Below are 105922 nucleotides of genomic sequence, written 5' to 3' on the forward strand. Positions count from 1 at the left end.
GGAGAAGTACAGATCAGGGTTGGGTTTTAAAATAATATCCAAAACATTGAACATCCCACGGAGCACCATTAAATCCATTATTAAAATAATTTGAAAGAATATGGCACCACAACAAACCTGCCAAGAGAGGGCCGCCCACCAAAACTCACGGACCAGGCAAGGAGGGCATTAATCAGAGAGGCAACAATGAGACCAAATATAACCCTGAAGGAGCTGCAAAGCTCCATATCTTCAAAGTGGTAGGCATGTTGTGTAAATCAAATGATACAAAAAATCCATTTTAATTCCAGGTTGTAAGGCAACAAAATAGGAAAAATGCCAAGGGGGGTGACTACTTTCGCAAGCCACTGTATGTTCGCACACATTATTCATATTTAACACATTTGTTTTAGGGTTGTCACGATACCAGTATCGCAATACTACGATACCTGATTTTCCATGGCAAAAAGGAAAACACGAAGCAGACCAAATTCTTTGGTCCTTTAAAAAACTTACTGTATGTAAAATATAGTGTGCTATAGCTTGGAAAATAAACATGATTCTGGGGGACAACATAAGGCTGCTTGTTTCCAACATTTTCCTCAGGAAATCTAGTCCTCTTAATGTTTTGTTTCCTTGCCACGATATTGCGATTATGGTATCGTGACAACCCTAATTTGTTTATCTGTACATTTTTCATGGCAAGCTTGAAAAGCTTTAGCCCATATTCCATGGCTAGAGAAGAGTGGCAGGTAGATGCTTCGAGTGCAGTTTTCAGAATAAGTTTAAAGGTAGACTCCATGACATAATCATACACAGTGGGGCAACTTCCTGCTTACAGACCTCAACAACAACATAATATTTCAAGAAGAGTGCCACAATTTGCACCCTGCCTTGAGGGCACGCCCCCACACTAAACAGGAAGCTATGTGCCCCGCTGTGTACGATGATGTCAGAATGCAGAGTCTAGCTTTAAATGAAGTGTAAAATATTTTACAACTAAAGAGATATGAGGAAGAAAAGAGGTTAAGATACAAAGATAATCTATTGTGTAGTTATCTTGAACAAACACATGCACGCGCGGACATACACACACATACCGGCCATTACTGTAGACAGATGGGCGGACTGACAGAGAGACACATTTACACACTCTTATCCACTGTTCAACCGGGATGTGGTAGAGCCAGATCATATACAGTGCATTCGGAAAGTATTCAGACCCCTTGACTTTTTCCACATTTTGTGATGTTACAGCCTTATTCTAAAAATGATTAAATAGTTTTCTTCCCTCATCAATCTACACACAATACCCCATAATGACAAAGCGAAAACAGGTTTATAGAAATGTTAGCAAATTTATAAAAAATAAAAAACGTAAATATCACATTTCTTCAGACCCTTTATGGAGTACTTTGTTGCAGCACCTTTGGCAGCGATTACAGCCTCGAGCCTTCTTGGGTATGACGCTACAAGCTTGGCACACCTGTATTTGGGGAGTTCCTCCCATTCTTCTTTGCAGATCCTCTCAAGCTCTGTCAGGTTGGATGGGAAGCGTCGCTGCACAGCTATTTTCAGGTCTCTCCAGAGATGTTAGATCGGGTTCAAGTCCGGACTCTGGCTGGGCCACTCAAGGACATTCAGAGACTTGTCCCGAAGCCACTCCTGCGTAGTCTTGGCTGTGTGCTTAGGGTCGTCGTCCTGTTGGAAGGTGAACCTTCGCCCCAGTCTGAGGTCCTGAGTGCTCTGGAGCAGGTTTTCATCAAGGATCTCTCTGTACTTTGCTCCATTCATCTTTCCCTCAATCCTGACTAGTCTCCCAGTCCCTGCCGCTGAAAAACATCCCCACAGAATGATGCTGCCACCACCATGCCTCACCGTAACGATGGTGCCAGGTTTCCTCCAAACCTGATGCTTGGCATTCAGGCCAAAGAGTTCAATCTTGGTTTCATCAGACCAGAGAATCTTGTTTCTCATGGTCTGAGAGTCCTTTAGGTGCCTTTTGGCAAACTCCAAGCGGGCTGTCGTGCCTTTTACTGAGGAGTGGCTTCTGTCTGGCCGCTCTACCATAAAGGCCTGATTGGTGGAGTACTGCAGAGATGGTTGTCCTTCTGGAAGGTTCTCCCATCTCCACAGAGGAACGCTGTAGCTCTGTCAGAGTGACCATTGGGTTCTTGGTCACCTCCCTGACCAAGGCCCTTCTCCCCCGATTGCTCAGTTTGGCCGGGCGGCCAGCTCTAGGAAGAGTCTTGGTGGTTCCAAACTTCTTCCATTTAAGAATGATGGAGGCCACTGTGTTCTTGGGGATCTTCAATGCTGCAGAAATGTTGTGGTACCCTTCCCCAGATCTGTGCTTCGACAGAATCCTGTCTCGGAGCTCTACGGACAATTCCTTCAACCTCATGGCTTGGTTTTTGCTCTGACATGCACTGTCAACTGTGGGACCTTATATAGACAGGTGTGTGCCTTTCCAAATCATGTCCAATCAATTGAATTTACCACAGGTGGACTCCAATCAAGTTGTAGAAACATCTCACGGATGATCAATGGAAACAGGATGCACCTGAGCTCAATTTGGAGTCTCATAGCAAAGGGTCTGAATACTTATGTAAATAAGGTATTTATGTTTTATATTTTTAATACATTTGCAAAAAATTCTAAAAACCTTTTTTAGCTTTGTCATTATGGGGTATTGTGTGTAGATTGTTGAGGCATAAAAAAAAAAAAAGGCTCTGACGTAACAAAATGTGGAAAAAGTCAATGGGTCTGAATACTTTCCGAATGCACTGTATATGCATTTAAATATATGGCTCGGGATAGAGCAGACTTTGCCCTAATCCATGCCACATTGTAGCAAAACAGGTGAATTAAACAGGTGGGTGTGCTTACATTAGATCTCTTGAGCAGTTACACCTTCTGATAGAAAGGCATAGCCTACAGAAGGACAGAGATCATCAGGCTATGAATGTGGATATGGATGTGTGTAGAATTCTCTCCCTCTTCCTCTCTCTCTTTCAATCTCTCTCTCTCTTTCTTTCTCAACTCTCCCACTCTTTGCCCCATCGCACCACTGCACAGAGAGATAAAGAAGGCAAGACAGCCCTGCAGGCCTCTCCAAATCCTCTTCCAACGGGAGAGGCGGCCAGGGAGGGCCATCCATGCCAGAAGATGTCAGAAGCGATATGAACCGTGGAGAGGATAACAGAGTGTGCCTAATTACACAGGGGTTCTGCATGGCACAACAAGCTGTATTTTACAAAGGCTCCTGTCACACACCATACAATGACTTTCAGCTTGGCTCTCGGCATATAGGATGGCCAAATAGCACAGTATTTCAGGGTTTGCCGATGTGGAAAGTCTGAGAGAGAGAGAGAGAGAGAGAGAGAGAGAGAGAGAGAGAGAGAGAGAGAGAGAGAGAGAGAGAGAGAGAGAGAGAGAGAGAGAGAGAGAGAGAGAGAGAGAGAGAGAGAGAGAGAGAGAGAGAGAGAGAGAGAGAGAGAGAGAGAGAGAGAGAGAGAGAGAGAGAGAGAGAGAGAGAGAGAGAGAGAGAGAGATTTTGAGTGAAACCCAGTCATGGGCTTGGTGGAGTGGATCTGAGTGCCCGAGACATTAACAGTAGTTAGCTGGACCATTTTTAGACTATAAGGATTGCCAGGAATAGTTCACACCAAGTCGGGAAATGTTTGTTGTTGAGGATGTTGTTTCTGCATCAAAAATGCCTCTGTACAGACAGCCCGTCGCATGCACACACACACACACGCACGCACACACACACACAAACCTTGCCTATGAATAACGATGAGTGATTAATATGACAGACGAGGGCAAAATCATTTCCTGGGAGATAAACACACAGACACCTCACAATACCCAGGCAGGGAGCCTTGAGATCAGAGTCAGCTATGTGTGTCAGCCTGAATGTGGGAAGCACATGCACAGCAGATAGGCGCTTCGTCTGCCAATGCGTGGGCAGGAAGGAAGGACTCTGCAAGTTCCAAAGAAGTGGGACACGCGAGCTGGTGATACCCACTGAGGCTGAGTAAGAGCAAGCATCTCCCAGCAGAGAGAGGGCAGAACAGTGTTCTTCAATCTTGATGCTGGAGACCCACAGGACGTGCAAGCTTTTGTTTTAGCCCAGTATTAACACACCTGACTCTTATAATCAACGGCTTGATGATTAGTCGATTAGATGAGTGGGGTGTTTTAATCCTGGGCTGGAATAAATGACTGCACACCCTGTGGGTTCCCAGGACCAGGTTTGAATAACACTGGTGTAGAAGTATACAAAGGCTTTTGACCACTGTAAGTATTTGGTTCTTCTAGTGGAGGGCACTTTATTACTTATTTAATACTTATGTATTACTTATTATTAGAACATTTGTGGATGATGTATGCTCCTCACGGAGCTAAAGGGTTTGAGTCAAGTCACTGTATTACTATTGGTGTTGTAATCTTTATAAATGGTGTAAGAGTAACATTAATGTTAACATCGGGGTACAAGGCAGCTGTTCTGTTTGTTATGAAGCCCGCGTACTAAGCTTGACTTCCATTTTGTCGTTGCTCAAAGTCAAGCTTTAAAAGGACAAATAACAAATGTCTTGTAAATTCTGGAGGTACTACGGATCATATCAGACAGGCAGAACACATTGCCTCAGGACGGTGGATTGTAGGTCAGAGAGAGAGAAAAAAGAAAACATAGCACGGTTTGGCTGTATATGCTGGCAGTATACATGGTCAGAATGTTGAGCAACACAAAGCATACATCCCTAATGGCACCCTATTCCCTGTATAGTGCACTACTTTTGACTAGAGAATAGGTGCCATTTTGGATGCACACAAACTGTCAGACTAAATACTGGTTGTTTTTAAAGGCATGCCACATCGATTACTACCTCAGTGGGTTGGTGCCAGTGGTGTTTCATATTTGAAGTCATTTTTATATAGCAATGCATTCGGGCAGATTTTTTTTTTTTTGCATTTTGGATGATGAATTCAACGCTGTTTATTGAACTAATATTGAATTAACTTCCTTGGATAGAGAACAAATCTGTGATGTGCTGAGGTAATGGAACACTGCTCTTTCTCTCTTTCTCATTTCTTTCCATTCTACGCAGAGGCAATGAACAGTGATTCTGGACCTCTTACTTTGACTGCTTCATTGATCCATGACATTGAAATCAATATAAATACAATACTCAACTCAATGTCTTTAATTAAGACAGAGCATTGAATAGATGACAATCTCTCATACGATAACAAGATCAGCTTATCCTCTTGCCCAGTATTGACCCCAAACACACCGTCACTCAAAATACTGGTTGGAAATAGGGACTTCCACTTAATCAATAATAGTATCATGGAGACTGGTCTTAGGGTGATGTCAATTGTCTTTCCTTGATTTCTCTCTCCTCGCCTCCTTCTCAAAATGCATTGGAGGAGAAGATCTGAGGTTCCTCCCCTCTGACGTTCTTCTCCAATGCGCTTTGAGACGGAAGCAAGGAGAGAGGAGGCGAGGAATCAAGGAAATACAATTGGGATTCATTCACATTTGGAGACTTTGAATCAGAAGCATTAGCAGAAACAGAGAATATCACTCAAGCATGGAACGTAGAATTTTCCACAACAACAATTCACCCCTCCTTTACCCGGAATGTCTTATTGGCCCAGAGGATAGCCAGAAGCATGCCAGCTGTCTAGAGGCAACAGAACAAACCATCTGGATCAGCAGAGGGGGGTTGATGCACGACTGGCCTGGGCATTCATCTGAGATGATTCCCAAGGTCTAAGTTACTGTCAGCTTCAGTCTCTCTAGTCCAGGGGCCTCCAACCCTGTTCCTGGAGAGCTACCCTCCTGTAAGTTTTTGCTCCAACCCCAGTTGTAACTAACCTGATTAAGTTTATCAACCAGCTAATTATTAGATTCAGGTGTGCTAGATTAGGGTTGGAGTGAAAACCTACAGGATGGTAGCTCTCCGGGAACAGGGTTGGAGAACCCTGCTATAGTCTCACATTGCCAATCACAAGGCTGTGTTTACACAGCAGGCTTAAACAAGTACATCAAGCCTGCAAGGCTTTAACCAAATTTGACATCTTAATTTTTAGATACTTAATGACATTCAGTCTTTACTCTTTACTTTGCAGAGCCATGTTCAGTTCAGTTGTTGCATGTGGGGGTTTCTGACTGCAGTCTCCTCTTCAGCAAGTCAAATGCATGCTTGACTGGACTAACTTTACACTTTTTTGTCCTATAAACTAATTGGTTGGATTGACAAAAAACACAAGTTAGTCCAGTTAGTCCAGTCAAATATGCATTTAACTTTGAGTGATGTTTTGCTAAATGGTGAAGCACCAATGAATGAATGTTCTAAGTGAGCAGGATTAAGGGCACAATTCTGAGTATGTTTTTCTGCCTAAAACCAGCCCACCACTTGGCTTAATAAAGCTGAGGGATGGGGCTGGAGAAATATAACAACTTTTAAATTCAGATGGAGCTATGGCTGCACAGACTGACAGTCCATGAGCTTAGAGGTGGCGCTCCTCGTGGCCGGTGATTTTAATGCAGGACAATTGAAATAATTTCTACCAGCATGTCATGTGTCCAACTAGAGGCAAAAAAACTCTAGATCACCTTTTCTCCAAACACAGAAACATACAAAGCTCTCCCTCGCCCTCCATTTGGCAAATCTGACCATAACTCTATCCTCCTGATTCCTGCTTACAAGCAAAAACACAAACAGGATGCACCAGTGACACGCTCAATACGGAAGTGGTCCAATGAAGCAGATGCTAAGCTACAGGACTGTTTTGCTAGCGCAGACTGGAATATGTTCCAGGATTCATCTGATGGCATTGAGGAGTTTACCACATCCGTCACTGGCTTCATTAATAAGTGCATCGACGACGTCATCCATACAGTGACCGTACGTACATATCCATCCCAACCAGAAGCCATGGATTACAGGCAACATCCGAACTGAACTAAAGGCTTGAGCTGCCGCTTTCAAGGAGCAGGACACTAATCCGGAAGTTTATAAGAAATCCTGCTATGCCCTCCGACGAACCATCAAACAGGCAAAGCCTCAATACAGGACTAAGATCATATCCCACTACACCAGTGGATGTGGCAGGGCTTGCAAACTATCACAGATTACAAAGGGAAACCCAGCCGCGAGCTGCCCAGTGATGCGAGCCTACCAGAAGAGCTGGCTTAGAGGCAAGCAACACTGAACCATGCATGAGAGCACCAGCTGTTCTAGACGACTGTGTGACTACACTCTCCGTAGCCGATGTGAGTAAGACCTTTAAACAGGTTAACATTCACAAGGCCGCAGGGCCAGACAGATTACCAGGACGCATACTTAGAGTATGCGCTGACCAGCTGCCAAGCGTCTTCACTGACATTTTCAACCTGTCCCTGACCGTCTGTAATACCTACATGTTTCAAGGAGACCACCATAGTCCCTGTGCCCAAGAACGCCAAGGTAACCTGTCTAAATGACTATCGCCCCGTAGCACTCACATCTGTAGCCATGAAATGCTTTGAACGGCTGGTCATGGCTCACATCAACACCATCATCCCAGACACCAATTGGCATACCACCCCAACAGATCCACAGATGACGCAATCTCTATTGCACTCTACACTGCCCTTTCCCACCTGGACATAAGTAACACCTATGTGAGAATGCTGTTCATTGACTACAGCTCAGCGTTCAACACCATAGGGCCCTCCAAGCTCATCACTAAGCTAAGGACCCTGGGAATGGACACCTCCCTCTGCAACTGGATCCTGGACTTCCTGACGGGCCGACCCCAAAAGGGTTCCAAATTGGTTCTTCGGCTGTCCCCATTGATAACCATTTTTGATTCTAGGTACAACCCTTTTTGGTTCCATGTAGAGCCCTCTGTGGAAAGGGTTCTACATGGAACCGAAAATGGTTCTTCAAAGGGTTCTCCTATGAGGATAGCCGAAGAATCCTTTTCAGTTCTAGATAGCACCTTTATTTTTTTTTGCTAAATAATTAGTTAAATAGGTAACCAAATAGCTACCCGGACTATCTGCATTGACCCTTTTTGCACTAACTTTTTTGTCTCATATAATACACTGCTGCTACTGTTTATTATCTGTCACTTTATTCCTAGTTATATGTACATATTTACCTCAATTACCTCGTACCCCTGCACATCGACTCGGTACTGGTACCCCATGTATATAGCCGTTATCGTTACTCATTATGTATTTATTATTTACTTCTCTATTAATTCTCTATTTTCTTTCTCTCTGCATTGTTGGGAAGGGTCCATAAGTAAGCATTTCACTGTAATAGTCTACACCTGTTGTTTACGAAACATGTTGACGAATACATTTGATTTGATTTGAAATTATACTTTATTATTTTGAAACTGTCGTTTTTTTTACAAAGACATTGTTAATTTTTTTTACAAACAATGGAGTAAAACCATCTTTAATTTATATCAATATTCTGGGTTATGATGGGGGTAAGACAGTTGTAAACATTATGAAGCATTAACTTATATTCTTGAAGACTAAAATGCCATTGAACAGCAGTAAATAGTGCAGATTGTACCTTTAAAGCGAAAAGCAATTGATAAGCATGTGTGCAGGTATTATCGCTCAACCTACACACTACAGCCTCTAGAATATAGTCAATTTACTATCAGACATCTAAACAGAGCAGGGAGACCAAAAAGATAATAAAACAAAGAGCACATAGCCTACCTCTTGAACATAGATGTAGATGTGTAGCCTAATTCTTCTCGGGATGGGCGTCTGAATTCATTCTCAAAGCAAAGCAGATGAAATGCCAACTGTTCTTAACACAGGGACTGTCTGGCTCTAGTCTGCGCAGTGAAATGCTTGTAACCTACTCTGTCGCATGGTTTGTCACCTGTTATGCCAGAACATTTATCGGAATCTCTGGATTCCTTTTCAAAATAAAAGCTCCTCTTCAAAATAAAAGCGTTCTTGTAAAACATATAAAAATGTTTTACAAAAACATTTAGTTCAAATATACACCCATCTAGAACCGGGTTGGACCCCCTTTGCCTCCAGAACAACCTTACCTCCAGAACAACCTGAATTATTTGGGGCATGGAAACGTTGCTCAATTGTCTATGTATGTTCTTGTTTGTTGTCAGAAAGAAAAATGGGAGAAAAAGTTAAATTAAATATTCAAAAAAAGGAAACGTTGCTCAATTGGTATCAAGGGACCTAATGTGTCCCAGGAAAACATCCCCCACACCATTACACCACCGCCACCAGCCTGTACCGTTGACACCAGGCAGGATGGGGCCATGGACTGTCTCTGCCATCAGCATGACGCAACAGGAACCGGGATTTGTCAGACCAGGAAATGTTCTTCCACTCCTCAGTTGATCGCATGCCCACTGGAGCCACTTCTTCTGGTTTTTAGCTGTTAGTAGTGGAACCCGGTGTGGTCGTCTGCTGCAATAGCCAATCCGTGACAAAGACCGAGAGGGCCTCACAAATAAGGCTCTCTCACTTCATATTTGCTGTTGTTTCTTAGTCTACTTCACTTGTTACCCCTCTCTCTTCAACTCACACATTACAAACCATACAAAATGTCTACTTGTTTTGGACCCAAGTGAAAAGGAATTGGATTTCATTATGACAGACACAGGTGTGTGGTGTCAGATGTGTAGCTGCAATCTCAACTTAACATAGCCCCAGAGACTGAGCCCATGAAAAGAAGCATGCAATGTCCTTTAATTACATTTTCCCTTTCAAATGGGGATATGTGGCATTTGGCTCCAAGATACTCTACAAGGCAGTTTCTGAGGAAAATATTGTATACATTTGAATATGCATGCTCTGGTATCACCCCATTTCCATGATATAATATAATATCTCAATAGAGATCTGATGAGAGTATCTCTGTGATTTACATCAGTGCATACAGCTCGTCTAATCAGCTCATCTGTCTCATCTGGCATCAGTCATGGCAAAATGTGTAGAATTCCTGGAAATGTGTTTTAAAACAGCAAACATTTCTCTCCACCCCATGGCAAAATGTGTAGAACTGCAGAAATTAGTAGAAAATGTTTGCCTGCGAAGTGGGGGGGGCCCAAAAGGCTAAGACTGGCCCTGGGTAGCACAACACAGCTTTGTTTGAAATTCAACCACACATCATTTTCAGCAGATAGAGGAGGAGTTATTGTTTTTAATAATTATTTCAGGTGGCTCAAAGATCGTTCCACGAATAGAGTGCCTTTTATGTCCTTCAGACATTATGTGTGTATATTTTGATAAAACAGTCAATTTAACAGTTGGATCACATACAGTACCAGTCAAAAGTTTGGACACACCTACTCATTCAAAGGTTTTTCTTAATTTTTTACAATTTTCTACATAGTAGAATAATAGTGAAGACATAAAAACTACGAAATAACACATATGTAATAATGTAGTACCAAAAAAGTGTTAAACAAATCAAAATATATTTTATATTTGAGATTCTTCAAATAGCCACCCTTTGCCTTGACGACAGCGTTGCACACTCTTGGCATTCTCTCAACCAGCTTCACCTGGAATGCTTTTCCAACACTCTTGAAGGAGTTCCCACATATGCTGAGCACTTGTTGGCTGGTTTTCCTTCACTCTGCCGTCCGACTCATCCCAAACCATCTCAGTTGGGTTGAGGTCGGGGGATTGTGGAGGCCAGGTCATCTGATGCAGCACTCCATCACTCTCCTTCTTGGTCAAATAGCCCTTACACAGCCTAGAGGTGTGTTATGTCATTGTCCTGTTGAAAAACAAATGATAGTCCCACTAAGCCCGAACCAGATGGGATGGCGTATTGCTGCAGAATGTTGTGGTAGCCATGCTGGTTAAGTGTGCCTTGAATTCTAAAAAAAATCACAGACAGTGTCACCAGCAAAGCCCCACCACACCATAACACCTCCTCCTCCATGCTTTACGGTGGGAAATACACATGCGGAGATCATCCATTCACCCACACCGCGTCTCACAAAGCCACTGCGGTTGGAACCAAAAATCTCCAATTTGGACTCCAGACCAAAGGACAAATTTCCACCTGTCTAATGTCCATTGCTCGTGTTTCTTGGCCCAAGCAGGTCTCTTCTTCTTATTGGTGTCCTTTAGTAGTGGTTTCTTTGCAGAAATTCGACCATGAAGGCCTGATTCACACAGTCTCCTCTGAACAGTTGATGTTGAGATGTATCTGTGACTTGAACTCTGTGAAGCATTTATTTGGGCTGCAATTTCTGAGGCTGGTAACTCTAATGAACTTATCCTCTGCAGCAGAGGTAACTCTGGGTCTTCCATTCGTGTCGCGGTCCTCATGAGAGCCAGTTTCATCATAGCGCTTGATGATTTTTGCGACTGCACTTGAAATGTTCCATATTGACTGACTTTCATGTCTTAAAGTAATGATGGACTGTCGTTTCTCTTTGCTTATTTGAGCTGTCTTGCCATAATATGGACTTGGTATTTTACCAAATAGGGCTATCTTCTGTATACCTTGTCACAACACAACTGATTGGCTGAAACGCATTAAGAAGGAAAGAAATTCCACAAATTAACTTTTAAGAAGGCACACCTGTTAATTGAAATGCATTCCAGGTGACTACCTCATGAAGCTGGTTGAGAGAATGCCAAGAGTGCGCAAAGCTGTCATCAAGGCAAAGGGTGGCTATTTGTTTAACACTTTTTTGGTTACTACATGATTCCATATGTGTTATTTCATAGTTTTGATGTCTTCACTATTATTCTACAATGTAAAAAATAGTAAAAATAAAGACTGGTACTGTACATCTATGCTCTAACTAAACTAAACCATGTTAAAAATTATTTCACAAGGGGAGTTATGGCTGATGTAGGATGAAATCGTCAACCCTGTTATGTCAACATTTATAGTCATTTTTCTCTTAATTTAACATCTTGAGATCGGAAAACATGTTTGTTTTGAAGTTGAACATGTGCTCTTTATGACAGAACGTTAAAATTAGGTGACATAAATAGGTGACAAAATGACACTACCCAAAAGGCACTGTATTTGTGGAATGACACGCATATGCTTGAATTGTGGCATAATGCTGTGAGAGGAGGACTGTGCATCACTAGTAGTCCATGACCTTCATAAAACAAATGTCAACCCTGACACAAAAGTGGTGGAAGTGTGAAACCATTCGAAAATAGGCCTATTTGGGAGTTAATTGATGCCACGAGGAAATGATGTTCATATGAAGAAATTATGTTTACACACAACGTCTGGCATGATGAGGAGGAAATCTGAATCTGAAATTTCTGTAATTTAATGAAACCTCAAATGGTTTGTACGGTGTTCATTCACTAGTGTCTGAGGCCCCCTACTGGTCAAGACTATATCTCTATGTTGGGCCCTAATCTTCAAGATAGAACAAGGAATATAATAATAAATAATAATATGCCATTTAGCAGACGCTTTTATCCAAAGCGACTTACAGTCATGCGTGCATACATTTTTGTGTATGGGTGGTCCCGGGGATCGAACCCACTACCCTGGCATTACAAGCGCCGTGCTCTACCAGCTGAGCTACAGAGGACCACCAATATGCCCTGTTCTCTACTTTGTATGAAATAACGATCACATATTTTGACATTTTAAGCTGACTTTAATCAAAAGGACAATATTTCAATAAAATAATATATTTTCTCATGTATTCACAGGTCTTTATTAGAAGAGCACACAGACACGTCTTAGTTGTCCATCATGGTCTGAAAGAAACACAACATACAGGCTCAGATGAGTTTCACAAGCCAAACAAAACACATTTGAAACACAACTGAAGAAGAACACCAATAAACTCAAACAGTGAAAGGGTTGGGGTCAAGTCCATTTCGACAATTCAGGAAGTAAATTAAAATTCCAGTTCCAATTTTCTTCAATTATTTTCTATGCGGAAAATGTAGACATGGAATTTGGATTTCAGTTTAGCTCCTAAATTGACTGAATTGCAATGGAATTGACCTCAACCCTGTGTGGTGATGTATAGCGATGTGTTTAGTGATCTGGTCATCAGCAACTCTGGTTACCTCATCAATCCACTCATTGTAGTCGGAGACGCGGGTGAAGACGGTGGGCTTCTTGATGTAGTTGCAGCCCTGGCCGGAGACGAAGCTAGCAATGCCATGCACCTCCCATACTCCCGCAGAGTTCTTACAGTTCAGTGGGCCACCAGAGTCTCCCTGGAACAGGACATGTCACTTAGAGAACATAAAACACTTCATATCTTTGAAATGTTTACCACATAGGTTGATGACAATATAATGCTCATCACCTTTGCTTGAATCTCTTGTATCTTTATTTTTTAGCTTGTATCTCTTGTATTTTTGACTCCTTTATAAATTGAAAGCTGTCGTCCATATCTTTTTAAATGCATACCTGGGCGTTGAGACATCAGCCCAACTATAGGCAACTATGGACAATGTCTGCTCCAAAATGGCCCCCTATGCCCTTTATATTGCACTACTTTTGACCAGAGCCCTATGGGTGTATGTGTCTGACTCACGTTGCAGCCTCCCACCACTCCGTCCCCTCCGGCACAGACCATGGACCTGCGAATGGACACGCCCCACCAGTCGCTCTGGGTGCACGTCTTGTGGTCCACCACGGGCATCAGGGCCTGTTGCAGGGTGTCAGGGGTGGGGCCTCCGGCTGGAACACACACAGCAGGGGGATAATGAGCATGAATGTAATGGAAGAGAACAGACATACAGTAAGCTGTCTTGGCATTACACACAGGCAAAGTCACAGACACAGATGCATGCACGGACACGCACACACACCACTCATCACTCACTGGTGAGTCTTCCCCAGCCGGTGATGTAGCAGGGGTAATTATTGGACAAGATGGTTCCGGGGGCGGGGACACAAGCCAGCTGGACCTGGTCACTCAGAGTCACATGCTCTGCCAGCTTGATCATGGCGATGTCATTGCTGGTCGTTAGGGAAATGAGAGTATGAATGGATCAGAATAGATCAGAAACTGTTACTGATTACTAGTTTACTGTTATTATGGCCATTGAAACCATATATAAGTTCAGTATTTGGAAGCCAGCTAAATGACAAGCACACAATTTTCCACCAACATGTATAAACTATTTATGAAGTAATACTTAAAAGGTTATAAACTCCTTATTCCTTATAAATCTGAATATACTGTATTAATAGTGTAAATGTAAAGTTTTACCTGTGTTTTTACAAGCCATTTTACAAGCCATTTTACAAGCCATTGCCCAACTTACCCCACTGACAGGAGGACAGGGTTATAGTGTTTGTGCACGATGATTCCTTTCTTAGCTGGGAAGTAGGCCTGAGCACTGGGCTCAGCCTCTGCCAGGTTGTGTTTGCCCACAACCACACGATAATTCAGGTTCAGACTGTATGGAGGAATAGGGAAAAAACTGGCCCATGAAGCATCATTTTGCAGAGCTTTAAGCCTACCCCTCTTCACATTGGTCAAAGACAATTGCTTCTTTTTTTACTGTTTTGTGCTGGTCAACATCTTTAAAATTACCAGCAGTGTGTCTGTGTGTGTGCTGGCTTACTCAATGCAGTGGGCAGCAGTCATAACCCAGTTGGTAGCGATGAGGGATCCACCACAGGTGTGTCTGTACTCACCATTCCTCTCATACTGCAGAGAGATCTACAGAGACAGATGATGATCAGTAGACTCTAACAGCACTTAGCAATTAGCCTAAACTTAACATTTTAGAGTCCGCTCCATCAACACTTCACAGTCAATACCATAAACACTTTCCTTTTACTCAAAACTATCAATGATTTACAGTCGATACAATGAACACTATAGTTTATTCCATCTAAACATTCCTGTAAGGTCCATTACCATTAAAAGTTTCAGTCAGTCAGCACCTCCATTACTTTACCTATTTAAAGTTACATTCAGCACTGTTTACATTTTGAAACATTTAGTTAACATTTGAAGCATCTTGAACGAAACCCATGTCTCGACATCCTCACCTGCCAAGGCCAGCTGTTGGGGCGGGCATCCACGCCATTGACCACGCGGGTTGTATCAGGCTTAATGGCTGGGGTTCCACAGCCATATGCTGCAGACGAGGAAGAGGGACATCCAGGACTTATTATATGGAGGGTTGCAGATAGATCTATGTACTGTATTTACAAGTTAGGTTTGGGGTCATTCCAATTCAATTGCAGTCAATTCAGAAAGTGAACCAAATTCCAATTCCAAATGTTCCTCATTGAAAAGCATTGAAGATAATTGGAATTTCAGTGTACTTCCTGAATATAGGCTATGTATAGGGCTGTCAAGATGTCCTATTCTAGGCCAGTGTTTCTCAGTGGTGTGTTACTGGCAAGTCCCTGAGATGCATAGACGCAGGAAGTAGGGGTACTGACAGTGCTGCAGCACCCCCTGAAAAATCAAAAGTAGTGCACTGGGCCTTTTATTAGTTATTAACAAAAGTAGTAGTTATTATTTTTATTAGTATTAGCGGACCGATATAGGGCGGGCAAAAAACTAATTCACCATCTCTGCTTTGGCAAAAAAGGTAGTTGTATAATTAAGAACAGGATCTAGCAGGATTGAATTGTTGTAATTGTAAGAGTTGTTGCCCTGTCCCTTTCTCTGCAATTGTCATTCTAACGGAATCCTGAAAGAACAAAACCCTTTCCTCAAACATTTACATCAAAAGGTGCAAAGTTATGGGCAAAGACACAAAACATCCACATCAAATTCAATATTTTTCTTGATCAAATAATATCATCCTTACAAACCACTTAATGTAATTGTACATTACTGTATTGGACATAAGCTGGTCATCTAGGTTTACACCTGAATACTTTCCATCACCATGAAGAAAGAAAAACAAAGCACAATACAGTAATTGAGTACATTTAGACAAGTGGTTTGTGATGATGTGGCTCAGTTGGTAGAGCATGGCCCTTGCAATGCTAGGGTTGTGAGTTCGATTCCCACGAGGAAAAAGTATGAAAATGTATGCACTCACTACTGTAAGTTGCTCTGGATAAGAGCGTCTACTAAAATGGAAAAGGAATGAATAGACCATTTCAGTTTTCACATAGAAATAAGTTGCATTTGCAAAGTATTTCAAGAAACTGGAAAACATACACTACTGTTCAAATGTTTGGGGCACTAAGAAATGTACTTGTTTTCGAAATGAAATCATTTTATTGGTCCATTAAAATAACATCAAATTGATCAGAAATACAGTGTAGACATTGTTAATGTTGTAAATGGCTATTGTAGCTGGAAATGGCTGATTTTTAATGGAATATCTACATAAGCGTACAGAGGCCCATTATCAGCAACCATCAGTCCTGTGTTCCAATGGCACGTTGTGTTTGCTAATCCAAGTTTATTATTTTAAAAGGCTAATTGATAATTAGAAAACCCTTTTGCAGTTATGTTAGCACATCTGAAAACTGTTGTGCTGATTAAAGAAGCAATAAAACTGGCCTTCTTGCGACTAGTTGAGTATCTGGAGCATTAGCAATTGTGGGTTCGATTACAGGCTCAAAATGGCCAGAAACTTGTCAGTCTATTCTTGTTCTGAGAAATGAAGGCTATTCCATGCGAGAAATTGACAAGAAACTGAAGATCTCGTACAACGCTGTGTACTTTCAGAAGAAAGTTATTTGTTTCTGGCCATTTTGAGCCTGTAATCGAACCCACAATTGCTTATGCTCCAGATACTCAACTAGTCTCAAGAAGGCCAGTTTTATTGCTTCTTTACATCAGCACAACAGTTTTCAGCTGCGCTAACATAATTGCAAAAGGGTTTTCTAATGATCAATTAGCCTTTTAAAATGCTAAACTTGGATTAGCAAACACAACGTGCCATTGGAACACAGGACTGATGGTTGCTGATAATGGGCCTCTGTACGCCTATGTACATATTCCATTAAAAATCAGCCGTTTCCAGCTACAATAGCCATTTACAACATTAACAATGTCTATACTGTATTTCTGATCAATTTGATGTTATTTTAATAGACAAAATACAAAAACAAAAACAAGGACATTTCAAAGTAACCCCAAACCATTGAACGGTAGTGTTTATCAAGCAAGTATTTGTATATTCTACAAGTATTATCAGATTAACTGTTTTGTACAGATAATTATCAGACTCAAGTTACAAATGCTGGTAAACACTCAAATACATTTAGTTTAAATTTTTTCACATAAGTAGTACACTGGGCCTTTACTAGTCCTGTATTAGCGGACCAATATAGATGTCATCAGCACAGGCAACAACAACAAAAATCTGCATCGTTGACAGAAATATTTGCAGCACCCCCACCTCCAAAATACTTCACGCGGCTATGCTGAGATGGTTAGCTAGCTGGAGGAAAAACCATAGCTTGTCGGTCAATATAAAACGTTTGAAAACACTGTTCCTTGAGACATAATGATAATTTAAACACACTGATCTACTTGCCATGTCTGGTAAAAATGCAAAAAGGTCTTACCGCTGGCAACGAGGGCCAAGACCAAAATGATAGAAGTCATGTTGCTGCTGTCATGAGTGCTGGTGGAACTCCTTTATACTGCTTTTTGTTTCTTATCCGTGACTGATAAGTGAGCTTCATCCAACTGGTTTAGTTAGAAAAAACTGGCCATTCTGTCCGACTGATAGAGCCAAAAAGTGCAGAAGGTGTGAGAAATGTTTGTCTGTCATTACTGCTCTTGGGCAAGTGATAATGGTCCTGGCCTTCTTCCAACTGTCTGGCTTAGATGGTCATGTAGGCCTACTCTGAACTGCTACCCGGTCAGGCCGAGGACGACCCAAATCCAAATGTGCATTCTTGCAGCCTTAGAATAATCATGTTCTTGACTTGGAAACTTGGTATACGGATTGAATAGGATTTGATTGTATTCAGTAAATATGTAAAAGAGGTGCAGCAGCAAAGGTTTATTTGTCCAAACAATTATTTTAATTATCAATTTTTTGCTAAACATAAAACTACTGGTAATGTATGTCCTTACGTGTAATGTGGAACATGACATCCAGACAGCACTACTCTATCTAAAACCATCATACAGTAGCCTTCATTTTGAAGGGTCAGCAACACCTGTTTACTTCCCAGAGTCTTCGTATCCATACTGCAAATGTTTAACCACAAGAGCACAACCAATGACACGCAATTCAATCTTTCTTTTTAACATGAATATGAGAAACTACTGATTACTGAAATGTCATGTATGAGGAACAAGTCATAGTGATAGGAAGAGAAATTGGCGTGCTCAGCTCAAATATTAAAACAAATGTGGGTGCTAGGGTCAAAAGGCATATACTGGAAGAAAGGAAAACTTTTAATGGCTTATTCTTTTAGCAACAGAGGTCAAAACAAAGACACGTTTCACCGGCAGCCTTCGTCACATTTCTGAGCAATGAAGTAGTAATGGTGGTTCAGACCAAATGAAGACAACACAGCTCCCTGTCAGTCTATGTTGCCTCTGGCACAGGAAGCATGTATGTGTATGGAGCAGCAGCAGATCCCATGTCTCAGGTTTCTTTGTTTATTGCCAGTTCCACATCACAAACACAGGAGTTCCAAAGAAACATCAATCACACCGACTTGTCTAAAAACTGTTTTCGTTTGGAGTGTCTGAGGTGTGTCTATTTGTGATGTGGTGTTTGCAGAAGGAAGTTATTTAAAGTTCCTTTCAAGCGCTGAGCTCATGGATATAGTTTCTCTATCCTGAGGGTTTAGACGGTGGACGACACTCGGATGTGGGGTGGGAACTGTTTACCAGTGTGGTATAATTTTTACCAGTCATTTCTCCCTTCCTATGTACAGATGTCATATCTTAATTTGCACAGCAGGAAATGCAAACTTGCAGTGTATTCAAGTTTTTAAAAGGCTTCTAAAGTTCATAATTGCCCTAACGAAAAATGTATCAACCCCTACAAAATTGTCCATGAATTACAATCCACATAATTCCCTGTTGCTGCAGGATTATTTTCCTCCTGTAAGAAACTGGTCAAATTAAGACAGTACATGTCACAGTTTAGTGTGAACCCCTTTACTCCACCCAACACAGGATGTAATGTTCTCCAGCACATAACCCCAACACAGAAGACCAGAACAGGTAAGTACACTCTGGTGCTGCACACAATATGGGACCCACCCTTGGCCCTGCTCTACTCTGCCAACCCCTCTAACAGACTCTTTACTGCTATGGGACAAAATAAGGAGGGGGAAAGACAGACAACATACAGAAAGGGTGGGGATAGATTCTCGACTTCTAGGGCCCGACGAGAACCATATCTCCACAAAATAAAATAAACGTCTCTGAATGGCGATATCCAGATCCACACAGCTACCTGTCCTGGAATGCGCCTGGTCTGAGACTCTGCTTGCTGACGTCACCGATGGACCCGCCTCCAGTGCTAAACGAGAGGAAGACAGACGGCAATAGACCTGCCGACAATAGTGGGTTTCAGTGGCGTGGCAAAACGGCCCAGAGAGAGCAAGAGTAGTGTAAGGAGAAAACAGGAAGAATCACTGCTCTTGGATCACCACTCAGCTCCACAGCCCCAGTTCATCATCAGCGCAGCCTCCCATGAGTTGCATCTGGGAGCGGTTTGAAGGTCGGTAGGGGAAAGGCTGCACATGGTTCCGATGAATTGTCCGTATTCGTCCCCCTCCCTCTGGTTGGATATGAAGGACTGGCAGTCCAGGCCGAAGGTGTCCTAGAATGACAAAAGGCTGCGGTTGCCATCGGGGGGCTAGTTTACCCTGATCATGTCATCCGAAGTTCCGCAGGAGCACCCTTTCCCCAGCCATCAATGGAAGGTCCTTTCCCCGCTTGTCGTACCGCTGTTTGTCTCGCTCCTGCTGATGTCGGGTCCTTGCCATGACCTAACTGTAGACCCATTGTAGCTGGTCATGATGGTGCCTCACCCATCCATCTAGGTCCATCCACAGCGTGGGGGCCTCCACACCTGAAATCACATCAACAGGAAGACTGGCATGCCTGCCACTCATTACAAAGAATGGGGTAAGCCTGGTGCTGTTATGTTCAGTGTTGTTGTATGCCTGGCGAAGCACGGGCAACTGCTCTGGCCAACGCATCTGCTCATCTTGCCCCAGGGACCCAAGGAGAGATAACACTGTTTGATTAAACAGCTCACAGGCCCGTTGTCCTGACGGCGGTAGGGAGTGGTTCGGATCTTGGCACACCCATCCAGCTGGCAGAACTGGGCTACAAGTGCGGATTCAAAAGCTACCCCCTGATCGGACCAAATCCACTCAGGACAACCCCAGTGTTGCACTACAGCTGACCAGAGGGCTTTTACAGTGGTCTCTGCAGTCTGGTCTTTTGTGGGGACAGCACACCCTTGTCTGGAAAACAGATCTGCCATGACGGGCAGGTAAGGGTAAGTATCACTAGGCCAACCCTTTTCATCACTAGGCCAACACTTTTAAACTCGGACAAAACAGAGATGCTAGTTCTAGGTCCAAAGAAACAAAGAGATCTGCTGTTGGATCTGACAATTAATCTTGATGGTTGTACAGTCGTCTCAAATAAAACTGTGAAGGACCTCTGTGTTACTCTGGACCCTGATCTCTCTTTTGACAAACATATTAATAATATTTAAAGGACTGCTTTTTTCCATCTTCGTAACTTTGCAAAAATCTTAAACTTTTTGTCCAAAAGTGATGCAGAAAAGCTAATCCATGCTTTTGTCACTTCTAGATTAGACTACTGCAATGCTCTACTATCCATCTACCCAGATAAAGCACTAAATAAACTTCAGTTAGTGCTAAACACAGCTGCTAGAATCTTGACTAGAACCAAAAAATGTGATCATATTACTCCAGTGCTGGCTTCCTGTTAAGGCTAGGCCTGATTTCAAGGTTTTACTGCTAACCTACAAAGCATTACATGGGCTTGCTCCTACCTATCCCTACGATATGGTCCTGCCGTACATACCTACATGTACGCCACGGTCACAAGACGCAGGCCTCCTTATTGTCCCTAGAATTTCTAAGCAAACAGCTGGAGGCTTTCTCCGAAAGAGCTTCATTTTTATGGAATGGTTTGCCTATCCATGTGAGAGACGCAGACTCTGTCTCGAACTTTAAGTCTCTACTGAAGACTAATCTCTTCAGTAGGTCCTATGATTGAGTGTAGTCTGGCCCGGGGGTGCGAAGGTGAACGGCAAGTCACTGGAGTGACGAACCGCCCTTGCAGTCTCTGCCTGGCCGACTCCCCTCTCTCCACTGTAATTCTCTGCCTCTGACCCTATTACGGGGGCTGAGTCACTGGCTTACTAGTGCTCTTCCCTGCCTAGGAGGGGTACGTCACTTGAGTGGGTTGAGTCAGACGTGATCTTCCTGTCTGGTTTTGCGTCCCCTTGGGTGCATGTGGTGGAGGAGACCTTCATGGGCTATATGCAGCCTTGTCTCAGGGTAGTAAGTTGGTGGCCTGTTGATATCCCTCTAGTGGTGTGGGGGCTGTGCTTTCGCAAAGTGGGTGGGGTTATATCCTGCCTGGTTGGCCCTGTCCGGGGGTATCATCGGATGGGGCCACAGTGTCCCCCGACCCCCCGTCAGTACCTGTGGGAATGTGATGTAGGACAGCATCAGACTTACCAAAATCCTCATGGGCAGAGAACACACTTGACCAATGGGCTAGGAGTGCATGGAGCTTTTGTTGCTGTGTTGGCTCCAGTCTCTCTACCGGTTGAATATTTACAGGGGGTTGGCCATCAGGCTGTAGCTGAACTGTCTGCACAGCCACCTCAACTTCACCTGGTGTTTGGGTGTGTAGCACCAGGTCTGGCTCCCCACAGATCTGAGAAGGCTCCAAGAGGGTTACAAGGGGGTAAGGGTTTAAGTTCAGCAGTCACAAGTGTAGCCTTCCTCCTTGCATTCTCACCACTGGGTGAGCAACTTGCCACTCAACTCCATCACCAGGATCCTCCACCAGGGCATAATAGTCTTTGGACGAGCTCCCTCCAACAACTCCGGCCCACAGCAACTTCTCACTGCTAGCTGGGATCCCATCGGGGTCCCTCTTGGACAGGCGTGCAGTACCTGGTCCCCCCTCAGGCTCATTGGTCTGCATGACTCAACTGCAGACAGCGAAAGCATTCTGCCACTCCTTCCTGGCAGCTACCCTTAAAGTGGCGTTGAACCCAGTGACACCCTGTGAGACTCCTTGGAACAGCACCTTCCAGCATTAGGCCATAACGGTCATCCCAAGGATGTCTTGGTCAGTCATCCTTGACAATCACAACCCCCTTAGCTGGAACTTGCACTCCTCCAACTACAAAATCCACAACCGCATAGCCAACAAAGGGGATATGTAGGCCATTGTCTGCCTTCAACGTGAGCCAGCGGAGGTCTGAAGAATCCTGCATGGGGAGACAGCCAAACCACTTCTGAAAAAAACTGACTGAACACCGTTACTTGGGACCCCGTATCCAACATACAAGGTCTTTTTTTATTTTGCTTACCTCCACTTCTACAAGAGGGCAGTTTCCCACAACAGCTGACTTTTCAGGGCTTTCCTCCTGCCTGGTGCCTGCAGCCCCGACCGCTCGCCCTACAGTGGCTGGGGGATTCCTGTTTAAAAGGGCCTGTTCATCTCTCTGGGTGGAGCAGAAGCATTTGTGGCCAGGCTGTCCACACCCCAAACAGATGGCTCTGCCCTACCGGTCCCACTGGAATGTCCTTTCCCTCCATTTCTCTGGCCAGCGACTCAGCCTTCTGACTAATGTCGTAGTAAATATTAAAATGTTATAGCTTGGTCTGACTAAAATCTTGTGCATGACCCATTTTAATGTTAGGAGCTTGTTTTCAATCAATGCTGTTCCTATGCAAGAACAATGGACAGAGCCAATATCTTCTCAAGGACAACTCCCACGCCACAGGCCACAATCTGGTTGCTCCCCACGAGACTTTCCTTTGAGAACATACACACATTCACACACACATCTCCATGCATACGCACACTCATCCTCATGCCTCACGAGTTACGCACACACACACACTGCACTTCCTTCTACTGGTCAAAATGGGGCTTCTACTCTGGACAGAGCAGACCCGCCTCCTACGCCTCGGGAACCAATCAAGGGACTAGAAGAAGGACCCCTTCCTTTGTGTTGCATTGTATAAAGTAATGCTGAAAACTCTGTTTTTGATCCCTTTCAACTGTCTCGATAAGAGGCAACTGAATGGGTCCATGCATGTAGCTTGAGCAGTACCAGCTATCTCTGTTGTTTAATAAACTGCCTTTTGCTTAAACATATTCCTCTCCGTCTAGCGTCGTTGGTTCTGTACTTCCTCTCCTGTATGGTTTCACCAACAAAAATGGTAGCAGAGGATGGTTTTTAATTCGATCTAAAAGTTGGTGCGAGAGGAAAAGGCAAATCATCGATCTAAAAACAGACGGAAGAGTGACCTGAAAATCCTGGAGAAATCAACTATTCGTCTTGGCTCAGGAAACCTGATCAGAGCGCGCTCTTCTAAAAAGGTATGCAGAGCCTGTTAAAACGAAATCTTGCATATTGTATTATAGACCAATACCAAATTATGATCAGTAGTACTGAGCGTGAGTATGAATACTTGGTAAATAATTTCCATCCTAAATGAATTAAGGCATAAATGAGATATCTGGTACTGTGAACACTGAGAACTGTGAATATTATGAGAGTCTTACCAGTGACTGAATACTGATGGTTGTATATTATGAGAGTCTTACCAGTGGCTGAATACTGATGGTTGTATATTATGAGAGTCTTACCAGTGGCTGAATACTGATGGTTGTATATTATGAGAGTCTTACCAGTGGCTGAATACTGATGGTTGTATATTATGAGAGTCTTACCAGTGACTGAATACTGATGGTTGTATATTATGAGAGTCTTACCAGTGACTGAATACTGATGGTTGTATATTATGAGAGTCTTACCAGTGGCTGAATACTGATGGTTGTATATTATGAGAGTCTTACCAGTGGCTGAATACTGATGGTTGTATATTATGAGAGTCTTACCAGTGACTGAATACTGATGGTTGTATATTATGAGAGTCTTACCAGTGGCTGAATACTGATGGTTGTATATTATGAGAGTCTTACCAGTGACTGAATACTGATGGTTGTATCATGTATTATAACGTGTAATTTTTGGCTGTGTGTTTTGATGTATTATAACGTGTAATGAATGATGGGAAGTTATAGTGAGACTTATGAGACCGAACACCAATCTGTGGAATTGAGTGAATTTGACCTAGGGTTTCAGGAACCGGGGACTGGGGAGACTGATATTGAAGTTGTGCATGATTCTAGAACAAGCGTGAGATAACTAAAGCGTGGTGTGTGCTGTGTGTAGAGATTACTGCATTGGTATATGTGACTGGAATTCTGATTCTTATGATAATAATTGCATTACAAATTATATAAATTAGCCTCTTTATATGCGAGGGTGTCATACATGAGATAAGTCTGTATTTGATACCGATAATACATCCAAGATAGAGAAAGCAAGATGGCAGGACCAAACATAACCATACCCAAATTCAATGAATACATAGAACAATGAATGACAGGGAGAGTAATGCCAGGTCCACCAAGGGAGGGAGGTCATATGCCCGCCCTTGATGTACAACAGATAGAAATGACTGATTATGTGAAGAAATTGACGGAATTTTCTGCAGCACTCTCTTCTCAGGCGCAGAAGGCCCAAGAGGGGGAGCTGTCGGGAAGTACGCTGACACTGAAGGTAAACGTGGGAGGCTGGGTGAGGGTTAAAGTCCACAAGAGAAAGTGGCTGGAACCCAGGTGGACTGGACCGTACGAAGTGAAGGGGGTTACTTCACACTCAGTCCAGGTCAGAGGTAAATTAGGCGCACACTGACACCATCTAACTCATTGCACACCAGCCCCCACTCCTTCTAGATCACTGACAGAAGTCAGAGCTGATTTGAGCAGCGAGAACCAATCCTGACAACACAATGAAGAAACCCTTATGGGAACAACAATCTCACTCAGGGAGAAGGATAACTTTTTCCCCCTGGGAGAGATTGGGAGTGTCTGAATGTTTGTATGTATGTTTTCTGATAGGAATTGGACTCCTGCTGGGCACTCCTTATGAGGTGTTGTACTTTTACATTACATTTGAGTCATTTAGCAGACGCTCTTATCCAGAGTGACTTACAGGAACAATTGGGGTTAGGTGCCTTGCTCAAGGGCACATCGGCAGATTTTTCACCTAATCAGCTCGGGGATTAGAACCAGCGACCTTTCGGTTACTGGCACAATGCTCTTAACCACTAAGCTACCTGCCGCCCCGTGTTGTGTGAAGCTATTTAGAATTACTTGTTAAATTGACTTATAATATAGAAGAGGTGGCTAAGGGATTTTTAACAGTACCAACCATGGGGGGGGGGGGGCAAATCCTCACAAGAGGTCCCAGAATTTACTGGGGACGAGAAATGCTTGATGTAATTAAAATGGAATCCAGGGATAGAAGAAATCTCCATTATATAACCAGGTGGAGGGAGAGGTATGGTTTTGAGGGACGTCTGGACGGAGATAAACTCGAATCCATGCTTAAACAGATACATAAGGTGTGTAAAGGAGAAATGAGCAGTGAGAGAGAAAGAGAGAGTTGCGAGGGGAGGGGCTGGAGAGAGCGAAAGTGTGGCTTTTGGAGCGAGGAAAGACTGGAGTTGGCTGGGAACACCACGGGGTGATTATTTGAGAGGTGCCTGTGGGTTTCTGACGAGGGATGAGATGGGTGAGAAAGTAGAGAATATTTACATTTGCATTTTTGGTGATTTGGCAGACGCTCTTGTCCAGAGCGACTTGCAGGAGCGATTGGGGTTGAGTGCCTTGCTCGAGGGCACATCGGCAGATTTTTCGCCTGGTCGGCTCGGGGATTGGAACCGGCGACCTCTCGGTTCTTGGCGCGGCGCTACTGATCACTAAGCTGCCTGCCGCCCCATATGAGTTTAAGGTTGTGGCGTTGTTTGATCATGTGATAAGGTTTAATTTGTAATCGGACCATAACTAAAGTGGTTGTAGAAGTAATGTATAGGTAGGGGAGAGCCAATAGGGGGCTCCATTGAACTATTATGGTTTATTTGGCATTTCAATGGCATAAGGTGAAATCTGTATGCATGAGGGGAATTCGATTATGTATTATTATAGTATTATGGACACTCCGTAATAAATAAACTGAACCAAACAAGACGTTACTACAGCAATAGAGAATAGTTAATGTTGTTACGTTAGTTCTTAAACCCGATGATAGAGGAAAATGCAGAACGCTGTTAGAGTGTGTTTTATTTAGGCTACTAGGGTGTTTGAGACGGAAGGGCTGGCTAGATGGGGGTGATGACGTGGCTGGATGTGCGACGTGAAAGTATTTACTTTGAGAGAATCGTAGATGGTGTGGAGTGACTGGCGATGTCCCTGGTTCGAACACAGGTAGGGACAGTAGACAAAGCTTTCGCAGTGGGGCTATATACCTAGATTACTATGTGGATGTGAAAGGTTGAATTAGATAGCTTAAATAGAAGTATTCTAGAAAAGTCTATGAAAATATGTTATAAGGTTACCATGCGCTCTCCCCGAAGGAGCAAGGGGAGGGTGAGAGACAGTACAGTTCAGATGGTATGAACATTATTAAATGTATGCTAATCAACGATAGCAAGTATTTGTTTTATTAATTAGGGCATAATCAGAGAGAACAGTTAAATAAATTGAATAGCGAACTGAAATGGTTTAGCGGGAAAATATAAATGTTTGGTACATGTAGCAGAGTTAGGGTAATCAATTAAATAATAATTGTATACTCGAGGAATTTTTAGTGGTTTTATAGATTAGTTATGAGGAATTAGATTGATACAAACAATTATTGATGGGTTAAGACTGGGGATAACCAGGAGAAAGAGATTAGCTCATCTCGTTGGAATGTTGCCAAGGGCTAGGGGAGCAGTAGTGAAGTTAGGCCGTATTTAGGTCATAAAAGTGAGCTACCAAATTAAGGCCTGGCTATTTGTGGTTGTTTTTCAAATTGGGTTTTCAAATAAAAAACAACACACCTAGTATGATGTTTATAAAGCCTTGTTTCAATTTTGGGGGTTTCCAGCAGGTCAAGGGTTATAGGTCTTAAAGGTGCACACAGTGAATTTTATGGATTTTTTAGGTTTTGGCTGAGTTTGGGGTATATATGATTTCTTATGAGAATGAATGTCATGAGGACTTAATGAACACTTGGGATAACTAACATTTATGAAATATTTAGAATAATGGTAATTGTTTAGTATACTATGGGATTAAACAGTTCGTTAAATGATTTCAATGGCCTCTGAACTCTGTTTTAACATTCTGGTGTTAATTAATCACCCACACTAGTACATTCTAAAGGCATGAGAGGAAGACTTTAAGATAGTTTATTTTACTAAGTTGAGGGTAATTTATAGTACTGTGAAAATTGTGAAGAAGATTATAATTTGGTAATAATATATTTGATTTGAACCATAAATAACAGAAGAGAGAGTGGAGGAATGGCAATTGGATAATGAAATACCAATATTAACTAAAGTGATTGTTTAGGTAGGTGGTAATATTGACACATGGCCAAATCATGTGTCAAAGAGGGGGATGGTTGGATTAAATATTAAATATATACGAAGGAGAGGACAAAATACTTTTAAAAAAAACATGTATGATAGTTTATTAACCACACCTGTATGTCAGAGGTTTTGTGCCCCACAGGTGAACTAAAGGAGAAGGTGACCCACTCTATCTAACCAGGAGACTGAATCAGGCCTGGCGGGAAGGGCCCTACCAAGTACTGCCTTTGCCAGCAGAATAGCTGAGAGATCCATCTGGGTGCATGTCACACACTGTACAAAACCAGCTACACCTGACGAACAAACACAGAGTTAGGAGAAAGATCCGATCACCACTATGGTCCGGGGGTTGCCTCATTACGAAGATTCCCTTACCCTGTCTGATCATCCCTGTGTGAGTTCGATAGAAGGTAAAGCAATGGGTTGGCCTCTGGCATCTGACATGTTCTCAGGGCAAGGGTGGGGATTCACAGGTCTCCCGACGGTAGGTAGCTGTCTGATTGTGGGGGCCATATTCCTAACACACACGGACCCTCCTGTTTCAGCCAGAAGTGGTAGTTAACCTAACACAAGTTGAAAAGGCATAGGAGACAGCTAGACGTAGGGAAAGGGGAAATTCTAGAGTAAACCTCTCTGAGGGAGGTAGTGAGACCGGGGCTGTGGTAAAGATAGTGCAAAACTATAGACCTGGAGGAAGTAGTACAGGTGGAAACGGGGTATAGAAATCTTAACCTGTGGTTGGAATGGATTCAGTATATGGAAAAAAACTATGTCTAAAGAGGACTGTTTTGCCTGTGGGACAGCCAAACCAGGGTTAACAACTACTCCGTTCCCCTTGACAGGCTTTAACTCTCTGTCAGGTTTGTCCTCCATGCAAGCCCGATAACAAAGTCATCCCGACCTGGGTTGCCTCAATTTGAAGTCACGGGATTCTAAATTGTTTTTCTAGTCTAATCTCTCTTCTTTGTTGCAGCCAGAGGATTTTAGGAGCCAAAAAACCAGACCCGTGCTGACATCTGATGGATGTGTGGTGATAACTGATTGTGAACTCACCTACATACGCAAACAATCAAACGTGTCAGAGACTGGTGAGTTGTCACATAGAAAGTAGGACCTCCTCCCGGGATCCTTTGATGAAAGGATATACAGGTAAAAGTCAGTAAATTAGAATATGTTGAAAAACTTGATTTATTTCAGTAATTGCATTCAAAAGGTGTAACTTGTACATTATATTTATTCATTGCACACAGACTGATGCATTCAAATGTTTATTTCATTTAATTTTGATGATTTGAAGTGGCAACAAATGAAAATCCAAAATTCCGTGTGTCACAAAATTAGAATATTACTTAAGGCTAATACAAAAAAGGGATTTTTTAGAAATGTTGGCCAACTGAAAAGTATGAAAATGAAAAATATGAGCATGTACAATACTCAATACTTGGTTGGAGCTCCTTTTGCCTCAATTACTGCATTAATGCGGCGTGGCATGGAGTCGATGAGTTTCTGGCACTGCTCAGGTGTTATGAGAGCCCAGGTTGCTCTGATAGTGGCCTTCAACTCTTCTGCGTTGTTGGGTCTGGCATTCTGCATCTTCCTTTTCACAATACCCCACAGATTTTCTATGGGGCTAAGGTCAGGGGAGTTGGCTGGCCAATTTAGAACAGAAATACCATGGTCCGTAAACCAGGCACGGGTAGATTTTGCGCTGTGTGCAGGCGCCAAGTCCTGTTGGAACCTGAAATCTCCATCTCCATAGAGCAGGTCAGCAGCAGGAAGCATGAAGTGCTCTAAAACTTGCTGGTAGACGGCTGCGTTGACCCTGGATCTCAGGAAACAGAGTGGACCGACACCAGCAGATGACATGGCACCCCAAACCATCACTGATGGTGGAAACTTTACACTAGACTTCAGGCAACGTGGATCCTGTGCCTCTCCTGTCTTCCTCCAGACTCTGGGACCTCGATTTCCAAAGGAAATGCAAAATTTGCTTTCGTCAGAAAACATGACTTTAGACCACTCAGCAGCAGTCCAGCTCTTTTTTCCTTAGCCCAGGTGAGACGCTTTTCGCGCTGTTTCTTGGTCAACAGTGGCTTGACACGAGGTATGCGGCAGTTGAAACCCATGTCTTTCAAGCGTCTCTTGGTGGTGGATCTTGAAGCCCTGACTCCAGCAGCTGTCCACTCCTTGTGAATCTCCCCCACATTTTTGAATGGGTTTTTTTCACAATCTTGACTAGGGCGCGGTGATCCCTATCGCTTGTACACTTTTTCTGACCACAGTTTTTCCTTCCCTTTGCCTCTCTATTAATGTGTTTGGACACAGAGCTCTGAGAACAGCCAGCCTCTTCTGCAATAACCTTTTGTGTCTTTCCCTCCTTGTGCAATGTGTCGATGGTCGCCTTTTGGACAGCTGTCAAATCTGAAGTCTTCCCCATGTTTGTGTAGGCTTCAGAACTGGACTGAGAGACCATTTAAAGCCCTTTGCAGGTGTTTTGAGTTAATCAGCTGATTAGTTTGTGGCACCAGGTGTCTTCAAAATGTAACCCTTACACAATATTCTAATTTTGTGACACACGGAATTTTGGATTTTCATTTGTTGCCACTTCAAATCATCAAAATTAAATGAAATAAACATTTGAATGCATCAGTCTGTGTGCAATGAATAAATATAATGTACAAGTTACACCTTTTGAATGCAATTACTGAAATAAATCAAGTTTTTCAAAATATTCTAATTTACTGACTTTTACCTGTATATTGATGGGATCCACAATCAGATCGCAGCTGGGTTTGAATCAAGTATTTTCTGGTGGTCAAACAATTAATAAAAATGTAGATTGGATAAATTATATTTCATATAACCAGCAAAAGATTTATTAACCACACTCGTGATGCAATAAAGGGATTAGCTGAGCAGACAGCGGCAACTAGCTTAATGACATGGCAGAATAGAATAGCTTTAGATATGCTTTTGGCTGAGCGGGACGGGGTTTGTGTTCTGTTTGGATATATGTGCTGTACTTTCATCTCCAACAATATAGCACCGGACGGGCCCGTGACCAAAGCGCTTGAGTGACCATCACCACGCTGGCGAACGAACTGGTTGAGAACTCTGGTATTGATAGCTCCATAAACGGTTGGTTTGATAACATATTTGGTAAATGGAAAACTATTGTTGTGACTATTCTGGGTGAAGTTATGGCCTCTATGGGTATACTTGTTCTTTGTGGATGTTGCCTTATTTCCTGGCTGAGTGACTGGTTTGGTGAGTACTCTTCTATGGTGGTTACTGGATTTCTGACCCTAGTAATTGTGTTTTTGCTGTTAATGTGTTGTGCTGCTTGCATCGTCCCTTGTCTCAGGAGGTCAGCGGTAGGAGTGGTGCAGGCGTCAGGTATGATGCTGTTGTTACCGGCCCAGGATGATGCAGGTGACTCTGCTACTGACTCTGAGACCAAGCTGGATGATCCATGTTTTGCCTAGTAAAATACATACACGCATTTATTTTCAGTTCTTGCTCATTTATTACCTTATGTTTTTACTAACCACTGTGATTGTTTATTCTTCCTGATGTGAAGGTAAAGGATTCCTGGGTGGCTGGTAGCCAACTCAGTACATGTTAGGTGTAGGGGAGGAATAGAGGGTTAAAATTATTATTTTTATTTTCTATTAACATTAAATGTTGTGATTTAATTTCCATATCTTGTTATTCTTAAGGGTGATTATACTCTGTTTAGAGTGACACCATAAAATTGTTGGGTTTTATTTTTTGGATCTGTATGTGATGAATAGCTTGGAAGGAATGCATTAATGAGGAGCACTGTACTGATATGGATTGTTTCACATAACAGGCAGATAAGAACACTCTCTCTTTGTTGTCTGTGAAACTGTCCTTGAACATGGGTACATGGAGTACAGTTTTTGGGGGGCTCGTCCTTTTGGGTGCTGACTGTTGTACTATTAATAAAAACGTCGATAGAATTAACTGCATACATTAATGTAAAAAATTAGGCAATTGGACACAACAAGGTTTTGAGGCGGTGCATGGCCAGTTGGCTGCAACCTCTCTCATGGCTTTCCAAAATCGTATTGCTGTCGACATGCTCCTGGCTGAAAAAGGAGGAGTATGTGCTATGTTTGGTGAACAATGTTGTACCTTTATTCCCAACAATACAGCCACAGATGGCAGTTTGATAATTGCCCTGGAAGGGTTACGAACTCTTAATGGCAAAATGAAGAGCCACTCAGGGGTGGATACTTCAATGTGGGACTCTTGGATGGATGCGTTTGGTAAATATAAAACGCTTGTTTCTTCTATACTTGTATCCATCTCAATTTTGCTGCAATTCTAGTGCTTTGTGGATGCTGTTGCATTCCATGCATACGGACGCTGACAACCAGGATTATAACCACCGCTATTGATCCGCATCCTGCAGATAACGGTCAGATGTTTCCTTTGCTTGCTATTGACGATGCTGACCAAGGATATCTGGATGATGAATAGCATTTAAGCTTTTTGTCACGTCTCTTGTGAGACGTGAAGAGGGGGAATATAAAACTTTATCTTCTGATAAAGTTTTCCCTATTTTGCCAATTGCAGCATTTAAGCTTTTTGTCACGTCTCTTGTGAGACGTGAAGAGGGGGAATGTAAAACTTTATCTTCTGATAAAGTTTTCCCTATTTTGCCAATTACACTGTTAGCTTGTGTCACGTCTCAAGTTTTCCTTCTTTACTGTTACTTGGTCACGTCTCTGGGGAGACGTGAAGAGGGGGATTTGTCGTAGTAAATATTAAAATGTTATAGCTTGGTCTGACTAAAATCTTGTGCATGACCCATTTTAATGTTAGGAGCTTGTTTTCAATCAATGCTGTTCCTATGCAAGAACAATGGACAGAGCCAATATCTTCTCAAGGACAACTCCCACGCCACAGGCCACAATCTGGTTGCTCCCCACGAGACTTTCCTTTGAGAACATACACACATTCACACACACATCTCCATGCATACGCACACTCATCCTCATGCCTCACGAGTTACGCACACACACACACTGCACTTCCTTCTACTGGTCAAAATGGGGCTTCTACTCTGGACAGAGCAGACCCGCCTCCTACGCCTCGGGAACCAATCAAGGGACTAGAAGAAGGACCCCTTCCTTTGTGTTGCATTGTATAAAGTAATGCTGAAAACTCTGTTTTTGATCCCTTTCAACTGTCTCGATAAGAGGCAACTGAATGGGTCCATGCATGTAGCTTGAGCAGTACCAGCTATCTCTGTTGTTTAATAAACTGCCTTTTGCTTAAACATATTCCTCTCCGTCTAGCGTCGTTGGTTCTGTACTTCCTCTCCTGTATGGTTTCACCAACACTAACCTGAGTGAATGTCATCCCTTGCTGTCACCACGCATACTTTTGGAGCGACTGTTTCAGAGGGCCCTCCTTTAGACCTGTAACGAATTGGTTCCTAAGCGTTGATTCATCCTTGGCAGAGCTGTCCGGTTCTGATTGGAGCCGTCGGCTAAACAGCTCCCGTGTGCACAGGAGGTAGTCGCCCATAGGCTCATCTCCCATCTAGTTACAGTCAAAGAAGCGGGACTGGAGAGTGGGTGTAGGGGTTAGGCTGCCAAACCGGTCCTGTAATGCAGCCCACAAAGAAGCAGGTGAGTTCCTCTGGGCTTGACTAAACATGGTTTCTCTTTACACAAGCATCTAGAGCCCCCATGATGAAATCAATCTGCTGCTGTTCTGCCATTCCTTGCGCCCTCAATATTGCTTCCATTTGTGCTCGACACTCCCCAAAGCTAACTACACTACTCTCAGCAGAAAATATGGGAACCCAGGGTGAACACATGAACCAAGGCATTGCTAAGGAGTATACTGAGGTAGTGGGCTTGCCACTGAAGGACTAGAGCCTTCTGCCCCCTGTGCTCCATCCCCTAGCTGAGCCATAGCACCCTGTGCAAGAGAAGTGTGCTTGGAGAAATCCTGCCGACTTAACGCCACTTAAAGAGGTGTCACAGTTTAGCGTCAACCACTTTTTACTCCACCCAACACAGGATGTAATGTTCTCCAGCCCATAACCCCAACACAGAAGACCAGGACAGGTAAGTATGCTCAAGGTAAGTTTTATTTTAAATTCACGAGTTAACATGGGTCGGACCCCGTTTCCCCCATCTCCCACAGCAGACTGCATGATTTCCCGGACTGTGTCGACACAATATAGCCAATATATAGGTTACCCTCCCTCTGACTCCCTCATGTAAATAGCGGGAATGCAAAAGTGACACACGGAATTATTCTGATATGGCACTGCAACAATATGGTAAAAAGCACTACAAATCTCACTCCACTGCACACTGAATTATTCTGATATGGCACTGTAACAAGATAGTTATTCTAAAGGGAAGGCACTGCAAACAATATGGTGAAAAGCACTACAATCTCCCTCTGGTGCTGCACACAATATGGGACCCACCCTTGGCCCTACTCTACTCTGCCAACCCCTCTAACAGACTCTTTACTGCTATGGGACAAAATAAGGAGGGGGAAAGACAGACAACATACAGAAAGGGTGGGGATAGATTATCGATTTCTATAGCCGGACAAGAATAATATCCCCACAAAATAAAATAAATGTCTCTGTATGGCGATATCCAGATCCGCACAGCTCCCTGTCCTGCAACGCGCCCGGTCTGAGACTCTGCTTGGCGACGTCACGGAAACCTGCAGACAATAGTGGGTTTCAGTGGCGTGGCAAAACGGCCCAGAGAGAGCAAGAGTAGTGTAAGGGGAAAACAGGAAGAATCAAGTCCCTTATTTGGCGGAGCTAATGCTCCTAGATGTGCGTTGTACCAATGCCTCCCGGTCCTCTGCTCTCGGATCACCACTCAGCTCCACAGCCTCAGTTCGTCGTCAGCGCAGCCGGGCACTTCCTCCCTCGAATTCGCCAGTAAGACTTCTCGTCCCGAAGACACTGGTCCAGTGCACACCCAAGACATGGACCCTTGCATAGGGGACCGATCCCCACGGAGAGACATTTCCCGCTCAACTCCAAGCCCCGAACGCCACAAAACACAGGGTTTTTAAAGGAAATTACAGCCAATCCCCAGCTACTGATTAGCTAACTCGCTGCAGGTGCGTCTAATCACACCAGCCCCGCCACCCACTTATCCACTTATCTACCAATCCATCTCGTGACAGACATACAGTAGGTACATGCAAACATTTTGTTTGAACCCTTTGTTGGCACAATTATGTTGTCCAAAAGCACCTATAACTTGTAGCAAAACACTTCTTGGATAACATTTTGTTTGATAAAATAGACAAGAAATGTAGAACAGAGAGATACCCCTTAGTTTTGTAAAAACACAATGTTTTCTTTTCATAAAGCAAAACATATTATCATACTTTCCCTCACCAGGCTCTAATTTGAAACCACACTACCATAAAACATATCAGTGTGTCTTATTTTCTGGGTAGCTTGATCCCACCCCAGCTTTCCTATATCTACCCTCCAGATCAGTTGGTGTGTGAGGTCTTAGCAGTGGCATCTTGAACATTCACAGAATACCGGGGATTTCTGTGACCCACTACCCAAAGTCCACATCTTATTACTCATCTGCCAGTCTCTAAAGGTAGGAGAAGGATATGCACTGATGACATGCCATTTTAGGTCAAGCAGGGAATGTGCCTGGGCAGTGTATTCCAGCTCATCTTATTACCAAAGGTTCTGTCAAACTACCCGGCCACAGACCATCATTGGCCGTCTCCCTTATGGCTCTCAGGCTTAAGCCACTGACTGCCTGTGTGCCCCACTTGTCTTAACACGTTCTCAGGACTATCCTCTTTCCCTCATCATCATCACCACTGGGTTATAACGCGGCATTGCGTGGGAAGCGAGATATTGAGAAGTGTCCAGTGAAACAAACTCTCAAGTTACAACAGTGAAACTTGGTTGTGTGGAAACAGAAGCCTACATCAGTTTTGAAATCATATTGAGATTGACTTCTGTGATTATTTCATGCATTAAAAACTCATTGGCCAATAGAAAATAGTTTGCACAGGCCATCAACTTTCACTAGGCTGTTATAGGCATTGTCATCCTTTACAAGGCAGACACTTGTCATTGCAATGCCATTGGCTGATATCCCATTGACATACTGTTCCCCTGTTACTAGCAGAGGCCCATAACTGAACTCCATAGTAACCAGGCTTCCCACAGCAAAACAAGCTGAAATGTAGCCTCACATTGAAGTACTTTACCATTTTCTTTTCAGGACAACCAGGGCTATAAGTAGAATACAAAATTTTTTGACATAAACAGTTGCATTCATGAGTTGTATTGACAAATGTTAATAAACAAATAAGGTCTGCCAAGCAAAAACCTGATCAAAAAAGTAATTTATAAGAATGCCGTAAGTACAGAAATTGTTTACTCAGTGGGAAATGAATGTCCAACTAGTCAGTGACAACTGTGTGGAGTTTGGAGTTTGTTACAGCAACTATGTGAGCTTATTACAGTATTATAGACATTATGTCCTGGGATTTCCTATGATCTTCTATGTAGAAGAACCCCTTACCTTCTAACGACTCTTGTGTAGATTGTGAGCGCCATAGAGCAAAACGTGAGTCTCAGCTTTTCATAGATGGGTCATAAGAGTTTGTAGCTCATCATTCGGACTCTACAGACGTTTTTGTGAGAAGAACCGCCCCGGACCCCGCCCCGGACCCCTTCTGCGCTTGTCTCACAAACACTGCTCTAACTCAGCCCCCGTTAATCACACATAGTAATGGTTGGTATCATCGGAGACAGAAGAATAGACAAATCCAATGGTACAACTACAAGACTGTAGCTCAAACACACAATGTTTAAAAGGGGTTAGAAGTCCAAAACGCGCCGGTGTGACAGTGGGACTCAACAGGCAGTAGCTGAGTCAGCTCTTGTCCATGTGAGCTACGTTTGGCAGAACACAGCAGGCTAGCGTGTCATGCTGCCCAACACCAGCACACAGGGGGACATCTGTCCCTATATTTAGCCAGCGATGGGTGATACTATTACATATTGAACTACAGGATCCTTCCGACTCGGCAGATTGCAGGGGACAAGGGGAGAGCCAGGGGGAATGGGAGATGGGTGAACGAGGGCCAGAGCAGGTTGTGGGCAGTAATTAAGACCATCTGCGTTCAACCTGAGCTATCTATGACAAAACTAAAATCCTCTCAGAACAACTCCTAAACCCTTCATCTTGCTTTGCCCTGTCAATGGCAAACACAAACATAAACCCAACTCTTAGGCATTTTTTTAAGACATTTGTTACTAATTCATCTTTATTATTTCGCTATTCAAATATATTACATTCTGTCGGTATAAAGTGTTTATTCCTGTATTGTCATTCTGTTTTTTTTTTACTTAAGAAGAAACACTCCTACACATACAGTGCATTCTGAAAGTATTCAGACCCCTTGACTTTTCCACATTTTGTTACGTTACAGCCATATTCTAAAATTGATTAAATAGTTTTTTCCCCTCATCAATCTACACACAATACTCCATAATGACAAAGCAAAAACAGGTTTATAGATTTTATTAAAAATAAAAAACGGAAATATAACATTTACATAAATATTCAGACCCTTTACTCAGTACTTTGTTGTAGCACCTTTGGCAGTGATCACAGCCTCGAGTCTTCTTGGGTATGACACTACAAGCTTGGCACACCTGTATTTTGGGGAGTTTCTCCCATTATTTTCTGCAGATCCTCTCAAGCTCTGTCAGGTTGGATGGGGAGCGTCGCTGCACAGCTATTTTCAGGTCTCTCCAGAGATGTTGGATTGGGTTCTGGCTGGGCCACTCAAGGACATTCCAAGACTTGTCCCGAAGCCCCTCCTGCGTTGTCTTGGCTGTGTGCTTAGGGTCGTTGTCCTGTTGGAAGGTGAACCTTCGCCCCAGTCTGAGGTCCTGAGCGCTCTGGAACAGGTTTTCATCAAGGATCTCTCTGTACTTTGCTCCGTTCATCTTTCCCTCGATCCTGACTAGTCTCCCAGTCCCTGCCGCTAAAAAACATCCCCACAGCATGATGCTGCCACCACCATGCTTCACCGTAGGGATGGTGCCAGGTTTCCTCCAGACGTGATGCTTGGCATTCAGGCCAAAGAGTTAAATCTTGGTTCCATCAGACCAGAGAAACTTGTTTCTCATGGTCTGAGAGTCCTTTAGGTGCCTTTTGGCAAAGTCCAAGCAGGCTGTCATGTGCCTTTTACTGAGGAGTGGCTTCTGTCTGGCCACTCTACCATAAAGGCCTGATTGGTGGAGTGCTGCAGAGATGGTTGTCCTTCTGGAAGGTTCTCCCATCTCCACAGAGGAACTCTGGAGCTCTGTCAGAGTGACCATCGGGTTCTTGGTCACCTCCCTGACCAAGGCCCTTCTCCCCTGACTGCTCAGTTTGGTCGGGCGGTCAGCTCTAGGAAGAGACTTGGTGTTCTTGGGGACCTTCAATGCTGCAGACATTTTTTGGTACCTTTCCCCAGATCTGTGCCTCGACACAATCCTGTCTTGGACCTCTACAGACAATTCCTTCGACCTCATGGCTTGGTTTTTGCTCTGACATGCACTGTCAACTGTGGGACCTTATATAGACAGCTGTGTGCCTTTCCAAATCATGTCCAATTGAATTGACCACAGGTGGACTCCAATCAAGTTGTAGAAACATCTCAAGGGTGATCCATGGAAACAGGATGAACCTGAGCTCAATAGCAAAGGGTCTGAATACTTATGTAAATAAGGTATTTCTGTTTTTTGTTTTTAATAAATTTGCAAAAATTTATAAAATCCTGTTTTCGCTTTGTCATAATGGGCTATTGTGTGTAGATTGATAAGGACATATTTTTATTTAATCAATTTTATAATAAGGCTGTAACATAACAAAATGTGGATAATGGGAAGGGGTCCGAATACTTTCCGAATGCACTGTACATATTTGGCAGATGTAATATCAAGGAAAAAAGCTAAATACATATATGACAGGAAACACTCGATAGTTACATGATTGACACATCAAACATCCCAAGTGGCACAATAATGCCACGTTCAAAACAACTGGGTACTCGGAAATCTTCGACTTCCAACTTCAGTTCAGTGCGTTCAAGACAACTGAAAAAAAAAGAGCTCGACTGGGAAAATAGTTTTGAATGGTCATCCAACTCGGAATTTCAATTCGGAAACATGGGCATCCTTCTAGAACTCTGACTTTCCGACCTGAAGATCCCTGACATCATGATTTGACCTCGTTTTTCCAGAGTTCCCAGTTGTCTTGAAAGCACCATAAATACTGTAATTGTCAGCATGTTAGTGCTACAGTGACCACACAGTTACCGCAGCAAAAAGTTATTATTCACTCCCACAGCCTTATCAATCAACACACACAGGAATGGGCAGGTGTTTCTGCCTCTTCTAATATATGTGTGTGTGTGTGTGTGTGTGTGTGTGTGTGTGTGTGTGTGTGTGTGTGTGTGTGTGTGTGTGTTTGTTTAACTATTCTTGTGGGTACCGGAAGTCCTCACAAGGATAGCAAAACAATGAAAATTCGGACAAGTGGGGACAATTTGCCGGTCCCCACGAGGAAAAACGCTATTGTATGCTTAGGGTTTAGGTTTAGCGTTAGGGTTACAATTAGGGTTAGCGTTACAATTAAGGTTTAGGGTTAGGAGTTAGGGTTAGGTATAGTTTTAGGGTTAGGGGTTTGGGGTTAAGGTTAGGCTTAGGGTTAGGTTAAGGGTTAAGGTTAGGATTAGATTTAGGGGTTAGGGAAAATCGGATTTTGGATGGGAATCAATTATTTGGTCCCCACAAGGATAGCAATACAAAATTGCGTGCGTGTGTTTGGTTTGTGCTTTGGGTATCATGGGATACAGAGGCCAGTGTTCCATATAGTCTTTCAAAAGCAGAGTCTTGCTTCTTAAGTTCTTCTCCCAGATGGAAGAGTAGGAAGGCTGGGTGTGGAGGACGTGTGACGGAGGGAAAAGATGGACACCACAACTGGGGTGGAGTCCCGTACGTGAGTTTGGAGATTACTGCCATATCTGGCGCCCCAAAACCCTTGTCATAGTCCATTCTGAGAGGTGTCCATAGTCCATGTCTTTGAGCGCGACATTTCCTTTGTTTTGCTTCCTCCAGGCATACCACGCAACTCTTCTAAAATTTATACTAGAATAGAGAGAAAGATAGACACACAGATGAGAAATACACATAGACCTACAGTATGCAAATTATATTTATATATTGTTGAATGCATGTTTGAGTGTTTGTCTCTGTTAAATATTTGCATGTACTTTATGTCTGTTCAAATCTTGTAGTTATTTTTTGTAATACTTTGAGCTTTTGACTGAGCCTGCCTGGAGTGCCAGATGAGCGGCGTTAGCACTTTATGGGAAATTCCATTGGTTACATTGTGGGGAATGGCTGCTGCATTACCGTGGTGAAGTGAACGATGATGAATATGGCGACGAAGAGGAGGCCGATGACGATGGAGGCGATGGCCACTTGGAGAGCTTTCTGACCCAGTCGGCGCGAGCCATCATAGTCTTGCAACTCATAACTTTTCCTGGACTGCATGGGGACAAGAGGGAAAACACTTCACTAAGGGAGCGTTCAACTTCACCAGCAGTCGTGGATTGTCTCTAAAATGTGTTGCTTACCATGACAATTTAAAGAGAAATATGATCATGGCTCATACCTACCTCATACTGAAGTAGACCTGTAATTGGAAAATCATTTGGAGTAAAATAAATGTGTAATATTTACATGTGATCCTCAAATGTGAATGAGGAATGGTACACATAACACCACACATGGGTTCAAATAGTATCCGTTTTCTTTCTAATATTTTGAGTGTTTGATTGAGCCTGGCTGGAGTGTCAGATGGGTGGGGATTTGCACTTTTGACTATTCCATTGAATACATTGCACCAGACAAGCTCAACCAAGGGCTGTTTAGAAGAAATACTATATGAACCCAGGTCTGCATAACATTGTGTGATTGTGTGTTTGAGAGAGAGAATAGAAAGGTGGAAGAGAAAGTAAGGGAGTCCAAACCCTTTGGATGGGAAAGTGTGTCAGTGACGTGGTGTTTTGAGAGGGGAGGGGAGCATGTTAGGAGGGCACATCGAGCATGTCAGAGGGCACTGCCCTACCACACACACATCTGTTCCTCTCATTAGACATGTTTGGTTCTCGTTTCTTCCTCAAACACAGACACATACACAGACAGACCGACACACCGTGCACATACACGCACGGCCACACGCAGATGATCAAATAAATACGGGATTACCGGTAGACTCTTTACCATATTACCAACACCACTTCACTTTCTCGGTCCCACAAAAACACACACACATCGTGAGAAAGTTGGGCCAGAGATCCTAGTGTGATCAGCCAGCTCTCAACACCGTATCTTATGACCTGACGTGTAGTTTAAGAACATGTGAGAATTGCAGAGGAGAACTGTTGTCCTGGCAAGCATTCAAAGCTGGTGCACCAGATATTTTTTTTTACTGCTTGTTGCTGGAATCCCAGAAAAAAAAACATGGAATCAGATTGTTTCCTTTAGAGATGCAGTCAAAAGCTAGAGCAGAGCTGCCTTCCGCTCTCCTCCGCATTCCTCATGCTTTTGAATAACCGCTAACGGACACAATCAGTTTCCACTAGCATTGCTACATTGTCCAATAATGCTAGCCAGATTATTCTGGACATTGCTAAATAACTAGCTAATGAATTTTTAAATGGTTTGGAGGAAACAACATCCTAGGGATGTTGAAAATAAGTTAAACTTCAAAAAAGCGAACTGTCCCTTTAATACTACATCAACAGAATATGAAATTAGGATTATTTTATAATTGCAAAAATTGTGAAATGCAATACAATATGTTTACAATGTATTTATCTTGCAACATATCACACTCTACATTGGCTTTTTCTTACATAGAAATTGACCTGATGTACTTTTCACACTATTTTCAATATATTTCTCATTCATTATTCAATACATTTATATTAGCTTTAAGACATATATTAGTCAGTGAGTAAACCGTTTCCCATATGCCTGTGATGTCCCCTACTTACCAAAACTGAAAAGACCAGGGCTACAATGTTGACTGGGTACGCGGGGCAGAAGCAGGTGAGGATTGTTAGCCACAGGTAACTGTGGAGGGGAGGTGGAGGATGCTGTTCCCCCACAAAACTAAGTCTGTCAAAGTCTGCGCTCCCATTTAGGGAACTCTTAACACCCAAATGCCCTCTTATCGGCTCCAGAGCCAGAGGACGGGCCATGGTGTGGGCAACAGACGGCAGCAGAGAGCGAAAACACAGCCAACGAGAAGAAAAGAGAGACGAGCCACAAAACCGCTGGAGAAAAAGGGAAAGTTAAAATAGAGGGAGATAAAGAAATCTCAGGCCAAAAGAAAAATAATAATGGCCAAATGACAGAAATTCAGCAAACTGTAGGAATGGTACACCGCACAGGAAAGATCCCACAAAAGAGGAAAAAAGGGGAGGAAATCTGACTTGGACAAAGAAAGGATGGAATAGCCAGTGAAGGAGTAGAGTTGAGCAAGCTTCCCGGAACTGTCCGGAACTGATTGAGGGGTCTGAAGAAGGGAGGCAGGTGTGGAATGGGGGCGTCGAGAACTGTACCCCCGCATAAAGAGCTGACCTCATTTTCTTTAGGGTGGGCAACATTACTACCCCCCTCACACCCCACTCCCCAGAAAAGAGAAAGGAGGGAGAAGAGAGACCAGGATCTGACCTCATTTGCTGTGGCTAACATTAATCTCCTCCCTTCACACACACACACTGGCAGCCAGTCCTGGCCAACACTGAGTAAAGTGTGTGTGTTGGGGGTGGGGGTCCCTGTTTACCACTGGGACCTTTAGCATTCCCAAATTAGTTTGGTAAGTGTACAACATTGTATTTCCCACACTCACAAACAAAATTTACTCACACTGCAGTCAATTCATCAATAAGACAAGGGTGACTAGCCAACCCTACTGCTTCTGTTTGAGCCCACCTTGAGCACACCTGGGTGGTGTTCAGTAGGCATGAAGCGGGACAAAATGTACTGTACCTAGTAAAATAAAGGTTATGTATTAATATGTGCTTTGTCCTGCCAAGGTCAGGAACAGTGCTGGAGTCCTTCCAAAATATATGTGTTGATGCTTCCCCCACATTTTGTTTTGGCATGAATCTGCTTCCATACAACTTAGTCTCAATCTCTTAACCCTCTAGAGTCTAAGCCGGGGGAGGGGGGGTTCTAAGCTAACATATGGAATTGTTTTAAGATGGTCATACCAAGGACCATTTAGCTATTTGATTTTGAATTTGAAATCCCCTTAAGGTACTCATAAAATATATACACAAATTATTGGATGAAACATTGAATTTGGCCTTACTGCTATCAGCCAGTAGAAACTCATTGAATAACAGATTCACTACATGGAACAACAGATAGTCCCCCCAAAAATAAAAAGGAAGTTTGTTCTGAAGTGTCTGTCCTATATCTGAGAGATATAAGAAAGATCAGGAAACTATATATATATATTTTTTTGTATTATATTAATTAGATTTCCGCTGGGCCTCAGAAATTGTAGGCTAAGAGTTAAAAAAATAAAACAGAACCACAATCTCAGTGGAATGCTTTAAAATAATTTATTAGGAATTTTAAAATGGACATTTCCAGAGGAGAAAAAAAAAGAAATACAATATGAGCAGGTGGGGAACAGTCCAAATAAAAGTTTAGTTACAGTGTTGGTCAAGACATTGGAGTTGGAGCTTTAACAACCAAGACCTTGGAGTTGGAGCTTTAACAACCAAGACCTTGCCCCTTTTCCGACCCTGAAGAAAGCATCAACATAAACAAACAAAAAACACCAGCATCTTAAAAATCACTGAATCATTATTGTACACCGGGAACGAAATCGGTCAAGAGAAAAATAGAATTTCCTTTTGTTCTGAAAAAAAGTAAATGCTATACTCATATTGCCATTAATAGCAGTATTATTATTCCTAAGATAAAAAATAACTTATTGCTTTTTGTAAGTTAAAAAGTTACAGTGTTCGTGTCCAGCAGTAGTTTTGTGTTGTGCCCCAGCCAGTCCGAGAAGGGCAGTACTAGCCAGTATAAAATGGGAGATTCTTGTTCATGTTTAGTGGAAGACTTTGTGGAACATCATTTTTAATTTTAATTTGAAATTGAAATAGCTCTGTGAAAAGAGAGGGGACAATTCCACTATCATCTCCTCCTCCATTCCAGCTACTGGTCTGTGTATACCTCTTTTATGTACGGATTGGGACAGAGGCTGCGTTCCATTTCGGTTTACCTAGCCCCTAGTCCCTAGATCTGAAAGGACACATAGGATACGTGGTGTAGACCAAAATGGAACCAGCCAAACATTTCAGTACCAAAATGGCAGTCAAAAGATTTTTTAGAATCTAGCTAGTTCCATACTTCACCTCACTATTGTGCGCGCACACATCACACACAAACAAATACACGTTCACACATAATGACACAATCACCTTCTAAGGTCATCAGATGACAAATACAACCATGATGTAACCGTTTTTTAAGAGTCAATTGCTTTGTTAAATATGTCCTTCATTTGTTTCTACGGTCCATATGACCGTACATAGAACAGCAAGAAAGAAACAAGAAACAAAATAAAACATAATGAAGGAAAATAGAGCAAAAATATATATACTTTCCCCCCCCAAAAGTTGTATTAAAGACCACCCAATCCCCCTTAACCCCGACCATGCACCCTCACCATAGCCAATTAAAAACCTTCAGGGCCTCACTTCAGTTTTTCCTTATCTCTGTCAGGGATACGTGGATGTCATGTCCATAGAAATAAAATGACTAGAACAGGAATCCCCATTCAAGTAATTATACTTCTATGGTTATGTCACTTGGTAAGACTGTGCCTTTAAGGGGTCCAATTCAATAGAAATCAGTTACTGGCATAACTCATGCAGATTTGGAATGCACACACTACCGTTAATCCATGTTTACAGTAAGAAACTAAATGAAAGGGAAAGGACTCAACTGTGTGAGAATTCCAGCGTGTTCTCTTGTTGTTACCAATTTCTAATGAAAAGGGTCTTATCATTCCGTCTTATTTACAAATATCATCTAGTCTTCAACCCTGCTAATGCATGTTGTTGGCCTAAACACCAAACAGATGCCGAGGGGATAGCCACTTTCAAATAGAAAATTACCTGCCACTGTACAACACGTTTGTTGTAGTAGTCAAGCAGACTTCCAGTTAAAATGGCGCCGAACGATTAATAGTAACCCCGCCTGCCGATCAAAGTTCAACATCCCCTCCCTCCTCCCCTACACCACCCTCCCTCCTCCCCAACACCACCCTCCTCTCAAACTCTATATACAATATTTTACAGGAAGAAAATAAAACATTCCTTTCAAAACCAATTACGGAATAAAATACCTTACCGATTATCATTATTATCGTCGCGTTCAATATTAATAACAATATTACAAATGTTTTGTTTTAAAAACTATCAAAATATACATTTTAGTTTTCTTTTCATGTTTCCTGTGACACGTTTGTTAAAAATGGAAATTACATAATTTCTTTGTTCTTCCTCAGTTTACATGGGTTAGGTACCCCTTTTGACAAGGAGACCCCATCCCACACACCAGTTCATCTCTCTCTACTCCTCTCTTCTCCTCCATCTCACCTCAGTAACACATTAAAGGGAGGTCAACGGAACAGACAATACATCAAAACATTGCGATTAAATAAAAAAAACTCAAATATAAAGCAAAACAAATCTGACAGAATCTGTGTTTGCCTTGAGCGTAACCGACAAACATTATTTTCTCACTTATTTTTCAGCCAGAGCAATATTTAAAAAAAGAAACAGCATTGTAATCTAATGAAATAAACCTATGTGAAGGTAAAGGATAGGAGAAACAAGGGATTGAGAAGAGGGAGTGATATTAGTACAGGAAAACAGGATACAGAAGAAAAAAAGAAAAAAAATATCTTCAGTCGGTGGGTGGAGTCAGGAGGAGCCAGGGGGTGGGGGGGTTTGACCTGTGGCCGCCAATCGGATTGTGCCATGGGTAGGCACACAGCAGTTTGATTGGCTCATCAGCAGAAGGGACCTCCTCCCGTGCCCGGTGATTTGCTAAATCTGCTCAGTGGTAACCGTTGGTGAAGGCAGTAGCGATAAGAGGACCCTGAGAACGAAGAGAGACACACTGACTATTAGAGACAGAGCAGCTGGTAGATAGTTTGAAATGAAGAAAGGATATGGTTTACAAAATTGCCAACATTTTATTGATTTGTCATTATCCAATTTATACTTCCAGATACATGCCACATATCGGGCTCCTTTAGCTGACTCTTATAGATCCCTCTTCACGATATTCCAACCCTGGGTCATATTCATTAGGCACCAAAAGGAAGACAACAGACTAAAGCAGGGAACTAGTCAAATTTCCGTTGTGAAACATGATAGTGACGTACCCCAAGACTGTGGCCGAATCCTGAGTTGGGGCCAGGACTGGCTGCGCTGAGATAGCTGCTGAGTGCTGAGTCCTGACTGGCTGCCGCATACAGGTCAGCCATTGGCCCAGGGCTGCTGGTGCCTAGGTAGCCTGCGTTACGCGACTGGGTGGAACCTGAGAGCGAGCGAGAGAGAGAGACAGAGCCAGTCAATCAGTCAGTCACATACACATAGACAACAGACAGAATGATGAAGGATAATTATCTACCTCTCATAGCAGCTGCTGCTGCTGCCATTGGTCCATAGGCTGACAGTGGAATGGCTGAGGGACAGAGGAGAGAGGGACAATTTCAGATGTCTTCTTTTACCTATACGTCACCTTACAAAACAGTGTTTGAATTAAGTTGGCCAGACTATTCATTGCCAGGTAGTTTACAATTTTATTTTACTCCCCAATTTCGATCTTGTCTCATCACTGCAACTCCCCAACGGGCGGTGAAGGTCGAGTCATGCATCCTCCGAAACATGACCCGCCTAACCGCGCTTCTTAACACCCACCCGCTAGCCACACCAATGTGTCGGAGGAAACACTGTTCACATGACGACCGAGGTCAGCCTGCAGGCGCCCGGCCCGCCACAAGGAGTCGCTAGAGCACGATGAGCCATGTAAAGCCCCCCCGGCCAAACCCTCCCCTAACCCGGACGACGCTGGGACAATTGTGCGCCACCCTATGGGACTCCCGATCATGGCCGGTTGTGATACAGACCGGGATCAAACCCGGGTCTGTAGTGACACCTCTAGCACTGCGATGCAGTGCCTTAGACCGCTGCGCCACTCGGGAGGCCGGTAGTTTACAGTTTTAAAGATGGTGAAACCGTGCCCAAAATATCCAAGTGTAACATTGTTGGGGTCAATTCCATGATTCATCAATAAAAAGTGTTATATCAAAGTTAGGATTGAACCCTTCCCGATTGGAAAAAGAGGGCCATTGCACCATTCCACCACAGGTTGGCGATGTTGCCTTATAAAGACAGAGATCGAGAGCTACTTGTAGATCTTAGAGGAGTGACTGACCTGTGAGCTCAGAGGGGTGGGATGATGTCAGAAGGGTGGTCCTCTCTAAATGGAATTCTAGAACAGAAATGTCAAGAGAGTGCTTTTTTAATACAAACACCATCTATGTGCCAATCGACTCACACACATACACATACACTTACATGAACATGTGCACACACACATGCAGGCACATAGGCACACACACACAAGCAATCAATTATAATGGGTATGAGAGACTACAGGGGAGAAGGGTGATAGGGGAAAAGGAGAGAAAGGAGGAGCAGTGAGGGAAGAGTGGACATGGAAGAGAGATAAAAGTGCAGCAGAGATTACTTTTCACATGAGAGGGGAAGGGAAGTGGAGAAAAGGACTGGGGAGAGGAGGAGGACAAATCTACAAGCAGCCAGACTCTGCCATATGTGTTTATACATGGAGTAAAAAGTGTAGGTATGTCTATGTGTTTGGCACTTAACGTAAAACTAACATCAGTATGTATCTGACATTAGGCCAATGCATTGTTTCTGTTGTCAGACCTAGACAGTTCTTTGGATGAACAACAGACTCAAGTCGTCTGTAACTCATACTCTACATCAATAAGCGTGACAGAGAGAGCGATGCTCATATACCAGGGAACTGGTAGGTGTATCCAGGCGTGATGCCAGGGTAGCCACGGCTAGCGTACGTAGCTGCTTGGAAACCTGGGTAGCCTGTGAAGAGAGACAAATAAATACCTATCAGGATATGGCTGAACACAGTTGAAGGAGATGATGCTATTGCATTCATATTAGACCTCATGTAGCATGTAGCAACTAGCACTAGAACTCAGTACCATGCTGTTGCCATAATTGACCTGTAGGTGGAGCAAGATACTATGACTTCACTGTGGGCCATAGCCTCCTTGAGTCCCACTGAAACACATCCCCCTCTACCTCTCATCTCTTTAGCCCTGCTCTCCAGTACTGGGCACAAATGCATAAAGCATCTTTGAGTGGGAGTGCTGATCTAAGATCAGGTCTCCCCTGTTATATACTGTAGATCGTATTCATTGTTAAAAAGGCAAAACTGATTCTAGATCAGCACCCTTACTCTGAGAAGCTGTATGAATACGGTTCCAGAGTGTTTAGCGGCAGCTAAATGACAGTGTTATTGTTCTTACCCAGCATGCCGATCCCCAGCATGAAGGCGTCCATGCCGTAGGGCATCACCCTGGCACGACCTCGAGCCGTACCCGTAGGTGACATCACTTCCTTGGGCTGGGCTTTCTTGCACTCCACCTGGAGAGGAATGCAAATTATTTGAGATATTCTGCATATAGACACACACTCCTCACTATCAACACTGACACACACATTCACACATATATATACACACATTGCCTGCATACATACCATTTTGTTGTTGATTTCGTGGAAGTGGATCTCACACACTTTCTCCACCATGTCTTCATTCTCGAAGGTCACAAAGCCGAAACCTGAGGGACACAAGACTGCTTTACCTTCCCACTATGGCCATTTGTTTCCATTTTCTATCAAACTGACTGCAATCATGACTTCAAATGTCCAGTTATTCCAGGTTAGGGGTCACCAAGGAAGAAAAGGAGATGAGGGAAGGAGGCGAGGAAAAAAAATAATGATTGGGACACAGCCCATGTTTAATGCTCCCTTTGTCCTCGTTCCTATCCTCATATACTGTATACTTCTTTCCCCCATCCCTCTCTCCCTCAGAGCATATTATAACGTTTTATTTGCTTTCATCTATTCAATCCCTTTCAGATGACAGAACATAAAGGTAGCAGAGACTCCATCAAAGTATTGAGACTCACCTGGTCTCTCCCCCTTTCTCTCCCTACTCTATTACCTGTCCCTTCTCCCTTCCCTCCCCCACACCTCAAGAGGCTGTGAGGGGATTTAGACAGGTTTGCGTGCCCTAACTGTCAATCTGTCGCCATGGTGAAGGGGGATGGGGTGGAGTATTAGCTAAGGTTTTAGCCTGAGCCCCGATTAAACGAGCTGACCAATGAACCCTTCTCGCCTTCCTTTACTTGTTCCTCCCTGACTGATTCACACTATAGGGCCGACCTGAACTGTACTCCAATGGCTCAGATACCTTGTTTTCACATTGTCCTTTCCAGCATGGTTCCAGCAACTATGGTGGATGCCTAACCAGCTCAGCCCAGTACAGCTCCCGCACATTAAAATACACATTGCATGTGTATCAGCATGAGTGTGTGTTTATCTACACAATGTGTGAGAGTCTGATAATGTGTGTTAATGTGTGTGTTATTTGTTTCCGCATAACATTATCTACACTACAAATCAATGTGTGCTATATTGCCATTCCATGCATGGCTGAACCAAGGATCAGGCTCTTCAATACTTTCACAATGCAAGAGGTTTACTTTTGCACCAACAAACCAGCTAGTATGGTCTGCCAATTGATCTGAGAGAAGATTATCACAATGAATTGTGTGTGTGTGTGTGTGTGTGTGTGTGTGTGTGTGTGTCAGCTGGTGTTTCGTGGCAATACCTCTGTGTCTGTTGGTGGTTTTGTCGAACATGAGCATGGCGTCATCAACCTATGAGAGAGAGAGACACAGAGAGAGATGAGCTTGGACAAACACACACACACACACACACACACACACACACACACAGCATGGGGCTTCATTGTCCCTCCTTCAGGCCCTGTACTTCGGAGCAAGAGAGGAGAGGGGGCTAACAGATGGAGAAAGAGGAAGGGAACGAGGGAGGTGACAGGTGACAAAGGAGGAGGAGAGAAAGAAGGGGGTACAGGGGAGAGGAAAAAGAGCGTGGGAGAGATGAAGAGAAAAGGGGAGAAAGAAGAGGCAGTCCTTCTTTCTATGTGAAGTTAAACAGTCTCACTCCCCAAGTTCTAGGAGGGAATATTTACTCTCTCTCTCTCTCTCTCTCTCTCTCTCGCTCTCTCTATGCAAATATATATATATACTGAGTGTACAAAACATTAGGAACACCTTCCTAATATTGAGTTGCACCCCCTTTCGTCCTCAGAATAGCCTCTATTCGTCGGGGCATGGACTCTACAAGGTGTTGAAAGCATTCTACAGTGATGCTGGCCCATTATTATTATTTTTGACTCCAATGCTTCCCACAATTTTGTCAAGTTGGCTGGATGTCCTTTGGGTGGTGGACCATTCTTGATACACATGGGAAACAGTTGAGTGAAAAACCCAGCAGCATTACAGTTCTTGACACACTCAAACTGGTGCGCCTGGCACCTACTACCATACCCTGTTCAAAGGCACTTAAATATTTTGTCTTGCCCATTCACCCTCTGAATGGCACACACACAATTCATGTCTCAAGGCTTAAAAATCATTTTTTTAACCTGTCTCCTCCCCTTCATCTATACTGATTTAAGTGGTTTTAACAAGTGACATCAATAAGGGATCATAACTTTCATCTGGATTCACCTGGTCAGTCTATGTCATGGAAAAAGCAGGTGTTCCTAATGTTTTGTGCACTCAGTGTATATTTGGTAGGGGGGTAAGCTTTTCACAAACTCTGTGTCCTGTTCTCTAGCTCTTTGTTCTCCGCTCCACAAAGTTGACTATCCCCATGGAGACCCTGTAAATAATTTCAATTAGGAGAATTTACCCTGCTCTCACCACTCTCACTATGAATAGAACTACAGAGAGAAAGAATTGTGTGTGAGAGAGAAAGAGAGAGCGAGAGAGAGGGCAAAAGGGGGAATTAAGAGAGGGGGACAAAGTTGAAAAAGGGCTTACTAGAGGGCGAGAAAATGAATTTTGCGTGGAGACGCAAAGAGAGGAGGCGAGAGATAGTTCAGGACAGAATAAGGATGGGAGGGGGATTGGTGCATATGAAAGTGTGGGTTGAGAGTGAAAAGAGTTGGGGGAGAGAGAGAGAGAGTGAGGGTTGGATGGACAGAAAGACAGACAGAAGGAGAGGCAGGGAGAGAGAGAGAGAACAAAGAGAAGTGGGGGCTTTGTCAACACGCACCCCTTTCATTCTTCCTTTCCCTCCGCTTTTCTTCTTTTTCTCCTACTCTTCTCCCTGCAGCCCTATTCATGCTGACCCCCTCCCTCCCCTCTTTACTCTCCTTTGCTGGTAAGAAAGTTAGCACAAACTCTCCTCTAACAGAGGAACTGTGAAACTACACCATGTTTTGCCAGTGAGAGACATTATCAGTATTACCATCGCTAAGACACACACACAGCATGACTGCATTGCTATTTTCATTACCTATTAGCATAATGAAACACAACACGGGGTGAAATATGAGTGGAGGAAAGCTCTAGACCCCAGTTTGATTTCTAACCTTTGAGATCATCTGATGGTGTCTTGATGAAAGCAGCACATATAACTAAAGTACTAAAGTAAAAATACGTGAAAGTACTACTTAAGTAGTTTTTTGGGGGTATCTGTACTACTATTTATATTTTCCCTGACACCCAAAAGTACTCGTTACATTTTGAATGCTTAGCAGGACAGGAAAATGGTCTAATTCACACACTTAACAAGAGAACATCCCCGGTCATCCCTACTGCCTCTGATTTGGCAGACTCACTAAACAGTGTGAGTGTTGGAGCGTGCCCCTGGCTATCCATAAATAAAATAAATAAATAAAATGGTGCCGTCTGGTTTGCTTAATATAAGGAATTTGAAATTATGATACCTAGTTTATTTTAGCGTTTACATTTATTTTTGATTATTTTTATATTTAAAACCAAATACTTTTAGACTTTTACTCAAGTAGGATTTTACTGGATGACTTTCACTTTTCATTGAGTAATTTTCTATTAAGGTATCTTTACTTTTATTCAAGTATGACAATTGGGTACTTTTTCCACCACTGCTAATATATTTAGTTTATTTGAATAATCTAAAAAACTAAGTTTACACAAGCTGTGAGGATGTGTGAGAAAGATTGTGTGTGAGTGTGTGTTTCTGCATGTGTTTCACTGCGTGTGTGCATGGAATATCGAAAAGGTCAGGGTTGGAGACCCGTTAGTCCAACTGAGCTATGACCTCTCTCTCTCTCTCTTTCTCACACAAAAACACACAGCCCCCCTCTACCCTCTGTCCTTCATTCATTTTTTATCTCCCTCCTCCCCCCTCTCTCTCTCTTCACCCTTCCGGTCCTCCAAACCCAATGACGCAGCAAAGTCCAGACAGGGAGAGTAAGTGGACAGCTGCAGCACCAGAGACATGTTATCATAAGCGTTGTGTTACATGGTCAAGTAGGCAAGTAGCCTCCTGTTAGCATTAGCACTATCTATTCTAGACGATAACCATTCATTAGTATTAGGCTAACACATGAAGGTGTGAACACAAAACAGCCACCTTTAGCCGTATACAGTGAGGATAGCTAACTGTGATTTATACTAATTTACTTGCTAGCTAACATCTTGAAGTTTGTAGCTGTGGGTAAGCTTTATTGACCAAACAAAACCTACTGGGCACAGACGTCAATTCAGCGTCTATTCCAAGTTGGTTCAACGTTAATTTAATTGAAATGATGTAGAAACAACGTTGATTCAACCAGTGTGTGCCCAGTGGGAAGTGTTAGACCTACTGTTACTGAGTCACAAGGATATTGCTACATGCTAGCTTTGTGTCTGAGAGGACAGTTAGCCTCCTGGACAAAATCAATAGGGAAACAACCTGTTGTCCACTGTTCCAGAGAAGTGTAATACTATCTGGCTGAACTATAGCGCCTTGTATTTACCTCAGCACGGATCACACTCACTGCCCAGTACAAAAGGATGCCCTTTACAACATGTCACATAACATTCTCATTTCGTAACATTGACAAGGAGCTTTTCAGGAACATTCTGAGAACATTTTCAGTCACATAATTTTCTGGGAATGGTTTCAGAGAGCTGCTAGAAATGTACAGAAAGACAACTTTTTCCACACAGAATGTTCTGTAAATGGGAATGTTCTCTCACCGCCAATTTCAAAGAAACTGGACAAACCAAGAATATTTTGCAGCCCTTTGTAAACATCCACTGAAGAAGACTGTTTTGCTGCTAGGTAGGCTATGAGACAGTACAAACCGTTACCTATTTGCAATGAACATGTGGGCTTCAATCCCTCAGTTCAAACACCCAAACACAGTCAGTGTCTAAATCACCTCAACCGTCTTCCTCTCTCACCTCTGTTTTACTCTTCCTTTGCTCTCTTTACCTCTCTCTCTCTCATCCCTCTCTCCACCCATCTCTCCAAACAGGCCGGCAAACAAAGTGTCCAGTGAAGCCCTCTAATCGCCAACTCACATGGCTGACTGGAGCCCAACTTTTTCCTTTCTGTCCTATCCACCCCTCCCTCCCCATCCCTCTTTCGTCCATTTTACTCCCATCCCTCTTTCGTCCATATAGTTTGTTGACTCTTCGAAGTGAAGAACCACTGCTGTGTTTTTACACTGTACTTTAAGGCAGAGTGTTATCCGATGGTTTCCCAGTACTGTTTTGGAGGGCAGGGCTGGAAAAAGGATAGTGGGAACGCCGGGATAGAGTGCTGGGGAGCACAGCGGGCCTCAGGCCGGGCACGGCGGGGGCGTAAAACGAGACTTGTCTCTGTGAGATTCCGACCTGCTTCCCAGACAAACATGGCCGCCAGTGAGCGGTGGTATCAGCTCGTTTGAGGAACCCGTGTACGGTTACATCCGGTTGGTCAATCACATCAAAGAAGAAAGGGCTTTCATTTTGCACTAGAATGACATTGATGCCCATTTAAGCCCAAATGCTCACAAAATGCTCATCTGATTTTGAAGTGCACAGAACAAAATGGTAAGAAATGGTCAGTTCTGTGTGTGTGCTGGATTATTTCACGAGACTGCCCATTTCTAAATCAAGTGACAAGCTCTCTCCAAGACACGCTGCTGTGCAAATCAAATGCTGGAAGCGCAATGTGGGAATCTGCAATGATATCATTTGGCCCAAGCATCTCCTATGTGGGGGTTGATACTTCACAAGATCCAAGCCTCCATCAGAACTATTTCCTCTCCTCCTCTACCCCTTTCCTCTCTTCCTCTACCCCTTTTCTCTCCTTCTCTTACACCCAATAGTTTCTTCCTCTCTCCGCCCCTCAAAGGGACATCATCAAGCCCCTTTAAGGGGATGGTGATTCTGTCTTTCTAGAACGTTCTCTGTCCACTGCTGCTCAAGACAGTCAGGACACACTGTTTTAAGTCGGTGAATGTTAGACATGTGTGATGCCCGACCAGTATGTGCGTGTGTGTTTATGTGTATAAGCCTTTTTATTTTACATAGATTGCTAAATTACCAAGGGACAATGGCTAAAAGCAGGTCACCAAGGCAACAGGCTGAGAGGGAAAGAGTGTGTTTTGGGATGGGGGGGTCAACGAACTGAGGTTGGTTGTGTGTGTGCGGGTTGGGGGGGGGTCTTGTTGCAAGAGCAGCTGTTGCATTAGATTAGTTCAGAATTAGAGACCCCCCCTCCTCCTCCTCCTCGCCACTGTCCTCCCTCCCTAACTACACCTCTCTCTAGGTCAAACTTCTTCACTCGTTCTCACCCTCCTATCTTCCTCTTCCCATTGATTCCAGACAGTTTGTCAACTTTTTATGGGGTTCAGATCTTCATTCCGTTACATCACCTTTTCTTCAGCCATCACATTTCCCCCCTTCGCAGTTCTACGAGTTGGTTCTTCTCATTCTCATGCATTCCTCTTCTCTCCTGCAGTTTGAAAACACTTCCCTTCCGAGTACACCTCTCTGTCTCCATGAGGTGCCTCTTCACTCTTTTCACCCCTCTTTCTACCCCTTCCCTCTTTCTCTCTTTTAAGCCATTCCTCTGTCATCCCAGCATGCGTTTGTCTTTCACTGCATTTCATTCAAATAGGCTTAACTGGCTTGAAGAAAAATGGAACAGACGAAGCAACTCAAACAACAGCAATGGGAGCAAAATGGAAGACAGAAATGCTAATATCAATTAGAACTAATGCTCTTGTGTTCCCTCCCTCTCCCTCTTCTCCTTCATCCCTTTCAACTCTTTTCTGAAATTAGCCACGCTTACCGTGTCTCTAACCCACATGTGGAATGAGAGAAAAAGAAAGAGAAAAGAGAGAGAAACAGGAAGACAAATAGGCTGAGAAAACCAGAGATATAGTGAAAGGGGACATTGAATGAAAAAAGAGAGGGCACTTAGAGAAGCTTTGTCTGAAGTTGATCTTGGCAAAATGGAGAACAACTCCTGATTCGAGATATAGAGTACATGTAATGTAATTCGCAGCAACAGCATGTCAACAAACGTGTCTTAACACAGTGCATCATTTACCTTTCCAAACTGGTCAAAGTACTGCTTGACGTCTTCGATGGTTGTGTTCACTGAGAGGCCACCCACAAAGATCTTCTTTGTCCTGGTCACCAACTAACAACACAGAGGAGGAGGACACACTATCATTAACACACAATACATTGAAAAGGCTAGATGTTTCAGGTAATAAAGATCTAAGGGTATTCACAGGATTTAAGAGAGTAGTGTTAAGCAGTACAAATATCTAGGGAGGGGGTTGCCAGCCACTCGGAACCGCATAGTACAGTAATAAGACAATTTATTTGAATGCAAAAACAAAATGTGACTCTGCAGGAAGACTTATTATTAAGACTGTGTGTGTATGTGTTGTGCCTGTGTCTTTAGGCTGGCAGAGCACCCCATTTCTTATGTATTTGGGTTGTATAGAAGTCGGCTGAGGGTGGGGTGAGGGGGATTCCTGCCCCTGTTGCCCTAAATCTGGTGCGGCAGGCGGGCCTCCCCTGATGGGACATGACGGCTGTGACGTCACCTTGGCCTCCAGGATTAAGGATGAGAACTCACCTTGGGTTGGGCTCGACGAGGAAATGCCACCTTGGGATCAATCTGGAGGGGGGGGGACAGAGAGAGAGAGTGAGTGTTAAAAACTGGTGGACAAAAACATTTGGAGACAATACTACCACTCACTAGTAATGGTGACTCACAGTTCAAGACAACGGACCACAAACTTTTCCAGTATTTGAGAGGTATTACATTCCATTTCTATGACAGCCCCCAAACCTGTGATACACTGGAGTCATTTACTTTCTCCAATGCATTGGCAAACTACATACCACTAGCCTGGTCCCAGATCTGTTTGTTCTGTCTTGCCAACTCCTATGGTCAGGCTATATGAGTTGGAAAGACAGCACAAACAGATCTGGGACCAGGCTAGCATACCACTGTATAATTGCAACACAACAAAACTTTAAATTCATACAGGATATCAATTAATAGACTCATGTCGACACTGATATTCACAGGCGCTGTAATTCTGACCGGAGAAAACAGCTTCTGTGCACGGCATTGTAAGCCGTGGAGGATTTGCATAAAGGCTCAGGTTTCTCACGTGTCTTTCTAGTCAAATCAGGGTCCGCGGTCTTGGAGGCTCAGTTGGTATGAGCATGGCTCAAGCAACGGCAGGGTTGTGGGTGCGATTCTTGCTGGGGTTACATACTGTATACTAAAATCTATGTACTCACTGTACTGTAAGTCGCTTTGGATAAAAGCGTCTGCTAAATGACATATTATTTATTATATATTACTGTTTGAGTGAGACGGAGGAGACTCCCCCTCACCCCACGGTGTAGGACGGAGAGGAGGGGAGGACTGTCGTCCACAGCTGGCTTCAGAGTTGACGAAGGAAGGAGACTACAGAGCATGGCTACCGTTGGCAGGCGTGGTACAACAGCTCGATTGTTGAGCACCCGCCACCTTTTATAATTCTGTTTCTTGTTTACTCCAAATGCTGGGACGAAACCATGAATTCAACTGATCATCTCATCCTTGTCACTCAATACATATGTCTATAATGACACTTCTTGAGTCAAACAAGAGCCTGATCATCCCAATAGTTTAGTTGCATTTTATTTTCAAAATATTCCTATCAAGCATGCTCATGTAGTGCTCAGAAATCAGTAAAACAAAACATGTTTGTCACAAAGATAGAAAATCGCAACAAAAAGCAAAGGACCAACACCCCTAACTAAGTCTATTTTGGACAAAGTTTGACTACTACAGTAGAGTGCTATAAGCTACATCATGCCATGCTGTTTAGTATCATCACATTATAAAGTAATGACGGGGTACATATCTACAGCACCTAGAACAGACAGTACTCAAATAAAGAAGAGCACAGGTATAGATATTACAGTGAATGTAGGCCCACACTATGGCCTCTATAGAAGACTCAGCATGCTACTCTTTTAGTTCAGCCCAAATGGGTGTATTCCACAAACCAGGAGCAAAGAGCCAGCTAACGTTCATAAATATTCAGAAACAACTCTGCATGTCCTTGATCGCGAAGAATGACTCAAAATGGCAATGGTATAACTGACTTTTAATAACCCATATTCAACTTTCTTTCTTTATAATAACTGATATTAATAACGCTATAATGGAGTGTTTATAAATGTTAGCCGGCTGACTTGTTCATCCTGCTTTGTGACATACAACCCTGATGGGTTTTAGAGAGCAGAGAAGGATCCCATCAAGCCAGAGCCTATTGGTTTAGTTGTTTATGTTAAGACAAGACTAGACTACATCCGATATTCACCTCAAACTGCCAAACCCATCCAGACATGTTTAAAACTGAAACAAACAAGCAAAGTGAAGGCATTACAAATCATCATTAGCACATGGTTGCCAACACATGTCGGAAAGCAGAGCCTAAAATGTTTTAATCTTACAACATTCACATTATACTCTCAGAGCACTTCTGTTAGGCTACATTTTTGGTTTCTTTCGTTTTTTTTAAATGTATTTTCATCGTGTGTATGTGGGGATTTTAAGGATAGGGAAGGGGGAAGAGATTGAATGAGCAAGAAAGGAAGAAAAGAACGAAATAAAGAAATAGTAAAGACATAACTAAACCAAAGAGAGGAGTTTGAGTAAGTGAAGGAGAGGGTGAAAAAGAATGAAAGAGAGAGGGAGCTAGGCCTAGATCGAGGGAGACAGGGAAAGACAGAGTGAGAGAGGAGAGAGAGAGTGGCTATTCATTTTAAAACAAAAACTCCACATGAGAAAGTGGGCCCGCCCATTTGTGAGCAGGGAGTCCTGGCCCAGCGGGCAGCCCCTCTGATTTCATTAATTAACAGGACAAAAGGGGACAAAACAGATGGACCCGCAGAGGAACAGGGTCTCCGCCAACCACCCCCCACTCACACACCCTGATCGTGCGGTTAAACACATAAAACACACACACGCACAACAGGCTCCACCAAAGCACTGCTTCTACTAACACATTCTCTCAATAGAAAATTGTTTTGCAAGGAAAACACACAGCCACACAAATAGTTAACGAAAGTGTGCTATCCTATCCTAATTCAACACTTTATAAAATACATCTGTTTAGAAACAACCATACTAAGAAGTTTGGAAGGTAGCTAGGCTAGCATGTCACTTTGTGGACGGCGATTTGATTTGGGTCTGGGCCATCAGGGTCAATCTGCACAGCTGAACAACTGCAGAGTAATTAGTTAATGAAGTCCACTAATGAGGCCCCCTACCCTACCCCAAGACCTGGCTAGGACAACCAATGTGTGCGTACGTTCATGTGTGTGCGACTAATCACATCCTTCAGGAGGGCAGGTACACACTCGGGGATGAGGCTATACTTCAGAAGCGCAATCCAGTTTGTTTCCTTCAATCCAATTAGGTGCCTCTGAGATCCATACTAATTACAGATGTAGTTTCTTAATTTGATCACCCTGTTGCAGGAGAACCTTCCTGCTGCAATGCAGGAAATGTAAAACTTGTAGTTTATTTGAGGTTTAAAAAGGCTTATTTTCCTGCTGTAGCAAACTGGCTCAAATTAAGATCCTACACTTGTACAGACCAGGGTTCGGCCTCTCTCGCCTTTCCCTTCCATCTTCTCCTCCAGCCCCCTTTCGTCTCCTCTGACCCTGTCAGCACCAGAGAGCTAATCTCCATTGAGCCATGACCTGGGACAGTGCTAACTGCTAATGCTAACCTGGTTCCCACCCCATACGGAGTCCAATCAACCAATATTCAGTCCGTGAACAGAAACACAGTCAAATTCAATCATCAGATTTGAATCGTTACAAAGTGTGGGTTTTGATGACGTGCTAAATCTCTATTCTTGCTCTGAGTCTGGTAATGAGTTTTCCCCTTGTGAAAGAAAAATATAACTATATTATCTGTGAGCCGTTTAGCATTGCTGCTAGCTAACTTTAACCAGGCCTCTCACTGTTAACCAGGCCTGTGGTATCACTAAACTGTTCTATAATTGCTAACCATCAGTAATAATAAATAATAATAATAAGCCATTTAGCAGACGCTTTTATCCAAAGCGACTTACAGTCATGCGTGCATACATTTTTGTGTATGGGTGGTCCCGGGGATCGAACCCACTACCCTGGCGTTACAAGCGCCGTGCTCTACCAGCTGAGCTACAGAGGACCACAAACTGTAAACTGCCTATTCATGTATGTATAAAAATAAGTAAATACATGTATGTATAAAGCTTTATTACAAGGGTCAGTAATCTGCCTCAAGCATAACCAACATCATTATGTATTAATCTAATGCAATGGTTAACTATGTACATGTAATAACGTTCATGAGCAGTTTATGACCAGACCTTCAAACAAAATAATAAAGTGTAACCAAAGTTCTTTCTCACACTCTTCATGATGTATATTCAATGCAGCAACACTAACATACCCAATCAACTGATTGGTAGAATTGGCTATGTATTGTGGGGCTAGAACAATTGTTTATATTAATTCACAATAATTTGTGTAGGCTTGGAATGTGAATACGTGGATAGGAAATCCATGCAATCCAAACTCACTTTGTACCAGTGACGCTGATTTGATGCGATAAAGTCTATTAGTAATAGACTAGATTTGTTTTGAATAGTCAAAATGGAACCAGGGCCGTGTTCATTAGGAACCAAATGGAAGAAAACTGACTGAAACATGGAGGGACTACCTGGACTATTCCAATAAGAAATACTAATTTTCCACTGCAAAATATTTTGAAACATTTTCCGTTGCGTGCCCTAATGAGCACGACCCTGGATTGTCCTAGTCCAGACGAAGCAACAACACTCAGGTCCACTTTTCTATGCACTACATCACACTGCTGCCCTGTGGCGGAGGCCTCTGAAGCAGCCAAACAAGTAGAACTCTGTCTTCATGCTCAAACAACATCACCAATCTGCCTCACTCATAAAAACCTATTACATTGGTCAATACTGGCATTGTCAATAACAACATGAAAGTTGTCTAGATGTTGGCTTCTGAGAGCATCCCTGCATGATTTAATCAAATATGTTTTATCCGCACACATCTTGGCCCTATATAAGATTGACAGTGCTATATGTTCCATCCACATTACAAACAGTAACATAGACTTTCATAATCGTGTAGTTGGCTAAAATTAAGCACCACTCTTCTGTTTGTCCCCAGCTCTTTGCTTTTACTGTGTCAAGCGTTTTGTCACTGCTTTTCAGAGTGCTTACACTTGGCCCCATTCCTACTTCCAAACCCCTCTCATTTACCTTGTCCTTTCTCTCTCTCTCTCCGTTTCTTTCTCACCCTCCATGGGGTGAGCATGAAATTCATTCCAGAAAGGAATTTCACTCTCCTTCTCATCTCATACTGGTCAAACAATAGCCATGGACAAGGGAGAGAGAGGGAGAAACGGTTTGTTGGAGACTGTTGGAGAGGTAAAAGTTAATGAAAAAAGGAGAAGAGACCGTACAAGAAGGGGACAGACTGAAAGACGTGAATAGTCTGTGAGAGAGCAGGTGAGAGTCATTGAGAAATGGAAAAATATTAAAGAGAAAAAAGTGAGAGAAAGGGATTTGGTAACAATGAAATGGAGTCCCTTTTTCTTCCAATTACACAGTGCCACAATATATCCATTGACTTACTATATGCTATGCTTTTCCAAGACTTTTAAAAAAAAGCAGCACACCAAACACAACACTGTGAGCTGCAGCAAAACATTGTTATCTATCAAAAAATAATGAAATTTATCAAAAACGATGTCCCTGTCTACTAGACAATTCAACCCTCAACATGGCCACAAAAACCTTGTTTCAGGATGTCCCATGCTGTGATTCCAGAGGCTTGGCCTCCTCCCTCCCACGGATTAGCATTAGCATCAGACGCCCCACTCATTCTCAAACATTATGCGCTGCGTCATTCAGACACGTTAACACACTTATTGACCATCACACCTTTACACATGCACGCGTACACACACATCGACATAGTGGAGACCAGGTCTTCAAAGCTCACCTACCTCATAAGATATTCAAGAATCAGACTCAGAAACACACACACAAACACTTCTGACAATACAAGATCTACTGTAACTAGGATCCACAAATACATTGCCATGCTACTGATTTCAAACCAGTTCTGAAGTGTAAAATACCAACGGGGTTACACAAAAACACATTGCCACCTTGGTCAAGTATACAAGAAAATATAAATGGTGCGATCTATTTATAGGATATTTAACTTAATAGTATGTGTATCTGTCTTGAACAGGTGATACATTTGGAGTAGTGATTTAGTTGTATGAATCAACCTCAATGTCTTCACAAACATATTTCTATGTTATGACAATGTGTTCACTGAAAAAATAATTTTACTGTAATTACTCTAGAATCCAGATTGTAGCTATAACATCAGTGCATTTGCTCCTTTCTTAAACATCCTACTAGGGGTTTAAGAGATTAATTGTAACTGAAAAACTAATGTCCAATGCTATATAAAATCAAGGACCTGTAAAACAATGTACTACAACCACTGCCGTTTTTAAAGTTATCGCCATTGTGGCTATTGTCCATGGGTTGACTTTGCAATGTTGGTGGCAGTACATGCTGCATTCATCTTCAAATGCTAGGAGAGAGTTGTTATGGAGACATAAGTCCCACAAGGCTGTGGAGTCACCATAATATCCCCTATGACTGATTTCACCCACGGCAACAGACCTGCTTCGAGTAACCAAACTAGCCTTCCATGTTACATCCTCCCCCACTCGCTCTCACCTTTCACTGTCAAATGTTGTCCCTTTAGGGCTAGACAGTGTGTGTGTGTATAACAGTAGCGTGTGCGCACATATGAGAGTGTGTATTGAGGGGGTTGGGGGATGGAGACACACCCACGGCTGACAAAGCTGTATGCTGTAAGCTTCATCAACGATTATGTTACTCTATGTGGCATCACCAGTGTGCTTCAGAGACTACAGTGTTATGCATTGAATTAGAATGACATTCCCATTCAAGTCAACATTCCAATTCTAAGGAGTTTTTCTTTTTTAAATAATTATATTAAGTTATTCCCGGCTGGGACTGAACTCAAGGACTAGTTGACAACAATGTTCAGGTTAAATGTTTTTGTTGAATTAACTTAATCTAAACAGTTCTTTACTTTTGATGACCCCCTTAAAACTTAATTTAATGGTTTTTAAAATGCACAACTCAACTTCTTTAACACGTTTCACAGCCCTAACTTCTTTCTTTTTGGGGTGAGAGAGAGAGCTCAGGCCTCTTCCTCCCCGTCTCGGTCCCCAGGTAATCATGGCGATGAACAGCAAGAAAGAACGCTTTCATGTCACGCACCGTAAACCAGGATTTGGTGGGAGGGGAGGAGAGGGAGGCGCCCATAGACTCTCCTAAATGTTCCTACCAGGGCCTACCCTTTCATACATCACATGGTGTATAACATTATGCCATAACATGGCAGAAGAAAAAATACTTACCAAGAACAACTGCATCCATATCAAATATAGACAATGCTATAGATGTATGCCACAACAAAATTATTTAGGCCTATTATATATTGCATGTGAACAATTTCCCCATATACAATAATGTTGCTTGTGCATTTAGTTGCAAGCATAAACTTACTGTTTTAGAATCCAGCTCATGTCTGTTTTGCGCCAAAACTTTATCCACACCAGCCTGGTCTATGTATGTTACAAACCCGAATCCCCTGGAAAGAAAAACGCAATGCATTGAATTATAATAACAGTTTGACACAACAAAACACAACCACTGGCCGCAAAATCATGTTATTTTAAAAGAAAATAAACCCATGAGCGCGCGCCTAGGATAGGATGGTGAGGTGCGCACGCCTCCTTACCTCGATCTCTTCGTAACTGGATCTCGCATCACCATACACTCCTTCACCTCGCCGAATTTACAGAAGTATTCATTCAATCCCTCTATAAAAAAGTGAAAATATGGTTAAACAGTTTTCCAAAGACGAAATGTCCTTTTAATGTAGGCTATAATAATTCATTTAGATAAATGACAACAGACAACGCAAATGAGCAAGACCACGTTGTTGTTTGTCTGTCGCGACGTCATTCATTGAAAATAGGATAAGGGTAGATTCAACTCTGCCTAGGTTGATCGTCCATGGCTATAATATGATGATACGACAATGTTAAGTTTACTTTAGTGATAACTTAGGGTATAAAAATATGATGAATATAGGCTATACTTTTACATCAACCTATAGGCAACACAGTTTACAAACACTGAGTTTTAGACAAACTGTATTCTATTGAATGAATGGCGTCAATAACGCTGTAACAAGCGCAACAATGCGATATCACACACACAAAACACCCCGAGAAATGCAGAAGCAACGAAGTTCTCAACGACGAGACAGAGGCAAGTCGCCTGCTTCAATCAAATATCAAAATAAAAAAAGTTGTTGCATAGGGTAACAGACCCCACAAATAATATACAAAATAAAGCTAAATGATTTTATACTCATTTAGAACGTTAATCGCATATTGTCTCGCCTCTCTGTTTCAGCCTACAGTCTAAATCATGCGTAGCCTAGGCCTACTGATCCTCGTTGAATGAAAGCTTTGATTTCGGCAGCATATAGCCTAAACTATCAACTGTCTTTTTTAACAAACTTCCGGGAGCTTCACATACTAAACAATGGTAATATTGACTGTATACATAGTATATAAACGAGTAATAATTACACTATACATCTATCTAGGCATTTTATTTGCATCCAGGGACTTTGAAAAGTCGCTCGCGGGACAGCTCACCTTGTGTTGTCTGCCAACTGAGACCCCCGATGAACATTTTGCTGAATGGGAGAGATAGAGGCGAGAGTAAGTGGTGTAGAACAACATATTCCCGTAAAAGAGTCTTCAGAGATTAAAACCAAATTGATATATATATAGGCCTACAAAATAACATAAATAAAGTAAAGAGAAAATCGGCCATGTTGTGAAGGCACGAGTGGTCAAGTCGGGCCGTTATAATCCCTACGAGAAGATACTGTAACCAGCCAGTTCTCTCCAAATGGAAAGGAAAAGTTGTTAGAATCGTAGCCATCTCCTCACTCAAAGAAAATAGGAGAAATAAACAAGAGATAGATCCTGCGCGGTTGAGCGGCAGTAATACACGGTTGAGCGGACCATATTGGAGAGGTAGAGCGCTAGAGCACATCAGAACAAGCATGCTTGTCTTTTGTCTCCGCGCTCCGGTGGGCTCCACACAAACCAAACTCCACGGTTATCTCACATATGGAAGCAAGCAAGGCCAAGACGCAGGTGAGACGGTGTGGGACCTTTACCAGGGATCGTGGGGGGAGTTGTCCACGGAGGACAGGCTGCTTTGGCTCCCTTCTGTATCCATTCCGTTCATCTGTTCCCGACTGTGAGTTGAGGAAAGGCAGTGAGAGTTGCAGACTCAGTCGCGGGTGGATGAGGGGGGTGGTTTGTCTGGAGGAGGGGCGAGCGAGCGAGCGCGGCGCGCGCACGCACGCATGCATGCACGCACGCTGACACACACACACATACACATACACGCACACAAAAAAGCAGGCCCCGCCTCTCCGTCGCTTTTCCCGTACTACCGCCCCTCACTAAGCAGCCTTGTAGGAAGAGTGGCGCTGTCTTGTAGCGTTTCTCCGCTGTAGGACAATGATGTGCATAGTGGACGTTTTGTGGAAGTCTATTCTATGTGAATAAATTATTAGTAGACAGCATAGGCCTAGTAAAATAAGGTCTCCAGCTGTTAAGTAATTATAAAGTACATTCAAGGCCTAATTCGGAGAGGATGAATCGGCTACAGTGCAACATGGAAGGCATATTCTGATGCATGGGAGAGAGGATGGAGTGGCATCATGACAATTCTATGGATTTGATATGGGGAAATCCCTAGGGATTCATGACAACACCTTACAGACACAGACACATCCTTTTTACACTATCACGTTTACACTGCTGGCACCCAAAAAAAAAATTCACATCAGTTACAGCAATTTATAATAATAATATGCCATTTAGCAGACGCTTTTATCCAAAGCGACTTACAGTCATGTGCGCATACATTTTTACGTATGGGTGGTCCCGGGGATCGAACCCACTACCCTGGCGTTACAAGCGCCATGCTCTACCAATTGAGCTACAATTGAGTTATGGATGTCTAACCAGGCCAGCGCAGTACATCTTGGATTGGCTCAGCTCAGTACACTCCCCTTAGACCTCCTCCTCCTCCTTGCAGAGACCCATCTAGGTCATGGCACCAATGGTACCGACTGGGTTCGAACCCTTCAACCCGGGACTCTTGCACACCACAAGACTGTGTTACCCTGCTGAGCTAAAGCCTATAGTAGGCATTCACTTTAGGAACCTCTGTGCTTGCGGGGTGCCAGAGGCCTGGTATGTAAGCTACACAGTACTCTGCCTCTGCTCATTTTGAACTGTTTGAACTGTACATGCCTGCTCTCAGTCGCCCAAGCAGCAGGTTGCTGTGGCTCTCTCTCTCTCCCTCTCAATTCAATTTCAATTTAAGGGGTTTATTGGCATGGGAAACATATGTTTACATTGCCAAAGCAAGTGAACTAGAGAATAAACAAAAGTGAAATAAACAATAAAAAATTAACAGTAAACATTACACTCACAAAAGTTCCAAAATAATAAAGACATTTCAAGTGTCATATTATGTCTATATACAGTGTTGTATAGATGTGCAAATAGTTAATTTCTCTCTCTCTCTCTCTACCTCTCTCTCTCCCTCCCTCCGTCTCGCTCCCCCCCCCCTCTCTGCAAATGGCTGGTCTTTTAAGTCTCCCTGGATACATCCCAAAAAGTACCCCATTCCCTATATAGTGTACTAGTTTTTACCAGGGCACGTAGGGCTCTTGTAGAAAGTAGTGCACTGTGCAGGTGCATGCTTAGTCCTTATATCCCCCAGCCCTAGTCCTGTCCATGCCCCACACTGCATGCCCATGTGACTGCCTTAACCAACTAAGTGGCAGATTACCAGCTTTTCCCCTAAGTAGGCTACCCTCTTGGCTGGGCCAAGATGGTCACCTGAGGGCTTAAAACGCATTGGTTGAACTGCTTCTATAGTACAGTGAGGTGCACAATAAGCATGTACTACCCTGAACTGTAAAAGTTTACAGGTCAAAACTGCAGTTTGTTTACTGCTAGTTACTGAGCAGTAATACTCAGGTGCAGTTTACAGATGGCATCTATATAAATTGTAGAACGTAAGGGAGGCAGGGTAGCTAAAAACATGAAATAAGTTGTGCCACAGTATGTCCAGCTAGTCACTGTGAAATGGATTTGAAAGTGGACATTGAGCTGTAGCCTACAATATGTGCATTACAGAGACAAGTCATGGCAAGCTACCTTTTGCCTTTGAAATAGGCAACATCTAATGCGTGAAAACACTAAATGGGCAAGAGAGAGAGAGAGAGCGAGAGAGAGAGCAAGAGAGAGAAAAAGGACAGAGAGAAAGAGGGGGGGCTCCAACAACTAAACACTCTAGTCCAGACTCTCTCCTTTTCCACACACACACTTGTGTGTTTACAATACCCTCAATGTGTCAAACTGCACTGAATACACACACACACACACAACAATGAGTGGTGGATGTTTGTGTGCAGCCTCACGAGATGTGCTGTGGGGCGTATGTGTGTCAAATGGTTGCGAGAGGGACTGAGTGGCGGGCAGGGGAGTGGGGGGAGGGGGGCTGGCGGGGGGAGTGGTGGACCATGTCGAGAGAACAGTATGTAGGACAGAGCCTAGCTAGTGCCCTTCCTATTCTGACTGACTGGAGCCATGGGCCTGCTAAATTTCTGCATGCATGATCAATGGGGATGAATAAAAAGAGAGAGCGAGAGGGAGCGAGAGGGGGAGGGGGGAAAATTAGTTTTTGGCCTTAGAGACTTGGAACAGTTGAATCAGTTACTTTAGTGATATGTGTGATTCAGTAATTTGGACGTTTCTATGTACTCTGGTTTGTTAACCTCACCAAACCAAAATGGCTTCAGCTTTGATTGAAGAAGCTACGATCTCTCTCTCTCTCTCTCTCTCTCTCTCTCTCTCTCTCTCTCTCTCTCTCTCTCTCTCTCTCTCTCTCTCTCTCTCTCTCTCTCTCTCTCTCTCTCAATTTCAATTTCAATTTAAGGGCTTTATTGGCATGGGAAATGTATGTCAACATTGCCAAAGCTAGTGAAGTCGATAGTAAACAAAAGTGAAATAAACAATAAATATTAACAGTAAACATTACACTCACAAGTTCCAAAAGAATAAAGACATTTCAAATGTCATATTATGTATATATACAGTGTTGTAACAATATGAAAATAGTTAATGTACAAATGGGAAAATAAATAAGCATAAATATGGGTTGTATTTACAATGGTGTTTGTTCTTCACTGTTTGCCCTTTTCTTGTGGCAACAGGTCACAAATCTTGCTGCTGTGATGGCACACTGTGGTTTTTCACCCAGTAAATAAGGGAGTTGATCAAAATTGGGTTTGCTTTTGAATTCTTTGTGGATCTCTGTAATCTGAGGGAAATATGTGTCTCTAATATGGTCATACATTTGGCAGGAGGTTAGGAAGTGCAGCTTAGTTTCCACCTCATTTTGTGGGCAGTGTGCACATAGCCTGTCATCTCTTGAGAGCCAGGTCTGCCTACGACGGCCTTTCTCAATAGCAAGGCTATGCTCACTGAGTCTGTACATAGTCAAAGCTTTCCTTAAGTTTGGGTCATTCACAGTGGTCAGGTATTCTGCCACTGTGTACTCTCTGTTTAGAGCCCAATAGCATTCTAGTTTGCTCAATTTTTTCGTTAATTCTTTCCAATGTGTCAAGTAATTCTCTTTTTGTTTTCTCATGATTTGGTTGGGTCTAATTGTGTTGTTGTTGTTGTCTCCTCTCTCTCTCTCTCTCTCTCTCTCTTCTCTCTCTCTCTCTCTGTCTCTCTCTCTCTCTCTCTCTCTCTCTCTGGGATAGTTTGTCCAATCTGCCTTTTCTTTCTCTTTGTTTCCTTGACCACAACTGACCCAGCGTGGGAAGCCTATTGTTCTACCTTGACCTTTGACCCATTAGGTCCTGGGACCTGCTCAGAGAGAGCCTCAAGGGATTTTGGGGGTGCTGCAGTGGCAACTTCTGGCCATCTGAAAAAAATCACTGGGAGTGGTAGTGGCTAGGCTATAGGTTTTATAAGTTCTATGGCTTTGGGTGCGTCCTCGATACAAATGCTGCGCAGGCCAGAACAGATGACAAGATCATTTTATCATATTACAGAGAATTCGGGGGGTATCCCTGACCAGGACTCAAACCCGGGTCCAGCGACTGTCAAGCCAACACCTTAACCTCTTGACGAGGTCGTTAGATGTTGAGATAAGATCGCTACAATATTGATGTGGTTGAACTGAGATGTTCCAAACTTCTCAAATAACATTTTATTGGTTGCGTACATATTTTACAGATGTTATCACAGGTGCAGCGAAATGCTTGTGTTCCTAGCTCCAACAGTGCAGTAATACAAAACAATACACAACAATACACACAAAATAAAAAGAAAGGAAAAAATTAATATCAGGACGAGCAACAGAGTCCGGAATATAAATATATACTGTGCATTCTGAGAATATTCAGACCGCTTCACTTTGTCCACATTTTGTTACGTTACAGCCTTATTCAAAAATTTACTAAATAATTTTTCCCCCTCATCAATCTACACACAATACCCCATAATGACAAAGCAAAAACTGATTATTTGAATTTTTTGCAAAAGTATACAATACAAAAAACGGAAAAATCACTTCTACATAAGTATTCAGACCATTTACTCAGTACTTTGTTGAAGCACCTTTGTCAGCGATTACATCCTCAAGTCTTCTTGGGTATGACGCTACAAACTTGGCACACCTATATTTGGGAAGTTTCTCCCATTCTACTCTGCAGATCCTCTCAAGCTCTATCAGGTTGGATGGGGAGCGTTGCTGCACAACTATTTTCAGGTCTCTCCAGAGATGTTCGATCAGGTTCAAGTCCGGGCTCTGGTTGGGCCACTCAAGGACATTCAGAGACTTGTCCCGAAGCCACTCCTGTGTTGTCTTGGCTGTGTACTTAGGGTCGTTGTCCTGTTGGAAGGTGAACCTTCGCCCCAGTCTGAGGTCCTGTGCGCTCTGGAGCAGGTTTTCATCAAGGATCTCTCTGTACTTTGCTCCGTTCATCTTTCCCTCGATCCTGACTAGTCTCCCAGTCCCTGTCACTGAAAAACATCCCCATAGCATGATGCTGCCACCACCATGCTTCATTGTAGGGATGGTATTGGCCAGGTGATGAGCGGTGCCTGGTTTCCTCCAGACGTGACGCTTTGCTTTCAGGCCAAAGAGTTCAATCTTGGTTTCATCAGACCAGAGAATCTTGTTTCTCATGGTCTGAGAGTCCTTTAGGTGCCTTTTGTCAAACTCCAAGCAGGCTGTCATGTGCCTTTTACTGAGGAGTGGCTTCTGTCTGGCCACTCTAGGCCTGATTGGTGGAGTGCTGCAGAGATGGTTGTCCTTCTGGAAGGTTCTCCCATCTCCAAAGAGGAACTCTGGAGCTCTGTCAGAGTGACCACCGGGTTCTTGGTCACCTCCCTGACCAAGGCCCTTCTCCCCCGATTGCCCAGTTTGGCCTGGTGGCCAGCTCTAGAAAGAGTCTTGGTGGTTCCAAACTTCTTCCATTTAAGAATGATGGAGGCCACTGTGTTTTTGGGGAACTTCAATGCTGCAGACATTTTTTGGTACCCTTCCCCAGATCTGTGCCTCGACACAATCCTGTCTCGGAGCTCTACGGACAATTCCTTCAACCTCATGGCTTGGTTTTTGCTCTGACATGCACTGTCAACTGTGGGACCTTATATAGACAGGTGTGTGCCTCTCCAAATCATGTCCAATCAATTGAATTTACCACAGGTGGACTCCAATCAAGTTGTAGAAACATCTCAAGAATGATCAATGGAAACAGGATGCACCTGAGCTCAATTTCGAGTCTCATAGCAAAGGGTCTGAATACTTATGTAAATAAGGTATTTCTGTTTTTTATTTTTAATACATTTGCAAAAATGTCTAAAAACCTGTTTTCGCTTTGTCATTATGCGGTATTGTGCGTAGATTGATGAGGGAAAATTTAATTGAATCAATTTTAGAATAAGGCTGTAATGTAACAAAATGTGGAAAAGAGGAAGGGGTCTGAATACTTTCCGAATGCACTGTACATATGGCAGCAGTCTCTAAGGTGCAGGGTTGAGTACCGGGTGGTAGCCGGCTAGTAACAGTGACTAAAGTTCAGGGCAGGGTACTGGGCGGAGGCCGGCTAGTGGTGACTATTTAACAGTCTGATGGCCTGGAGATAGAAGCTGTTTTTCAGGCCGTGTCTGGACTTGACAGTTCATGCAGCTTTAATATTCAGATCATAGAGTTCTGATCATGGAATTCCGAACGCATCATGCATCTGCACCTACATTTAAATGTGTCTACCGTGTCCACAGTATGTCCGGATTCCCTTTTCATGCACTATATTCAAATGCCAGTATGCATTCTGCAAACGGTGACAACAACTGATGGCAGTAGCTAACTACTGTAGCTAACTAGCCAGCTAACCTATGTAGCTAGCCAGCACACTAGCAAGCAACGCTAAAGGGATTGCAAACGGGTTAGCATAAATACATTATTTTTCTAAATATTAGCTAGCTGGCTAGCATTTATGAGTCCAGCAAACAATTTCCTCACACGCTAGGAACGTATATAATGAACGTTATAATGAAAAGGTGCTTCTTTGTCCCAAAACACAAGTTTTCTGGAGACTTGTGGGAGGAGTGCTGCTTACATCGACCACTGTATGCACTTTCAGTAGCCTGACAGGATAAATCTGCACACAATTCATCCCTGACCACCTCCTGAAGTGGTCAGCCAGATCTGAACACAATCAGACCACAAAGCGACTTTTGTGCGTCTAGACCCGTGTTTTCAGTGCGATCTTCATATTCTGATAGCAGAAGTCGCATGTAAGTGTGAAGTTCAGACACAACCTCAGTCTCTCGGTCCCAGCTTCGATGCACCTGTACTGTCTCCGCCTTCTAGATGGTAGCGGGGTGGCTGAGATCCTTGATGATCTTCTTGGCGCTGTAGATGTCCTGGAGGGCAGGCAGTGTGCCCCCGGTGATGCGGCCCAACCGCACCACCCTCTGGAGAGCCCTGCGGTTGCGGACGTGTAAAAGGTGGTGATACAACCCGACAGGATGCTCTCAATGGTGCATCTGCAGAAGTTCGTGAGGGTCTTAGGGGCCAAGAGAAAATGTCTTCAGCTTCCTGAGGTTGAAGAGGCTCCTCTCCAGGTGTTACAAAGATCTGGGCCCGGTTTCCCGATAGCGATGGAACTTAGGCTTATGATGTATCTTTCCTACAAAGGTAACATGCATTTCCCAAAACACCACGCAGACAGAACGGTCGCTAAGTGCGTTGTTGGAGCGTGTTTCTTACATGATAGGATCGAAAGAAAGGGAGCGCTGCTCTCGGATCAGCTTTCTCCATTCAAATCGTTCCTTAACATTATAATTATTTCACAATACTGACAACGGATCAGCTTCTCGAGAGATATTACCACCTATGGCTGCAAATATTGAGGTTGCTTATTATAGTATAATGCTTACGCAATAAAATGCACTACATCATGAAATATATTGAGAGAAATTACAGACAGTAACCTACAAGTAGAAACATAGAACTCAATTGATAGAACATGAAATGTGATTGAAATAGGCCTATAGCCTACTGTTTATATTTTAATGCAGTCATCTCGGTTTTCATTTCATGTTTGTATCTATTGCAAAGACGTTGGCAACTTTGTATTTGTAGTCAACTGTGTTCTGAAGTTATCGGCAGTCATATAGAGACAGATAAACCATGTGATTCTATGTTTAGCGGGGAACTTCTGTGTATAAAGTGACGCGGGAGGGAAAAAAAGCATTGAACGACGCACTTAGCTGTGGTCTGAGGCAGGCGTTATTTTACGAGCGTTTTCAAGTGCATCATTAATAACGATGGATTTGGGAAAAAGCTCAGAGATTTAACGATGCTCTTACGAAGGTTCTAACAATGAACTTAGCCTTGAAGAGGCTTTTGGGAAACCGGGCCCTGATATTCTGTGCAAGCCTTTCTCAGGATTTTGCACCTTTTGCCATTTAAATAAACAGAAGCAGGGAAATGGAAATGTTTGCTGAGTGAGCGATTTCCCTCACAAATCACTTGGCCAATGCTACTGCGTTGTACGTTCACGGCACGTCAGGAAGTCTCTGCCTGTTTTGGGTATCGGGGAGGAAGCCAATAGACCAGTGTTACCCAAACTTGGTCTTCGGGACCCTTGGGCTGCACGTTTTGGTTTTAGCCTTAGCACTACACAGCTGTTTCAAATAATAACCTAATCATCAAGCTTTGATAATTTGAATCAGCTGTGTAGTGTTAGGGCAAAAAACTAAATGTGCACCCCTTGGGGTCCCAAGGACTGAGTTTGGGAAATGCTGCAATAGACCAATAAGACACCAATAGGAAAGAAGCCATTCACTTTGCTCAGGGTATTTTTCACCTGGCAGGTGGCAAGAGGAAGAACTGGAGAAGGCTTTAGGAGAAGGAGTGAAAAAAACAAGCACACCTGTGCTGCTAGCGCAAAGAGCTCCACCTCTGTTCTCCTGCTATCACTCCATTCCCAGGGGAAGGTGTGGCGAGGGAACGAGACAAAGGGAGGAGAGAAAGACAGAGGAAGGGTGAAATTAAGCGGAAGGCTTCAGACAGCTTCAACAGTTGGTAAAGGTTGAATTTCAGAAGTACACTATTTATAAACTGGATTGATATGGGGAGGGAAAGAAAGGGGTTGTTCACACATTATTTTACAACTAGGTGGTTATTTTAGTTGCCCATTCTTTCAAAATAAGAGACTGGGAGTGACACACACAAACACACACACACACACACACACACACACTCCCACACAACCACACAACAGACACAACAGAGGCTTTCAGTTACAATGCAGCACAGCCCTAACATTTACGTTGACTACATACCACAAAAACAATGGCTATGGGAAACAAGGCACCATTAGGGAAACTATATCCATCGTTGTCTTACTTATTGCATTATACTCTCTCCCAACCAACTCACAATGAACTGATGCTGTCATTTCTATACATTGACCAACCTCATTTGCACTATTAGATGTCCTTTGAGCCTTTTGCACTTGAGCAATACGCTTGCTATCAGCTATCTTTGGAAAAGTAGACAATGTTGGTAGATGGTGTTTGCTTGTTGAAAAAGGATTCGACAAATCCTTAGTTGTGTGAGGGTTGTGTGGTTCATGATAACTTTCAGGCCTGGGCACGCATCTATCTCTAAAGCACCGGCATTTTCAGGCTAAGCAAACATTATACATCAGACCATTTAACTTTGGTTAACCATTGTACTAGGGCAGGAATTGTCAGTTTTCTAGACATAGTAACCATGTTGTAGCCATATACAATGTTGCTTAAACGTTAGCCCATCATTATGTACTTGACATTACGACAATGTCTTTGGTCATTGGTCACATGGTCAATGCAGTCTCAAAATTAAAATATTGTGGAGTATTGGTCTTGACCAATGGACAAGTGACAGATCAACCACCAAACAATGTTAATAATCGGTCAGATCAGAAACTCCTCCCATAGGGACCTTCAGAGGAAAGACTTTGCCCAGTGGTGAAATCCACACTACTCATCTACAAATCACCTCTGCCAAACACACACACACACACACACACACAAGTGAAGTCGGAATACGGTCCTGTATCTCTTTTAATCCTTTTTCCACTCCCCCCCACTTCCATCCACAGGGCCTATCAACGCCATTCCTCCCTTCTATTTATAGGATACGACTGTCCCCTCGTCTACTCCCCTGCCAAAGCAAAGACATGGGGGTGTATCTCAATAATCAACAGTGGCTTCCTCTCCTTGTCTCCTCTCCTTTATCTGCACTGATCCCAACCAGAAGGAATAGGGGTGAAAGCAATGGTGGATGCCTATCAGGAACCATAATAAACAAACCCTGCATAGAAGCCCATGGTTATTGATTTATGGGGAAGGGGCAGATTGAGCTATCTGATTCAGAAGCCTACAGTTTGACCGTGTCCTGCTTTGCTGTTTGATTGATTGTGTGTGTGTGTACAGTATGAGACAGAGAGAGAGAGAGGTAACAAATGCTGTACATGTTGTGTATTCCAACATGTAGCATGAGCTTGTATATTTACATCTAACCCCCTCTCACCTTTCACCATGGTAACGTGGCCAAGTGGCCCTCAGGCAAAGCCTTTTGTGTGACCTCACCAGTAAGGAAATATCAGATGACAAAATCAACAGGAACAGAAACTGTCTGATAATATCGCTGACGTTTGCAGAAACTCTTCTGCAGTTTAGGTTTTGGTCACTCATTTGGTAAAATTCAATAATAATATCTTTGATCACGTTTCAGCATTAACAGGGGCAGTTCAGATGTAGGGGCCATCTTGTGGTCCGAACCGGAAGTGCAACATGAAGTTTAATAACTTATCAAACAGACAGAACGAACGTGTGACAATTCACATAAACATACTAAAATGAAATTAAAACCATTTAGCAGAGAGTGACAGGGGAGAGAGTGAAAGAGAGAGATGCAGAAGAGAGAGAGATGAGTGAGGGTGGTGAGTCGCTCTGGATAAGAGCGTCTGCTAAATGACTAAAATGTAAATGTAAAATGGAGGTAGGGAGACTAGGGAGAGCTCCAGTGTGGGGATTTTGTGAGGCTTCTTCTCTGGGAAAGTGGAAACTCAACACTCCTCTCCAGAGGTCTGGTTACCAGGTGAGAGAGGAAGAAAGAAAGGAAAAACAGAGCGAGAGAGAGAGAGAGGAGGAGGGAGGGAGGAGCAAAGAGGTGTGGAGAGATGGCTAGGAGATTGGGGAAGAGCACGAAAGAGATTTGGACATGAGTTAGAGAGAGGTGGAAAGAGATACAAAGAAAGAGAGAGGGAAATGGGGAAAGGGGGAGATGTAGAGCCGTACATACAGATAAGAAAATAAAGAGGGAGAAAGAGGGAGGTTTTGTTTAGTCCCACAGGACTAACATAGCTGGGGGTAATTGTTTCACAAAATCACAGAATAGGATACTCCGTTTTGTATTCCAAAATGTGTCACTTTAAGAAATTCCCCTGTATCGGATCTACAACACAATCTGTATTTGCCATCTTATTATAATAATAAGCTACATCTAAATAAAATGTGTACAACCATACATTTTGGGTTATGATAGGGTTATGATAGGGTTATGATAGAATGGCACTGGAATGGCTGCCGTTTTATGGGCTCCTAATCACCAGCTGTTCCGGACGACTGTGTGATCACACTCTCCGTAGCCGATGTGAGTAAGACTTTTAAACAGGTTAACATTCACAAGGCCACAGGGCCAGACGGATTACCAGGACGCGTGTACTCAGAGCATGCGCTGACCAGCTGGCAAGTGTCTTCACTGACATTTTCAACCTCTCCCTGACCCAGTCTGTAATACCTACATGTTTCAAGCAGACCACCATAGTCCCTGTGCCCAAGAACGCCAAGGTAACCTGCCTATATGACTACCGCCCAGTAGCAGTTACAGTGAGGGAAAAAAGTATTTGATCCCCTGCTGATTTTGTATGTTTGCCCACTGACAAAGACATGATCAGTCGATAATTTTAATGGTAGGTTTATTTGAACAGAGAGAGACAGAATAACAACAAAAAGATCCAGAAAAACACACGTCAAAAATGTTATAAATTGATTTGCATTTTAATGAGGGAAATATGTATTTGACCCCCTCTCAATCAGAAAGATTTCTGGCTCCCAGGTGTCTGTTATACAGGTAACGAGCTGAGATTAGGAGCACACTCTTAAAGGGAGTGCTCCTAATCTCAGCTTGTTACCTGTATAAAAGACACCTGTCCACAGAAGCAATCAATCAATCAGATTCCAAACTCTCCACCATGGCCAAGACCAAAGAGCTCTCCAAGGATGTCAGGGACAAGATTGTAGACCTACACAAGGCTGGAATGGGCTACAAGACCATCGCCAAGCAGCTTGGTGAGAGGGGGGATCTTGTCAATGATCTCAAGGCAACTGGGACCATAGTCACCAAGAAAACAATTGGTAACACACTATGCCATGAAGGACTGAAATCCTGTAGCGCCCGCAAGGTCCCCCTGCTCAAGAAAGCACTTATACAGGCCCGTCTGAAGTTTTCAAATGAATGATTCAGAGGAGAACTGGGTGAAAGTGTTGTGGTCAGATGAGACCAAAATCGAGCTCTTTGCCATCAAGTCAACTCGCCGTGTTTGGAGGAGGAGGAATGCTGCCTATGACCCCAAGAACACCATCCCCACCGTCAAACATGGAGGTGGAAACATTATGCTTTGGGGGTATTTTTCTGCTAAGGGGACAGGACAACTTCATCACATCACACAAGGGACGATGGACGGGCCATGTATCGTCAAATCTTGGGTGAGAACCTCCTTCCCTCAGCCAGGGCATTGAAAATGGGTCGTGGATGGGTATTCCAGCATGACAATGACCCAAAACATACGGCCAAGGCAACAAAGGAGTGGCTCAAGAAGAAGCACATTAAAAGGTCCTGGAGTGGCCTAGCCAGTCTCCAGACCTTAATCCCATAGAAAATATGTGGAGGGAGCTGAAGGTTCGAGTTGCCAAACGTCAGCCTCGAAACCTTAATGACTTGGTGAAGATCTGCAAAGAGGAGTGGGACAAAATCCCTCCTGAGATGTGTGCAAACCTGGTGGCCAACTACAAGAAACGTCTGACCTCTGTGATTGCCAACAAGGGTTTTGCCACCAAGTACTAAGTCATGTTTTGCAGAGGGGTCAAATACTTATTTCCCTCATTAAAATGCAAATCAATTTATAACATTTTTGACATGCATTTTTCTGGATTTTGTTGTTGTTATTCTGTCTCTCACTGTTCAAATAAACCTACCATAAAAATTATAGTGGGCAAACGTACAAATTCAGCAGGGGATCAAATACTTTTTTCCCTCACTGTACATATGTAGCCATGAAATGCTTTGAAATGCGCGGTCATGGCTCACAATACCATCATCCCAGAAAACCTGGAAACACTCCAATTCGCATAATGCCCCAACAGATCCACAGATGACGCAATCTCTATTGCACTCCACACTGCCCTTTCCCACCTGGACAAAAGGAACACCTACATGAGAATGCTGTTCATTGACTACAGCTCAGTGTTTGACACCATAGTGCCCTCCAAGCTCATCACTAAGCTAAGGACCCTGGGACTGAACACCTCCCTTCGCAACTGGATCTTGGACTTCCAGACGGGCTGCCCCCCAGATGCTGAGGGTAGGCAACAACACATACGCCAGGCTGACCCTCAACACGGGGGCGTGATTAGTCCTCTCCTGTACTCCCTGTACGTGCGTGGCTACGACTGCGTGGCCACGCACGTCTCCAACACCATCATTAAGTTTGCTGATGACACGGCGGTGGTAGGCCTGATCACAGAGGAGGTCAGAGACCTGGCAGTGTGGTGCCAGGACAACAACCTCTCCCTCAACGTGAGCGAGACAAAGGAGCTGATTGTGTACTAGAGGAAAAGGAGGGCCGAGCATGCCCCCATTCACATCGACGGGGCTGTAGTGGAGTGGGTTGAGAGCTTCAAGTCCCTTGGTATCCACATAACTAAGGACCTATCATGGTCAAAACACACCAACACAGTCGTGAAGAGGGCACGACAACGCCTATTCCTCAGGAGGCTGAAAAGATTTGGCATGGGACCTCAAATCCTTAAAAGGTTTTACAGCTGCACCATCGAGAGCATCCTGATTGGTTGCATCACCGCTTGGTATGGCAATTGCTCGGCATCCGACCGCAAGGCGCTACAGAGGGTAGTGTGTACGGCCCAGTACATCACTGGAGCCGAGCTTCCTGCCATCCAGGACCTCTATACCAGGCAGTGTCGGAAGAAGGCCCTAAACATTGTCAAAGACTCCAGCCTCTGCTACTGCAAGCAGTCCCGGAGCACCAAGTCTGTGACCAAAAGGCTTCTTAACAGCTTCTACCCCCAAGCCATAAGACAGCTGAACAGTTAATCAAATGGCCACCCGGACTATTTGCATTGACCCCCTTATTTTATTCTTATTTTTTGCACTGACTCTCTTGCACAGGCTTGATGTACACTCACTGGACTTTAACCACACACTCACACATACTACACTGACACTCCAACACACACACACACACACACACATTCCTTCACACTCTTCACATATGCTGCTGCTACTCTGTTTATTATTTACGCATAGTCACTTTACCCCTACCTACATGTACATACAGTGGGGAAAAAAAGTATTTAGTCAGCCACCAATTGTGCAAGTTCTCCCACTTAAAAAGATGAGAGAGGCCTGTAATTTTCATCATAGGTTCATGTCAACTATGACAGACAAAATGAGAAAAGAAAATCCAGAAAATCACATGTAGGATTTTTAATGAATTTATTTGCAAATTATGGTGGAAAATAAGTATTTGGTCAGTAACAAAAGTTTCTCAATACTTTGTTATATACCCTTCGTTGGCAATGACACAGGTCAAACAGTCTTTCTGTAAGGTTTTCACACACTGTTGCTGGTATTTTGGCCCATTCCTCCATGCAGATCTCCTCTAGAGCAGTGATGTTTTGGGGCTGTCGCTGGGCAACACGGACTTTCAACTCCCTCCAAAGATTTTCTATGGGGTTGAGATCTGGAGACTGGCTAGGCCACTCCAGGACCTTGAAATGCTTCTTACGAAGCCACTCCTTCGTTGCCCGGGCGGTGTGTTTGGGATCATTGTCATGCTGAAAGACCCAGCCACGTTTCATCTTCAATGCCCTTGCTGATGGAAGGAGGTTTTCACTCAAAATCTCACGATACATGGCCCCATTCATTCTTTCCTTTACACGGATCAGTCGTCCTGGTCCCTTTGCAGAAAAACAGCCCCAAAGCATGATGTTTCCACCCCCATGCTTCACAGTAGGTATGGTGTTCTTTGGATGCAACTCAGCATTCTTTGTCCTCCAAACACGACGAGTTGAGTTTTTACCAAAAAGTTCTATTTTGGTTTCATCTGACCATATGACATTCTCCCAATCCTCTTCTGGATCATCCAAATGCACTCCAGCAAACTTCAGACGGGCCTGGACATGTACTGGCTTAAGCAGGGGGACACATCTGGCACTGCAGGATTTGAGTCCCTGGCGGCGTAGTGTGTTACTGATGGTAGGCTTTGTTACTTTGGTCCCAGCTCTCTGCAGGTCATTCACTAGGTCCCCCCCGTGTGGTTCTGGGATTTTTGCTCACCGTTCTTGTGATCATTTTGACCCCACGGGGTGAGATCTTGCGTGGAGCCCCAGATCGAGGGAGATTATCAGTGGTCTTGTATGTCTTCCATTTCCTAATAATTGCTCCCACAGTTGATTTCTTCAAACCAAGCTGCTTACCTATTACAGATTCAGTCTTCCCAGCCTGGTGCAGGTCTACAATTTTGTTTCTGGTGTCCTTTGACAGCTCTTTGGTCTTGGCCATAGTGGAGTTTGGAGTGTGACTGTTTGAGGTTGTGGACAGGTGTCTTTTATACTGATAACAAGGTCAAACAGGTGCCATTAATACAGGTAACGAGTGGAGGACAGAGGAGCCTCTTAAAGAAGTTGTTACAGGTCTGTGAGAGCCAGAAATCTTGCTTGTTTGTAGGTGACCAAATACTTATTTTCCACCATAATTTGCAAATAAATTCATAAAAAATCCTACAATGTGATTTTCTGGATTTTTTTTCTCAATTTGTCTGTCATAGTTGACGTGTACCTATGATGAAAATTACAGGCCTCTCTCATCTTTTTAAGTGGGAGAACTTGCACAATTGGTGGCTGACTAAATACTTTTTTTCCCCACTGTATTACCTCAACTAACCCGTACCTCTGAATATTGGCTCGGTACGGTACACCTTGTATATAGCCTTTATATTGTTATTTTATTGTGTTACTATTTTTCATTTAGTTTATTTAGCAAATGTTTCTTAATTACTTTTTTGGTTTTCGATAGTTAGCTTTTCACGGTAAGGTCTACACCTGTTGTATTCAGCGCATGTGACAAATACAATTAGATTTGATTTAAGACAGTTCAATGGTTATCAATGGTTATGTATCATTCATTTAAATTACCTTTCAACCGATTATGCCTTTAACAGCATCTGTGATTTAGTTATTGTTCATGTAGTACAGTATGTTTCCATTACCTCATCCCTATATTGTTATTTATTTTGCTCTTTTGCACCCCAGTATCTCTATTTGCACATAATCTCTTGCACATCTAGCATTCCAGTGTTAATACTATTGTAATTATTTTGCACTATAGCCTATTTATTGCCTTACCTCCATAACTTGCTACATTTGCACACACTGTATATATATTTTCTGTTGTATTTTTGACTTTATGTTTTTTACCCCATATGTAACTCTGTGTTGTTTTTATCGCACTGCTTTGCTTTATCTTGGCCAGGTCGCAGTTGTAAATGAGAACTTGTTCTCAACTGGCTTACCTGGTTAAATAAAGGTGAAATAAAAATAAAATTAAAAAAATGTTTCCATTCATAAAAACAGACTGTCTCCCTTGTTTCTTTCTTGTTCCATGGCTCCCCCTCGTGGCCAACACCAGCCGTTACACTGTTCTCTCCCTAGAAAAGGGCGCTTACTCTCATTCTGGTAACACACATCTTATAGGTTGAATGAACGAATAACATTGCTGAAACACTGCTGCACCTGATCAAACGAATTTGAAAACGCACATACAGTATATTTTGTATATTTATTTCATACAATTACACACTTTATCCTGGACACCAGTAGTTAACAAAATACACAAGGATACACTATTTGATTTCTATCTAACAAAGATGAATCACCAATTCCTTTAAATTTCCACATATTTCACATATTTTTATGCCTCATGTGCTTTTGGTGTTTCTAGAGGAAACAATCGAAAACACTACAACTTACTACTTTAAAACATGATAAAACATGGTAAAAGTATCCACCTGACATATTAATACAATCAAGAGTTTAGTAATACACTGTATCCTATATGACTGGATATCTAATTATTGACTGTGAAAAACATTTCTGACCAGAGCTGTCTTTTCAGTTTATATAAATAAAAGCTATATATAAGTGCCTTTCAAAACAACCAAAGACACAAAAAATAAAGGACAGATTTGTGTACATAAAAATGTAAGTTCTAGTTATTTTACAACCTGTGTTTGTCACTGCTTTAGATTTTTTCTTGATTTGAATGTAAACGTACGAGTCCACTTTCTGTTCACCTTGTTTGTGAAGCAGGGGTTGGAACCAAAATTATTTTCCAATCGTTTCATTCTGAACAGAATCATACTTTTTTTTGTGTCTGTTCCACTATTCCGACCAGCAAAATAAGGTCTGAACCGGTTCCAACCACCCAAAAGTACCGGTTTCTATCATTCCTTTCTGTTCTTTTTAAACCTCTGAAATATTGATTTTTTTACATTTATTTCGACATCAAATCACTTCACCAATTAGTGTGGATAGAGCAGCTTGCTACGGAGTGGGTAAGCTATTTCATCTTTATAGGGAAGTCGTTAAGAGCAAATAGTATTTTGCCGTAACAGCATTGTTTAATCATAATGAAAGACAAACACACTGTGCAGCCAGTCACTATGGACAAGTGCAGGGCACGAGATGCGACTGAAATTTTGCTGGTGGGAAGAGAGGGTGGAGGAGGAGGCCTGGCTTGAAGCGCTGGGCATCTTGTCATGACATGCATTATCTGAATTAGGCCCACAGAATTATACCTACGGAGGAGGTATAATTATACCTACGGAGGGGAACTTTGAATGTCTTTGAACTTCTGAGAGTTGGTTAACTGTTGGACGAGAACTAACGTTAGCTAACAAGCTTGTGTGTGCAGAACAGTACTGGAATTAAAAACACGTCTTATCTTTTTGTAGTTAATAAATCCAATGTGAAACGGTATAACTATAGTATCCTTAACTAGCATTGAAAAAGTTAATCCATTCTTCTCTAATAAAAAATCTCTCTCCCTAATTTCTGAATCACGCTTATAACGTTGTCAGTAGGCTACAGTAACCTATGGTCGGTGGGGGAGGGGCAGGTAGCCTAAACATGCATGCAAACTGGCAAAGATTTCCAGCTGGCAGGTAGACACTGGAATACGTTTCTGAGTGACAGAGTGAGGGCTTTGCATAGGCGCTTTGTTGCAATTTTTGTGGGAATGGAAAAAAATGCCCGGAACAAAGAAGAACTTTATTAACCGGTTCCCATGCTTTTAAAATAATGGTTCTGTTCCGGAACAGTATAGATCACTTTTGTTCCTGGTTCTGATTCTGTTCGTCTAATAATTTCCTTATTTTAATACAAGTAAATGCAGGTGATGTGCTGCAGGGGGTCTCCCTGGGAGTATGTGAGTGAGCTGGCATGTGTGTTTGACAGTGAGTGTGTGGGTGTCTTCCCCATTCACGTCTTAATAATATATCCAGAGTGTAGTGTGGGCCTGAGCACAGCAGGTTACGACTGTGAGAGAGAAATAGAAAGAGAGGGAGAGAAAGAGAGAGAAAGATTGTTTGTCTGCCTGCCTTCCTGCGTGTGTGTGGTCATTGTTAGGTCCTTTACGGGTATGACTCTAAAAAGCTGAATTTGGTGGGAAACTAGAGGTTCACAAAAGTGGGGAATATGCATTCCCCTAAAAGCCAAGGAGTGCACAGTACATCAACTGTCCAACTACACACTAAAATCAGCCATTTGGTTAGTTGAGACACATCATTGTGGTTCAACCTGCCTGCTTTTGGTGGTACAGAGATGAAGCACTATAGGCAGAATACTGCCTCTACGCGGCTCTGTCCTGCTGTTTTTAAACTGTTCCATACTATACAGCTATGCCATGACAATAAATGCTTTTTAACTTAGTAATCAACATTCAGGGGAGAGTCTGTTGTGTGAGTATAGGCTTGGGCACACAACACACACACACACACACACACACACACACACACTCAATGCCTGCCCCCGTTATAAGCGTAGTCTGCCTTGTTGTGCATGACCAGTCTGTTGTCAACGAAGTAGTAGCTGTCCGATCTCGTCTCGTAGGGATGCTCCACCATCTGACGAACTGGAAGGGAACATTTATTATTCTGTATTTCACGTTATTCCAATCCATATACTACTGCTAAATACAATGTCTGGAAAATGTATTCAAAAGGTGATGTGCATTTCCTTCAGTAAATGATTGCATTTCCACATAAATGTAATGTACACATTTTACTTATTTACTCCTACATTTTATTTATGTAGCACTTTTCACAAAAACATCAGTAACAAAGTGCTTCAACCGGGGTCATTGACTACTGGGTGGGATGTAAAACTCACCCAAGCTCTCGGACAGCTGAGGGAACTCGTAGATGTGTTCGCAGGTGTTGCGGCTGTTTGGGATACAGAAGCCGAAGTCAAAGTCAAAGCTCTTCAGAAGGTGATCCCTGAAGTAGTGCCTCTCAATCATCCTGAAGCTGTTCAGAGGCCGGGTGCCAACTGTAAACTCCACTCTGACACACAGACAGAGAGAGAGAGACAGGCAGACAGACAGACCGACAGAGGGGGGGTAAACATGCAGTAGGTACTGTATGTGAGTAAACGTGTGGATAGAAAAACATGCTGTCTGTTCTGTTCTGTGTGTGTGTGTGTGTGTGTGTGTGTGTGTGTGTGTGTGTGTGTGTGTGTGTGTGTGTGTGTGTGTGTGTGTGTGTGTGTGTGTGTGTGTGTGAGCGAGAGAGAGAGAGAGAGAGAGAGAGAAAGAGAGAATTAACACACGTGGCTCCCACTGTCCTCAGTCGTAGGAATGCAGCTGTGAACTGGTAGCGTACGAAACGTCCGGCACTCATGTCTCCCTCTCCATTCTCCTCATCTTCCTCTGAGGTCAAAGACACAACACACACCATTTATTTTTACACCAATGGCACAGTGATGAATTCCAGTAGATACAACAAACACAAACACAGGATCATATTGGTCAGACACACACACAAACTGAGAGGGAATATGGACTGTACCTGTATGAGGTGGTTTGGCGATTTCAAACAACACAGTCCCTGTCTCCAGGTCTCTGATTTTAAAGCGGATGAAATCTATGTTGAAGATGTTGTCCTCTGGTTTACACAGGTACCCTGGGATGGACAGACAGATTATGGGTAGTCAGTGGCTGTTTTACAAGATCTAGAGGGCAATACAATTATCTATCTTCTGATCTATCCATCTATCATAGCGACTATGCAGGTAAATAGACAGACATTCGCGTGCCAATTCTACTCAACGTCACACTGTATGTAAATGCCACTGTGTGTAAATGCATCGTTCAGAAAATATATAGCCTACCCCGTGTAGCAACCCGCAATCCTAGGACCTCTTCAGGGGTGATGTGGCCAACTTGTGTCCGAAGATCATCTTCTGTGACGGGCCTACTATCAACCTGGCTTCGCCGAGACTTGAGTCTCTTCAGAACCCCTCCACTTGGCTTGCGCCCCCGTGCAACAGCCGCGGAACTGTGCCCGGTGCTCGAGACATTCTCAGCAGCAACAGGCGGGTCGATGCGGGCTTTAGCTCCGCTCATAATTCCCAGCTATGATGACAACCTTGTCTGTCTCTCTCTGTCTCTGTCTCTCTCTCTCTCTCTCTCTCTACCTCAAAGTAATAAGATGGCGTCGTAGTTGTCGACTGACAAACCTCCGCTTCTTGTTGATGGGTCAAACGCTTGTTTTTGTACGCACATGCTGTACAGTTGCCATGACAACTGATCAGAGCGCAAGTGCAGGTGAGAGGGGGACTTTCAAAGGAATAACACTAGGTGTCAGGATGTGCACCACACCTGGCATAGGCTACACCTGCTTGCTTAAACGCGCACTCTGACTTTTTTGCGCAAAGGTATTTTGCAGCGATTGCGCCAAAATTGATTTACGCATGCGGTGGGCAAAGGCATTGAACCATGGCGCCTACAGTTGTTGTTTTTAACCCCCACTGTATCACAATCCCTCAATATTTAAAAGTTACAATCTGTATGATGTCCTGCAGTACCAGCATTGATTCAGGAAGAGCCTCAAAACGAATTTATGCTTGATCCGAAATGTGGAGGGGGTGACGCAATTGCGGAGCCTCCAGAGGCATGCAGGGGACAAATTCAGTAGGCCTACGCATCACCCATGTGCCTCCCGAATTGTGTAACAATGCAGAGGGATCCTTATAGCTCAGTATAGCTCCGCATTGACATGATTGATTGACGGTAGGTGGGGCAGGAGGTCCTGTATAAACATAAACTCACTTCATTGACAACTTCCATCACAACAGCTCTGCTCAACAGCGCCGCGCTGCTCCAGGAAGCGCAAAAAGTATGATGCTCTCCATGAAGCCAAAAAGTATGATGCCATATGTCCACCAAATGCTCATAGTTTTGCTGTATGTTGTTTTTGCCAGATGTCTAGTCCACATTTTCCATATTTGGCGGCACCCTCTGTAGCTCAGTTGGTAGAGCATGGTGTTTGCAATGCCAGGGTTGTGGGTTCGATTCCCACGGGGGCCAGTATGAAAATGTATACACTCACTAACTGTAAATCGCTCTGGATAAGAGCGTCTGCTAAATGACTGAAATGTAAATGGAGAAGGTCATTTTCGCTGTCTCTGGGTTCCCTGCCATGTTTGACCAAAGTGCTGATTCCTACATGCTAAAAATGTTGCATGGAGACACATTGCCAATATGATTGGATTACCTGGTCAGTTGAATGTGAAATAATTAGTTGGAAAGTGGAAGCTAGACGCTGGTAATGTCTTAGCAAAGTGGTTAGCTTTATAGTTAGATAGCTAGCTAACTGGCTTGACTGTTTATGAACTTCTGTTTGTACCACAGCAAGGTAAAGCAATGCAGGAGTAAAAAATATTGAACGCATGCAGTACACAGAACGCACCGCAGCCTAGTGTGGCATTCCCAACCCAGCGTTGCGGACTGCTCCATTGACAATGAATGACTTCTGTTGGAACACAAAGAGTTAATGCATTTGTTGGACATGAGGCTTGAATGCCCTGACTTCTGCAGAGGCCATATCAACATAAATGCTGCACCGCCAATGCAGATGCCAGATTGACCATGCAGCTTGCCTTTTATGAGTTTTAGGATGCTGTACTGTTTTACCCTAGCTGAAAATCGAAGGTTGTAGGCTATTAGCCTATATGCCTAAGTTTTATTTTAGCCTAGGCATAAGCCTACTAATTAAACTTTCAAAACCACAACTACTAGTCTACTTAATAGCACATTATGGCCAGAGGCAGAGGAAGTAAATCAAATTCACCATCAACACTCAGCGAGATTTGAGTGTCTTGAACTGTGAAATTAACCCCTTTCCCTAGTAGACACAGAGGACTAATTTCCTGGAGTAATAAAGAGCCATTTCAGAAACTTTAGAGCCAAGGAATGTGTTTCTTCTCTCTCAGACGGGAGTAAAAAATGCCCAGTTCACTGATTCAATAAATAATTTATAATATATATATATATATATATATATATATATATACACTACCAGTCAAAAGAGTGTGCAAAGCTGTCATCAAGGCAAAAGGTGGCTATTTGAAGAATCTCAAACATAAAATATATTTTGATTTGTTTAACACTTTTTTGGTTACTACATGATTCCATATGTGTTATTTCATAGTTTTGATGTCTTCACTATTATTCTACAATGTAGAAAATAGTACAAATAAAGAAAAACCCTTGAATGAGTAGGTGTGTCCAAACTTTTGACTTGTACTGTATATACACTACCGTTCAAAAGTTTTAGAACACCTTCTCATTCAAGGGTTTTACAGACAGCATCACCAGCAAAGCACCCCCACACCATAACACCTCCTCCTCCATGCTTTACGGGGGGAAATACACATACAGAGATCATCCGTTCACCCACACCGTGTCTCACAAAGACACGGCGGTTGGAACCAAAAATCTCAAATTTGGACTCCAGACCAAAGGACACATTTCCACAGGTCTAATGTCCTTTGCTCGTGTTTCTTGGCTCAAGCAAGTCTCTTCTTCTTATTGGTGTCCTCTAGTAGTGGTTTCTTTGCAGCAATTCGACCATGAAGGCCTGATTCACACAGTCTCCTCTGAACAGTTGAGATGTGTCTGTTACTTGAACTCTGTGAAGCATTTATTTGGGCTGCAATTTCTGAGGCTGGTAACTCTAATTAACTTATTCTCTGCAGCAGAGGTAACTCTGGGTCTTCCATTCCTGTGGCGGTCCTCATGAGAGCCAGTTTCATCATAGCGCTTCATTGTTTTTGTGACTGCACTTGAAGAAACTTTCAAAGTTCTTGAAATTTTCCGGATTGACTGACCTTCATGTCTTAAAGTAATGATGGACTGTTGTTTCTCTTTGCTTATTTGAGCTGTTCTTGCCATAATATGGATTGGTCTTTTTACCAAATAGGGCTATCTTCTGTATACCACCCCTACCTTGTCACAACACAACTGATTGGCTCAAACGCATTAAGAAGGAAAGAAATTCCACAAATTAACTTTTAAGAAGGGACACCTGTTGATTGAAATGCATTCCAGGTGACTACCTCATGAAGCTGGTTGAGAGAATGCCAAGAATGTGCAAAGCTGTCATCAAGGCAAAGGGTGGCTATTTGAAGAATCTCAAATATAAAATATACAGTGGGGAAAAAAAGTATTTAGTCAGCCACCAATTGTGCAAGTTCTCCCACTTAAAAAGATGAGAGAGGCCTGTAATTTTCATCATAGGTACACGTCAACTATAAAAGACAAATTTAGGAAAAAAATCCAGAAAATCACATTGTAGGATTTTTTTATGAATTTATTTGCAAATTATGGTGGAAAATAAGTATTTGGTCACCTACAAACAAGCAAGATTTCTGGCTCTCACAGACCTGTAACTTCTTCTTTAAGAGGCTCCTCTGTCCTCCACTCGCTACCTGTATTAATGGAACCTGTTTGAACTTGTTATCAGTATAAAAGACACCTGTCCACAACCTCAAACAGTCACACTCCAAACTCCACTATGGCCAAGACCAAAGAGCTGTCAAGGACACCCAGAAACAAAATTGTAGACCTGCACCAGGCTGGGAAGACTGAATCTGCAATAGGTAAGCAATTTGGTTTGAAGAAATCAACTGTAGGGAGCAATTATTAGGAAATGGAAGACATACAAGACCACTGATAATCTCCCTCGATCTGGGGCTCCACGCAAGATCTCACCCCGTCGGGTCAAAATGATCACAAGAACGGTGAGCAAAAATCCCAGAACCACACGGGGGGACCTAGTGAATGACCTGCAGAGAGCTGGGACCAAAGTAACAAAGCCTACCATCAGTAACACACTACGCCAGGGACTCAAATCCTGCAGTGCTAGACGTGTCCCCTGCTTAAGCCAGTACATGTCCAGGCCCGTCTGAAGTTTGCTAGAGTGCATTTGGATGATCCAGAAGAGGATTGGGAGAATGTCATATGGTCAGATGAAACCAAAATATAACTTTTTGGTAAAAACTCAACTCATCGTGTTTGGAGGTCAAAGAATGCTGAGTTGCATCCAAAGAACACCATAGCTACTGTGAAGCATGGGGGTGGAAACATCATGCTTTGGGGCTGTTTTTCTGCAAAGGGACCAGGACGACTGATCCGTGTAAAGGAAAGAATGAATGGGGCCATGTATCGTGAGATTTTGAGTGAAAACCTCCTTCCATCAGCAAGGGCATTGAAGATGAAACGTGGCTGGGTCTTTCAGCATGACAATGATCCCAAACACACCGCCCGGGCGAAGGAGTGGCTTCGTAGAAGCATTTCAAGGTCCTGGAGTGGCCTCGCCAGTCTCCAGATCTCAACCCCATAGAAAATCTTTGGAGGGAGTTGAAAGTCCGTGTTGCCCAGCGACAGCCCCCAAAACATCACACTGCTCTAGAGAGATCTGCATGGAGGAATGGGCCAAAATACCAGCAACAGTGTGTGAAAACCTTGTGAAGACTTACAGAAAACGTTTGACCTGTGTCATTGCCAACAAGGGTATATAACAAAGTATTGAGAAACTTTGTTATTGACCAAATACTTATTTTCCACCATAATTTGCAAATAAAATCATTAAAAATCCTACAATGTGATTTTCTGGATTTTTTTCCCTCATTTTGTCTGTCATAGTTGACGTGTACCTATGATGAAAATTACAGGCCTCTCTCATCTTTTTAAGTGGGAGAACATGCACAATTGGTGGCTGACTAAATACTTTTTTTCCCCACTGTATTTTGATTTGTTTAACACTTTTTTGGTTACTACATTCCATATATGTTATTTCATAGTTTTGATGTCTTCACTATTATTCTACAATGTAGAAAATAGTTTAAAAAAAAAAGAAAAACCCTTGAATGAGTAGGTGTTCTAAAACTTTTGACCGGTAGTGTATATATGTACCGTCAAATCTTGGGTGAGAACCTCCTTCCCTCAGCCAGGGCATTGAAAATGGGTCGTGGATGGGTATTCCAGCATGACAATGACCCAAAACACACGGCCAAGGCAACAAAGGAGTGGCTCAAGAAGAAGCACATTAAGGTCCTGGAGTGGCCTAGCCAGTCTCCAGACCTTAATCTCATTGAAAATCTGTGGAGGGAGCTGAAGGTTCGAGTTGCCAAACGTCAGCCTCAAACCTTAATGACTTGGAGAAGATCTGCAAAGAGTAGTGGGACAAAATCCCTCCTGAGATGTGTGCAAACCTGGTGGCCAACTACAAGAAATGTCTGACCTCTGTGATTGCCAAAAAGGGTTTTGCCACCAAGTACTAAGTCATGTTTTGCAGAGGGGTCAAATACTTATTTCCATCATTAAAATGCAAATCAATTTATAACATTTTTTGACATGCGTTTTCTGGATTTTGTTGTTGTTATTCTGTCTCTCACTGTTCAAATAAACCTACCATTAAAATTATAGACTGATCATGTCTTTGTCAGTGGGCAAACGTACAAAATCAGCAGGGGATCAAATACTTTTTTCCCTCACTGTATATATATATATGATATTATTATTATTTTTATATATATATTTTTCGCCTCAACCCTGCTTCCCAGCGGATATGCATATAGAACTGTTCTGTGCATAATTTTGTATGCCATCATGCAGGACAAGCTAGTGATTTGAAATCACTACTCTATATGGGAACAACCAGTTCAATTTATTGATGTTGCTAGAGATGAATGTGACAGAAGAACAGAAACAAACAAGATTAATTGTTGAAATGCGCCCCTGTGCTCTGCCAGCCTATGAAACCAGTAGGTCGATAGGAGTATAACTTTAATATGTTCTAATTATTCATTTAGGTCGAACAGGGTGAAAATGATCTTCTCCATGCTGTTAACCGTTTTCCAGCCTTGTAAGGCACATGTGCAAGTATGGGAAAATGTGGGTTAGACATCCAGCAAAAACAACATATGGAAAAACACATGTGCATCTGGTGGACATATGGCGTTAGGTGGTTTGGTGGTTTATCTACTTCTGTTTCCGATACCCTGTTTCTGTTACCACAAGGCAAAGCAATGTAATGCACAAATTGGAAAAATCCAATGCATGTCACACACTGCAGGCATCACAACCTAGTCAGGCAGAACGGCAGAGTCACAAACAGTGTGGATTGCCTTTCACTGAAATGAATGGACTTCCACCAGAACGTCTAAAGGAGAGCTAGCGAGAATGACGAAAACGGGTACAGAGTTAGCAAAGATGAGAGTGAGAATGAAGGTGATGAGAATACTGGATGGACTACAGTTGCTAAAGAATGGATAAAGAGCGCTAAAATAATGTTTAAAATGCTGTCTAGTAATCCTACTGCTCATGGCACAACTACTTCACAGTTTGTAGTAGGAGTGGGGTTTGAGGATAAGAAGATGCACTTGGGATATTCATTTGATGTTGCCAAGATGGTGAAGAAAGTGTTGGGTACTGTGGAATCTGTGAGGGTGACCAGAAGTGGAATTTTGTAGAATTTTTGTGTGTCGGGAGAACAAAAGGAGAGCACGTTCGCCTCACCAGAATCAAGGAGAAAGAGGTGATTGCCTTCGATTTTCGGAGCAGGGCACCAATCAAGGGCATGATTCTGGAGTCTCTGAGAAGATCAAGATGAACATTCCTGGAGTAGTTGGGGCATGACGATTGACGCGTATGTTCAATTGAAAGAAGATAGAGACTACGTCTGTGTTACTGTTTTTTGATGAGGAGTCGCTCCACACATGTCAAGATGGGATATGTGAGTTACCCTGTGAGGGCATTTGTCCCCAGGTTACAGCAGTGTTCCAACTGCAAAGCATTTGGGCATACGTAAAAATGTATGCACACATGACTGTAAGTCGCTTTGGATAAAAGCGTCTGCTAAATGGCATATTATTATTATTATTATTAAAGTGTTTGCAAAGAGTATGACTTGAGTGATTACTTTGCTCCGGAAGATGATGATGTTGAATGTTGCAATTGTGGTGGGAAGCATGCACATGAGTTCCCTGAATGTCCTGTAAGGGGGAAGGAGGCCGTGATTGCTAAGATAAGAGCTGTTCAGCATGTCTCCTATGCCGAGACAGCAAGAAAAGGTAAAGAATGTTCTAGTGGTTCTGTTGCCTTGGGTAACCGCAGTCCAGCGCTGTGGGTGCTGTTCGCAAGTGCAGGATCCAGATACCCTTGTCGTGAAGAAAGTAGATTTTTTAGGCATTTATTGCTATGGTGATAAACTGCACTGCAGGAGCAGATAAGAACTCAAAGATAAATATCATCGTATCTGCAGCTGAACGCTTCTTGGGAATGCAGGATGTAATGGGTGAGGAGCTGCATGGTGTATTGACTGGCACAGCGGTTCTGTCATCTCAGGTCAACCATATCTGAGTAGGGCTCTGGAGTGTGTTTAGGGCGAAGTTTTTAATTTTGTTTTTCGGATGTTTGAGTGGATTAAATGTTTTAGTTTATTTCCGTTTTCCGTTTTGGATTTCTCCTTTTTTTTCACAACCAGTAGTGGGTGGCAATACATTGTTTCCAGTGAAGTCTGCCCTGAAACATCACTGAAGAAGAAGAAGAAGAAGAAGAAGAAGAAGAAGAAGAAGAAGAAGAAGAAGAAGAAGAAGCAGCACATACAGTTTGGCACAGTTGGTGTGCACAAGGCTTGACTGTCCGGACTGCCACTCTAGGGACTCGCATGGACCATCGTTTCGCTGTGGCACAATATTTTTATTGTGTGGGATCTGTGTTGAATGACTTTGGAGAGAGACACATTTGTCAAACAGCCTCTGTTCCACACATATTGTAATCTGGAGATCCTGAAGATAACAAGTAAAGTCTCAAGTCTATTCATATGAAACACCTGACTTGTCAGTTGGTCACAGCTATAAGTAACAGCTGCGTTATCGTTAAGCGGGCTAGAATGGTACTTTTGGTTGAATTGTTTTCAAAGTGAAAGACTCATAATCATTATCAAAACAGGTAGACTCGAAGTATATGATCATAAAAAGCTTTTAATTTGTCACTATAGGCTAGGGATATGCAACAAGGAAAAGGGCTATTGAACTATTTCACTACCAGGAGTCATAACATAGCAGGAGGTCATTCCAGGACTTTTATAATATGGTTTTTATTATAGCGCCTTTATGGTTTTGATATGCCTGTATTTATCCGCTCTCTACCTGCGGTGAAGGGAGAGATTAGACTACATGAGTTCAAGTCAGGTCATTGTGTGCTGCATTTATTGGTCACGTATTAACACCAACTGAAGGTTACAGAGTCATACAAGGGGTTTGTTTCGCTTGTTTTTCTTACAACCAACCATTATTTTCCAAAACTTTTAGCACGTTGCTGTATAAAATAATACGTCTTCAACATCAGTCTGCAAAGGGATAGACTCGGAAGGTAAAGTGTATTTTTGTATTTTCTTTTGTGGACTGACTGCAAACACACATAAAACGATTTGAGACTGGTGGAAGCTGAGTTGCAGGTGTTTTAGAATTGCAAATACAAGAAGCATAAACAACATTTAACACAGGCATATTTTGGGATCTATTACATGGGGTGGAATAGATCATAGATAATGCAAATAACAGAATTGGCTGCTAGGTATTTGTCAGAAAGTGATTATGTTGCAAACATTTACCAATAGATCGTATCTAACTATGTGACAGAGTCCTATTCAATCAAAACCTGTCCTTAAAAGTGGAAACCCAGTTGATTGATGAGAGCCCTAAGTGCCACTACTATTATGACAGGGCTAGAAAGGGGTAGTCCCACAGGGCTCAAAAGTAGTGCACTTTATAGGGAATTAGAGTGCCATTTGGGATGCACACCTATGCCTCGCAGTCAGACCTTGGGGCTCCTCACTATGCCTCGCAGTCAGACCTTGGGGCTCCTCACTATGCCTCGCAGTCAGACCTTGGGGCTCCTCACTATGCCTCGCAGTCAGACCTTGGGGCTCCTCACTATGCCTCGCAGTCAGACCTTGGGGCTCCTCACTATGCCTCGCAGTCAGACCTTGGGGCTCCTCACTATGCCTCGCAGTCAGACCTTGGGGCTCCTCACTATGCCTCGCAGTCAGACCTTGGGGGCTCCTCACTATGCCTCGCAGTCAGACCTTGGGGCTCCTCACTATGCCTCGCAGTCAGACCTTGGGGCTCCTCACTATGCCCTCGCAGTCAGACCTTGGGGCTCCTCACTATGCCTCGCAGTCAGACCTTGGGGGCTCCTCACTATGCCTCGCAGTCAGACCTTGGGGCTCCTCACTATGCCTCGCAGTCAGACCTTGGGGCTCCTCACTATGCCTCGCAGTCAGACCTTGGGGCTCCTCACTATGCCTCGCAGTCAGACCTTGGGGCTCCTCACTATGCCTCGCAGTCAGACCTTGGGGCTCCCTCACTGCCTCGCAGTCAGACCTTGGGGCTCCTCACTATGCCTCGCGAGTCAGACCTTGGGGCTCCTCACTATGCCTCGCAGTCAGACCTTGGGGCTCCCTCACTATGCCTCGCAGTCAGACCTTGGGGCTCCCTCACTATGCCTCGCAGTCAGACCTTGGGGCTCCTCACTATGCCTCGCAGTCAGACCTTGGGGCTCCTCACTGTGCCTCGCAGTCAGACCTTGGGGGCTCCTCACTATGCCTCGCCAGTCAGACCTTGGGGCTCCTCACTATGCCTCGCAGTCAGACCTTGGGGCTCCTCACTATGCCTCGCAGTCAGACCTTGGGGCTCCTCACTATGCCTCGCAGTCAGACCTTGGGGCTCCTCACTATGCCTCGCAGTCAGACCTTGGGGCTCCTCACTATGCCTCGCAGTCAGACCTTGGGGCTCCTCACTATGCCTCGCAGTCAGACCTTGGGGCTCCTCACTATGCCTCGCAGTCAGACCTTGGGGCTCCTCACTATGCCTCGCAGTCAGACCTTGGGGCTCCTCACTATGCCTCGCAGTCAGACCTTGGGGCTCCTCACTATGCCTCGCAGTCAGACCTTGGGGCTCCTCACTATGCCTCGCAGTCAGACCTTGGGGCTCCTCACTATGCCTCGCAGTCAGACCTTGGGGCTCCTCACTATGCCTCGCAGTCAGACCTTGGGGCTCCTCACTATGCCTCGCAGTCAGACCTTGGGGGCTCCTCACTATGCCTCGCAGTCAGACCTTGGGGCTCCTCACTATGCCTCGCAGTCAGACCTTGGGGCTCCTCACTATGCCTCGCAGTCAGACCTTGGGGCTCCTCACTATGCCTCGCAGTCAGACCTTGGGGCTCCTCACTATGCCTCGCAGTCAGACCTTGGGGCTCCTCACTATGCCTTCGCAGTCAGACCTTGGGGCTCCTCACTATGCCTCGCAGTCAGACCTTGGGGCTCCTCACTATGCCCCGCAGTCAGACCTTGGGGCTCCTCACTATGCCTCGCAGTCAGACCTTGGGGCTCCTCACTATGCCCTCGCAGTCAGACCTTGGGGCTCCCTCACTATGCCTCGCAGTCAGACCTTGGGGCTCCTCACTATGCCTCGCAGTCAGACCTTGGGGCTCCTCACTATGCCTCGCAGTCAGACCTTGGGGCTCCTCACTATGCCTCGCAGTCAGACCTTGGGGCTCCTCACTATGCCTCGCAGTCAGACCTTGGGGCTCCTCACTATGCCTCGCAGTCAGACCTTGGGGCTCCTCACTATGCCTCGCAGTCAGACCTTGGGGCTCCTCACTATGCCTCGCAGTCAGACCTTGGGGCTCCTCACTATGCCTCGCAGTCAGACCTTGGGGCTCCTCACTATGCCTCGCAGTCAGACCTTGGGGCTCCTCACTATGCCCGCAGTCAGACCTTGGGGCTCCTCACTATGCCTCGCAGTCAGACCTTGGGGCTCCTCACTATGCCTCGCAGTCAGACCTTGGGGCTCCTCACTATGCCTCCGCAGTCAGACCTTGGGGCTCCTCACTATGCCTCGAGTCAGACCTTGGGGCTCCTCACTATGCCTCGCAGTCAGACCTTGGGGCTCCTCACTATGCCTCGCAGTCAGACCTTGGGGCTCCTCACATGATTTTAAAGTGCTTCATATATGGAGCAGTGGTGTGTGGTTGGACTGGTTTATACTACACTCTGACAGCTGACAGGAAAAACCAGACAGGATGTGCAACATGCAACTGGGACACATTTGTGTTTTGTTCCATTCAAATTTCGATGACATCCCTCACAAATCAACCAAACAACCTGGCTTGACTCTAGTGTCAATCTAAGTATGGTTAGAAATAAGAACAGCTTCCTTCAAACAACTCAAACAAATTTATAGTATAGAGATTTTGCGCAATCAGCTATCCTAGTATCAATCAGAGATAAAAAGCTATTTGGATTTGAGATTAAGACTCTATTCAATCCCTATCATGGAAGTTCAGCATTACGGTGTGATTTAAATTTAAAGGCAATGTTCACGCGTTAGCGGAGACTACATTCACTGTAAACGCTGCATATGTCAGCTCAATCGGAAATTAAATTATTAAAATGTATAGCGCGCAATCTATAACGCTTTAGCGTACAGACTGAATAGAGCCCTAGATCATGAATATCAGGCCAAGGAGCAGTATCCCACTGGGCACAGACGTCAGTTCAACGTCTATTTTTTATTTACATTTGGTTGAGTTGTCAACTAACGTGAATTCAACGTGAAATCAACAACAACAAAATTAACATGACATTGTATTTAGGTTAAAAGTTGGGTGAAAAAAATACTAAATTCCCCTTACATTAATGACTTTTAGCAAATCCAATCAGTTTTCAATGTTGATTCAATGTCATTACATTGATTGTTTTTGTTGTTGAATGACGTGGAAACAACAATGATTCAACCAGTTTTGCCCAGTGGGATGTCACTGTTTATTTGAGTGTAAGCAACAGCACTTTTTGTAGACAATCCCCATATTTTAAGTGATCATAAGTTTACTCTCTCCAGGATTTATCATCTTTAAGTGACTATAGTGCTAAAGGTTTGCATTTGGTTGCAAATCCCTCGCTAAAATAAGTGAATTGTTATACATAATGTAGAATTGGATGTCAAACAAAATGCAAACAACAGACATTTATTTTGCTGACATAACAATAATACTGCACAGTTCACAGGTATACAGTGGGGAAAAAAGTATTTAATCAGCCACCAATTGTGCAAGTTCTCCCACTTAAAAAGATGAGAGAGGCCTGTAATTTTCATCATAGGTACACGTCAACTATGACAGACAAAATGAGAAAAAAATCCAGAAAATCACATTGTAGGATGTTTAATGAATTTATTTGCTAATTATGGTGGAAAATAAGTATTTGGTCAATAACAAAAGTTTCTCAATACTTTGTTATATACCCTTTGTTGGCGTGACACAGGTCAAACGTTTTCTGTAAGTCTTCACAAGGTTTTCCACACACTGTTGCTGGTATTTTGGCCCATTCCTCCATGCAGATCTCCTCTAGAGCAGTGATGTTTTGGGGCTGTCGCTCCTTTGTTGCCCGGGCGGTGTGTTTGGAATCATTGTCATGCTGAAAGACCCAGCCAGGTTTTTCACTCAAAATCTCACGATACATGGCCCCATTCATTCTTTCCTTTACGGATCAGTCGTCCTGGTCCCTTTGCAGAAAAAGCAGCCCCAAAGCATGATGTTTCCACCCCCATGCTTCACAGTAGGTATGGTGTTCTTTGGATGCAACTCAGCATTCTTTGTCCTCCAAACCGACGAGTTGAGTTTTTACCAAAAAGTTCTATTTTGGTTTCATCTGACCATATGACATTCTCCCAATCCTCTTCTGGATCATCCAAATGCACTCTAGCAAACTTCAGACGGGCCTGGACATGTACTGGCTTAAGCAGGGGGACACGTCTGGCACTGCAGGATTTGAGTCCCTGGCGCGTAGTGTGTTACTGATGGTAGGCTTTGTTACTTTGGTCCCAGCTCTCTGCAGGTCATTCACTAGGTCCCCTCGTGTGGTTCTGGGATTTTTGCTCACCGTTCTTGTGATCATTTTGACCCCACGGGGTGAGATCTTGCGTGGAGCCCCCAGATCGAGGAGATTATCAGTGGTCTTGTATGTCTTCCATTTCCTAATAATTGCTCCCATAGTTGATTTCTTCAAACCAAGCTGCTTACCTATTGCAGATTCAGTCTTCCCCAGCCTGGTGCAGGTCTACAATTTTGTTTCTGGTGTCCTTTGACAGCTCTTTGGTCTTGGCCATAGTGGAGTCTGGAGTGTGACTGTTTGAGGTTGTGGACAGGTGTCTTTTATACTGATAACAAGTTCAAACAGGTGCCATTAGTACAGGTAACAGTGGAGGACAGAGGAGCCTCTTAAAGAAGTTGTTACAGGTCTGTGAGAGCCAGAAATCTTGCTTGTTTGTAGGTGACCAAATACTTATTTTCCACCATAATTTGCAAATAAATTCATTACAAATCCTACAATGTGATTTTCTGGATTTTTTTTTCTCATTTTGTCTGTCATAGTTGACGTGTACCTATGATGAAAGTTACAGGCCTCTCTCATCTTTTTAAGTGGGAGAACTTGCACAATTGGTGGCTGACTAAATACTTTTTTCCCCCACTGTAAGAGGTAGCTTGTAGTATGTCTCACTTTGTTTAGTTTTAGAGGTAGGTATTTTTCCTCTGTAAAAATCTAATCCAACCAGCCTCTTTTAGCTTGGCCTTAGAGAACCAAACTGACTGGCTTTTAACCCAGAGTATCACCAGAATATGTGAAAGTGATACGTTATGGTGAAAGCATTTGTCAGAGAGTGACAGCTAAATGTGAAGTAAAGGATATTATTTGTTTTCTAACTGGCTTCATGTAGCACCAATAGCCTAAAATAGCCTTTCTTCTTCTTCTCGTCTCTCTTCTTACTTCTTCCTCCCCCTCCCTTTCTGTCCCTTCTCCTCCCCTGCTCACCTCTCCCTTTCTCCCCACATTCTCCTTTTCCACCCATTCTCCACTCCTCTCTTCCCCTCTTTGGTTTCTCTCTTCTCAAGAACGAAGTGAGGGCATGGCAGCTCGTGTGGAAATGGCATCTGGTGAGGTGGGCCAAGCAGGAGGGGCTGGCGTCAAGCCTGCGCCCGGCCCCAAACCTCGCCTGACTCCCAAACCCTTCTCACTGCAGAGGAACACCACCTTACGCTCCATCCTAGCCCCAAAGACACTCACAACGACTCCACAGCCATCTCAGACCACACCCACTACACCCACGACCTCCAGCAAACCAGGGCCTAATCAGCCTATCAGTGCCCCTGTGTCTGACTCAAGCAGCGCTGTGAAACTCGATGCAGAGAGCACCATGATACCTGAACCGACTAATGCTCTCAAAGCTCCTTCAGCCATAACACCCCACACTGACTCAACCCACACCACTAAACAAAACCAAGCTGCTCTTTCTACATCCAGCTCCCTTACTGCCCCAACATCTGAGCCACCGGCTAGTACCATATCTGACCCAACTGGAACCTCAGAGGCAAATCAAGTCAGTGAATCTGAACTGAATGAACATGGAGACTCTGATACAGGCCACTCCGCTACTGGAACTGAGGCTGTACCATCACCATCGGTTACCTCAGCTCCCCTTCAACCCCAGTCTGAAGACACTGTGAGCGAGCCCACCTCTGCGGTCGTCAGGGCACCAAGCTGGGGAGGATCAGGCAGCCCCACTGGGGAGGAGGCAGGAAGAGGCTGTCCATGGAGCTCACCTCCAGGGGTTGAGTTGGCGGCCGCTCGCTCCCCTCACAGCCACCAGCCAAAGACAACAAACAGAACCAGGAACAGGCGACCAAGAGAGAGACTGCAGTCCTCAAAGTGTCTGTCCTCGAACCAAGGAGGAAGAGAAGATACCAGATTCACCAGGGACACCGTTTGACCCGGAGTGCAGACTCAAGCACTCAGCAACGCTGAAGGAAGAGAGGGATGGGAGAAGGGGTAAAGGGAGGAAGGGAGAAGAGAAAGTGAGCTGCATACAACGGAGGATCAGTTTGCTGCTGGACTACTCCTCGAGGCCAGAGGCTCTGACCAAGAGGGAGGGAAGTACCTGGTCCAATTAAACAAGCAGAGCGGTTCTGGGGGTGTGAAACAGCGAATTAAAGACTGGGCATTAGACACACCTCCTGTTCAGGCATCCAATCAGAGGGTGGATGTTGCCCCTCAACCAATCCCTTTCAGAGTTTACCCTGCATTGGGTGTTACTGGGGGGTTCGTTGGCGCGAGCGAAAGCGTTCAGCTAGCTCCCCAAGAGGACAAGGCTTATACCCTATGTCAGCTCAGGACTTTCTGGGATAAAGGTTAATAGGAGGGAGATAGAGGATGAGGGAAGAGGAGGAGAAGAGGAGGAGGGGAGAGGAGAAGAGGGCCCAGGTGGCACTCTACAAACCAGTAGGGAGACTTCTTCGGATGAAGAGATGGAGGGAAGAAACAGGAGCTAGTGATTGATCAAATAGAGAAGATATGGAGACCAAGGTGCAAGAGGAGGAAAAGGTGAAACAGCTGGAGCTAGAAGAGAGACAGGCAAGTGAAGGAGAGGGAGAAAGAAAAGGAAAGGGAGAGACAGAGAGAGGAAAAGAGAGAAAGACGAAAGAGGGGAGAGAAAGGCAAAGAGAAATAGAGGGAAAGGGATAGACAGCGTCAAAGAGAGGAGTGGAAGAGAGGGAGAGAAAGAGGAAGGAAGAGGAGGGGGAGAGAGATAGACAAATTCAACTTGAGAGGAAAAAGGAGATACTGAGAAAGGAGGAAGAGAGGAGGGAAGAGGAGAGGGAGCGAAAGACAGATAGAAGTGCGGGGAAAGGGTTAGACAGAGAGAGGAAGAGAGGGAGAGGGATTAGGGGGAGTGGAAGAGGGAAGATTGAGAGAGAGGAAATGGACAAACTCATAGAAGAGAGAGAGAAAGGGAAAGAAAGAGAGAGGAGGAAAGGATGAAGGAAGATGAGAGCAGAGAGGGAAGAAGGAACGGGCAAAGAGAAAGACAGAGAGAGGAAGAGAGAGCGAGAAAGAAGAGTCCCCAGTACAGTTGATCACTCTTGAACCTGACCAACCTCCCAAGCCAGAGCCTCCTTCTCGTTCCCCTACCATCCCCATCATAGAACCCATACCGAAGGATGAGGAGCAGCCTCACATCAATGTGATCTACAACTTTTCTATCAAAGAGGGAGAAGCCTCTTATTGAGGTGGTCTATGATAATTTCTCTGTCAAGCTCGGGAGGTGGGGGTCTCAGGCCAGGCTCCTTGCTGACCGTGCCCAGGTTGAGACACCTTCCCCTGGAAGGTCACCGGAGCCCCTCAGACACCGACCTCCAGAGAACCGTTGATTGCGCTCAGGAGCCACTCCGCGTCAAACCTCACCAAGCCGAGGGGACATAGAGTGGGGGAGTCCCCACCCCAGATAAAGGGATGGAGAAGGAGGACGAGAAGGTGGATGCAGAAAGAAAAACGTGGACACAGAGGAGGTAAGCAAGGGGACGGTGAGAGGGGGAGGGAGAGAATTTGAAAATTATCTCCACAAAAAAGGTATTTCATGGCCTTTTTTCCTTTGCAACACTAGTATGGACAGACTTACCATGGGCTTAAAACCTGGTGTTATACTAGGGAAATTGTGTTTCCATAGCTAGGGCTGACACTATGGACAAGCAGAAACAACAAGCTCTTTATTTAATTATGCAGTACAAGCTATTATGAGAGATCTCAAGGCAGCCCACATGAAAAAAATACTATAGTATACTATGGTCTAAATACTGTAGTACTATTATATTTATATAATATAGTATTCACTGTAGTGTTTTGCAGATTTTACTGTAGTATTTTGCTGGACATGACTGTAGTATACTGTTGTTTTTATGGACATGATTGTAGTGTTTTTGCGTGACATGACTAGTATAGTGTAGTGTTTTTCGGACATGTCTGTAGTATACTATAGTAGTCACTAGTGTTTTTGCAGACTTTACTGTAGTATTTACTGTAGTGTTTTTTGAGTACATGACTGTAGTATTTTTGCAGACATGACTTTAGGACATTGTAGTAACACTCGCCAACTAGAATATAAACAGTTAACTGCATTTATATAAACAATAAATATTTTTGAAATGCAAATGACTTTACTTAAAGACAGTCCCCTTTTTGCAGGGCGCTGCCAATAAACTGTCTGGACCTCAAACCAGCAAAGCCTCTCCAAACAAACCAACTGAAAACAAAAGGACATTATTGCAGTGGCTTTACATAATGAACCTCTAGAATATTGTCAGACGTGAATAAACTCACTGATGGTTAAACTCAACACATACCATTCAGAACAATCAACCACTACCCAAACATTTCTTCTAGACAGTATGGTCACAAAATGGTTCACAGAAATAAACCAACAGCAACGCCGAGGTACAGCCTATACACACAAAGTACCTTCCAGGTACAACATTCTCATGACCAAGAGGTGATTTTATACATTTCCTGCATGTCTCCCCTATTAGGGGTACCCAGGGAAACACAGACCAAAACTTTAGTTCCTAGCCTGTCACGCTATTCTTCAGTTACAAGATTGTAACAGATTGAGGTTTAGGTGAGGGGTTATGGTGATGCCCATCTACTGTGGGACTCCAGTTAAAGAGCAGGCAGAGGCAGAGATGCAGTTCAGTTTAAGGTCTATAGATTCAGGTAATGGAGATGATACATTGAAGGGAATGATTGAGAGTTGTTGACATGAGACTTTTGACTTGAGACTTGGTTGACTTTGTATGGAGAATGGTTGATCTAAAAGGAGACACAGAAAGGTGCAAATAATAATGGGCAATAACAGCAATGAACATACATAATTAATCAGCTGTTAATGGCAATAATCAATTACAATATGCAAATGCCTTAAGCATACAGTACCAGTCAAAAGTTTGGACACACCTACTCATTTAAGGGTTTTTCTTTATTTTTTACTATTTTCTACATTGTAGACATTCTAAACAAATCAAAATATATTTTAGATTTTAGATTCTTCAAAGTAGCCACCCTTTGCCTTGATGACAGCTTTGCACACTCTTGGTATCCCTCTCAACCAGCTTCCTGAGGTAGTCAACTGGAATGCATTTCAATTAACAGGTGTGCCTTGTTAAAAGATTAATTTGTGGAATTTCTTTCCTTCTTAATGCGTTTGAGCCAATCAGTTGTGTTGTGACAAGGTAAGGGTGGTATACAGAAGATAGCCCTATCTGGTAAAAGACCAAGTCCATATTATGGCAAGAAGAGCTCAAAATAAGCAAAGAGAAATGACAGTCCATCATTACTTTAAGACATGAAGGTCAGTCAATCCGAAAATGTCAAGAACTTTGAAAAAAATGGGTTTAAATTATCCAGGCTCTGTCGTAGACGGCCGCGACGGGAGACCCATGGGGCGGCGCACAACAAGCTCGTCCAGGGCAGGGGGAGGGAATGGCTGGCAGGGATGTAGCTCAGTTGGTAGGGCATGGCGTTTGCAAAACCAGGGTTGTGGGGTTTGATTCCACGGGGGCCAGTATGAAAAAATAAAAAATAATGTATGCACTCACTAACTGTAAGTCGCTCTGGATAAGAGCGTCTGCTAAATGACTAAAATGTAAATTAGATTTTTTTACCCCTACAGATCTACACAACCTACTACACATTTTCAAAGTGAAAGAAAGTTCTAAAACCTTTTCCAAATTAATTAGAAATAAAAAATCGAAGATGTCTCACTAACTGTAAATCGCTCTGTCCACATACTTTTGGCCATGTAGTGTGTGTATATACTGTATATACTGAACAACAATATAAACACAACATGTAAAGTGTTTGTCCCATGTTTCATGAGCTGAAATAAAAGATCCCAGACATTTTCCAAAAACCTTATTTCTCTCAAATGTTGTGCACAAATTTGTTTACATCCCTGTTAGTGAGCATTTTATCCTTTGCCAAGATAATCCATCCACCTGACAGGTGTGGCATATCAAAACGCTGATTAAACAGCACGATCATTACACAGGTGCACGTTATGCTGGGGACAATGAAAGGCCACTCTAAAATGTGCAGTTTTGTCACACAACACAATGCCACAGATTCCTCAAGTTTTGAGGGAGCGTGCAATTGGCATGCTGACTGCAGGAATGTCCACCAGAGCTGTTGCCAGAGAATTGAATGTTAATTTCTCTACCATAAGCCGCCTCAAACGTCGTTTTTAGAGAATTTGGCAGTACGTCCAACCGGCCTCACAACCGCAGACCACGTGTATAGTGTTGTGTGGGCGAGCGGTTTGCTGATGTCAACCTTGTGAACAGAGTGCCCCATGGTGGCGGTGGGGTTATGGTATGGGCAGGCATAAGCTACGGACAACGAACACAATTGCATTTTATCGATGGAAATTTGAATGCACAGAGATACCGTGACGAGATCCTGAGGCCTATTGTCGTGCCATTCATCCGCCGCCATCACTTCATGTTTCAGCATGATAATACACGGCCCAATGTCGCAAGGTTATGTACACAATTCCTGGAAGCTGAAAATGTCCCAGTTCTTCCATGTTCTGCATACTCACCAGACGTCACCCATTGAGCACGTTTGGGATGCTCTGGATCATGTGTATGACAGCGTGTTCCAGTTCCTGCCAATATCCAGCAACTTCGCACAGCCATTGAAGAGGAGTGGGACAACATTCCACAGGCCACAATCAACAGCCTGATCAATTCTATGCAAATGAGGTGTGTCGCGCTGCATGAGGCAAATTGTGGTCACACCAGACACTGACTGGTTTTCTGATCCACGCTCCAACCAAAGCATATCTGTATTCCCAGTCATGTGAAATCCATAGATTAGGGCCTAATGATTTTATTTCAATTGACCAATTTCCTAATATGAACTGCAACTCAGTAAAATCTTTGAAATTGTTGCATGTTGCGTTTATATTTTTGTTCAGCATATAAACTCCAGTGTAGGACTAGGCATATAAGGAAGATAAGTCATGTGGAGATGTTGATATTGAAACATACCATTTCTTTTGTTCTTAACTTTTTTGATAAGGTTAGTACATATTTTCTCAGGGGACCCCACATGGGGACCAGACCCCAAGTTTGGGAATGACTGTACTAAACTCCTCCTGCATGTATTGCAGCCTGCCTCAGCCTCACCTCAGTAGCCTACTCTCTGTAAAGCAATGTTATTATGAGAACTTAGTAGCCTATTTTTTTGCTCCTGCTGAGGTAGGCTCCTTTTAACATTAGCTTCTTACTTCATCCTTCTAGCTGGCTAAGTAATACTAGCCAGAGCCCTTCAACGTTACTGCAATATAAGTTTCTGCCGGCAGCTAGCCACCTGAATGACTATCTATAAGCGACTATTTACCAGTTGTGCAGTCATTTTCAGAGAGTCGTTTTTTGTTCGTTTGTGGGATGTCTGTAGACACGACAGGAGTTACAGGACAGTTTTAAATTGCCTTTTGTCTGGCATCTCGCATACACAATCCTGTCAGCAGCGTCTCTAGTTGCCTACTTGAGCCGACTCCGAGCTGAAGTAGTTTGTTTCATGTCTCAGGCCCTCGGCCTGTGCCACGAGAGGGCGGAGTTAGCCGTTTGAGAAAGTGGTGAATGTGCTGCTAAAAAGGCAAATCCGGGAGGCATATCCGGGGGACGCAGGCGAACATAAAGAACAAACCACTGTTTATGATTCCACTCGTTTGCAAAGAGGCACGATTAGAACTCCGTCAGATCAAGAATATAAGCAATCTGAGCTTTGATCAACGCT

At 43.5% G+C, this 105922-nt stretch overlaps 4 protein-coding genes across 5 annotated transcripts; all 4 read right to left on the minus strand.

The window, feature by feature from the left end:
- Positions 1-12633: 12633 nt before the first annotated feature.
- LOC121575102 (chymotrypsin-like elastase family member 2A) lies at positions 12634-37093 on the minus strand. 2 transcript variants are annotated; one of them, XM_041887950.1, is made up of 8 exons: positions 36206-37093; positions 15003-15091; positions 14570-14667; positions 14267-14401; positions 13822-13958; positions 13531-13676; positions 13055-13207; positions 12634-12736 (listed from the first exon to the last, which is right to left on the minus strand). In XM_041887950.1, the coding sequence occupies exons 3-8, from the start codon at positions 14590-14592 to the stop codon at positions 12719-12721; spliced, it is 612 nt and encodes a 203-aa protein (XP_041743884.1). In that variant the 5' UTR covers positions 14593-14667; positions 15003-15091; positions 36206-37093; the 3' UTR covers positions 12634-12718. The 2 variants fall into 2 exon arrangements, with proteins under 2 accessions (XP_041743884.1, XP_041743883.1); XM_041887949.1 differs by lacking the exon at positions 36206-37093 and adding an exon at positions 17496-17562.
- A 2314-nt stretch (positions 37094-39407) lies between these two features.
- Positions 39408-42286, minus strand: LOC121575891 (transmembrane protein 233). The gene is made up of 3 exons (XM_041889179.2): positions 41745-42286; positions 40096-40230; positions 39408-39828 (listed from the first exon to the last, which is right to left on the minus strand). Exons 1-3 carry the CDS (start codon positions 41949-41951, stop codon positions 39817-39819), a joined length of 354 nt encoding a protein of 117 aa, XP_041745113.1. The 5' UTR covers positions 41952-42286; the 3' UTR covers positions 39408-39816.
- A 1020-nt stretch (positions 42287-43306) lies between these two features.
- On the minus strand, positions 43307-64960 carry LOC121575101 (RNA-binding protein Musashi homolog 1-like). The gene is made up of 14 exons (XM_041887948.2): positions 64832-64960; positions 64299-64339; positions 63368-63449; positions 63133-63217; positions 56049-56090; positions 55509-55601; positions 49735-49783; positions 48597-48679; positions 48365-48482; positions 47835-47915; positions 47227-47283; positions 46420-46473; positions 46172-46326; positions 43307-45882 (listed from the first exon to the last, which is right to left on the minus strand). The coding sequence occupies exons 1-14, from the start codon at positions 64900-64902 to the stop codon at positions 45841-45843; spliced, it is 1053 nt and encodes a 350-aa protein (XP_041743882.1). The 5' UTR covers positions 64903-64960; the 3' UTR covers positions 43307-45840.
- Positions 64961-82824: 17864 nt separating this feature from the next.
- LOC121575890 (protein unc-119 homolog B-like) lies at positions 82825-85440 on the minus strand. Its single transcript, XM_041889178.1, has 5 exons — positions 85062-85440; positions 84740-84853; positions 84501-84600; positions 84063-84235; positions 82825-83805 (listed from the first exon to the last, which is right to left on the minus strand). The coding sequence occupies exons 1-5, from the start codon at positions 85294-85296 to the stop codon at positions 83690-83692; spliced, it is 738 nt and encodes a 245-aa protein (XP_041745112.1). The 5' UTR covers positions 85297-85440; the 3' UTR covers positions 82825-83689.
- Positions 85441-105922: the final 20482 nt, after the last annotated feature.

Source organism: Coregonus clupeaformis, chromosome 10 (assembly GCF_020615455.1).
Source record: "Coregonus clupeaformis isolate EN_2021a chromosome 10, ASM2061545v1, whole genome shotgun sequence".
In the NCBI taxonomy this organism is placed as follows: Eukaryota; Metazoa; Chordata; class Actinopteri; order Salmoniformes; family Salmonidae; genus Coregonus; species Coregonus clupeaformis.

Coding starts and splice junctions, on each gene's coding strand:
- LOC121575891 (XM_041889179.2), bottom strand. CDS start 41,951: ATGGCCCGTCCTCTGGCTCTGGAGCCGATAAGAGGGCATTTGGGTGTT. Junction 40,231..41,744: donor CCCTGGTCTTTTCAGTTTTG/GTAAGTAGGGGA, acceptor GTCCCCATGCAG/TCCAGGAAAAGTTATGAGTT.
- LOC121575101 (XM_041887948.2), bottom strand. CDS start 64,902: ATGAACGGAATGGATACAGAAGGGAGCCAAAGCAGCCTGTCCTCCGTG. Junction 48,680..49,734: donor AACCACCAACAGACACAGAG/GTATTGCCACGA, acceptor TGTGTCCCTCAG/GTTTCGGCTTTGTGACCTTC. Junction 47,284..47,834: donor ATACACCTACCAGTTCCCTG/GTATATGAGCAT, acceptor TTTCTGTTCTAG/AATTCCATTTAGAGAGGACC.
- LOC121575102 (XM_041887949.1), bottom strand. CDS start 17,535: ATGACTTCTATCATTTTGGTCTTGGCCCTCGTTGCCAGCG. Junction 14,402..14,569: donor ACTGCTGCCCACTGCATTGA/GTAAGCCAGCAC, acceptor TCCTCCATACAG/TCTGAACCTGAATTATCGTG. Junction 13,959..14,266: donor CCTGTCCTCCTGTCAGTGGG/GTAAGTTGGGCA, acceptor CCTAACGACCAG/CAATGACATCGCCATGATCA.
- LOC121575890 (XM_041889178.1), bottom strand. CDS start 85,296: ATGAGCGGAGCTAAAGCCCGCATCGACCCGCCTGTTGCTGCTGAGAAT. Junction 84,601..84,739: donor CGCCAAACCACCTCATACAG/GTACAGTCCATA, acceptor CTTTGACCTCAG/AGGAAGATGAGGAGAATGGA. Junction 84,236..84,500: donor CTGAGGACAGTGGGAGCCAC/GTGTGTTAATTC, acceptor TCTGTGTGTCAG/AGTGGAGTTTACAGTTGGCA.